Raw genomic sequence first — 121896 nt, 5'->3', positions numbered from 1 at the left:
AAAAACCTAACAATAGATCAGCGCGGTCGAGTCACACCGGCAACAAAGGGAAGCGATAGCACACCAGGCACCTTAGCAACAGAGAGGAAACATCAGCACAAACCATTTCAAATCAAATTATCGTGCCCGGGACACAAAACTATTCAAATGCGAGCACCAAAAAACTACACGCCAGCACAAAGACATCCCGAACTAAAAAATGAGTTTTGCCCACAGCGGAGCAAAAACACACAACCGTTCTCGAACAATTCTCAAAGCGAACTCATGCAAATCATTATGTAGATGCATCACAATTTGAAATTTTGTTGAGGAATAATATGGTTAAAACCAAATACTTTGGAGAAAATGTTGAAAAACTTTAAGATATTGTTTAAATTATTCTGCTGCAGATATCTGCAGAAACTTTTGGCACCAATTTGAAGGTGAAGTTCAGATTACCAGCATAATAAATTGGTTTCAAGTCATATACTAGGGAATACCGTTACTTTTAAAAAGAACGTGTAAAATAATAGAATTTGACTGGTTAGAAAAGTTTGTTTTTTCGCTAAATGTTAATTTCATAAATATTTTCTCGACTTTAACTCAGGAGACCACAAGAAAGTCAAATATGATCAAAATAGATTTTTCTGTCCTAGATACTCGTGATATTGTCATAATGATGAAAAACCTGTACCGTTTTTAAATTTAACAAAAGAACATTTAAGCCACAATTTAGAATATAGGATTTTGGGTGTATTAAATCTTCGGACCTCCCTTAGCTCAGTCGGTAAAGGCGCAGCTACAAAGCAAGACCATGCTGGAGGTGGCTGGGTTCAATTCCCGGTCCGGTCTAGGAATTTTTCGGGTTGGAAAATTTCTCGACTTCCCTGGGCATAGAAGTATGATTGGACTTGCCACACAATTATACCAATGCAAAAATGGTAAGGCATCGAAAGCTCTCAATTAATAACTGTGGAAGTGCATCTAGAACGCTAAGTTGAGAGCACGCAATAAGCTAATATGTGATATGCAATAAGCTTGAAATTCGAAGAAGAAGAAGAAGTATGTATTAAATCTTATGAGTTGTTGAAAGCTGAAAAATGATCTTAACGAGGTCAAGATAGCAGCGTTTTCAAATGCTATAGAAACATGATCCTACAGTAATTTACCTACAAAAAATGCCAGATGCTACGGTTTGGCAGTATAGGATCATGATCGTACAAATACAGCAACATTATTAGGGAAGCTGGTACTTAAAAAAACGTGACGTGTTAGGACATTAGTATATTCTACACTAAGTCTAATATTTTAATTTTTTCTGTCCTAGAAAAAAGTTCAAGTTTTTTCATTATATGCTTCGTAAATGCACGAAACCAGGAAATGTAAGATTCTATTGCAGATTTGTATGAAAAGTATGAAGAATGTGCAATGTTTCACGACATGAACAGATTCTGTAATGTAGCCTCCGAAAGGTTTTTAAAATAAATTTGTAATTTTTCGCATATTTTTCAAGCAAAGTTTGTTTCTCCAAATGCATTCCGTCTAGAAAATCATGTCGTGAAGGTAATTTTGTAAAAAAATATGCATTCTGAATCAACATGCTTGTACGCTGCAGTCCATTGCATGAACTGCCATAACAGTTATTGCATGAAACATATGAAGAGGATATAATTAATCCAACCTTACATTGAATGTAAGTGAAATTGGTGTTGCGTGTGGAACCTCCAGGGGGTTTGCTGTTTGAAAAATCCCATACATTTTACTCCATGTTCCCTAGCATAGAATGTCTTAATATCAATTGTTTACTAAATCTCATAATTATAGCTTAACTTTATCGTGTACCGTGAAGGATTGTTATGGTATCACTATGAATCAATAATGAGATCACAAGCATTAAATATAAAAGTAGTTTAAAACAAAAAAATCTGTTTCGTCATTTGTGGCCACCGGGAAAGCACAGATGATGCGCGTTTCTCATGAGCGTGGTTGACCACTCATCGCTCTCGAATGAATCCGTCGTCGTCCAACGACGACGGTAATCGGTTCCGCTCTGCGCCCATCAGTCGTACAGTGTATGTTTGTGGCAGTGGTCTTCTAGGGTGATCTATCCGAACCGGGTTGTTGGGCTCGGTCAGTTCGTCTGTGTCGCTTCTACGAGTAGCATCGAACTTTTCATCTTCAAGTGTGCGGAACGAAGTTTATAGTGTAAGAACTGTAAGAAAAAGTACCATCAAGTTGAATAAATTTAGTGAGTAATAAAAAAGAAGACACGCACGCGGTGTGAGTGTTTAACAGGAAAAGAAGAGGCACATCATTCGAGTGAGTGATAGAGGAGCTTGCTTTGCTTGGTGTGGTAGAGACTGCGACGATTTAGTCCTGAACCGCACCGCATTGTACGTGCGGTGCCTCTGTGTATAAGCAAAGTGTGTACACTTTCCGTGAAAATCTGTGTTGAACTATCACGAAAGCTGCAGAAACTAGGCGTGTAGCTCTCGCGATATGCGGAAAGTGAAGGATTCTATCGCCTAAAGGACTTACTAAAGGTTAAATTTGGATAAAACTTGCCTCGCAAAAGTATATTGTTGTAGGATATAGTATTCAGCATTGTTAAAGTTACTAAAAAAAAGTGAGTTAAGTAATTATATACTAGATTGAATGTCCAGTAATCAATGTGTCAAAGCACGAAGCCAATAATTTTGGTAACTAAGCTCTACTAGATACAAGGACAATCCGGACGAAAGTGGAATTAACCTCAAATGTTCTAGCGAGTGTTTGAATGCCGGTAGGTCTGGTTGATTAAAATTCTGTTCCAGTGGCATATTGCGAATTATACATGTCGAGAGGGAGAGAGATGGAGAGACAGAGACACGGAGATTCCTCGGTGGCGGCGCTCTGGTGATTTTTTTTTTATTATTTTTTTGCAATCGTTTTATCATACCCCAGACTCTCGAGCGATGCTTTCGACTACTGCCTTTACATCCCTTTTCCATGGATTATTAAAGTGCTACTCCGGCCGTCAGCCGATGAGCAAAGGAAAACGAGATCTGAATTTCTTTTTTACCATTACAGCTTGCTTTCGAATGTTCTGTAGGGTGTCCTCCTTACACAATAGGAACCTTGAATTTGGTACAATGGGAGATTGTAAACCTTCTATTGTGCAAATATTCACAGTTATTTTCCAATAATTGAATTGATATAGAGAGGTACAAGACATTGTTGATAGTTGATATGTTAATGCGTTTCACTATAAGAATTGGTGATATCTGATATCGATATCATCTGATTATGATGCGATCACTTAGAAGGGATAAGTTTTGCTCATATTTGTAATGATGCGCGAACTTTAAGCGGTACAAAGTTTAGTGATTTGTTGTTTGGCAGAGATCAAAAAGTTGTTTTATAATTTTAAACATACGTGTAGTATGCTAACAAATGAAAACTCTAGGAATTCAAACAAAATTGTTACAAATTTGTACCCCGAGCGTGTAAGTGTTCAAAGCATGGTTTTTCTTCTTCTTCATCGCATTTCAAACTTTTGCTTATCGTATATTGCATGCTCTCAACTTAGTGTTCTAGATGCACTCCGACAGTTATGAATTGAAAGCTTTTGATGCCTGTACCATTTTTGCATTAGTATAATTGTGTGGTAAGTACTATCATACTCTATGCCCAGGGAAGTCGAGAAATTTTCCAATCGAACCCAGCCACCTCCAGCATGGTCTTGCTTTGTAGTTGTGCCTTTACCGACTGAGCTAAGGGAGTCCCCGTGCATAGCTATGAGCTGCTATTATGCTCTGTATGCCTATTTAGACAACAAACCATTAGGCTAGAGTGATTCCTTTAATTTTTCTCAGTCAGCGCGGGTAATGTGGTCTTCTATTCCAAGAGTTCATATGATAAATCTTAACAATGTAGAATATGGTGTCTGAAGGTCATTAGCCCGAAGGGCATTAGGCTGAATGGTCTATATTCCAAATGTGCATTATGCTGAGTGCTCACCAGGCCGAATGGTTTCCAACTTACGCAGACTCAAATAAATTTGGACAAGCTTCCTTATACAATTATGTTTTTAAGATTTTAAATATTTAGATATTTTGTTCAAACTATTCGGACTTGGAAATTTTATATATCCGCTGAATTTTCGAAGATTATATTTTGGAAATTTCCATCTTTTAAACATGAGTAGTCTTTTCGCGATTGACTATTTTCGTGACTATAGGCACAATGAAGAAAATATGCATTCACAATATGTTTCCATCTTTAAAAATTTAATTATTCATTTCTCACACCTAGCTATTTGTCTGTCTTTTAGTTCACTTTGGCTAAAAGTTTCTACAGTTTTTCTTTTCTTTTTCTGCTTATTCTTTTTCTTCTTTCTGGCATGACACCGCATCATTATTGGCGCTTTCAGTCCAATATGGACTATCCTTATTTATCCTTCTATTATTTGCTGCTTTTTTGAAAGTTTAATGAAATAATATTCTTAAATTCAGCCTAGTGACCATTTGGCCTAATGATCAAACATCGTATTGCTCTAACATGCATGTAAATGTCAATAATAGTAATATAAATAAAACGATAACATAAATTAATTAACTCAAGAGCAGTCAAAGAGTTAAATGGAAATTCTTATTGATTTGGCATTTAATCGTATTTCATGGTCTGCTATTTCTCTCTCTAGTGATGTATAATCACATTAAAAATATTCAAGGAATTTGATGATAAAAATCATATTTCAAGAGTGTGCACTCATTGCACATTGCACATTGCTTCATAATGTTTGAGAACTATTTATTTGAAGCAACTTTACTGAAGAAAGACATTTTCTATCTTTAGCGGTTCACGTTTTATACTGGTTTTTATAAATAACTTAGGGTGTCCCCTGAAAATTCGGATTTTTTCAATTTCATTTTTATACACTGATTTTTCGCAAATGAATTATTATAGACACGTTATAACTTTTGATGGCGCACATTTTTGCTCGAGCAATCAAGTTGCTACCTCTTTTAGTTGAAAAGTCATTACGATTTTCGTGAAGAAATTCGCCTTTTTTTGAAAGATAATTAAATAAGTTAATCAAAAAAGGATCTCGTGGTTAATACACAACAAACAAATAAATCCACGAACTTTCCAATTCAATTTATATCATAAAAAATCTACATACATTTGAGAAATATAAATATATAGCAACTTAGTTACTTCAGTATAAAAATGCGCCATCGAATGTTCTAATAGTGTCTTCAACAAGTAATTTGCAAAAAGTTTATGTAAAAAATCTGAAGAGAAGCATTAGAGATATAAAATTTGTATCTTAAGCAAAGTTGCTTCAAATAAATTGTTCTACAACTTCGTACAACATTACGCTAGTCTATCTCAGATAACTTAAAAGATGATATTTTGAACTCAATAATCATAAGGACCACGCTAATTTCACTTGCGTCAAATTGTGCATTGCATCCGTAGAATTTAATTTAATTAGGGTGAAGTAGTGTCGAATAAGGGCAGGGTTCACATTTGCATTAAATTTGCACTCACTTGATGAAACATGTTTTTTTTTTCTTGAAGCGGTACGAAGGAAGGTACGTAAAACACAGTAGATTTGCATTTAGGTAAAAAGCTGTTCTTATTTTTGCATTACAAAAACGAAAAGGAAAACAATCGACCATGCAAAAAGGTCACCCTAATGATAAAACAAAAAAAAGTACGGGTCTAATATTTTGCAATAAGGAACAAAACTACCAATTTTTACGAAATTCTGAGAGCCATTATATCGTTTTGCTATGGAATGGTTGAATATGTATTTTAATGTATGTTAGTCTAATTTGTCTGGTTTATCTATCGTTTTAGTTAAATAAAGGTGGAAAACCACTGGTTGTTTTCGATTTAAATTTAAGAAAAAGTCACTGTTATGTAGAAAATGACCGCCACACAATACATTCACATTAGGCGTTATTATCCGACGCTACGCAACTGATAGATGCGATAATTAAACAACTTCTTGGGAAGTTTATTTATTTATTTATTTCGTCAACCAACGTAGACTAGTACAACTAATACAGTTTTGTTTTCTTAAATATATATTTATATAAAAAAAGTAGTGTCAGCTTTCTTGTCTTTTCTTTTATGAGTTGTTATTTCTTATGGAATGAAAATATTGCTTTAGTTTATGCCGAGACATTGTAAAGTCAATGGTTTCGCAGTGTTTATTGTAAATTGTTTAATAATGATTAATGTTTTAATTTAAGTAAATATAACAGAATCTGGCACAGAACAACTTATGTTTCCATGCACACGCGAGATGTTTAAGTCAGTGACATCCGTGACATTAGTCCTGCATATAGAGCTGGTGTTCCAGTAAAGGCCCAAACGCAATGTGGGCGGAAGCGGGACGGAAATGGAAAGCTTGACAATTGTCACAAATAACATCAAGATGCCTAACCGAATTCGATTTTATTCTAACTAGTGTTCAATCCGACAAGTACGCTTACTCAGATCGGGCTTTTCCGCCGCCGCTGCCGGTCCGCTTTGGCTGTCATTGCACTTGGGCCCAAGGGGTGGTCACTTTACACACTTATTTTGGGTCAAATTTTTCTCAATGTGCCTCAGTGTGCCGCAGCTGTGCTGGCAGTGCCGAGAAGCCACGAAACTGACTTTTATTTGCTTGTGAATAATGCCTTGTTTGGCATATTAACAGCTTTTTTTTTTGTTTTGTTTTTCGAAACTTGAGAAGACCCGGGAGTAGGAACAACATTTCCGTTCCGAGATATGGACCTTGTGGGTGGATTTTGCCAAGACGGTCCTGCAACATTATATGTTGGACGATGGAATGGTTGATGTAGTAGCAGCCGCCACCATGGATGTCTTCGACAAGCACCGCTTGTCGTGACCGGACCGAGATTTCCAGCCTCGGCCATGGCTACACAAATTAGCGATGCAGCTCCCACGGCTGCGGCTGCTTCCAATACTGCTGCTGCTGTAGTTGCTGCTGCTTTTGTTGCTGCTTGGTCCTTCTGCTGGTCCGTCTCCTATAAAAATCCGTCAAAATAATGTTGTAGGAGACGGATCAGCAGCAACAACATCAGCAGCCGCAAGAACAGCAGTAGTATTGGAAGCAGCCGCAGCCGTGGGAGCTGCATCGCTAATTCGAGTAGCCGTGGCCGGAAACCTCGGTCCGGTCGCGATACCGCTGTCAGCTGTTCTTTGTCTGGGAGGACATGTAGACGCGACTGCCGTGACGGGTGTAACGATTTTGATAACGGAGCTGAGAATATCATGAACCCAGGAGGGATGAGAACTTTGGGTGATAAACTATCTTGGATGAGCATTTTTTCGGGTAATGTTGGGATTGTGGAGTGTTGCTATGCAAGCGATTGCCCTGATTTCTTCATGCTGGGTGATCGGAATGATTGTACGCAGTCCGGCGCGAAATGATGTACCTAGTTCTTTGGACAGGCATCAGGATGTGTGCTGACAATTCGATTTGGGAGAATCCATGGCGGAGATGATTGAATTGATCGAGATTCACAATTGCGTTTTGAAAAAAAAAGATTATATTATGTTGATGTTTAATTTTGACACATGCACACTGCCCAGGTGCAGAAAAAGTTCAGTGTTGCCAGTAACTTTAAAGATTCCCCGTAACGTGGGTAGATCACCTTTTCGTGGTACGTTACGGGATGTAAGATCTACCACCGATTTCTAGTCCTGACTACTTCAAACTAAGGGAACAGGATTTTCCAGTAATCCAAGGAACACATCTTAGTCCTTGTTACTTTTTATGCCTTGTTGATAGTGACAAGACTCGGCTTTGTCTACCGAGGATGCCAGTTTGCCTTGAACTGCTGCTCGCCCTTAGCAGTTTTTTTGGTCTTCTTTAGGTTCCGCTTGACAATAGCCCAGTATTTCTCAATTGGGCGGAGCTCTGGCGTGTTGGGAGGGTTCTTGTCCTTGGGAACCACATGCACGTTGTTGGCGGCGTACCACTCCATGGCCTTTTTACCGTAATGGCAAGATGCCAAATCCGGCCAAAACAGTACGGAACAACCGTGTTTCTTCAGGAAAGGCAGCAGACGTTTATTCAAACACTCTTTCACGTAAATTTCTTGGTTGACAGTCCCGGAAGCTATGAAAATGCTGCTTTTCAAGCCACAGGTACAGATGGCTTGCCAAACCAGATATTTCTTTGCGAACTTTGACAGTTTCATGTGCTTGAAAACATCTGCTACCTTTCCCCTTCCTTTTGCCGTATAAAACTCCTGTCCCGGAAGCTGCTTGTAGTCGGCTTTGACGTAGGTTTCGTCGTCCATTACCACGCAGTCAAACTTCGTCAGCATCGTCGTGTACAGCCTCCGGGATCGCGCTTTGGCCGTCGTATTTTGTTTATCATCGCGATTTGGAGTCACTACCTTCTTGTAAGTCGATAGTCCGGCTCGTTTTTTGGCTCGATGCACGGTTGTAGACGATACACCCAGCTTATTTGCGGCATCTCGGAGAGAGAGGTTAGGGTTTCGCTTGAAACTACCGGCAACTCTCTTTGTCGTCTCAGCGGCTTCCGGTTTTCGATTTCCCCCCGATCCAGACTTCCTGGCTGTCGACAAACGTTCCCCAAACACTTTAATTACATTTGTAACGGTTGATTTGGCAACTTTTAGCGATTTTGCCAACTTTGCGTGCGAGTAGCTCGGATTTTCGCGATGCGCGAGCAAAATTTTGATACGCTGCTCTTCTTGCTTGGACGGCATTTTGACAACTGAAGAGTGAATTCCAAAATCAAAATAGGAGCAACATTCTACACACACACACCTTCAAAATGAGGGATGTTCAGGTTTTTTAAATGCAAAATTGAAAGAAATACGTCAAGCAAATTTTGACCGTATAACCAACAATCAATACAAAACTAACGATTTTAAATTGGCTCACCACTTTAGTAGCCTATTGGTCCCAAGCAAACGATTAACGTACCCTATTCTAGTTGAAATTCTATTACTACACTATGTTTGTTTTGATTCGCTATTAAAGTTTGACAGATAACATCAGGGGTGTGTGGATTCATGCAGAACATGCAGGGGTGAGTGAAATAGCTTGGGACTGCTTGGGACCGTTGTTCTGGTACTGAGTGAGCCAAAAATAATAATGATTTTCTTCGGGACCCAGTGGTCTTAGAGTTACCTCTATGGTATAACCCTTTAGGTCCCGAACAGAGGAAAAAAAAAAAACTTTAAAGATCAGAAAAATTGTAACCATGGGTGCCAAACAGTGCCAATGACTGTGCCCAGGTGTACCCAAGCTTGTTTTTGACACAGTTTGTGGAGTGACCAACCCCTTGGATGTACCTTTAGTTGTGGTATGGGGTTTAGGCCGGAATAATGGTGGAAAACCAGATACATTTTTTTTTTCTGTAATGCTTTGTTCAGACTACAGAGTTATAACATGTTATAGCGCTATCTTGATGGTGGTTTCTGTGTTGCAATTATTTGACAACCGTTATAACATGTTATAATTGCTCAGCCTGGCCAGCGCTTAAGTCTCCTGAAATAAAGTAGATTTGCATACTTAATACTATAAATTTGCCCAAAAATGACGAAAAGCCCACAGTTTTCACTTTTTTGCACCTATAGTTGCGGTAGTGTTCCTATAATAGTGACCAATGTGTTCCACTTTTATATGAACCAAAGTTAGTAACTACCACACTGGAACAGTGGTCCTGACAGTTAATCCAAAGTAGGCTCACCGACCCTAACTTTGAGCTTTCTCGTTCTACCTGCTAACTAACAATCGTGACAAGTTTTTTCTACCTTCTACCTAACAATCATGACAATGTGATTAGTGTCAACCATAAACTAGTTATCTACAGAAAATCAGTGAAATAGCGATAGCTGGACGGTACCACCCACCGCATATATGGAGGGTTTACTGTAGTGAATGGCACATATATAATCTTCAATTGTCCCTATTTACATGATTTAATTTATTTTAATATAAATTTGTTTGCACAGTTACACATTTTTTTTATTATGAATCAAGCTTGAAGGCTACCATGATTGATAAAATAAAGTATCATATTGTGCAAATTGACTGATTCTCATCCATCGCGGAGGAGCAACTAATGCTTTGATAGCACTACGGAGTCATAACATCCTATAATAGGGTGTTTCATTTTGAAAGATGTGTTAGATTTCTTCTAGACCACCGTACAGTATATTTCATAATTCCAAAATATGAGGCTGTGGTAAAAAATGATGAAGGAAGCATTTTAAATTTCCCTTATATCCCTCTAACTTTGGTTTTAGTTGTCCAAATGCTGAAATTGAATATGTAGTTGGCCAACAAGCTTGTTAACAGTCAGTTTTGCAGCAATTCAAGAAAGATAAAGATGTGACAAAATTACAAAATTAACAACACCAATTTCATCACCACAACAATATGCTCATTGGTCATTATCATGGCAACTACAAATGATTTTTTATCGTTTGGACAATTAGAACCAATGGTAGAGCAATGTAAGTGAAATTAAATAATTTCCCAGAGTAATTCGCCAAAATCTCCATACAAACTTCAAACCATTTGCGCGACCTCTAAACCATCATCAATCTTCACCATTTTTTGGACAGACTCATATCTATTTCAATGAATCTACAGGGTGGCCTATACAAAATATACTATAACACTTTTTTTTCAAAATGGAGCACCCTAATGCTACAATGGTGTTATAATAATTATCGACAAAAAAAAATGTCAAGATAGGCTTATAGAATGTTATAACTAAGTAACTCTGTAGTCTGAACATAGCATAATATATAGGATGTACAGATGTTATGTGTTTCAATCATGGTTCAACGGTATATTTTGACCAAATTTAAAAAGGTTGCAGTATAAAAAATACAGGAGTCGGAGTCAGAGTCGGAACCTGATTTAGTCCACGTGCAAATTTTTTATAGCTCCTGATCGATTCTATTGAAATCGAATGGCTAACACGAAAACTATAATGAACCGTCTATGCTATAATGATGATTATGATCTAACCAATCGTTTAACTTTCAACGTTTTTATATATTTTTGTTTTCAAGTTTCACATAGGCATGATTTAAAATATTACCAAAGTATTTGCCAAATGAAACCGGTGTATAAGGAACATAACAATTATACCCCAGTTTTTTTTGGTGCAACAAGCAAGTGAGACGAAAATATTGAATATTAAATAAGTAATTAAAATTATTCAGATTTGTGAACTGATTTCCCCAAAATTTCAAAAACTTTTGATGACTGCATTATTCAATTTGAAAATTGTATATAGATAGTAGAAATCGAGCAAAGTCGAATTTTGAGGAAGGCACGAATCGGGTTGATCATCCCCTTTAGCAAACTCATCCGTTGATGAGGAATAGGCATAAACAATTCTAATCTGTTCTAAACAGCTTAACATTTCTAAGGAATTTCTACAAAAATAAACATCTTTTAACGTTAATTCACAGTATTTAGTGCACAAAATTCATGAGACATTTCGTCACATTTCTCAAATGGTCAATAGTTTCACTGAAAAAACTGATACTCTTCTGGTGTGTGCTAATGCAGATGAAAACGTATTAACTTGAGTGCCGACAACGTGGTTTCACGCCTAGATCGCGAGAAGGAAAATATTCAGACTTCTCTCGAAATCTCAGTGCTTCTCTCTGCCTCTCACTATGATTGCATATACTGGACTGCTATGTTTTTGGTGTTTCATAGGAATCCACTCTGTCAGTTGTAGCAGGATAACTTTACCAATGTACACAGCATCATATTATTGAATAATGCTTCAGCGTGAATAGTGGCTCAACTCCTTGTTTAGTCTAATAATATTATTTATATTCCTTAACACCCCCTGGCCAGAAGGTTTTGGATAAACATACCTTTATGAACTATATTGCCGTATCAGGGGAAATTATTCGACCCAACTGACAGGTACAGCATGCTACTAAAACTGATAATCTGACGCCAATTGCTGAATAGGAAATATCTCCGCAATAATCTCAATCATATTAAAGACATTGAGATGAAAGTTACATGAAAATCGGATGGGATCCCAGAACGCTATTTGGCTACTACATCAAAATTGAAAAATGGTATTATGCAGCAAAGTCACCACAACCAAAGCTCACTGTAGGACAGTGTTGCTTAATTGAACTGATAGTATGCAATAAGTAACATTGCAACATTCGCGGTTTGGATTTTTATTAAAAAGTAATTAAAATTGATTCAAATAAACGACGATTGTACTAATTGCTATGTTACCAATTGTTACGTATTGATACTAATAATTCGCGCTACTAAAGGTAGTTTCATTTTCAAATTTAGTTAGCAAAACATTTTCATAAAAAATCACTATGCATCATTCATGTCTCCAGCGCTCCAACACTATGCCCACCACCAACGCAGCAGGAGACGGAGAGAATCATATGTAAATTATGTTCTGTTTTCTCCCTCTCTACCCATCTCTCGATGTTGTTCTTTTTGTTGCTATCGTCGGATTGTCGTCGTCAAAGCATTTCAGGGCGAGCTTTCGCTATGAGTTAGACTCGAGTTTGCAATGGAAAATACTATGAGTTTTCCATGCTAGGTAAGAGGCGAGAATGAGAAAAATTCTTCGGGAGGAACTTTGCGGGGACGTTGGATGCGTATACTTTGTCATCTTCACGATCTTCTTACCATTCTGTTATTGCATTGCGTATCCTTTCTTTCAACGACGGTTAGCACGCGGGAAGTGTATTCAGAGGCGACAAGAAATTTTTGACTGACTTGAGAGGAGGAACCTACAACAAGAAGAGCAAGTCGAAAGTGAAAAGCTCCTAGAGCAAATTAAAAACATTCTTGAGAGATAGGAGTGAAGCGAAAAGTGTACATAGGAGGCCTTGGGACTAGAGTCTCCACGAATGAAAGGAGTGGAATTTCTGCATCAAACTCAGCTTTAAAAACATTAAAGAGTTGTTGCAGTGCACTCGTATTGTGTAGATCCGAAGAACAGTATTGTACCGCTGTGCTGTGTGAGAACAAGTGTGTAAGTGTGAGTGTATCTGTGAACAGGACGACAGAGGAGATTGGTCTCAGGAAGTGAAAACATACGTAGAAGAGCAAAACTGACGCTGTACCGAAACGGAGAGATGCCTTCGCTGCAACAGGTGAGTTGTCTAATTTTACGACGATGACTGTTTTCGTTTCATTCGAACGAGTTGATTTAGAAAATGGTTGGAGATTTGTAATGAACGTTACCAAATTGATCGATTTATATGTATAAAAGTGTCTCAAATCATAAAATATACCATTTGTAAAAATATCCATGCATTCATAGACTAATAAGCAATAAAAAATTGATAGAAACTTCAAATTGTATCAACTCGTAAAATCACCGATTTTATCACGACTTATTCTAATAGGACCTGATAAAATCGGTTCGCCAAATATCCATTGTACGTGTCCAATCTTGATGGATAATGCGTCTCCATTAGCATAATCAAATTCGAGGGTTGCGCGTGTGCCTGATGTTTATTTCAATGGATTAAAGCATGTATGAGTAAATGGTACAAATAGCCGGCGCCGGTGGTGTAGTGGTAAGCGTGACTGCTTTCTCACCCCAATGGGTCTGGGTTCAATCCCAGCCGAGGTCGGTGGGATTTTTCTGATGCATACATATCTCTGCCGTTGGTTCCAGCCCATGCGTGTTCGATTGGGTGCGATATCTGCTTAGGCAGGTGTGTGGAAAACCTGCCTTCCTGCAATTCGATTGCCGTCAATGGATGGTAATTTGATGTCCGCCCGTCGGTGATTGCCACTAGATTGTGGAACAGAGACCGACGGAATAAAGTAAAAAATCGCCACCTCCTGAAGCTAAAGTCCTTTTCGCGATGTCTTGGAAATCGCAATGGGTGAGATAAAATGTGTATCGATATTCGTTGAAGTGCCACTGTTAAAATGATTGATTTTGCACTACATTGCGCAATCAATTCCAGATCAGGTCCTGATCATTCTCCCCAACATTTGAGCTCATTTGGTAATGTATGGGATTTACCAGTCTCGGTCTAGTCTTTCGCCGTACTGCTTTGCTACCTAATTTGCTATTTATTTACTTTAGAGAGCAATGAAGGTTACAAGGGGAGATGTGCCCCTCCTCCTGTTATCGTTAGTCAAGACACTATCCACTACAAGGTGGACAAGAACCTTTTGTTTACAACATTCAATTGCTTATATAAAACAAACAATGCAATACATTTAAAAATCTTGCTCCATATTGTGCTTATACGGTTTCACATCAGGTTTCGATCATACTCCCAAAATTTGAAATCGTATGGTTGAGTACTGATTTTGCACAAACTATTTATATAGAAATTGCCAAGGAAAAACCAAAATGCCCATTGTTTTCTAACAATTTTCCATATTGCTTGAGCTTGAGCTTGAGCTTGCTTGAGCTTGATTGACCGCCCACGGTTGCTACTCTGTTATTGCCAGATCAGCTGTAATTACACAGAGAACCAATAGACGATGCTTGGGACTAGCAATCATCCTCAATGTGTAAAAACTGGTGATCTTAAATTAGGCAATACCAGCGCCGGCCGCACCCGAACACAGGTCAAGAAAGGAATGGGAAGGATTGTGTTGACATGACACTCGTTTTGATGGAAGCCGAGAACACCTCTGCACTTCCACGAGGAATCACTGGGATGTTGGATAAGAGCGTTGAGTTTGCAGCAGGGTTCGTTTTGGTAAACGATAAGCTGAATTGATGTCCTAACGATCATATAACGCGAAGGAGCTTGGGACTAAACCCACGGTCTTCTGCTCAGTAAGCAAAAACGTTTGCCACTAGGCAGACGAGCACCTTTTTAATCACCGAGTTGCTGTTATTACCATGTAGTCATATTAACAAATAAAACGATTGACGAATCTTGAATGTGGATGGGCCTGAGATTAGACTCATGATGTTCTGCTCAGTAAGCAAAAACGGTTGCTCTAAGGCCACCGAGCCCCTCATATCACATAATACCGTTGCTCAAATTTTTGTATCCATTCAAACCCGGAACCAACGACAACAACGAGTTTCGCAAAATACACGATACACAAGCGATTTTACCATAAATCTCTTTGATATGTAAGGACCTGGGACCGCGTTTTTCTGCTCAGTAAGCAGGACACTGTAACCGACGATCTTTCAAATCCGAAAACTAAAAACTACGAAAAAGTACTTAGGCCTTCATTAAGTTCCACTTTCACGCGACGTTCAATGTTTCAATTTGCTCTTTACGTATTGTTCAGGCTATAAATAGGCTCTTTTCAAAAGTTACGCGAGAAATACGCACAATCGTCGCCTACCTCGCAAAACTGGTTCTAAACGACAACAAAGGCATAAGCAACGATGGATTGTTGAACTTTGCTGGCTGGTGTAGTGCTGCTGAAAAAAGATAAGTCTATTATTTTGGTTAGTGATCGTTTGGATTTGGGTCACCCCACGTTGTGCTTAGGTTAGTATAAATAAATAATACTATTTAGTCATATAAATCACCACAGCTCATTATCTTCAGCGTTATCGGTTTTCGTTTCTGGATCTTTAGTTGCCTCTGTGATATACTTACTTGCGGCATACTATTTTGGGAGTGTATATGAGCGTGTACCATGTACGGTAGCTCATCTCTCATCGTGATGGTGGGACATAGTAGACAAATTAGAGAGAAAACAAGGAGGTATTAGTATTAGTTATATGTAAACAAACAAAACAAAAGAAGAGAAGAGGAAAGAAGAGCAGACAAATAAAAAAGGGATGAAGTAGATAACAAATAAAAGAAACGTAGGCAGATTATTAGAAAAGGCATTATCCGAGACTCGGCAATCAAATGTCACTCCCGCCGAGATCTCAGCGAAACCCCCTCCCCGCCGAGACCCACACAGCCGAGCTCGGTAGAAAAAACTAAGTGTGTAGATAGATTAGTAGGAAAATAAATAAAACTACTTTATGACTCAAAGTGCAATGAATGAGCGTTAGTTTCGGGATCATTTCAGTGTTAGAGTTATGTTAGTTTTGATCCGTAATCAGCCCTGCTGACCCCTCCAACATTAGTTGCAGGCAGTGGTAGTTAGATAATGCGGCACTGTAACTACTACTATTTTAGAAGTTGAGGTTACTAGTGTATTAAATAATCTAGGTCCTATTTAGGATTATATCTGAAAAATCCAAATCTGGCCAACGCCCACCCTAAACCAAAACCTGTTCTAATCCACCTGAAATGACTAACGTATGTAAGACTTTGACTACCCAGCCATGCAATAGTCTCATTCCGTGCCTTATGGCAACTTGATGATTCTATTGCGCTCATCTTCTTGCACCACCCAGGGGAGACTTGGTCCTGTACCCAATGCTTAACTTATCTCCATTCCACTCAGCTACTCGCAATTTCTTGTGATATAATGGGCGGAATATTATTATATGAGACAATTCAATGCAGACGTCTTTCCAAATTTGGCAGATCGACAGGTAATCGGTGAGTTACCACGATAGTTGCTATTCAACAACTCGACAACGTCCCATCGTCAACGCCTGCTATGAGAATTTCCCATTGCAGACGCCAACGAAATGACGTCATCGAGCTATCGATCAACTACCCTGGTTATCGCCTGGTACCTTATAGTACGATGCTAGGAGGCGAACCGGAAGAATCGATGAGCTACCTCCCCCTTTCTAACAATTTTCCATATTGCTCTGATTAAAAAATATATTTGTATCCAGGGATTGCATCGCTCTTTGGAGCATCGCTCTTTGGAGCATCGCTCATTATTTTTAATACAGAAAACCTAAGATCAGAAAACTAACGTTAAGTTAAACTGACTTTTTTTTCAATCTATTTAAAAATATGTAGATTTAAGCTATCCACGTAGCATTGCAAGTTTTATCGAGGTATTAAAACATTATATAAGTCTAAATCATGGTTAACAGTTCCCTCATGATACCAACATTGTTACTTGGATAGTATTTTCCCAATCAAACTTCATAATTGTCGCCTCGTATCTGATGATACACCATGGTGTGCTCACCTTCCGTAAAAAATACGGAGTGAGGCTCTCCGGTGCAAAAATTGTATGATCAGAAGAATACTAGCTTTAATCCATCTATTTTAAGATGGATTAACTGAAAAGTCAATTGGGCCTCAACCTCATAATCGAACCATTTTCGACCTGTCAAATCAAGCCATTGTTGTACTCTCCCAGTATGAAGAAATCAATTCAGCTCGAATCATTATATTTATAAAGGGATATAGTGACAATACATGCCACTTTTTTCCCAAAGCATCACAATCATTTCTCCAAACTTTTTCATCAAAAAATAGTTCATTATGCTTCTCTCTTCTCTTTCTTGAATTTACTGTTCAACAGGCAACATTGCACAGTGGGCCAGATATGCAATCTAGCTGGACCCAATTAATAACTCTTCGGGGTAACATTGTAGCAAATTGATGTCTTTGAAACAATGTTGCTCAGTTATACAAGACGTACTTTGTGAATGAAATTTTTATTTTAGTGGATTCATGTTTAAGCAGTTCTGTATTGTATCTTTTAAATAATGCTTTGAAATCAGTTGATGCTTTTTTGATTGTAAAGCCAATGAATCAGTACCTAAATCGGTTACGGGTTGTGAATTGGGCCTAGAGGCTTTTCAATAACTACGTAAGCACTTAGGGGGGAAGAGGTGTTTGGGAATTTTCGTTTATTTTCTTATATTTATTTATTTATTTATTTATTTATTTAACCACCATATTTGACATTTTAGCCATACAGACTGTTTAAAGTGACTTAATCCTATTCTTAAAAAATGGTCTACTTATATTAAAATCAAAAACATCACACACATCATTAAACAGTCTGCAACATATATCGAGAGGATTGTTATAACCGTAAGCAGTACGATGTCCGGGAGTCCACAGAAAGTAATAGTTGCGGAGACGGCGAGCTGGAGTGTGGAAATTGATGTTCCCGAGCAAACAACTGCAGTCAATATGATTACTAATCATGTCAAATATGAACATCCTTTGGAGAAAGACTCGGCGATTTGTTAGTGTTTGCAGTCCAATAATCGCACATCTATGCTCGTACGGAGGTAAGCTATCTGGATTTGTCCATGACAGACGTCGTAATGCAAACTTTATAAACTGTTTCTGGATTCTCTCGATGCGCAGTACATGAACAGCATGTTATGGAGCCCAAATTTGTACTCCATATTCAAGAACACTGCGGACCATAGAGCAGTACAGCGCTTTCAGGGCGTACACGTCGTCGAATTGTGCAGTATTGCGGTGCAAAAATCCTAGCATGGAGTTGGCCTTTGCAATTGTCATGGATATGTGATCGTTAAATTGTAGTTTGCTGTCCAAGATCCTTAATGGCATTAACCCTTTCCAGCGGCGATTGATTCATAGAGTAATCAAAAATGATCGGAGAGTGAGAGCAGGTAAGGATAGTCACTTTGCATTTGGCAGCATTGGCTTGCATTCCATTCATCTGACACCAGGATGACAATCGCTTTATATCAGCTTGTAGTGCGCAACAATCCACGATCGATTTGATCACACGGTACAGCTTAAGATCATCCGCATATAGCAACTTACAGGAACTTAGAATATCACACACGTCGTTAATAAACAGAACGAAAATGAGAGGTCCTAGGTGACTCCCTTGTGGAATCACGTACCTTAACGAAAGCCTTCCTGGATGATAAGTACGATTTCAACCAACAAACGATCCACGGTGGAAGACCAAGGCGGTTTAGCTTGCTAGGTCGTGAGGGAGTTTGTAAAAAGCCTTAGAGAAGTCGATGTAAACGGAGTCCACTTGCTAACTCTTCTCGATGCTACCTATAAGAGTGTTCGTGTAAGTCATCAAGTTAGAGACTGTCGAGCGCTTTTTCATGAATCCATGCTGAAACTCTGAGATTATGGGTTGAACAGCTGGATACAACTTTTCATGCAGAAGACTTTCGAGAACTTTGGCCAAGCAGTTCAGGATCGAGATTGGTCGGTAATTTTCCACTTTGTGCATGTTACCGGACTTGAAGATTGGTGTAATTCAGGCGAGCTTCCAGGCATCCGGAAAACGCCACCCTTAAGCGATCGATTGAAAATAGACATAACGGGAGTGGCCAACGATGATGCACAGTTATTGACGAAAGACGGTGGAATACGGTCAGGGCCTGGACCTTTCAATGGATCGACTGAGCAAAGGGCTTTGAGAATAGCGTCTTGACTGAAGATGAGCTGCTGCAGGTGAATGTCGTATCTTGGTAGCTGATCAATGTATTGCTGCGGTGGAGGAGTTTGATCGGGTTCGAAAACACTTCGGAAAAAGTCAGCAAAAAGGTCAGCAGAAGCGGTGTCGGTGGTGGAGCTTCTACTACCGTAGGTGACGTCCACGGGAATACCAGCTGATCTTTTCCGAGAGTTGGTAAAAGACCAGAATGACGATGGATTTTCCTTGAAACCCCTCTGGAGGTTGTCGACGTACTCACGAAAGCGAGTTTCCTGCAAACTATTATACTTTGCTTCTACTAGCTGCACCGTATACTTGTTTGCTGCGGTCCGGGAACGAAAGTAACATTTTCGAGCTTTACGCAGACGGTTACGCAGATTACGCAATTGCGGATACCACCAAGGTTGTTGGAATTGCAAACAAGATTTTCGTGTCTTCACCGGAACAGTATCTTGGATTACTTTATAGATGTTGTCGTAGAATACGGAGACGGTGGCATCAATGATGGGTTGGTCAAGTATTTGTACCCAATCCAAGGCGGCAATCCTCGTGTTAACAACATCGAAATCACATTGTGCAAAATTATACTCACTGCGGGCTGCTGGGTACGGGAGCGGATGATCTCTCGAACGGGAGTCAACTTTTAGAGCCAACGGCTTGTGGTGACAATCAACTTTCATAATTTCAGAGGGTGGTTCAAACAGCTCGATGCAATCGGAGTCACTGACGAGAACCAGGTCATTCGTGTTCACCAGATCGTTGATTTGATTCAATCCAGCAGACAGTATGGACTCCACTACAGCGAGTTCCTGTTCTGATGAAGTATTGAGAAGCAGAAATCCTCTGACGTCCTCATCGAAGTCCCAAGCTAGATTTGGCAGATTGTAATCGCCCACAGCTATGGTTGTATCGTGAGGGTTCGCCATAACAAGGAGGTGTTGTACGGACTTATCGTGTTTGGTGTAAATGTCGGGCTGACTGTTTGGTCGAATATAGATACAGCACAGGAAAATCGATTGATGTTGTAAATCGACTTGAACAGCAATTTGTTCGAGGCTCTCAACGCCCACAAGATCCACAGCCTTACACGTCAGGGCGGATTTCACGGCAATTAAGACGCCACCGCCACGTCGCAGTGCGCTGGTGCGAGAATTCCGGTCACAGCGGTAGATTGTGTAGTTGCTTGCGAGTTCAGCATTCGTAATGTCGGTATGAAGCCAGGTTTCAGTGGATACCACCATGTCGAAATCACAAGAAAGCAGCAAATGGAGTAGAGCGTTAGTTTTTGTCCTCAAGCCTCGGACGTTTTGATAATATACGGTCCAATCTGTGCGAATGTTGGCAGGGTCACAAGACGCTAGGCTAGGCGAGGTGCTTGGTTCAGCTGACTCTAGACGTTGCTCATTGGACCAGAATCTATGTGCACTACCGGTTTCCAAAAATTCTGCGTTCTCCTTTCATCTTCAACGAACTCCCGAAATTCGATACCTTGTGGCCAAGACCGTGGCGTTTGTCTTCATTTCTTACATATACGCAAAATTCAGCATATTTGTAGTTGTGCAATTGATCATAAAAAAAAACATAGTTGCAACATGCCAAAGTTGGCTAGTTTGTATGAAAATCGGCCTATTATGCTAATTTAAAGGCCAAGAACTCTATATCTCTTCTACACCCTTTGTTTTCAATAAAAAAAAACAAATAGGGGAAATGTTGGCTTCGGCAATACCTTAACCTATTATCGTCGTGGGACCGAAGAGCTGAGCCAAAAAATTGAGCACGTTTCTTCGGGACCTTCTGGTCTTAGAGTTACCTCTATGATATAATCGAATACAAATAATTGATTCTTCGGTTCGTTAATCGATTAATCGGTTGTTAGAATAAAATTCAGACACCACTAGATTAATGTGTGTTAGCGTCGTCAGTGGTGTAGTGCTAAGCGTGATTGCCTCTCACCCCAGCAGGCCTGGGTTCAATCATAGTCGGCGCCGCCGGGTCGATAGGTAGGGTCCAGGTGTGGGAGCTGCCTCCCTGGCGTCTGTAGCATTGGTGCTCAGCACGGAAAACAAGATCGACGGAAAACAAATCAAAGTAAACAATATGAATGTGAAACGTCATTTTGATATCCAGCGTCAAACAAGTTTGAAAGGGACCGGGTTAATCATAAATGATGATCCCAAGGCAACTGAAAAAAAAACACGAGTGCTGACCGGTTGAATTTATCGCTTGAAACCGAAATTCTTTCAAAGAAAATGTGTTCACTGTAACGGATCGCAGTATGCTTTGGCCGCGAGTGGAAGCGTTTGTTTTTCAACAAATTAACCCGAACAATGTGAAATTCCGTTCGCATGCAAATTATAGGAGTCGGAAAGATTCTTCTGAAGTTTTTTTTTATTCACGTAGTGATAAGGAAGCATAGGTTTTTGAATTCAATTCAACTGAAATAGCGTTGTGTTTCAAATAGCATAACTCTGTATTTTGTGTGTGGGTGTGTTTTTTATGTTTGTTTTGTAATAATTGTATAATTACACTATATCAGCATTGAATAGGAATAAGTGTATGTTTTAGGAATAATGAAATATTTGTATAGTAAATCATATTTCAAACCTCCTTCACCCTCACCCTATCCATAAAACTTAAAATCTCCACTAACCTCGAGACGATAAAGAGTATTCGGTTTAATTATTTTAACTCTAGATTTAGGACTTTAAATATGTATAACGCAAATGATAACTTGACTCTGTAAAGTTTATTCGATTGAGCCTGTACAAATAAATTTATTAACAAAAAAAAAGAGAGCACAACTAAGCATATACAGTAAACATATTATGCAGAAGATTATTCTGGTACTACGTATACCAAGTACATATTTGAAGTTTTCGGGAGCCTGGATTGACAGTGATGATTGAAAAAAATATTAAGAGAAGAAGCAGACATATTTTAAATACGACTTGTGCAACAACTTGTTATTCTCTTGAACATCTAACAGCCACTAAAATGTTAAGCTAAAAACGTCACTACCGGTCAAACTGAACGTACTAGGATAACGATGCTTTTCGTTCAATACAACAACAAAAATCAGTTTCTGTACATTTTTAATTTCTGGCAACTTGTCCATACTGAAAACCGGACAATCAAAGTTGCCAAATCGTCATCATTTAAAACAGTTCTAGTTCATTGGCGAATCAAAGCAAAGCCAAAACTGGTCATGCGACACCTAGTTTTCAGGTCCGCAATTACAACAATGATGATGAACTGAAAAAAAAACAGCAATTAGACAGATATCAAAACGTCATTACCATTTTCACCCATTCGCCATCTGGGAGTCAATCGTCACTTTGATTCTTCAATTAACATTTATAAATTTATTGGTTTGGACGCCTACTTCCATGAACATTGTGAAGGAATCATAAGCCGATTCGTATTCAAGTTATCTACTTCATTCTTATTCAATATTTGGCAACGCTGAGATCTGATATACTTTGGATTTTTTTAAAGGTTTTAATGAGTTCACAGATCTTCAGTATAGTGCAAAAGGCTGATATGTAGGATTATGTTATCGATATCGGATATCACACCAATAATTTTGCCCGTTTTTATCGATAACTGCACAGTCCCAAAGAGAGATGGCCATAAACAAAAATAAATACCTTAGAGATTGTTAAAGTGTGATTGTGTCAGTGATTTGATTTCATTAGGAAAATTTTTTGCTTTGAAGTTTTTTTCCCTGATGAAAACATTTTGCGTATAAGTATACGTGCTGAGTGTTCGTACGATAAACTTCAGCAATCTCTATTGCATTACTAACGCGCATACCAACCAACTTCTAACCTTTCTGACACTCGGTTTTGTTTCAATCTCGGTTTCAATTGGCGTCTTGAAGTTAAATTTTTGCGTGCTAACGCCATCTACATTTCGAAGTGAGAACTACTTGAGGGAGAATAGTTGCCAAATTTTCCAAGTAAAATAGGTGATTTTCGGGAAAATCACTCCATAAAGAAAAATTAATGATTTCCCCTGGAAACTTTGATTGAATCGCGTAAGAAAACGTTTTTGCACACTAACACTCTACACTAACTTGCACTCACAGGGAGAGGTTGCTTCCTGCGCAGCTGCATTTTATGGAAAATAGTGAATATGTATCTAGATATACTTTTGTTTACATCATATTTGTGAAGCAGCATTGATGGTGTCGTGAAATGAAAGTTCATCTGGAAAAGTCAAATATGCACATCAGTCTGTCCGGAAAAACGTCTTCCTTTTCAATTCGGAGGTTATATTGGACGCAAGCTTGATGAAAATAAGGATTTTATGCTTACTTTCACGAATTTTATGTGCAGTCTGTCAATATTACCACAGAGAACAGACGTTGAGGCTCGAACAAAATTTCTCTAAAAACTTGTGTAAAGATTCCTATTCGACTTAAGCGCCACTAACGACGACTTCCCCACTTAAAAACCCTTTTTGACAACATGATGGCGCTGGAATTGCAAAACTTACACTAAACACTAAGTGCTGCTAGCGCCAAGTGGCAATTTTCAACAGATAGCGCCAAATTCGTCGAAAGTGATAAATTTATAGAGGAAATCAGGAGATGCTAGCGCTACGTAACGGCGACGTTTCCACATAACTTTACACAAGTTTCTGACCGAACTTGGACGTCTGTTCTCTGTGATATTGCCATCATCATGCAGTGGTGACATCTGCGTTGATCTTTTACTGAAATCTCCCAAAAGAAAAATGGGTTTAAGTATTTACCGTATTTACAGTTGTTACTCACCTTTTCACTCATGATCATGAGCCTAGTTAGCACCAACCAGTTTCTTAGGCTATATTTTCAAAATTTGTAGTATTCAGTAACCAGTGCTCGAAAGTGCTTTAAAATGGCTATGATGGTTCTTATACTTACAAATAATTCATGGTGCATGCTTATCCTTACCTTTTCAATTAAGCTCAAAGAATTGCATCCATTCAAGACTTATTCGGTTCAATGAAATTATTCACTTTTCGAATATTAAAGACTGCGCGATATGTGTATTCTAATTATTATTGCTCACTCTAATGTAAAAGCATTTGACACAGAAGCTGACTTGCCTAAGCAAAAGGAGCAACAGGATGTTTGACAGCCGGAAAAGCTTCTCATATCAGCCTACATAGCATATGTATGTCCTCCAGTGAAACAGTAACTAACTTTCAGCTACCATGCCATCTGTGTGGAAGCTGCTGTGTACATCAGAGTGTAACGGGAGGATACGGAATAGTAAAAGATCTATTCCCAAGCCCGACTGGCACCCATTGTGCAGGGAGTGTCATGTCTAGTTTGCCCACTAAACTATTCAGAGAAGGACTGCAGTCAGTGCATTCAGTAGCTTCGTTCCATTCTTTCCATTCATCATAGGTGGTACAACCAAACTGTCTGTTAACTAAATCAGGTAAAAACGCATAACAAAATGTTTCCCTTCTATTGCATTCCTGGTGATGGTTCTCCGGTGAATAGCTAGCTCATATGGTGGAACTATTTTCCAATATGTACACACATATCATGTGTTAGGCATTTTAACGATAATAACTTTATGCGCTTTTGAGCTCTCGGCTATTGAGTTGCTGTTCAAATGTTCTCATATAGGGAATCAAAACGGAAAGTGTCGGTTCCCATGAAGAGGAACCGATGATTTCTGTCAAACAGGTGCGAGCGTGAAAAAGCTTTCTGACTTGCATTGTCGGGTTTGAATTCCATCCGGCAGGGAATGGGATATGTGCGTCTGTATAGATTTGAATGTCGTTTTCTGTAAATGGCGTTACAATGTAATTTAAGAATGTTTCCGGAATATTGCAAAATCGTTTTACGAATATTCAAGAAAAATGTTAACTCTACTAATAAAATCACTCTCTTAGGGACGGAGTTTACAACATTTGTTTATCCCTTCGTCTGAATTGAAACCAAGATAGGAGCTAAGCATTATTGACGTAGGATAACGTGATAACGTTTGCAGTGCTGAACTGACGCCCCCACTTTCCACCCCGCAACCCTGCTCTTTCATTTGTACGATGCCCTCATTACATTTCATAAGGGTTGCGTAAAAGAGAAAAAGATATCACAAAAAATTCTGACTATCATACCTGTTTTCTATTAAATTTGTTAAATTTTGTTGATTATCTGACGAGACAGATCATATCGTTGAACTTACATGTGTTCGCAGAAGTTCTCTAAAATTTGCATAATTTCCTTAAAGCTCATAAAAATATTCAGGCGCTGGTGCGGTAGGGTAGCGGTAAGCGTGAAGGCCAGGGTTCAATCCAAGTCGGCGCCGCCGGAATTTGCTGAGGCATAAAATTTCTGATCATGCCTACCTTCGGAAGGGAAGTAAAACCATTGGTTCCCAGTCTATGAGTTGATGGGTCGATAGGTAAGGTCCATGTGTGGGAACTGCCGCGCCTGGCGTCGGTAGCATTGGTACGCAGTACGGAAAACAAAATCGACGGAAAAACAAATTAAGGGAAAAAAGTAATAGGTTGTATCTAAGACACGACAGTAGATTTGACGTGGGATTACGAAAGGTAGTTTTGATCTCACAGCAAAAGTTTAGTAAATATTAAATTGATATCAGTGAAAAAGTTCGATATGTTGAAATTCGGAAGCAATTTGAGAGTTCTGTTTTGGAGGTGCTCTGTCGGTGTCGATGTAGTACAGCCAATCGTGGACGATATGTCTTGGATACAAGCTCTTACTTAAGCTCTTCAGTTTGAAAGTAAACATGCAAACGCGATGATCGATTCTCTTCGCCGATTTTCTCTTTTGTCAATAACTCGCTAGAATTAACGTTTCTCGGTGCGTTTGCTGTTGCTTTTGATAGCCAATACAACGTGTTACAACTCTGCATTGAAAAAATTCTAGAAAATTGTTTCGCTTAGCTGTAGCAGGGCAAAGATACAATCGATGAAGAGAATCGATCATCGCGTATACGCCCTTATGTATCCTCACTGTCGAGTTAACTCTTTAACTCTATCAGTAATTTGTGGTCCTGAAAAGGACCGTAGGGCTGGAAGCTTGGAAGCCAGTTTAGAACAATGCTGTGGAATTATTTCCTCGATGTTCTTGGAGATGATAGTGGTGCTCATGCGTTGCACCTAGATCGATTGGTGAACATTTTGGTGAAGGGCGATGGCATAGTAGTCCTCAATTGATGTTCTTGGCGAATTAATATGTTATAAACAATGTAGTTCTTTGTTTCAAAGGGAAAGGGGTAACTACCCCACTTCCGGCCTATTAAGCACAACCCGCACTTAGTCTTTCTTAATCTAGCGCAGTTTAGCACCAAACGGAATGTTATTATTACTGATGCTTCCTAATATATTTACCTTTCCGTATGTACCGTAACATTTGAAAAGAGGAACCAATCGATGAGATGTTGTCAAAAGTCGAACACTGCTTCTTGACGCCAAACTCGGCCTACGGATTCTAAACTCGGTCTAACACATTGAAACGCCAATGAATTCACTTGGCCTATCGGATGAAGATACAAATTGATTAAATCGAAGCGCTTCTTTTGTTTTTGCGAATTATGGGTGTAAACCTTCTTATCACGCGTTCTCATTGACTTCGTTCGGTAGTTTTTGAACTAAAGTATCGCACTAGACGCATAATTGACTTGTTAACTCTGAAATCATTACCGAAAGCACTGCTGCTGCTGCTGATGATGACAACTGGACACCACCACTCACCACACGTGGTGATTGAATAAACACCGTTCGGTGATACCGGATAGAATTCGATTTTTAAATCTGTGTTAGGGATCTGCGATTTTCGCAGTCAATCGATGATAATGTTCATTGTTATAGCAACAGTTGCACATTCGTGCAATTTTCAATAGTGACCTTTTGAAAATTGGTAAAGTGTTCATTTTAGCAGATTCGTAGATGACATTCCAATCGATTGGCTTGTTTAGAATTAAAATCCATCCGCTATTGACAGAGTTATAAGTGGTCAAATCCTGACCATTTTTCGTAACGTGGTCGATTTTACGTAAAAAAAAAACAAAAATATCCTGAAGTTTGCAGAACGCCCCTAAAGCTTGCAGAACTTTACAAAAGTTCAGATTATTGCTTAAGTTCAAAGAGCTTCATAAGAAACCTTTGCATTAGTAATTTAAGCCCGTATCACCGATGAACCGATGTGACAGTTCATAGAAGCTTATTTCAAATTCTTGCCCAAGACTTCAAATATATATTTTTCCTTGATTTGATCCGTTGATCTTGTTTTCCGTGCTGAACACCAATGTTACCGACGCCATGGAGGCAGCTCCCACACCTGGACCCTACATATCGACCCATCAACTCATGATCCGGGGACCAAAGGCTTTATTTCCCTTCCGAAGGAAGGTGTGATCAGAGATGTTATGCCTCAGAGCATCCTGGCGGTGGCGACTGGCATTGAACCCAGGCCTGCTGGGGAGAGAAGCAATCACGCTTACCACTACACCACCGGCGCTGCTAAGACGCCATATTTAAAATACGTTAAATATATCCGATCGCGTCACATTGTGAGCAAGTTTACGAACACACGTAATATTTAGATTGATTTGGTATGCGTCTTACCTTGTTTGACAGATCTGATCACCTGTGTAATAGATCGAATTACTCATTTGAAAAATCTGTCGGTTTGCCGGTGGTATAATTTTAAAATTGTAAAATCTTAATCCTTCAATAATAAATAAAAAGATTTTAAAATCCTTTTCCTTTATGTAAATTATTGTATTAAATTATTCCAAAACGGCGCCGGTGGTGTAGTGGTAAGCGTGATTACCTCTCACTCCTGGGCCTGGGTTCAATCCCAGTCGGCACCGCCGGGATGTTCTGGGCATAACATCTCTGATCACGCCTTCCTTCGGATGGGAAGTAAAGCCGTTGGTCCCCGGTTCATGAGTTGATGGGTCGATAGGTAGGGTCCAGGTGTGGGAGCTGCCTTCCTGGCACGTCGGTAGCATTGGTGCTCAGCACGGAAAACAAGATCGACGGGAAAAACAAACCAAAGGAAAAAAAAATAAATTATTCCAAAACTAATTCACAGTGGGTCAGGAATGTAATCTGGCGAGACATAATTGAACTCCGAAACTATTCCGTAACTGGTGGTCTTCAGCAAAGTTACTTATGATAATAATAATCATCTATTAACATATAGTTCGAAACTTATCTGCATAGGTGGCTCAAAAATCTATCTGTTAACTCTGACATTCTGGAGACTTGACGTCTTCATTCACTCATTCACTCACTCATGTATCCTGCGCTTATTAGGTGGTGCGAAGGGCCAACGTGAAAGACTCCCATCCTGGGTGGCTGCTTGCTTTTTCTATAACTTTGGCCCAGATCAAATTCCTGTCGACTTCGTTGATTTTCTTGTTGAGGCTCCACTGAAATGTGTACCTGGGTCTCACCTCTGCTGTGAGCTCCTGCCCAGTTACGATCCAGCGCTTTCTTGCAGATTCAGATCCTGCTCCATCGAATTGTATCGCTGACCCACCTCCACTTTCGTTCTCGAATTGTTGCCTTTGATATTGGCTTTTGATGGCATCGACGATGGAGCTTCTGTGGGAAGTTAAATGAAATAGAGTAGGGAAATTAAAAAACAAACCTCCGGTGTAAATCAGAATATTTTTTCGATAAAAAAAAAAAGAAATAACTTGCTTGGGAAGTTGTCAGAAACTTCTGAGATATGTTGGAAAAAACTTCCACAGGAGAAGCCAGATTTTTTTTTATTAAAAATTTCGGAAGATACGAGCAGTGGAAAAATCTTCCAAGGGAAGTGAAACAAAACTTCTGGGTGAAGTCAGTTTCTGGGACTTTCTGGGAAATCAGAAGTCAGAAGAAACTGGTCGAATAATCTTGGAGAACTCGAACGAAACTTGCTGTGAAAATTGAAAAACTTCCTGAACAGAGGCTGGAAGAAACCAGGAGAATGTTGGAAGAATCTTTTAGCGTAAACCAGAAGGGTTTTTGTGGTAGTCAGAACTTATAGGAGAAGCTGGAAGAATCTCCTGACAGAATTTCAATAAATAAGAACTCCTGAGCAATGCCAGAAAGAATTCTGGTGAGGAGCTAGGAAAAACCTCGGGGGAAATCTGGATAATCTTCCAGGGGAAGTTGGCCGATAATGCAGGTGGAAATTAAATGAAACTATTAAGAGAGCACGGAAGAATCTTTCGGGTAAAGTCAGGGGCAACCAGAAGAAAAATAAATCAGAAAGAAATTGGAAGGATTAATAGGAAAAACTTCTGGGAGACGTAGCAAAAAACTTCATGGAAAGTCGGAAGTCAATTCCAGAAGAAGCCATAATTATTCATGTATCGTTCAATAGAAATTAAAAAAATTAACATTCACCTTATCTGATGACTGGATAAAAGTGCTTCGCGATTTCCGGGTTTTCCCGGATAAGGTCGTAAAAAAACCGAGAAATGGAAACACTATACTCGAGATACAGGATGATGACCGGGTTTCAGATGGTGTGTTTTGGTACAAGTTAGGTTTTGTTCCCTTCACAGGAGGTACAATGTGTATGTGCATGTAAATAGTTTTAAATAAATGGTTCTCCCAGTTATCGTTACTCGCGGAAATATTATTTTAGTTTGGTTTTGGACATTGTAAAGTCAATGGTGTTGCAATGTTTATCCTACAAAGTCATCATTTTGGCTATTAGGCACAAATTTGGCATAGTTCGTACGATGATAATTTGTAGAAAATAAATGTCTATATCCCAAATGCCGTGATGGTATGTAAAAGCTTAATTTTGATAAAAGTTCAATTGATTGTATTCTCTGCGAGACGATGTTGTTTATGAATGAAACCATTGTACATTCAGTAAGCTCTTTTAATGTTTGGATGTTGAAAAGCATACATCGAGCTTTATAAGATTAAAAGAAGTGCAGTCTAACATAACTTGCTGAGTGCATATAATGAAAATTGCTGTTGTACTAAATCTATTCTTTCTTCGTGTATTATTATTTTTTTTTTATATCTTTATTAAGGAGACTTTCAGCCGTTGGCTGGCTCGTCTCCGAATTCGTGTATTATTGAAAAGGAAGACCAAACATGTGATTTTATGTGTCGCACGGTAGATTGTTGTTTTTTTAGTATTCTAGCTCTGGTAGAATAATTTTGAGTTTTGGCTCTCAAAATGACCTTCAATGAACTAGTTATTGGATTCTCATGTGAATTGAATCTCCAATATAGTCCAGGGCACTTAATATGGCTGCCGGTTTGAGTTCTTATGTGATTTAATGCATCGAAAGAAGAGTTTTGGCTCAAGTAAGAATCTAGCCACTTCATTAGGGAACGGAACATGTCCAAATGTGACCAATGAGATGCTGGCTACCAGGTATGACTACCACTAGACTTGTTTTCGAATTCTCATGTTTCGCATGATGACTTTTGGTCCAAGGCTGAAACTGGTCACTGGGTATCTGGGACATGTCTCGATGTGGCCAATGTGGTCCTGGGTATTCAATGTGGCTGCAAATTTCCATCTAATTTGGATCATTGCATGATGGTTTTTGACAAAGACAGGATTTGGCCACTTCCCTGAAGGCATCCGGAATATGTCCGCATGCGTTCAATATGGTCAAAGACACTCAACATGACCAACAATGATATTAGTTATGAATTCTAATGTGATTTGATGAGTCGCATGATAGATTTTGCGTCAAGTAAGGTTATGACCACTTCTGCATGGGTACACTGAACATGTCTGGGTGTAGCCAATATGTTCCTAGTCATTTAGTATGATTGTTTTACAAGTTTGAGATTAAATGCGATCTGAGGTTTCACTCTCCGAAACCAGTTGATCGATTCCAAAAATATTCAATAGCATTATATGGGACCATATCACCTTTCATATGCCGCTTGTTGTGTTCAGATTGATCCATTGGTTGCCAAGAAACAGATCTGAGTCGAATGATGTATGACACTCGGTCCTCCGGGCGTCAGAGCTAAAGTAAGTATTTCAAGTGGTAGTGTAGATGTGATAAAACGGAAAACTCCTTAGAGCCAATGATGTCAAACTGCTAATGACGTCATTGCCTAACTAATATTTTCAGCTGTATAAGCCACGTTTCCAGCATTGTGCTGTAAAGTAGTTGAAAAAAAGCTGCAAATACAGCTACAAGCAGAAGGTAGCAAAATAGTTTGGAGAGCGTTTTCTCCCTTTTTCACAACCAAAATTCAATTTGTCAGTCGTACTGAATAACAGCAGTCAATAAACGCTAATGTCACTTTACGCAAATATAAATCAACTTCCAACTTGTAGCTGCAAAAAAAAAGCTAATAGAGAAAAAAAAAGAGAATAGGGGAAAAGTTGGCTTCGGCAATACCTTTACCTATTATCGTCAGGGGGGTAAACAAAATCCTAGAACACTCTAATTTGGCCAAAAGTTGCACTGAACCACAATGTATCCACATGCCAAAATTGAACTCTCAAGGACGTTATTTACTCCCCTGACGATAATAGGTTAAGGTATTGCCGAAGCCAACTTTTCCCCTTATAACTTATGTGATGGCTTCTACACAACTTCGAGTAATTTGATTCGCAGCAAAATAAATTCAATAAATCCCCCATCAAAAAAAGTAAACAATATTTAACCCGGTTTCAATATCAAGCAACGGCGCCGGTGGTGTATTGGTAAGCGTGATTACCTCTCACCCCAGCAGGTCTGGGTTCAATACCAGTCGGCGCCGCCGGGATGTTCTGAGGCATAACATCTCTGATCACGCCTTCCTTCGGATGGGAAGTAAAGCCGTTGGTCCCCGGTTCATGAGTTGATGGGTCGATAGGTAGGGTCCAGGTGTGGGAGCTGCCTTCCTGGCACGTCGGTAGCATTGGTGCTCAGCACGGAAAACAAGATCGACGGAAAAAACAAACCAAAGGAAAAAAAAATAAAAAATATCAAGCTGTATAGTGATTATTGGATAATCGGGAAAAGGTTGAATAAGCAGCTTTCAAGTTCACACACAACTAAACAGCAGAATAACAGCTGTATAGAAGCGTAAATGGATATGCAATAAGAGCTTGCCACAACCATCCTAAAAGCCATAAGTAGCTGACTAGATTTGCTAGTAAAGAGGTTAAGTAAAAGTTACCTCATATCGTATAGCATTTGAATACAACTTGAGGCTGAATAAATGAAATGAGCAATGCGTTCACATTGTGAAAATTGTTAGTTGGGTTGTACACTGTTATACAGAATTTATTCAATATGTATGCTTATTTGTGACTTTGAATTGTTTGTTGGGATGTCATTGTCATTGGTTAAGCGCGCAGCACTCCAAACATCAAAAGAACGTCGTGAATTTGCAATTCACTAATTTATAAACAAAATATTTGAGGGGGGGAGGGGATAGGATCAGAAGTAGAGTGAGAAATTTCCATTTTGTACCTTAGCGATTCAGTAGAACTCCAAATTCTATTAATACATCAAAATATACAAATCAAAATATATTTACTACAAACTACTTATGGCTAGAATTGTGGAACTGTTAACTTTATAATGGCACATACCAAGCATACACAAATATTCGAATATTTAACACGTAAAGATAATACGTTGTGAAAGAAGATATTGTTTAGTTTATTTTATAAAAAGATAAAAACATTGCAACAAACGATCGGCGATTGACGACAAATAAACACATAAACCTATAAAGCAGATTTTTTTGAATCAGCCTTACATCTCTTAACCACCTTATTTGAATAGCAATTTTGAAAATCCTAACATTTACTTGAGTAAACATAAATTTCCAAAAGGCAAAACAACCTAGGCGTAGGCCTTGTATTCTCTAATTGAGAAATAAGTGTGTCCAAACAGAACGAGCATTCTATCACAACGGTAAAACGGTACACCAAGACCTAGAGCTTGAAAAACAAAAACTTCCCCTCATTCAGCTATCCAGCTGATCCAGATATAGTCATAATCAGTGCCGTACAAAACAAGAGAAAAGTTTATTTCCGGTAAGGTAAGACGCATTTCTCTTCCAAGTCAAAATAAAATGTTTGTGAAAGTCGGCCGCGTGGCAAAATATTTACGACACCACACGGCTCTACGTATTTATTTAATAAGTTCAGTTCGTATGCCATTCCAAGACGAAAAAAAAAACGGTGCCTCCACTCTTGGATGGTGTTTTTGGTGGATTTCGTATTAATTTTCACGCTTCATGATTCGAGAGCAATAACTCCGAGCGGTCGAGCTAATTTGAAATGTTGATGATTTCTGTCTTTATGGTATTGTACGAAAGCCTGCTCTAGTGTCTCGATTATAGTCCATCGCAACTCGTCACTTACGTAAAGAAAACATATTGTCCGTTTGTACGATTTCGAATTGAGTTCATCTGCCACATGATATCGCCATGGGGGTAATTCGGAACGTAGAATGAAATCCGATTGACACAGGTACATACACACTGTTGCTATTTAAAAACTAAAGTTTTAAAATTTGTCTCTCAAGTCTAGAAAAGAACCAAAACTCATTGAATCAGGAGCACTTAAATCATACTTATGTTCATTTCACTTTGCTAAAAGTCCAGTAAGAAGCACTAAATGGAAACTCCCTGCACGTGCATGTTCCTCGTTCATTCAAATAATTCGCCTGCCAAGTACAGCGGAGAATCTTCTTCCTTCCCCGTGCTCCCGGTTTCGGTGATAAACATTCATGGTCAGACTGTGTATCGTAAGAGTGGAAAAGTGGAAATTGCTGTTGTAGAAATCCTGGGAGGACGCAAATGATGAAAGCAGAGCAAAAAGAGCAAATACCACTTTCCTCCCATTTTCCTTCTGCTCTGTCGAGGGCCATATGCGCACATACAAACATATGAACATAACCGTATAGGAAGAAGCTACATACATAACACTGAACTCCCAATCTCCCACTGCACACGAACTTTGCGATTGGAGAAGCGTGAAGAAAAGTGAAATGAGGAAAACAGAACCTATCCTGCTTTTGTTTCGTCCTCTCCACCCATTTGACAGCACCGAAGATACATACCTCAGGGTGCTCTCTCGTCTCGGTTTGTCAGGATTATCCTCTGTTCATGTGTTTGCCAACATAGCGTCGGTCGTATTCAACAGGTTGCATTGACCGGTTCACTAGCTGCAGTTTAAAGAGCTACTCATTTTGGATATCACCTATTTACTAGTATGAATCAGTAATGTTCATGATCAATTAATTGCTTGACTGTGGATTTGAACATAACTCTTTCAACAACTAAGCATGTGGTGAAGTGAAGTATGAACTTACATGTTAATGAAAATACAAATAAAATCAGAAGAGGGCGTTCTGAACATACAAAATAACATTACCATATGAAAAGATTGCAAATTGTAAATCTGAAGAAAGTAGCCACACAGGAAAAAACGCAAATTTCACCGGAAGACCCCTTTTAGCGCTACTTCGACTTGGGCAGTGTGATTCGATTGGATTACCAACATTAAAGGTATTTCTGATACCTGCTATCGAATGGCGAACGTTCACCAAAAAAGCACCGAAAGCATGTCCTGTTTATCATTTTATCGCCGAAAGGAGAAGAAGGATACAACTTCATTATCGGTCGAGGGAAACTTTCCTTTCCGCACATTTAAGTTAATCAATGACTTTGTTTGCAAAACGGAAGCCAGAGACAGTTTGCTAAATTTAGATTGTGTAGCAACACTTAGTGGTCTAAATTTATTTCATTTGAGATGATGAGAGATCGATATTTACTTATAGGCCTTAGGCAATACATATTTTCTGAATCTATTGATCTATTTCACGCAGTAGCTTGGACCAATAAGCAACCCGAAACTAGTCCTAGGTCAAATGCAACCGAAACATGCATTGGACTGCATAAAAGGACTACAAAATCTGCAAAAATAGCGACGTCGATGACGACGTTGATGATGGTGGTGGGTGACGCTTGGATGAATGCTGAATCAAAACGGTTACCCACAGCTCACAATAATGGTACAACAACAGTGAAAACAACGAGCAGGCAATGCAATGTCAGTTGACGTAGAATGTCAAATGAACTTCCTCCTTTTGTCGTTTTCCTCTTGTCCTGACAATTCCTGATGGCAAACTCTATTCTTCTGCTGGTGCACACAGTTCTTGAAAGAAGAAAAAAAAAAGCCATGAAGTCAGGATCCCCTTATTGCTATTGTTTTCAATAAAGACGGTCTTGTATTTTTATGACTTGCTTGTGTGCCATCGTTCAGCGACAGTTACAAAATGCAAAGCGCCCGGTGTTCGTAGAAAACTGAAGAATAACCACTGCATTGTTAACGAATAAAGCAACATTTTAAGCCAGCATCTGTTTAAAATCATAATCGAAGGCTTCGATTGAGTTATTAATCACAAGGTTCAGATAATAGACCATTATAATGAGATAGCATAATGAGACATAATGTTAATGAAAGAATTCATGGAAAAATTAGTGTAGTTTTAAATATGTTCTCAGCTACTCCTACTAGTGAAAGGTGTTTGCAATTTTGCCAATATACAACCGTTTTAAACCAGAGGGATCGTCACTTCTGGGGATGCATTTTATTTCAAATATAGATTTGGCACTGCTGTGATGGAATGCGGGAGGCAAGAATAAACAAGAATAGACAGAAGGATAAGCAGGATTGTTCAGGATATCTTGCGAAAAAAATAGACAGGGATGCATACAAATACAAAGGGGATGTTTGTAATAGAAAATAGATTTTCTGAGATTTTTAATTTTATGTGGATGATGATGTTTCGTTCCCCCTGTTAAAACCCGAAAAGAAGAGTTAAGAATCTCTTACATTTTCTGCCAACGAACACAGCACCAAAACATCATCATGATTATTGCCTCATACATACAATCCCTATTCCTATTATCAGTTGATTTCACGATGATTGTCATTCGATTAATTTGGTCGACCAACAAAATTCAAATGAAAATCATCACAATATTGGATGATTATTGATCGATTTGTGAAACCTTACATACATCACATGATAATTCTTTGGATATTCAGATGCTTCTTATAATTATTTTAACTGGTTAATGTTGAGAAAATATCTGGAGTCGATTCGGATAATAAGTTGCTGTAATGTGAATGTGACTGGAATGAGTTACATACAAGTTACCAGAACTTTTCAGTGACAAGTTGTCCGTTAGGGTATTGATTCGGTTAGTAACTTAATTTTCAATTTATTTTATACATAAATCATAATTTAATAACTTCACCACACTGAACAATGGTCCTAACTCCGTATTTACGAAGACAAAAATGTTTGCGCCTAAACCGTTAGTTTTAGTTCGTGGTGTTTTCGAGTTTTTTTTTATATTTTACTAGCTGAGTGTGCCCGGTCTTGCTAGGGATTCAATATTAGCTTGAGTTTATGCGCCGATTTAAAAAAAAGCATGCTATATTGTACGTAGCCCCCCCCCCTATATTATCTAAGGGGCTAACCCCTATGATTATCTCCTTATACCCCCACACTCGCCCCCACATGCCTAATTTGGTTCCATTTGCTTGATTAGTTCTCGAGTTATGCAGAAATTTCTGTTTCATTTGTATGGGAGCCCCCCTTACAGAAGGGGCAGGGGTCTCGAACCATCATAAGAACCTTCCACGGCCCCAAAAACCCCTGTATACAAATTTTCATGCCAATCGGTTCAGTAGTTTCCGAGTCTATAAGGGTCAGACAGACAGATAGACAGAAATTCATTTTTATATATATAGATGAGCAATTTGCATTTGAAATTAGGATGGTCTCTATGGTTAGGGAGTTCAAAATATCAACTGTTGAGTTATTTGAGATAGACCAGTGCAATGTTTTTTTATCTAGTTTATTTATTTGGAAGGCTCAATTGCGTTAGCTTTACGGAGACGATAATTCATTGTTTTTTGTAGAACAACTTATTTGAAGCAAATTTGCTGCAAACACTTATTTTCTATTCCAAATGGATCTCATTGTCACCCCTATTTTGTATTTCGTTTCGACCGAAATTCTCATACAAAAAAATATTTTTTTGTATGAGAATTTCGATCGAAACGAAATACAGAATAGGGGTGTGTATACTGGTTTTAAAGAGGTAACTTAGAGTAACCTCTAAAAAATAACTTTTTTTCCATTAAGTTTTTAAACATTGATTTCTCGCAAATGATTTGTTCTAGATACTTTTAGAAGTTTTGATGGCGCATTTTTATGCTTGAATATCTCTCTTTCTGTTAGAATGTTATAAAAGATTTTTGTAGAAAAATTTGCTATTTTCAAATGTTGATATCTGAAAATGGAGCAAATGGATTTAAATGCTGTTGGTTGCATTTGAAAGGTCGATGTGTTATTCAGTTTCTGTATCAACAGGCTCATGGCCCAATGATGGTTATTTAACACTACTGACTGTCATACACATAATAAAAAAATAAACTAAAACCTACACAGATAAAAATTCTGAATTTTAATAGTGACCTAAGCATTCATTCACGTAAACTTGTATTTCATTTCACGCATCCGAGCAACTTGTAAACAATGTTTTTTACAACAATGGGCTTTTGTATACAATATTTACTATATTGCATGAAATGTCTCAGAACTATACATGATATATAATGTAAACTTATATGATATGTGACGCTCCATTTATGTGCATCATACTGAACAGAAATTTACACTACTTTTTCGAACTGTGTAATAACTACTCGTTACGATTCGTTCTCCAATAAAATAAAGCAGAAATTTTTCAAGCCAAACACAGATGTAACTCAGTTGAATAATATTTGAAGACCTATGATAGCACTATGCATGCCGTAGTTAGTTCTAATCAGTGGCAAGTGATCTGCTTGTTTTGCAATTACCTAGGCTGCACGAAGTTTTTCATTTGTTCCAATACAGCTGGGTAAACAACTTGACCCCTGAAATCTGATTTGTTTTTCCTATTAAATCTTTTTGCATTGATTTCTGGCAAATGAGTGCCTAGAACGTACAATCTAGCGAGAGATCAATGTATAAAAAGACATAGTGTTGTTTTACGTCATGCTAAGTTGGCTTTTTAAAACCAGTATAAACCGAAAACCATAAGCGATAGAAAATGCGTATCTTGAGCAAAATTGCTTCAAATAAATTGTTCTACAACTTTGCAGAACAGCGACACCTCTCACTCCAAAGGGCCTGAGTTCAATCCCAGTCGGTGCCGTCGGGATTTTCTGAGGCATAAAAGTTCTGATCATGCCTTCTTTCTGAAGGGAAGTAAAGCCGTTGGTCCACCGTCCATGAGTTGATGGGTCGATAGGTAGGATCCAGGTGTGAGAGCTGCCTGCCTGGCGTCGGAAGCATTGGTACTCAGTACGGAAAACAAGATCGACGGAAAACAAATCAAAGAAAAAAACCCTTTGTAGAATATTACACTGGTATATTTCAAATAACTAAAAAGGTGACATTTTTAACTACCTAACCATAAGGACCACCCTAATTTCATAAAAAAATTGATAAAATATAATTAAATGAGAATTTCGATTGAAAATGAACCGAATCGACTTTACACGATGTAATTTTTTTAAATAACAACGGTTGTTTCGAATTAAACTAGCTTAAGAAAATTTCATTTAAATGCTATTGGCGTAGCTAATGAGAGTGCCTATCCGAGCAAAGTTTAAGATGAATTTGAATATAAAATTTGCTGTTGTGATGTTAAAAAATTTTATTACTCATTTTGATCTAATATTGGTTGACTTAACCGTTAACACATAAAAAATGAGAGCATATATGGAAAACTAATCATATATTCATTAAATTCATAATGATTACTGGTTTTGAATTCATTGATTTTAAAATTTGTTTTCAAAAGGAGTTTTTATTTTGGTTACTTCAATAACAACCAATCCAAAACATATTTAGTTTTCAATCTGCTGTAAATGTATATCAAATTGATTACTTATTATGATGTTGGATTTTCGCCATTGCTACACACTAAGATTGTTTTACAGATCTCTGTAAAATTTTACCGAAATCTCAACAGCTGAACGTTCGGTAAACAATTTTACATTTTTTCTGTAATTATTTATAGATATCTGTGAAAAATTCACAGATATTTGTGAAAAATTACAGGAAATCTGCGAAACTGTTTACCGAACGTTCAGCTGTTGAGATTTCGGTAAAATTTTACAGATTTCTGTAAATATTTCTAAGTGTGTATCAAAACTAGCTTTCATTGTTATTATTAGAAATAATAATAAAAAAACTAATTTGAATGATTTTTTTTTGTTTTTATCTAATTAAATCTCTTATAAAGTAATTGAATACAAATTCATGTATGAGGGCTAACTGAAGAAAATTATTATTCTGAATATTGTTAGGTACGGTTTTCTTTATTACAAAGGCTTTCAGTATGATGCTAATTCACCTTCACGTGAACGTTATTTTTAGGCTCAACAAGTTTACACATTCCTGAAATAAAACTCAACTTCCTAGAAGTTTTGAATGAACTAAATGTGCATTTATAATTAAAAGGAAACATATTGAAAAACGCTAAGGAATTGAACAAGAACTAAGAAATTCAACATTCAGTCACTAAAATGTAAAATCGAGTTATGACTAAAAAAAAATGAAAAACAAAACTTATTGGCCTCTCCTAATGATTTTTATGACCATCTGCATGAGTCGGTTGTATCCATCAGCGACTTTGTGTGCAGTTGCGCTTTCATCATGCAAAAAAATGCGTCGATCTAACAATGAGAATTTATACTAAGTAAACATATTTTACCGTTGGATTATTTACCTTTGCCGGCGCCGGGGGTGTAGTGGTAAGCGTGACTGCTTTCTAACACCCCGATGGGTCTGGGTTCAATCCCAGCCGAGGTCGGTGGGATTTTTCTGAGGCATAAAAATCTCTGGTCAAGTCTTCCTTCGGAAGGGAAGTAAAGCCATTGGTCCCGGTCCATGTGTGTTGAATGGGTGCGATATCCTACGCAGGTGTGGAAGCTGCCTTCCTGCACATTCGATTACCGTCAATGGATGGCAATCGATGTCCGTCGGTGATTGGCACTAGATTGCGGAACAGAGACCGACGTTAAATAAAAAAAAAAAAAAAAAAAAAATATTTACCTTTAACAAATGTAACCTTTTCCTCTTGCAACGCTATACGAACTATAGCTGGAACTGGTGCGAACAACAGATTGAACTGCTACTGATGTACTTGGTCCGGCGACTTGATCTTCGTCTTCGTTGGAGCTGTCATGTTGCTTTCGATTTGCTTTTCGGGCGCCCTGTAGGATTGTTGGATGTTCTCCTGCCTTTAAATCCCACCGGCCAGATAGGAGTCATTAAAAACTTGACGAACAAGTAGTCGCTGTTCTCTTCCTCCATAGACATTCTAAGTATGATTTCGCTGGATGGGAATCCTTCATCTCTAAATGGTTTTACCGAGGTAGGAAGAACTTTTGAAACCAGGGCCTGCTGAAGTTTTGCGTGAGAAATTTTAAGGCTGTGTTTCTTCTTCTTGAGTTTTGACATCTTTTCTTTTGCTTGCTCTAATTCTGCTTGCATGTCAATCACCTGTGCCTCCAGTTGATCTACTTTATCGAGGCTTGTCACCTTTTCTCTGGCTTGCAGCTCAATCACCTGGGCCTCCAGTTCATACACTTTCGCTTGTAGTTCACAGGCACATACTGATTTGATTATAAATAATATAAGTCAAGGAAGATCTTTCAGAATGACGAATCTGCTTTTGGACACGTCAATTTGGTGAACCTTTTAGCTCGCCCACACAAACTAACATCACTATCCTGAGGAAACCTGATGGTGGTGTTGATTATAGTGAGCGAGCTAGGAGTTTTGTCAAATTGACGTTTTAATCATTGTTTACAATAGCAGCTTAACTATTTTGAACAATCAACGCTGATTTATAGTTTTAATAGGAATAAAAATAAAAAATACCTTGCTTATCGGTCAGCCCAATAGCTTCTGTTGCGTCCTCTGAAATTCCCTGGTTCTCACGGCCACCACAAAACGCAACGGCCAAGGCCATCTGTGGCCTCCGAGCATGAATCGATTTCGACACCTTCGTGGGGGAGAAGTGTCTCATCAAAGAGCTCTGTTGCAGCGCTGAATGGCAAAGTTTTGAGGGTTTTCGGATGCTTTTTTGTGGAGCGCTATAATAAAAAGCTGAAGTGGGGTTATAGAAAAATTGTATTTGTTTACAAGTACTTACACTTGGTTCGCCTAATTCCTCCTGTAAGACTTCTTCGTTTCGTGCTTTAGCCATCTCCAGAACCCGTTTTTGAGCAGTTGTTTGCCGTTTTCTGGCCATTTTTAGATTAATTTTAAAGGTTCCAGAAAGAGCGACCATGAAGCTCGTTTTAACGTGAAAACCAAAAAATACTATAGTTCTTCTTATGCAGAGTAGGTTGTCTAGACCTATTTTACAGGAAACCCTTGTTGTTGTTTTATAAATACTTTTGAAGTAAGTGAAAATGTCAATGAGCCCAAAATTAAAATACGGACTGATTGTATCCTGTTATTCTGTTTATTTCAGATAAGATATTAACAGCAAAACTTGAAATCAAGCTGCATTCATTTTTGAACCCCGTCATATCATAGTGAAAACTTAATATGATATCAGACTTGTTCAGTCGACTGTTGAAATCAAATTAAGTTTTCTTTTTGATATCAATAGCAAGATTTGATATTCATTTGCTCCCATTTTGTTAACCGACTTTGCTTGGGTTGGGTGCCTGGCTGCCTCCAGACTGTTTTGGTGATTCTAATACCAAAAATTTAAATTATATTAATTTTCAATTTTTTTTAAAGTGACCTATATAATTCTAGAGGGGGTCCGGCCCCTTATGATCTCCCATTAGTTATGCCAATGCAATCTGGCTGCAGTGTTTGCGGCAATTCGTTAATACCATACCAGAAAAGATGTTGCCGTGAAATTCATCGTGGACATGTATCCTTCACATTCTGGAGAATGCTAGTTTCACAGCAGAAAATCATCTGGATGAAATTGTCATATTGGATTTGAAACACTGAACTTGAATTCAATCTAGTATTCATTTTTTGTGCAACAGGCGGATGATTTGAAGCAATGTAAGCATGTGGCATTTTTAAAGTCTGACAAAAATAAAATTTGCAGTATTATAATCATATCGGGTCTGAAAAGCCATTTCAGTGCATATTAATTCCTTCTCCATCTTCAGCGCCTTCAGGGTTTCCAGTATCTTCTTCATCATCTTCTCCGTAAACTCCAACAATAGTCCATTTTATGACATGACAGGAGCTAATTTGACGGCCAACATAATTTTTGTAGTACCATAAATGATTTACCAGATAGAAATTAATTAAAATATATATTTATGATATTCAGTTGTTGTAGAAGAATTTGAGTAAACGCTGCTATCATTTTTCGTTTACACTGAAAAAAGTTCGCAACTGATTGTTGTTGAAATGATTTAATAAAAAAACTGACTAAAACTTCGCAATGAGTAATTGCATGGATTGCATTATTGATGGTTTCCTCATGTGTATCAAGGGAAAAGAATTGCACCATAGAGGTAACTCTAAGACCGGAAGGTCCTGAAGAAACGTGCTTAACTTTTTGGCTCAGCTCTGGTACTCTCTCCGGTCCCATCCGGTCCGATCCTCGAAACATAGGAAAATCCGCGAACCCCTCATTTTATCTGTCAAACTTTCATAGCGAATCAAAACAAACATTGTGTAGTACTAGAATTTCGACTGGAATAGGGTATGTTAATCGATTTACTTGGGACCAATAGGCTAGTCAAGTATTGAGCCAATTTAAAATCGTTAGTTTCTAACCGGTGATTGCAATCTGTTTGAATAAACGCTAGGCATATAATTTTTCTATAAAATTAGCATTTTTGTTGTGTGGCTGTTCAATGGATCATGAACCTTTAGCTTATGAACATCAAAAGCGCAATCATAAACATATTAAAATTGAATATTGTATTTTTGCAATTTTGGCCACGTTGATTACTACTACTATGGAACCTTTCTTATGTGCAATGGACGGTACTTGGTGCCTTTGTGACCATTTTTGTGTTCCAGATTACTGTTTAGTGGAACGGCATTGTCAAAGGACAAAAGGTTGAAAGGACAAAAGCTCGAAGTGACAAAATATCGAATTTAAAAAATATAAAGATATAAACGGTTTCGACTGTTGTTGATTATTTAGAGTTCGGCTTTCAGTCTAAATGAATAGTGTTGATTACTTTTATTTCATCGCCTACGTTTCGGTTCTGGTGGGACCTTCTTCAGGTTGCGATACTAAAATCAAAAAGTCAGATGATCTTTTTTTAGGTAAGATTACGTCTTTTGGCAACATATTGGCGATGCAATTTCAAAAAAACCAAAATTGATTGCGTTACGAAAAGTGGTCAGGATTTGACCACTTATAACTCTGTCAATAGCGGATGGATTTTAATTATAAACAATCCAATCGATTTCTACAAATCTGCTAAAATGAACAGATTATTCATTTTCAATAGGTCACTATTGAAAATTACACAAATGTTCAACTGTTAGAATGGTGAATAAAATTATCACCGATTGCCTGCAAAAAGCGCCTTCCCTAACACAGATTTAAACATCGAATTCCATCCGGACTTGCCGAACGGTGCCTATGCAATCACCGTGTGTGGTGGTGTCCGGTCAGTCGTCATCAGCAGTAGCAGTGCTTTCGGCGTGTTCTCCAGTACACAACAAAAGGCGGCCCACAAGCAGCGAGCTACAGCTCACAAGACCGTCCATTCACCGAAGAAGGAGGAAGAAGCCACACCGCTACTGATTGGATTTAGTAGCCCTTCGTGAGTCGTTATGAGCCATCTATGCCAAGTGCGCCACTCTCGTTCCAAACAACATACAGCTCGCCAGCCTCATCTGTTTTGAACACCCTTATAGCTCAGCATTACGCAACCATCACGACAAAATGGTCCTTTTCAAGACCACCATACATTTGTTAAGGAGTATTTTCTGGACATTTGTCAAGGTCATCAATCGGATGTCAGTTCCCATAAGTTTAAATTTAACATACCATGTATTTTTAAAGCAATTTCAAAAACCAAAGTCGATTTATGATTTTGATCCAGAGATGATGGATTTTAATTCTTAATACGCTATAATTGTTCTACGAATCTGTTAAAACTAAGACTATAAATTTTCAAAAGGTCACTATTGAAAATTACACGAATGTGCAACTGTTACTTTTTTATTATAGTCACTTTAACATTCTTGGGTCATTCTTGACTTGGCCGGGGGTGAGATTTGAACTCGTGACTTTGGCGTGAGAGGTATGGATGTTAACCACTACGCCGGGGTCGCCTCCGCAACTGTTGGTATGATAATTATAATTATCACCGTTTGCCTGCGAAAAGCGCTTTTCCTAACACAGATTTCAAAAACAAATTTCATCCGGTCTCGTCGAACGGTGTTTATTCAATCAGCACGTGGTGTGAGTGGTGGTGTCCGGTCGTCATCAGCAGTAGTGCTTTTGGCTTGTGGCGTTGTAAATTTATTTCCAGCACACAACGAAAGGCTCCCCGCAAGCAGCTAGCTATCAAGGCTACCCTCAAGAGTCCTCGATTCACCGAAGAAGGAAGCTCTTCGTGAGTCGCTGTGGGTCATCTATGTCAAGTGCGTCTCCCTCGTTCCAAACAACATACAGCTCGCCAGCCTATTCAAGCTCTTTGATAATGTACCCAGCAACCAAACGTTTGTGGTCAAATGCGTCAGTATTGAAGTGGTATGACCTAAAGACGCACGGCTTCCATAATTCAACCCTGATGAGCTATGCCACCATTTGATAATAAATACGATGTTGAGCAATCATTTGGCAGATCTTCCAATAAGGGCCAGTATTAAAAGTGAATCCGAGTGGGAGCTTACTACTATTAGAGCGATAGAATAAATCTTTTGAGGAAAACAACTTAATGAAATACTAAAATAGTTCTATCTTAACAATTTCATCGCAACATTTTATCGAGAAAGAAAAATTAAACGGTGTCATGATGATACACCTTCACCCCGTATTATGGTACCTTCCCATTTTTGACATTTGTTTGTCTTATTCTTTGCTTTCTATAAAACCCTTCGAACGCTAAAGTAAATTGATTTCATTGATTTTTCTTGGACAAGGGATTTTTTTACACATCATCAGCTCTCTATTGATCTGAAAAAATATACATATAATTAATACGAAATTGGTATTTCAAAACTGAGAAAAACGAATAATAAAAATAATAAATAAATAATAATTGAGGCGAGCTGAAAAAAAAATGTGTTGGAACTGTGTTCTGTTTCGATGTTCTTCATTAAGAAACTTAGACATGAAGTATCTCTGTACTGGCGTGAAGCATCGACATGATTTTATGACATTCCAATGAACGCTACACCAGTGGAACTTTGCCTGAAACTTGATTGCTTTTGTAATAATATTCTTCGATCAAAATATGATAGGTGGTTGATTAACATACCACTTAACGTATAACAACAACGATTAATTGCATTGTTTGGCTAATTAAGCTTAATGATAACGAGTGGTATATCTTGTGAATGGAGTTTTATCACTCTAATACAATTGAAAACCGCGCAGAAAGCACCTCGACTTTATCCCGGTATATCTCTCCCGGTGATTCTACGTCCCGGCACGGAGGAAGTATAAAATTTAATGAACTGCAAAAAATCATAATGCTACTGTAGGCCGGAGGCTAACTGAGAGAAGACTGTGGCTTTTCGCTCGTGCTTAAGCGTTTCAATTTCAATTGTTTTATGGGTTTAATAAAGTTTCCACCTAGTGATGGTAAAAGCTGCGATGGTTTTGCACGCTTGCGGCAACAAAACAGTGAATGCCGAGAAAAGGCTCCACTTAGCGTTTTACCTACGCTTGGGAGATAATTTCCCCCGGAGCCGGTAGTATTGTTTTCTGTGGCTTTCAATGTGCCTTCCGTTTTCCTGATTCGTGCGGAATCCATGCGCAGTATCCTTGGCTAACGGGACCTCCTTGTACGACAGTGGCTTTTGTTTTCCAGATTCTGCTGTTCCATTCTTGCGGTTGCTCAAGTTTTTTTTATAATCATAATTATTTATCTATAACTTTGTTTCCATTTTCAGACTAGTTTTAAGGATTGGCCCAGTCCCGATATTGCACGATCGCTCACAGGACCCGATATACTTCAGAAACATTCAATCAACTCGCTACTGTTGGAACACAATGAAATTATAAGCCGAGGAATGCCATCACCGATCGAAGGTGAGTACCGTTGCATGAGTTTGTATATTGTGTGGCAATTCCAATGTATTTATTTTTATATTTATTTATTTACAATGATACAACAAGCCCAGGGGTTTCTTTTTTACGGAATGGAATTTACCACCTACATTATAAATGCTAGACAGCGGAATCCTTTATTTCAATTCGAATATTTTATCCGTCTACTTAAAATAATATCAGAATTACTATTATAAGTATTTAAATTTAACAATATTCATGTATAGCCTACATTACTATCTACACGCAAAACAAATGGCATGATCATCAAATGTAAGTACTGCGTCGTCTGCTTTTGTCTTTCAACAAATGTTAAGGTAGTTCGTTCAATGGACAAGCAGTATTTTTTTTCCAGAATGAATAACTTTCTCCGATTCATGACTTGTGTTCGTCAATCGGTAGTAGACTATTCAACAGAGGGAAGTCCAGAATATCAGTTGTCTTCTAATCCTTGTAGGGGAAAGTGCGTCAGTTTGGCCATCTTAAGAAAATCATCACGAATGATACTATATTCAGTTGAAAGTTGGAATGTTATTAAGCCCTATTTACATCATAAATACAAATTGAATATTAAAAGTAAACTTTTGAATCTAGTGAAAGAAGATTTGTTTTTTTTTGTTTTTTAACCGACGGTTTTATCCGTTGAGGCTAAAACTAATGTTTATTGAAAACTATAAAACACATTGTGCCATATAAGAAGCCAATGGCCATTTATATAGCTCCTGAAGGAATATTACCGATAAGTTAAAGGAAACTACTGATATACCTTATTTGAGTAATTCTCGTTGAAACCAGGCCGCCATTGACACATGGTCTTAAAATATTTAAATACATCCGCTTGATTGGTTGAAACTGATGAAAAAAATGAGATTGCCACTTTCCTTAGCTCAAATTAATGGACCCCTCACTCGCCAAGGGGCCTTACAGTTGTCAAAAAAGTTGAATTTCTAGCAATTCTTGACATACTTATCATGTTAAATCCTTGAAATTTCATATGGAACTGTTGTTGACTCATTGTTCGTGTGTATGAATGCGTTCATCACAATGATTTTGACATTTGGTTATTCTCGCCGGAAGTTTGTTCTGTGTTCCAGATTCACTAAAGATGTTGAAGAATCGCGCCTAATTTTCAAGACATTAATTTGTTTTTACGGATTTTATCAGTTTTATTATGGATCTGATTAATAACACATCATAAAAGTGTCAAGCAATGAAATTGTACTTTAGAAATCTGGTGTTTCTTATTGCACATGCGATTCCTACTGTTTCCCCTACAAAAAATCCAACGTAATATTCTGGACAACTCTTACGATTATCCATGGGATGCCTAGAAAGGGTTGAAATAAAATTTGACGGCAGACCAGTTCCAGGATAAAAAAAATATTAAAATTTTGACTCGACCATCTCCGATTTGCATGAAACTTTGCATAACATATTTGCAAAAAATTGTCCATTTTAGATCATACATTTTGTTTTTTTCAAAATAGCGTCTTTGACATTTTTCAATAAATTGTAGTACGAAAACGTCATTCTGATCAAAATGACGTCTGAGACAAAGTTGTTAAGGGAAGTTTAGTCTTTCTATTTTATACGCTTTAATTTTTGATTAATTTTAAGTAAAAATCCGAAAAAAAGAGTTAATATTGAAATATCTCAAAAGTTTACCTTCAATGTTTATAATAAATAAAGCTCATGAAAAATGAAAACGTTTGGAGTGTTTAAACATATGGACTATGGACCTTGAAAATAGACATAACACGTAGAACATCAACTTACGGTCATATTTTTAAACTTCTTGTTAACAAGCTTTTTCATAAAATTTTTGCACAGATAACAATTTATAATAGTTCAAATATTTTTTCCTGTGCAGAAATAACATAAAACTGCAAACGAGCAAAATCACAAAATTGACCAAAATATTTTTTTTTTCAACATTTTTTGTCAATTTTCAAGTGTTTATGGTTTTAAATATTACAAAAGTGGGATTTTTTTTCCAAAAAATATTAAAATTAAAGATAAACTGTTTAAAAATGTTAGTTTATATCAATTTTCTGGAATTTTAACTCAACATTATTAAGCAAAAATACCATGTAGGGGAAGTGGATGTAATGTCGACCTAAATGCCCCTAATTTGGGCCCCTACATAAATTCAAAAATCGACTAAATTTTCAAAAGCGACCAAAAATATCCATTAGAACCGTCCCAATGACGCGTTCATCTAGATAAAATTGATAAATATCAGATTTTTAGCGATGGGCTCAATCTTAGATCCATAGGCCAACATTAGAGCCATTTTCCCTATATTTTCCTCCGAAAGACTTTACACAGCTGTTTCTTCGACGTCATTTCGATCAGAAGGGACGCTTTCGTGTAAAAATTTATTAAAAAATTAAAAAGACGCTATTAATAAAAATACAACATGCAAAAAGGCCGAGTTTTTGTGAAAATGTGAATTATTGCTCAGTAGTGAGAGAATTCCAAGTTTACCTGTTCACCATTACCATTTAGAAGGCCTTGATCATCTTTCCAACATTACTGGGAACAAATCCAAAACCTAGTTTCTTTAATGAACAACTTTTACGGATATTCCGGATCTTCCGGTGGTCTCCCAGGTCCCTCGTATTCCAAAGTGATTCTGATATCAACAAATGTTTTCGAAAAAGTTCCAACTTTGCGTTTTGTTCCTGAGTGTTTCCATCGAAATTAACCATTTGCAAAGCTGTTAGTTCTAGCTTTTTTCTCACAGATGGCAACCCCCTCCGTGGTAGTCAAACAGTTTTCCAAGTTTGGAAAAAAAGGTTGATTCATGTAATTCTAAGCAACTTCGCTTTTATCTGCAAAACGGGTACTACCAGTGGATGCGCAAAAATTATCCGCGTTTGCTACACTCATAAAATAAATCACGTAACCAGTGGAAAATATTCATGTGAATTTCACATAACATGTGATGCAATAATTGGAAATTGCATCACTAAATCTTATGTGTCCAATGAAATCTATATGATTTCTCATAAAGAACTTCTTACGCTATGTGATATTCAGATAACAATCATTATTTTTGTTATTGGAAAAATATTATGTGCGTTCCTAACTAAGTGAAATCTTTTTTCATTATAGTATATCAATGATAGGGAATGGCCATAGTTTTTATGTAAAGCCTGTTCACGTTAAATTTCGGACTCTAAGATAATGGCGGGAATGCACATAATACAACAAAACCGATTCTTTATTTCAGTAAAGTAGACTTATATCAATAGCAAATCAAAAATCTATTACAATGAATGTTAGTTCCATTTCCTATCATCCTCTGTTCATGAACATCGCAGCGAATGTTAGAAGTTGACCTTGCAGGCGATGTAATGGTTTTTTGTCTTTTTTTTCGTGTTCTGTCTGTGCTTTCACCTACACAAGCAAGCATTTGCCTTGATTTTTATGTATAACATGGTAGAACGACGCACACCCTTGCCTCGAATCTCTCCAGCAGAAAAAGCATACGAAGTCGAGTGTGAGAGGAAATGAGCGCTTCTTGTTTGCTTTTAGGCTTTCCTTATTCAGAAGCATGTAGAGAGCAGTGGAGAAAGCACAGGTCTGATAATCGCAACGTTCGTTATTCGAGTCCAGTCGGCAACCTTTTTGCTATTTTTTTTTCGACATAATTAATTTACCTCACTAATACACTCTACATTTTTCGGTCTTCAATTTTCTTGCATTGGACCGCAGCTAGGTATATCGCATCTTCGGTTCATGCGGTCTCCACTTACATCATCTGATGATGAATCCCACATAATTGTAAGCGAATCTAACATCCACCCGTTGGGTGTAGCTTAATTTAATATTATTTCTTTTGTCTGTAAAATTTTCGAACTTTCTGTGGGATACCCACCATCACCTTCTGGTCCATTTGTCGAGAGCATTATTTAAGATTTGTTCCGCGTCCAACATTCCGATCAGTGTTGGGAAAATATCAAAAAATCAAATCTCATTAATTCCCAAGATCACGCTTGATTTTCTTAGACTAACATCAAAAAGCAAACAACTGTGGTTGATTTTGCAATCTGTGATATTGCATCTCAGAATATCAAGCTTCAAAACTCACCAGCTGCAAATTTCATCAAACTGTGGTAAGATTGAGTTTCATGATTTTTTCTTTACACCCGAACGCAACCGAAACTTTCATAACGGTTGGCAGAAGTCACTTCGTGTCTGCCATCAGTGAAGACTAAAAAGAGATAGCAAGCTATCACAACAAGCTATCATTTTTGTGTCGATTCAACTCTCAACTTGATTTTTACACATTTTGAATAGTCTCGCAATATCAAAGGAGTTTGTAAAATCTATATCAAGCATGATTTTTTTGTGTTTATGCAACGAAATCTACATTTTATTTGAAAACCTAATGACTACATTATTAAAGAATGCCATATCTCAGCAACGGTGCATTTAACTTTGGGTCTATGAGTATTCTAGACGTTTTTTAGTTACTTCAGCAAAAATAACTGAGTTGGCAACACAGATTCCTGGCACAATGTCAAACTGAAAACAGTCGAAACATTTTCCGCAGCTCAATTTGGCACGAAGATATCGACGTGTGTAAATAGCATGTTCTTGAAAATTTTGAAAAAATGGATGGGCGCCTGATCAGAGGGGCGGTTGTAGCACAATCAAATGGATTTCCAATATTTTGACCCGAAATGGGTATATTTCAATAATTGTGGTTAAAATTTGAGAAGGTCGATTACACGTGCTGTATGTCCACGGGAGTTGAACAAATCTCCTACCTGAAATATATATCCGCGACCAGACCGGGAATCATACCCGTTGCCTCTGGGTTGGTAATACCATAGAGGTTACTCTAATACTAGTAGGTCCCGAAATAATGTGCTCAACTTTTTGGCTCAGCTCTGGTATTATCTTCGGTCCCAAGCTAATCGATTCACCCCTCGAAACATAGGAAAATCCACTAACCCCTCATTTTATGTGTCAAACTTTCATAGCGAATCAAAACAAACATTGTGTAGTAGTAGAATTTCGACAAGAATGGGGTACGTTAATCGTTTGCTTGTGACCAATAGGCTAGTCAAGTAGTGAGCCAATTTAAAATCGTTAGTTTCGTATTGATTGTTGGTAATACCGTGCCTTATCTGACTAGGCATAACATGTGTTGTTGCAGTAGCTTAACGCATGGGAAGACATGTTTGTTCATGCAAATGTCAGTCATAATATTGCCCATTATGCACGAAAGTAGACTCTTACGCTGAAAATAATCCATCTGAATTTTGTTTGCTGGAGTTCAAAATACGCAATAGTAAGGTAGAATTTTTCTCAACGGCCATTGTTGGATGCTTCAAGGTATCACCTTAAGGTTCTACAATATGTGACACCAAATAATTATACCTGACATGCAAAACTGTAGAGGATCATTTCTAAACATGACACCAACATAAATCCACCATTCTTACATACCATTCCATGTTGCCAAGGAGCTCTCTTGAGCTTCAAGGGCTCATCATTGAGCCTGCAGAACTTTAAGACTTAGCTCCAGAGCATTAAATATCTGATTGATACCATTAAGAGATGTTCATGTTTTCAAGAGTATCTTTTGAGCTTCACAAACTTATAAACATTTTCGAAAAATATGGAAAACACGAGAAAATCGCGATCGGAAGAACGATTCAAAAAACGCGTGCGAGTTGCTTCACGGATTATTTATTGGATTTATATTCTTCCAATTCAATACTTTTGGAATTGGTTGTAGGAAAAAGACAACAGTATATGTAACGAAAAAAGAGACAACTGATCGATCAATAGCCGTTACAGGGGATGCTGCAGGGGACAACTGTTCACATCTCAGTCGGAAGGGGAACGTCAAAAGATGTCGCTCGAACAACATTGTTGAAGACTTCATTAAGTCTGTAGATTTTCAAGGCTTTAGCTACTGAATAGTTTGTAGAGCATTAACAATATTATTGATATCATTTCATGATATGCATGATGTCCTTCTTGAGCTTCACGTACTCATAAAGATTTTCAAAGACATTTTGGAGAACCTATAAATCTTCTGGGACTCAAAAAAATGTTCAATGATTAATGTAGGCGCATATATAATTTGTCAAACAATGCAGAATGAACAAGGACATATTATTGGCCGCCTCCATGTATGGAGATGTCTTATAGTGCATTGGTAATTGCCAGTCTGATATTCAGCCTAGCAGTTACCTTGGACCCTTTGATTTTCTTACTTTACTGCAATGAAGTGATCATCGATGGCTTACGAATATCGTATGCAGATGATCTTAAAATCTACTTCCGAATCCGTTTAATTGATGACTGTTACTATCTTCTGTTCGAAGCCTTTGCAACTGGTGAAATTTAAACCAAGTGATGGTTAAACAGGCCTACAATTTTCTAAACAAAAAAAATAATCTAATCTAATCTAACACCAACACAGCCAGTTCTTGAAAGCATCTTGGAAAATAATGGATATACCTCCATTCACATCGAAGATGCGTCACATATATCAAAACGGCCAGGCCTACTGTGCAGTATTTAAGGGGCAAGATGAGTCAGAAAACATCGGGCCTGTTTAAATCGAAGATTTAAACACGATGCTTCAGAATCCAATAAATGGATGAAACGTGGACATCTCATACCGTACGTTCCGATTTTGGTAATTATATGATTGGTTGGTTGTTGGAAGCATCAAAGCTAGAAAGGTTAAGTGATGCTCCATTTTCTTCTGACGGTTGGGACATGAGCACTAACTATTGTCCTAGCCTTTTATGGCTTATGGCTATAGCGCCATTACTCGCTTTCTGAAAAGAGAAGAGGGAAAGGAAAAGGAGAAGGACAAAGGGAAAAGGATTATGTAAACTCTATGAACATAATCAATATTTTTGATTTGAAATATACAATATAGAAATGCATAACAGCAGTGATCACTACGCGAGTCTTGTCACTATTAGCAAATCATAAAAAGTAACAAGCACTAAAATGTAATCCTTTCATTACTGGAAAATCCTGATTCCCTAGTTTAAAGTTGTCACGACTAGGGTTCGGTGGTAGATCTTATACAGTACTTGTTCGCTAACTGGCTCCGAATTCCACTCGCTAACTTGGCTGACTTGTCAAACGTCAAAAAACACTGACGGGAACTTCGATGAATTGTTTGATCAACGTTAAAAAATTTAATGTGCATTGAATTGAAGCAGTGTAAAGTTTGTTATTGTTATTTTCACAGCATTCAATTTCGCGAGTTTAGAAACGCATTAAAGTCCTGATTTCAGCGAGAAATGAAAAAAAAAATCAAGTTTATTTATATTAACACTTAATATTCCATTCAAATGCCCCTCACTAATTTTCAAAATGAAATGCCAACCTAAATGTGACGTCTATTTTTGACGTATGACTACTTTTTAACTGGGAATTAACGAACGCCCAGTTAAAAAGCAGCCCAGTTAAAGAACGCCCAGTTAGCGAACAAGTACAGTACCAGTAACGCACCACCAAAAGGTGATCGCCCAACGATACTTGTTTGAAAAGATGAAAATTTACAAAATGGAACGAACTCACCAAGTTTAGCCAATCGAACCTGAAGGCTGCTTGACATGTGTTGATGTATAAGTCCAAATTATAGACGAAGCTTGACGAAGTTCAACATGAACTAGTCCGGTGTTTATGGTAGTTGTGCGGAATGTCTTCCATCGATTCGAGATAAACAAATATTGGGATGTATGTAGTCGATTTTTGATGTGCATTGGCAAGCCTTTTCGTGGCCAATAGTCAGCTTCAAAACGCTGCGACTCAACGAATGATGGAGCTAATGATGGAACGAATGATGGAACGAATGATGGAACGAATGATGGAACGAATGATGGGATGCCTCGTGGAGGTTCTACTTATCTTCGGAACAGCTTCTCAGCGGCAAATAATAGGGACTGAGGAACTAGAAATTGTCACCTGCGCCTGGTTTTGGCCAGATCAACAACCGATTATAGATAAAAAAAAAAAACTCCACGCAAAAAACAAACGCCAGGTTCGATCACACGCACAGCCTCTTCTAAACAAAAAAAAAATCCTTTTAACTGTGGGCTTCTTAGTGCATGTAATAGATCTAGGTGTAATTTAGGATCCTCAATTATGGTATAAGCAGCAGTTATTAAAGTTCATGCTAGTTGATCGATCTAGAACTTCGTTGAATTAGGAGAGCTACTTAAATACAAAGCTCTTTTCATCGCCGACAGCTTACAGATTTTTAAAATTTCGACATTTCTGCGAAAACTAAAAATTACAGTCTGAGCATTCTCAAATACTTTACTAAAGACTTCTGGAGGATCAGAAAAATTCTACGATTCCGATTAGTCTGTACAGTCTGAAAAATTATTCAAACTCTGTGAAATCTCAAAACTTTTTATAACTCCATGAAAGGTGAATTAGCCAGCAATTTACGTACGCATTTCGTATTTCGACTACAATGTACGGTCTTCATCAGTGTCATTCCCACTAATACGTATATCTCATGGATACAAAATGCCAAGGGGAATTAAATGGATATAATAATCTTTTTATTTTATTTTCACCCAAATATCCGACCAGTATTTTTTTCTGATTTTGCATTCATTGAGCTGGAGTAGAAATCGTTCAAAAACAAAGATATTATATCGTAATTTCGTGTTTTACATTATTCTATTTCTTTATAAAATCATTTCGATTTCATGAGTAGAGGCAATTACTGTGACCATGGGATCTCAAATTGTTATAGATATAGATGATATAATTAACTTTGAATCATAAACTTAAATACTTGAAACATTCGAAATAATCGTAATATGCTTGGAAGCCGTCGTGCATGTCGAGTGTTTTTAGTCTGTCGACTCGAGACGCAGTGGCTGGTCGTGGTCAGTACCTTTTCCCCTGTTTGGCTCACTAGGCCAATGCACCAGAGCGCCTACGGTCCAGAGAGGTAATCTGGGTCCGACATGAATGCACCCTATAGCACATGTTCAATACATTGGTCAAACCAAACCCTCTTCCTCTTCATCAAAACGAGCCAGTCAGTGCAGACGCGTTATTAGTCGGAAGACACGATTGCCCAGCCAAGCGTGGGCAAGCAACAATTCTAAATCTGTTGCATGCAAGAAATCTTCTGCACGATGCTGGGCTTTACTGCACTCCGGCTGCATAGTGCATAGCTGTTTGGTCATTTACGGTTAGTTAGGCGCCGATTATGATGGTATTGAACATTTTTCAGTGTTTTATTTTTTGCTATTCGCTTTTCATCAACATTACTGGACAGTCTGAGCCATGTACAGTGGAAGCGGAAAAGTGTTGAGTACAGTTCTCTCTTATCAGAAGAGCGGTGAAAAAAAGTGTACTTCCATATTGCCTACTGTGGAACAACATTTATGGCGTAGTAGCTGCCTTAGTGTGTAATCGTGTATCCATCGTTGAAGTGAGGGACTGTAACAAGCTAGTGAAAATCCTTTTAGCTATGCCGGTTTCACCCATTTTTTCTTCTTATGATTATCTTTTAGGCTGAATACGACCCTAGTGGAAGTTAAACTAGCCTTAATGTTATAAATTAAAAGACTTATGTGTAAACCATATTAATGTAACATACGCAATTGTTTTATAAAGATGATTGATCGGACCTTCCACTGACCCAAAATTTCGTTGGACGCCTCTGTTTGACTCACCCATGAAAGAAGCTATCACAAGTAACTCAAACAGAGAAAGACCAATATCTACACATTATCTATTGCCCATTCAGTTTTAATATGAGCAAAAAAAAAGTGTGTCTATATCAGCGTGAAAAAAATATAAACCTACTTATTGTGAAGCGGAGGTGGGGGATTGATATAAACCAATACAAAATTATGTCATTCGTGTGATATACGCATCGGTGGCGAAGAGCTCACGGATTTTCTCCTGCAATTTGAACTAGTTTCATCATTACCAACAGCGAACAAAAATAGAAAATTCCACTCTTCACGGTGCTTGCGATTCGATATTCAATGTGTCTGAGAAGTTACCTTAAGGAAAAAAAAACATTTCCAGCAATTTTGTAGCAACAGTCAAACTTTGAGTACACAAAATTTTTCTTTTTATTTGTGCTTTCTCAACACAAAACGCATACTTTAACGTCTGGACCAAACAAGTGCTTCGACATGTTCTACATGGACATATTGAAGGAAAAGGGTTTGTTGAAAACAAGTTTTCTATCTATTTTTCAAAATGGAAGAAAAACTTTTCCCATCATTACAATCATACAGAAGCACAATATGGAAAGAGGAAGAATGTGGAAGACTCATATCAGGACTAGTAGCAATTCCACATGTAGGTCAAGATTATCGAACTCGTGAAAGGCATCGAAAGCGATTATTTGGATAGTGCCAACAAGTAATTGTCAGTAAGTCTTCCATTCGATTCAAACCATTCCGATAAATAAAATGAATTGACAAGGAATGGGGCATTAAAAACTAAACATGAGCTTCATCTTTTGGCATTCGCACAAAATTTCAACTGCCATTTTGGTCGAATAAGTACGCTCATTCCGCCAACGATCTAATTGGCCTTCGCAGTGGCAGGAACAATGGTGGTATCCCATTTTTGTTTTGTTTGGGAAGAAGGAGAAAAGAAAAGAGTCCCGAGGCAACAAATCATTTAAATTGAGACAAGAACCATCTTTGCTCTAATTGCAATAAAATTCAAAAGCCAGAATGTGCAAATGGGCTGTTATAGGCAATCATAATTTTCACGATGAGTTGTTGCCTGTTTGCAATGGCATAGCAACTTTTAGCGGTTTGAGGATGCTACATGGCCGAAAAATATGATTTTATTGTGTGTTTTTTGTGTAGTTTTATTTGCATTGGTCTGTTAAGTTTATTTTCATGAATTAATGTTAAGTTTAAAATACACTCGTATTAGTTTGCAGCTATCTCTCAGCCACACTAGAAGTTAAAAGACTCATGCTTTATGCTTGCCAAGTAATCGAAATAGGAGAATACAATTAATTAGAACGTTAACGGCGCCGGTGGTGTAGTGGTAAGCGTGATTACCTCCCACCCTTCTCAGGCCTGGGTTCAATCCCAATCGGCGCCACCGGGATGTTCTGAGGCATAACATCTCTGATCACGCCTTCCTTCGGATGGGAAGTAAAGCCGTTGGTCCCCGGTTCATGAGTTGATGGGTCGATAGGTAGGGTCCAGGTGTGGGAGCTGCCTTCCTGGCACGTCGGTAGCATTGGTGCTCAGCACGGAAAACAAGATCGACGGAAAAAACAAACCAAAGGAAAAAAAAAATTAATTAGAACAAGGACGTAGAAAGAATTCTACTATTTTGTCAGTTCGATTCAATACTAAATGAATGTCTACTAATATATGTATTTTTTTATGTATCAAGAAATTTCCAGAATACTTTCAGCACATCATTGTACTCTGCTTTATAACAACTGGAAGCAACTGCAATTCTAACCAAACAGTGTTGAGTTGGAGTATCATGATTTTTGCTTTACATCCGAACGCGACCCGAAACTACTGTCCATAGTGGCACCAGTAGCTTCGTGTCTGCCATCGGTAAGTAATAAAGAGAGATAGAAAACTATACTTGCTCTTCCTAAAGTGGACCCTACACGATTCCTTTTATTGACAATAATCGTATTGTCAATACATTCAATATTGACGTCAATACATCGGTATTGACAATATTTCTGTATTCACATCATCAATATTATTGTCATTACTTCCCCTTCGCGTCAATATATTGATACGTGTGGGGTTCGCTTAAGAAAACAATGTGCAACGGAATCATTTTTGTGCCTTGTCAACTTTCAGCCTAATTTTTACAAACTGTGAATAGTCTCGCAATATCAAAGGAGCTTGTAAAATCAATATCTAGCATGACTTTTTGTTCCAATATCACGCGTGATATTGAGAGCGTATGAGAGCGGACAAATATAATTTGATTGGTGATTTTGCCAACACTGCTTAGAAATAAAAGGATTGAGATGTGTGAAGATGACACATTTAGCGGCGGTGGTGGTGTAGTGGTAAACGTGATTACCTCTCACCCCAGAGAAGGCCTGGGTTCAATCCCAGTCGGCGCCGCCGGGATGTTCTGAGACGTAACATCTCTGATCACCGTTGGTCCCCGGTTCATAAGTTGATGGGTCGATAGGTAGGGTCCAGGTGTTGGGAGCAGCCTCCCTGGCGTCGGTAGCATTGGTGCTCAGCACGGAAAACAAGATCGACGGAAAACAAATCAAGGAAAAAAAAGATGACACATTGAATTTAAGTTTATTCAAGTTCTTGCAGTGTGATTAATTAAAACTTAAATATCTTTCATATGTTGATACTCATAAGCAGTTCGAGAACTTGGATGGTTAAAAGAAACATGTTCAAGGTCAGTTCAAGAGCCACATGTGAAAGGGGCATACAAGCTATTTGTAAAAAAAAACCTATGTAGGCCCTTTTCTCGTGAACCGAGGGTCGCCTACGCAAACCAACAACATCATCGGGAAGGGGAAAGTTTCCCCTACCCGGTAATGTTGATGGTTTGCGGTGGTGTCATCTGGGTGGTGAGAAAAGGGTATCAGAAGGTTTGTTTACAAAAAGCTTGTATAGCCTTTTGCGTGGGCGTCCTTCTGTTGACGAGAAAAGGGCCTACATAGGTGTGTTTACAAAAAGCTTGTATGCCTCTTTCACATGTGGCTCTTGAAATGATTAATCGTAGGTATGTAAGACGGAAATATGCATTATATACGAGTGAACTTAAGAATAATGCGATTACATTAATTGCACCGTACGACAAAGTGGATTTTGTACATTCTAGTACAGAAAATCTAACCATATATGGCTATATTATGGTCCCTTGAGTTAATCTCTAGAATATACTAAGGTCTTAACACGTCCATTTTTTGGTAATCATATTTCCCTGGGTTTTGGCAAAACCTAGTAGTTTAATTAGGCTACCAGGTCCCAGGGTTAATCTGGATCTTTACCACATTAGAAAGATGCACACTAATGTTGCCAGATCAGTGTTGATGCTTACCAAAAGTGCATATGAACCCGCTTATAAAAGCATATTAACAGATTAATCATCACCGTACATTTTTTTTTTGCTCTAAACTAATAATAAATTATTAAGAACAGCATTTGATTTTTTAGTAGGAATGCTGGATTTTGTGACAGTACAAATCATATGCTTTTTAATCAATCGTTTATTGAATTTGATTTATTTCTATGGGTATGCATGTTCGGAAAGTATCATCACAAATATTCTGCACTCGGTCTAGAGTTTTTGGGCGAGAAGTGTTGTTGGTTTTTTTTATTATTTATAAAGACAATTCGTAGAAATGCGAAGCGAAAGACGAATCAAGCATTAATAACAAGAGCTTCAAGAAAACTAACAACACGGAGTCTGGAAATGGCAATGGTTTATTCAAAACGTCAAGTATTTCAAGAAAATCGTGTGAGACCAATTTATTTTTTAAATCTTTTGTTTGTTGAGTCCAATATTATTTAATTGAACCGCTCCGGGTTATTATAATACTATACAATCTTTCAAGCATTTTTTCTAAACTTTGAGATGCAAGGGTTTATAAATTATGGATTTTTTTTTGTATTCGGTGTTATAGGTGTTCACGCTAAGTGAAGTATCGTCAGTTTTAAGTAGCTTAAATTTGATTCAAAGCAGAGCAGAACTCTCAGTAATGAATTTTAAATAACTCATTCAAATTTAAAATTATTTCCAGCTTACACATTCCATTTGTATCATTTTGTAGCATTGTGGCCAACTCAATCCAAAAAACATCCAACCACCCACCTCAATCTAATCATTATCCTTTCCCATGGCGATCATGTAGCCTGCATGTGGCGAGTCAGCCATTACCTCTCCTTTACTATCTATAGCTTTGGATTGACTTGCGCTCTTATTGCGCTCTCTGCGCTGCAAAATTAAAATGAAAATGATTTTTTTCTAAAGCATATTTTAAGGAAGGACGACTATTTAAGTCCAAATACCTATAAATAATCGGGAATATTTTTTTATGTTCTGGGACGTCCAAATTATTCTAGAGTTCAGATAAAATTATTTACCAGATCAACCGTCTCAAATGACAATTTTGGTTTTATAAGGGTTCTGAAGACCGTGATTTGGACTTGTAGCATGCTTTAAATCCTCGATAAACATTGCAATGTTACTTGGGATGACTTATACAAGGCTCTTACTAACGAAACATCTCTAAACAATTACATCTTGTGCACATAGAATTGAAACGTAAATGATGTGCATAATCTCAATGAACCTGTTTGGAGTTGTTCCGTTACTAAGGGCAACCCGAACTCATAACAATTTTTTTTTATTGTGCTAAATTTTGATATCATAGAATTTGTTGTAGACCTATTGTGGTGACCATTTGATTATTTGACCAATACAATAGAACTACAATAAGATTAACTGTCATTAATATAATCTATTGTATATTATTGATATTTTATCGTAATTTTATAGTTATTTTTATCCGGGAATGTATCAACCACTGTTAATCTGGTAGATCATTTGATCGAAACTCCAGGATAATGTGGGGATCCTTACCTTAAATACCTCAAAATGGATTATAAATTATGCACAAAACTCTATGAACATGTTTGGATAGTTGAGGACATCGCACAGGTCTTGGTTGATTCAATAGATCTAATGGCCTGCGCTCATGGACAATGTAGAGAACATAGAACATCGTATACACATGGAATTGAAACATAAATGATGAACCTGTTTGAAGTTGTTTCGTAACTAAAGGGTATTGTATCAGTCATTGTTGATCTGGGAGAACCTTGAGCATCTTATATACATCAAACTGTATTATAAGTGATGTTCAGAAACTCAATAAACAAGTTTAGGTAAGTATCGTCACTGAGAATATCGCGCAGGCCTATTTGGTAGATCAAATTGTCAGCACTCCTCAACAATTTGGAGAACTTAGAACATGTTGCAACCAAGAAAATTCATCTAGAATTGTCAATTTGGGTAGGATTATCATGATAAAGAAATCGTCGCTGTCCAGATTTTGTTTTTAATAATTACTTTATTTGTACAGGCTCAATCGAATAAACTTTACAGAGCCGAGTTATCCTTTTCGTTATACATTATTACTGTCTTATATTTAAAGTTAAAGGAACTGGACCGAGTACTCGCGTTTGTCTCGACTGTCCAGATTAAAGTCTATGTTTGTTAACATATAACTTCATAGGGTCTTTGAGCTTGGTTATAAACTGGTGCATTCATATTTTTCCTTCATAGTTCATACCGACAGCTACAACTTTTCGTAAGGAAGTATGTAGCTATATATTAATTTTGATGCAACCAATCATATATGACCAGGTGGGCTCGAAAAAGTTTAAAGAACGGTCAATTGATACATTGGGATATTTTTCACAACATTGCTCACATACTGCCAACCTTAGCGTGTTTCATCAAATATTTGTCTAGAACATTTGAATCGCGCTCTCAAACATATAATTTCATTTTGATTTTTCTAAACATATTGGAAAAAGATATTAAAATTCTAATAAATTCTTCTAATTTTAGAAAGAAAATTCACGTGTAGATAGACTCAAAAAACCGCAAAACTTTAACCTATCGATTTTACTAAAGGTCCAATTTGTTTTTCATGATGAGATAGAAAAAATATATTTTCACTGGTTTTCTTGGATTTTTGACATTTTACCCAATATTTATAGAAAAATAAAAACGTGGTGAAATCAAAACAATATTTTCGGGGCGGTAATCTTCCTCTACCGGTGATATTTCTAATAATTGCGGGGCGTCTTCAGTACGCGGAGAACCTCCGTGCTGCAAGCTCGCTTTACTCATGCACATCTCATAAAGAGAGCGGTACCTAGCAATGCTTTTAGGAATAGTTAGTGTGATCAAAATGACTGATAAATAAGCAGTGTTTGAGCTTATTACCCAGATTAAATGTTCAAGAAGAACCTTTTAGTGCATAATAGCGTCAATGGGCAGGCGATATAGTGTTTGCATTAATTGCTTCCAATGACAGGTAATGGGTCCCGTTTAATCGAATCTGGATTAACGAAAGGCTCTGAAGTCTATCTGATGTTTAGAATGCAACATGTTTTGTATTCATTAACTGCCATCTACTCTGATGCAATACATATCGTATTTCAATCAGATGAATACTGGCAGTAAGCCCCAGGAATGACTTGTACAATTTTTATCCATATTGTATGGCCCAAGGAAATATGCTCCCTTGCTCCTCAGATATAAGCCCCCATCGATTTCAATATTTGGGTAAATGCTTTAAAACTTCCATCAAGAAAGTAGGAAAGAATATTTCAGAATATTACATTCGAAAAGTTTGCCACGTTTCGACACTGTCGTAGTATCTAAAGGTGGTAATATCGAATATATAAGCAGTGAATTAACAAATTAAGATCAAGTAAGTGGAAATACTTACATTCCTTAACTATTTTTTTCATAATTTGTATTTGATCGCATCGTGTACTTAAAGTGTGGAACGAGCAAAAAGTAGTCAACTAAAATTTAGTGGAAATCTGATTAGCGTGGAATAAAAAAAAATACGTTGATTTGTGTGTGTCCATGGAATATTTTTTTTAATTTGGCATTTCAGGGGCCACCTTTATCTCAGTCGGTAAAGTTGCAGGCTACAAAGCAAGATCATACTTTAGGTGATTCCCTGTCTGGTATAGGATTTTTTTCACGACTTCCCTGGGCATATAGTATGATTGTTATTACCACACAATTATTCAGGCATCGAAGCTCTCAATTGGTAACTGTGGAAGTACTGCATCTAGAACACTAAGTTGAGAGCACGCAATAAGTTTATATGCAATAAGCAATAAGAAAAGAGGGACGTGAAATAAACACTAAAGCGGCCAGGCCTACTGTGTAGCGTTTATTAAATTTAGTAGATGTCAATGTATTACATGTCTTGTTTTATTAAATATGGAAAGTAGTATACATTTTATCCACTGGAAACCAAAGAGCGGAGACATACCGCTTCTAAAAGTATATAAGATAAGTAGTTGAGAATGACAAAGCTAAGAGTATTAATGTACACTCCATTGTTAATTGACCTCCTGGGATGAAACACAGGTATTTCCCCCTTGTGCTTCTAAACCTAAGATATTGCGCCTTTATTCGTTTGTTTTCCTTTGACGGTCGGTACTAACTCTTGTCCTAGCCCTATATGGCTTATGGTTAAAGCGCCATTATCCGTTTTCTGAAAAGAAAAGAAGAAAAATAAAGGGAAAAAGGAAATGGAAAAGGAACAAGAAAAAATGGAAAAGAGGAAAGGAAACATATAATCCTAACCACCCTTTGTATCTTATACGACTCCATGAAAATTGGGAAAGATGGATTTTAACATAACTGTCAACAACTAGAATCCGCAAAATTCATTTTGAAACTATTGAACAATCGTCAAGAAAAAAGAAGAATCCACAATAAGTTAATAATATGAAAAAAAAATCGAAGCAAAATGGCGTGCATTGTCAACTGACTTAATTTAACAATACCATAAGGTTGTGCCAAGCTTATTTGGTATAGAGTGAACTCAATAATATCAGGGCTTAATATTAGAGCAAGCTACCAGAATAAAATAAAAAAGGATTAATTATTGAATACCATTATTTTTCTACACTTAATTTTGGGTGACTACTTTTTGCTCGTTTCACCCTTTAGTGTAAATGTGTCAGTCATGGCTATGCTATACGCTTCTTTTATCTTCTTCCTGACTTTGACGCTCTTATACGAGCTTGTGCCTGCTCTCATCTATCATACAATCTCCCGGCAATCATTATTTTTATGAATAAAAGATGGTTACATCCAGGAGTTGCAGTTACATCTACCAGTGGCGTATTTTAACCTCACTTTTTACCTGTTCAACAACTTTGAAATCGTAATTTAGAGTCATAACTATATTCAAATCGGTCTCGAAATGCATAGGGTCTTCTAGAATCGATTATTTGTATCGATTTAAATAACTTTTTATTTGATTACGTTTTAAAAGTGGTTGAACAGGTAGATTGAGGTTATGGCAACGCCACTGGTTTATACACTGGCCATCCTATATTATGTAAGCGTACTTTTTAATTCAACTACATCAGATTATCGCGAGTAGGATTAAAGAGTACCAGTTTAACGAGGGTCTACTGTATTGAGTTATTGATTTCCACTGGGCTACTCTGACCTGATACTAATGAATAGCTGATGCCAGTTGCAACTACCGTGACTGCAACTCATGGTATAACGAGCAGCTAGGCATACTCGTCTAAATCCATCTTAAAACACGACGGACGTACGGGAAGTGAAGTTAATAAGGCGCTGTATAAACAAACGGGGAAATATTTAAAGAAATTCAAAAACTAGTGTTGATATGGGTAATCGCTGAGCGTGACGACACGTCCATTCCGAAGGTGTATATGAGCGATGATGTTCAGTTCTCCCCCTTTTCGAGACGTATGATGCTCCTTGGTTGATGTGAGCTGATCTCGACACTCTGTTTTTCGTTCAGCAAGTTAACCAACCATTTTAGCGCACTTGTACAGGGGAGCAAATCATAAGTGCCATGGCAGGCGTCTTTCGCGTGTGCCGTGCACACCTGGGTGCGCGATGGTCAGGGGGAATCCATAAAAACCAGGTGCTCAACTAAGGCCTCGAGGTGCGAGTGGTCGAGTAAAGACAATAAAAAATCATATATTGTACTGATTAATTAATTAATTACACGGTCAATAGTAAGGCACCAAGCGTGAGTGTGTGGCAATTAAATGATGAAAACGTAGAAGGATGGAAGAAAACTAAACGCAGTCAATCCAAGAAGATGCGTAAAACAGGTGTATAATATTTTGGAGAAACTCTATGAAAAGTTGAATTAATTAAGTAAAAGAAGGGACAATATAGTACGATTACAATTAGTAATGCAAATCAGAACCAGTGAAATTGACTTGATGGAAACACCATCAACAGTCTTCGTATATATCTTACAAAACATGAAATGTTTTTTAAGATCTTAGCTATCTTTTACTATATCTTATATATGACAAACTAACAATCGAGTCAGACTTGACAGAAAATTAATTTAAAACATTATCACTTAAATTACCTGTTTGTGGCAGACACCGATCAATTTTCCGTTATCATTGGACTACGTTCTATTCTTTAACTTATAAACACCCTTTGCCAATAAGTCGTGTATATCTCCCGAGCGGACATCAAGTTATTGATACATCGCACAAACATACGTATATGTACTGATTCTTTTCTTCTTCCAATTGTCTCGTTCCAGCAGAAAATGTGTCATTTTCGGATATTTTGGGCTCATCACAATCATCGCAATCTACCTCCAACTCGTCATCACACGGTGCCAGCAGTAGTAACAGCAATAGCTGCAATATTTCATCGGGCACGAGCAGTGGTTCCCATCAGCAGCCATCGCTGGCGTCCTTTTCGTCTCTTGGATGTCCTGACAGTGCCAGCATACTGAGCCTGAGTGGGTCCAACACGGCCTCGTCGCCAGTTATCAGCACCAGCAATCCCTTCCATTTCTCCGGATTGTCAATGTCCAGCTCCAGTCTGAGCTCACCGGAGATTGGCAGCAACGGTGGCAATGGAGGAGGAGGTGGAGGTGGCGGCGGCAGTGGCAGCGGTGGTCAATCGCCAACCTACTACGGTAGCAGTGTGCACTCGTCGAAGAACTATGACGATTTTCGAGTAAGTGGAATGAAGTATTTCTTTCTGCCGTTTTTCTTCTATTCGTACAAGTCAATTAGAGAAAGAGTCAATTGAAAAAGAAAGGTGATTAAAAGTGCAAAACTATTTTTTTGGCAAGTGATTTGGGAAACTTCTTTGTTGACTGATGTCGTCGGGGGCTTTCTTGGTTTCTTACTTTGGCAAAACGCCAGCGGTAGGAAAACCGCTAATAGTTTCTAGCTTACATTTCGGCAGCTGTTGCGCCTTGGGTTTATTTATAGTTCGTAGGTAAGCTGTTAGGATACACAAGAAAGCACTTTGACTTAGAAATCGGATATACATAGAATAAAATGTTCACTAGATTCAAGCTGTTCTTCAATAATTGATTAATTTAATTAAGTTAATCATTTCATTCTGTAATAGTAAGCTGCTAGAATACGAAAGGGGCCATTCAATAATTACGTTAGTAATTAGAGAGGGGCAGGAGGTGTTAGAAATTTCCTTGCGTTTTTCTAAATTAGAGAGAGCGGGTCTGAGAAATATCTTTCGTTAGCACGAAGAAGTCATATACAGCACATTCAAATATTCGATGTATGATCTTACAATGAGAGGGGGGTTGCTAAATATTAATACGTCTTATATTGGGGGAAGGGGGGCTCTAATAGCTCAGTTGGTGCAGCTATAAGACCATGCTGGAGGGGGCTGGGTTCAATATCCGGTCCAAACTAGAAATTTTTCGGTTGATAATTTCCCGATTTCCCGATAGAATGTGATTGTACCTGCCACACAATTATTCTAATGCAAAAATGGTACTGGCTTGAAAAGCTCTATATTAATAATTGTGGAAGTGCTCAAAGAACACTAAGTGGAGGGCCGACGCAAAGTCTCAGTAGGAACGAATTGAATAAAGCCAAGAAGAAAATTGGGTTTGAACCTCCCTTAAAAGTGCTTACGTAACAGAAGTTTACAGCATATTTGAAGTTTGTACGCTGATTGTCATTTCCCATGTAAAATCGTGCGTTGAATACAAAAATGAAGTTAGAAATAATCCAAGAAGGATAAACAAAAAACTTCATTTAAAAATTCACAAAGACTTAGCTATAATTTTTGCATTTTTACTAAAATCGATCAACGAACTTCCACAATTTACTACCGATTTTCCCCATTCATATCTCATTTTAATTGGCTTCAAGACCCAGCCACTAAAACATATTTTAGCTTAAAAACTTAACGTAAATAAATTCTTTCTTGGAAATATGCAGAAAATTATAAAAAATCAACAAACTATTAATTTACAACAATACCACACACTGACATATATTGTTTAACTGATCAAAATCAGTGAAATTTTATATCCTACTGAGATTTTTGTAAACATTTTTATCGCATGATTATATAAATGATGTTATAAATTACATTACGCAAGATTCCAATAAAATCTTGTGTATTCTTAACTGTAAGAAAAGCATAATCAAACTGCTTGGCTCCCAATGACAGTTCGTGACAGCTTGATTCTGGTTCCCTTTGACGTTTATATATTTTCAAGTCTGCTTCTCCCTCCCAGATCCTAACCTAGACCAAAGTAAAAGGATGTTGAAATGAGTGATAATTGGGTTCTTGAAAGGTATTGAGGTAAATGCATATTCGTAATTTGCATTAAAAATGGAACCCAAACCCAACACTGGTACACTGGAACCATTTATAAATAAGTACGATAACATTTGCAAAAATCACCTTATTAGCGCCCCTCGGTGTAATTTTGTATAGAGTTCTCTATCACCGTTAGTATTAGTGAGAAGTTTCACTAATACACGCATTTTACTGGTTGAAAATAAAAAAAAAACAATCCGCTGTCAAGTCGAACACTTTGACAGCTGATTTCGTGGTTGAAAATAATAAACAAACCGATTTACAGGGCTGCGCTAGCTAGGTTGTATAAGTGAGATGTTGCGTCAAGAAGTCAATGGGAGCGAGCTGTCATTTTGTCAGTTCAGTGTCAAACAGTGAAGTTATTATTTTGCTTTAAATCTTGATTTAAAAATCGAGATGAATGTGTGTGGGTTCGAAAAAAATATCGCTCTGCTCAGAAAACGAAGCTTTTTCAGATGATACATAAAAACCGATATATTTTTCAAAATTAAAGAACCCAATTCTTCAAACTTGCAGTGTACCACAAACTGAAAAAAAGCACTGTGATTCTCAATAAAGTATGTCTTATACTGTCCATAATCGCATATCAGTCCCATATGGATAGGAAATCAAGCAAAGATGGGACTGATATGCGATTATGGGTAGTATAGTACGTTCAGACTACAGAGTTATAACATGTTGAAACTGCTCAGTCCGGCCAGCGTTTAAGACATATTTCAGGAATAGTAATAATAACCAATGAAAGTTAATGGTTTTTAAATGGCAGTAGGTATGTGTGCAAATGTGTATACCTATTGCAATTGATCTGAAAAATAGCATTTTTTTTTACAAAGGTGAGCAGTATATGGGGCTTGATGGTATTTTCTATCTAACAGCAAATATATTATATTAACACTATGATCCACTCTTTCGCTTAGCTAGCGAACCAAATTTTTAGCGATGAAAGCACCTCTGTGGCCAAAAAGGCTACCAATGTATTTGTTTATCGTCATGAAGGGGAGTCCAAATGAAAATTTGTTTAATAAAATTAATGTATTGCAGCATTTTATTTTATTTGATGACAACAGTGATATGTCAGACAAATTTTAAAGTAATATACACATTGTAATTAATGAAAATAATGTGACTCTTACTTTTGTAATAAGTGTTATATTCGCACCCCTCGATTGTAATTGAATGATTGTTGCTGACCTTTTCAACGCTAGATGGTGCGTGAAGCAATATTTTGCGGGTCGCCATTGCAACATTTGGAAAAGGCATGAATGGATCATATTGTTAATATGAAATATTTGGTGAGACCCTTACTTTTTGTTTGCTTACATTTTATTTTAAACTAGACTGGAATTAAAATTGAGGAGCTCGGCTAGCTTCACGGCTACTGCTTTACTTACTGAGTAGAAGATCGTGGGTTTATTCCCAAGCTCCTCCAAAACAACACAATTACAAAGGTCACATGGACTGCTTAAGCCAATCCTGACCCATCTCCTACTCAACTGTCCAACTCCGTAGCATCTATGGGGGCGTCGGTGAGTCGCTGGCCTCCCGTTTAGTAGATGTTACATCAACAATATACTTCCTTTCCCCGTACGGAGAAGATGGGCGTGGCCGGCAATGGTAATTGCCATGCTTTTCCTGTTCTGAACTTTGACTGGAGAGCTATTCACTCCCAAATAGTTTTTCTTTAGCAATCAGAATAAGAACGTTAAAGTAGGTACATAAAGTTGCCAGTATGCAATCTACGAATTACTCCGTTACAAACGCAACGCAACGTCAGATGAATATCATTGCAAGATAAACTACGATGTCTACAGTTTTAGCAATTGGATTTTTTAAATGTAAATCAGAGGACGATGTTCGCCAAACTTATTTTCTAAATTAGTGATTGATGCAGTACACCGTTTTTGAAAAAAAAAGTACTCAATATAACGATCCTTAATCAATTCATTAACAGTTTTCATATTTAAAAGAAACTTTAATTCGTTAATGTAAAATTTACGTCGTTGATTAACGGTTAAGGATTTAACAAAAATGTGCAAACCACTGCTATTTGTGGCATTTTTTCAAGTCATTTGGCGGCTTCCCTTAGCTCAGTTGGTAAAGGCACAACTATAAAGGCAAGACCATGCTGGAGGTGGCTGGGTTCGATTCCCGGTCCGGTCTAGGAGTTTTCCGGGTAATTGTGGGTGGATAATTTATCGACTTCCCTGGGCATAGAGTATTATTGTACTTACCACACAATTATACTAATGTAAAAATGGTACAGCTATCAATTAATAACTGCGGATGTGTCTGAACCTCCAGATATTGTCAAAAAGCACAGTGAAGGATATATTTATTTATACAAACAGGCCGCCATTACCGAGCATGGAAAGCTGGATAAGCTAATATGCGATAAGCAGTAAGCTTGAAATAAGAAGAAAAAGAAGAAGTCATGTCATTTGGAAGTTTTAAAACGACTATATACAGTATTCAATTGTTTTCACAAACAAGAACAGCACATTACGGAACAGCAAAGGACTAGAAATTGGTGGCAGATCTTACATCCCATAATGTACAATGCTACGGAGCTGATGCATGGTTACTAACGGGCGCATCGCAACACCGTGTAAAGTTGTTTATTATTTTTCTCGAGATTTAACCTCAAAATTTATGGAATTTGAACAAAATGAGTTTGACAGCAAGAATTATGCTCAGATTTCCACTATCAAACTCTCACACAGCACACCAATCCAACCAATACATTAGAACGTGATAACTTTTATTGCCATGCATAACGATAGTATTTGAATCTCTTCGTAGATGACTGCTTACAGTTTAAAAATATCAACTATTACAGCAGGTAAGCGTTGTTTTTGCTCATCATTTATTTCAGGAGTGGTATCAACTTTCCATTCTTCGATATGTGTCTTACCGACGACCAAGAAGTTTTGTTTCAAAAATTGAACTCAATTTGTACATCGAACTTAAGTCTTAGAACCAGGTTATCGTTGCATAACTCTGCTTCATAATTATTTCTTATCTCATGAATGAATAATATTAAATATTTTGAAAAGAAGTAGTTTTTCTCCTCAAAGATACCTCTTCGAACTATACCCTTATAGTGATTATGCTTATAACCAATTGGCTTCCATATCTACACTGAAACAAGGACCATAGTTATGAATACTATTTTGTAGAAAACACTTATTTTCAATATAACGACGCTTATTACCGTTAAATCTACTAGGAATTAATATGAATTAGAATGTTAACAAAATTACTATAATTCTGAAAAAAAAACTACTATGCTTGCTCAAAATGCATAGTAATTTTTATGGAATGAATAGTAAAATTAAATGAATTTGTTTTCTGCAAAAATCTATTGGTGAAGGTATTCAATTTAAACCAGCAATAAAGTATTTTTTCCAATGGATTTTGTTTCAGTGTAGTAACTACCAAGCCTCTTTTTGATAGATGGCTTATATAAGGCTTCCGAATTTAATGTTATTCATAAATCGACCTTTTTATTGAAATAGTTTATTTGTTAAGGCTCAAATGTCCAAAAGGACTACATTCAGTCATTCCATAGTAAAACGATATAGTGGTTCTCAGAATTTCGTAAAAATTGTAGTTTTGTTCCTTATCGCAAAATATTACAGCCGTATTTTTTATTTTTTCATTAGGGTGACCATTTCCATGGTAAAAAAACGTTTTTTTAATTGATTTTTTTTTTTTCAAAAATTCCTATCTTTTGAACCACTTGGCCAACTTCGAAGATCAAAAGGTAATTTAAAATACTTAAAAAAATAATGATATTAATTAATTGAGACTTTGTGACCATGTGACCCTGTTGCAGTTGCTATAAATTGATGGAGATGCATGGTAGTCTAGTCGCATTGGAGTATTGAGCACAAACCCATAACGTTTTTAAAAAAATGACACAAAAACGAAAAAAAAAACACATCGCTGATTTTGTTATGTAATGTGTAAAAAAGCCTAAACTTTCAAAGATAAGTATAAAATCATATTGCGGCATCTATCTACAAACAATGAAAATCATAAAAAAAAACAAATACAATCAATGTTTTTCAACGCTCAATCTCATTTTTTTAATATAATTATATTCTTCCTAAAAAGTATTTAGAGCTGCCATTCATTTGGTATTTTGAAAAGATATTTTTGAAGAAAAAAAAAGATTTTTGGACCATACTTACATGGAAATGGTCACCCTTATGATAAAATAAAAAAAATACGGGTCTAATATTTTGCGATAAGGAAAAAACTACAATTTTTACGAAATTCTGAGAATTACTGTATCGTTTTGCTATAGAATGGCTGTATACCCGAGCAAAGTCCAGCATCAAAATGACTGCAAATTGAAATCAAGTTCTTATATCAACATCAAACTGAAATCATAAATTGATTTCAGTTAATGCAATTGACAAATTTGATACCAAATTTTGTTTTCATTTTGCTGTACATTTGCTCTTCAAAAATATGTTGTATTGAGTTTGTTTTCATTGCCTTAGCATAGCATTAAATTGAATACTTTTTTTGTTATCAAAAGGTAAAATTGATAGTAAATTAAGTTTTCAGGTTGCTCTCAGTGATAGCAGAAATAGTTTTCAACGTGATGTCACAGGAAGATTTTTTTGCAACCTGTGTAATCATTATCAACGAAATTACAACATCAAATTTAGATTTCAATTTGATATCAGACTTTGCTCGGGTATATACAAGGGTCTGAAACGCCGCCTTCTTTTCGTAGCCAGCATAAAAACGTGATCACATATCAATCCAAGCGGGCCCAGAGCGTGGGCCCGCATCTATGCTCGCTACGACTACATGTTATTAGTAGAGATAGGGGTGCCACCTCCTTGGGTTTATACCTCAAACACCTGTATGCATATCGAGGCTCAAAGCGGCAGGAAATTTCTCCAAAACTACACGCTTTACATCGCCATATTTTCCTAGCACCAATGCTAGATCGCTATCCGGGACTTCTTATGGGAGGTTGTACACTGTACACTTGTATTGATTGAGGCAAAATTTGAAATTTTCGCCCCAAAGTACTCAAATCGTATCCTGATTAACCTATTTTGGTAAGAAAGTGACGACAAATTAAATAGTTATTAATTGTTTAAGAGATTGCGAATCTTTTGGCCTTATCAAGCAGCTGTTTTGTAGGACATACCGTATTGTGCAGTGTGACATAGTAGCCATGGTTTGTGCGCTCTATTCTACGCGCTAGAAACACCTGCTTAACAGTTTATTGAGCATAATCATAAGGCATCAGTGACTTGAATCATTAATATTTTTTTTCTTAAGATTAGAAGTGGTCTTTAGCAAGGTTGTAGCTGAGAAAATTTACTTCATGCCCAGCTTTCACTTTTAAAAGCAAAGTGATATGGTGAATTGATAGGGAGATATGAACAAAAATATTGGTTTTCCCATAGTAACTTCCATATAAATTTCAAATGGTTTTTGCCAAGTCCGTTTCTTACTAAATGAGTTCAAATATTGGGAGGCTAATCAGGACCTTATTAGGAACCGTTTGAGTACTGTGGAGGGAAAATGTAAAACCAGCAATAGTGTCAGATATCTGCAAAAATGCAGGCGACATGTAGAGGATGACTTGACCTAACTTGACTTTAGTATCAGATGCTCAACAATATAGATATTTTTGAAACGGGAATGACATGTAGAGAATTAATCGATGTACGATTCTAGGCTTAAAAATACTTACCGTAATGCTCTGAATACCAGGACCGTCTGGCATCCAGACATTTCATTTTTAATTAATTATGTCTACTTTGCAATATAATAAACACGTGTGATGATTCTGAATGATGACGTTCAAATTTACTTTTTTGCTATTTTGAGCATGGTATAGGCATTGATAATCTGCTTTAAAAAGTGTTCGGATTTATGAACTAAGTTTCAGTTTACAAACTCTATGCTATGCAACACTTTTTCGCAACTTCTCGAAGACTAGAATTGAAAACTAAGATCTTGCGATAAAGTATATAATGTATATGTACCCTAGTGGTGCCATGTTGTATAAATCTGAATTGCTTTAGGCAGTTTTTAAAAGATGTTAGACTCTTGTTAGATCAGGCGAAAAAAATTATAAACTATCACTCAGGGCAATTTACCAATTGTTGCACACCACCCAATTGTGACACACTTCACATTGTTTACAGTGCAGCATTTATCCACGACCATAACTTTTACAGATCATGGTGACATGATAATCAGTAATTAATTTTAAATGATGATTTAAAACGCTATATCTTAGGAAAAACGCATTTTTTTCGTTAAGTGTTTCTTAAGTAATAAAGGATGCTGCCATCAAATTGGAAATTAAAATATACTCATTCAGAGAAAATTGTGTTTAAAGTTTTCAAACGATAGGGGAAATGTAGGTAATGTCGGCCTACATGTCCCTAATTTGAGCCCATCGCTAAAAGTCTGCTATTTATCAATTTTATCTAGATGAACGCGTTATTGGGACGTTACTAATGGATATTTTTGGTTGCTATTGAAAATTTAGTTGATTGCTGAATTTATATATGGGCCCAAATTAGGGACACTTAGGCCGACATTACCTGCATTTCCCCTATTTAAAAATATTTGGCAACACTGCATAGAAATAATAGTAGCATACTTAGATTTCTTTACTCATTCTCTTTTAAAAACAGTACCCAACGTTGCTTCATTCGTTCCGGAAAAATTAACAAAATAATGTGTTGCTTTTTTGAATTTCAAGAAAAATAAAAATTGCTCCCCTTGATCGAAACTTGCTAATTAACATCCGTCCTATCTCTTTTCTTCTAGTTCGACAGCGACATCAGTTTATCCGGATCAAACGGCGCAAACAGTTTAACCTCAGAGACGTTAAAGCTGCTGCAGCGTAATATGGGCACTTATGACTGCTCCCTGCCGACATCCCCCAACACATCCTCCACGGAGCTATGCACACGATATTTTCGCGGATCGCAACAACTCGGCGACCTGAATCAGAGCTTCGAGGCAAACAGCACATCCTCCCTCTTTGGTGGTAATCAGTCTCTGTCACGTTCCAATTCCCCGCCCGACAACGACTCCAGTTTGCTGTCCAATTTCGATAGCACCAACATTTTGGACATGATCAATTATCTCACCATCAGCCAACAGCAGCAGAATGGGCATAACCAGCAGCATTATACCAACGGTAGCAGCATTGGTAGCAGTAGTAACAATAACAACAACAGCAGCTCCCAGTATAGTCAGATACCGAATATGAGTCAGTTCTATCCGCATCAATCACAGGGAGGATCTTCATTCGGAAATGGAAATTGCAACAGTCAACCTAGTAGTAACAACGGTGGCAATAGTTTCGCTACTGACTATGAACGGCTGCAAAATTTGCAGGCACTGAACACATTGCGTCTGTTGCAACAGTCGCAACAACTGTCACAATTGCAGCTGCAGCAATATCATTTCAATAAACTGCTTCCGAGCTACAACAGTACTCAGGTGAGTTAGAAAAAGGTTTTAAGGGGCACATACATAGATTATTAGGATCTCATATCTTTCAATTTAAAATCAATAATTTTCAAATTGGATAAACCGTTATGAAAAATTAGAAAGCAAATTGATGTGAATGATTAATAAAGTTTTGTTTTAATACAGTTACAATTTCCCAATTTCTACGAAGAAGATTTTAATTAAATAAGAAGTTGTAACAATTAATACATTTGGTAACTGTTTTCATGAATGTTACTTTTTTAATCGCTGGAAGAGAATAATATGACAGTTATTGTATCATTCAATATAACACCGTTTTTATTCTCCACAGCTCAAGAACTGGTCTTTGCAGAATTCCCCTCCCTCGTCATCAAGCAACGGTGCCAATGATATCAATCTGGACCGGATTGCACGATTTCACCGTTCATCAGCTGGTAATTCATTTCCGCCACCCATTTACCCTTCAGCACTATATCGGTTGAGCTTTGTAATACGAACACTGACTGTGTATCTCCCGCCAAAGCTTGATTTAATTTCCGCGTTCATCCTGCTAACGGTGTTTTACTTCTCTCGTCTACCATATTACAGCACATTACGATGCGACTTGCACGTGGAGTGGTGTACTTCCCCCACGTTCCCATCGATTGGTGACATACTCGTCGAAAATTTTCCTCGGCGGGATGCCTTGGGATATCAGTGAACAATCACTAGTTCAGATCTTCAAGCCATTCGGCTCCATAAAGTATGTATTTTAGAGTAAAAAATGCTTTTTATCATAGTATCTAACGTTTCTCTTTTCCGTGCTAGGGTTGAATGGCCTGGCAAGGAACAACAGGCGACACAGCCCAAAGGTTACGTCTACATTATCTTCGAATCGGACAAACAGGTCAAAGCTTTATTGCAGACTTGTACCTATACAGACGCGAAAAGTTACAATGGTTCAAGCCGTGGTACCAGCTCATCATCGTCGGGTATTCTAACGTATTCATCCGGTGGGGAAGAACAGCAACAACAACTATCAGGACAACAACAACAGCTTGTGCATCAGAATAAACCCCTTCCGCCACCGGGAGCTCGAATCAACTTCAAAATATCCTCCAAACGCATCAAATCGAAAGACGTTGAGGTTATTCCATGGAATATTGCCGATTCCAACTTTGTCAAGTCCACTTCGCAAAAACTTGATCCGACAAAGACCGTATTCGTTGGTGCGCTACATGGACAACTGACGGCGGAGGGTTTGGCTAAGATTATGAATGACTTGTTCGATGGAGTAGTGTATGTCGGCATCGATACAGACAAATACAAGTACCCGCTCGGTTCGGCACGAGTAACTTTCAACAATTCGCGCTCGTACATGAAGGCTGTGGTATCAGCGTTTATCGAGATAAAAACGGCCAAATTCACAAAGAAGCTGCAGGTCGACCCGTATCTAGAGGACTCACTCTGTTCGATGTGCGGAGTACAACACGGACCATACTTTTGCCGGGAGATCGTCTGCTTCAGGTGAGTGCTTTGTGTCATTATTTTATTCCAATCATTTCGCGCAATCTCAGAATATCTCAACCCGAAGAAGTTATTGATTGAACCGATTGGCACCACTTGATCTTTATGACATGGTTATTCTGAAGGTTTTATCTGCATTTATCAGCAGAAACGGCTAGGAAGTCTTTTTTCACATAAGTTTCATCATTCATCACGCAGCAGCCACATGATATGGTGGAAAAGATTCGGATTTCCTTTGTAAATGCCCTATTACCCTAAAAAGTTTAACCCATTAGTGCTCAGTATTTTTTTTCTTTTATCATGTCTTAACAGAAATTGGGAACGTAAATTATACCTTCAATATCATTTGAACCCGCCATAGGTTTGGCTTCAATCCCAGCCGAGGTCGGTGGGAGGCATAAAATCTCTGGTCACGTCTTCATTCGGAAGGGAAGTAAAGCCATTGGTCTCGGCCCATTTGTGTTGAATTGGTGCGATATCCTACGCAGGTGTGGAAGCTACCTTCCTGCACATTCGATTGCCGTCAATGGGAGTTTCAATTTTGAAATATGTTAAAATGTAGTGGAGTAAGTACCAATTTTTGACAGTTACTCACTACAGTTTTAGATAATTTCATCATGATCCTCAAATGATACTAAATCTTAACACATCTAAAAACTAGAATCAATTGGGTTCTTTAATTTTGAAAAATATGTCGGTTTTCATACATCATCTTTAAGGGCGTCGTTTTCTGAGCACAACGATATTTTTTTCGATCCCATTTACTTCCATCTCAATTTTTAAATCAAGATTAAAAGCAAAATACTTTACTGTTTGACACTAAAGTAACAAACTGACAGCTCGTTCCCATACGAAGTACCATGGAGGGGCGCTAAGATGTCGATTTTTGCTTATGTAATCACACTTATTTAAAATAGTTCCGGTGCTCCAAAATTGATGAAATTTTGGATTTCGTTTCCATTTGTAATGTCAGTCAAAATTCATATCAGAAAAATCTTCTTATTTTTCTTTTGATAGTTCAATTCATATATTTAAAGGAACAAAAAAATCGTTTCTTCTTTTGGTTTGCCAAATCCGAACTGCCGTGCCTTCCGATTAACCCCTTCCATTAAATTTTGCACAGTGGTCTCATCGACCTTATTCGCCGCCGAACGCCAGTTAGATTTAAACTACTGCTCGTTGTCCATGGATTTATTAGTTTTTTTTTAGATTTCGTTTGACCAAGGCCCAATACCGTTCGATAGGGCGGAGCTCTGGGCTGTTGGGAGGGTTGTGGCCTTTGGATACCACAACCACGTTGTTCGCATCGTACCACTCGATTACCTTTTTCCCATAGTGGCAGCTCGCCAAGTTCGGCTATAACAGGACAGGTCTATTATGTTGCTTTAGGAATGGTAGCAGCCGCTTTCCCAGGCACTCCTGGACGTAAATCTCTTGATTGATGGTTTCCGTAGTAATGAAAATGCCGCTTTTTAGACCAGACGTCCATATGGTCTGCCAGACGAGATACTTTTTCGGGAACTTCGATAGCTTGATGGTTTTGAAAGTTTCAGCCACCTTCCCTTTCCCTGATGCGATATAAAACTCATGTCCCGGAAGCTGCTTGAAATCCGCCTTCACATAAGTTTCGTCGTCCACGACGACACAGTCGAACTTTGTGAGGAGATTCGTATACAGCTTTCGGGACCGCTGCTTTACCGTGTTTTGTTTGTAATCTCGGTTCGCCTCCTTCACCTTCTTAATCGTCGACAACTCGGCTTGTTTTTTGGCCCGCTGCACAGTTGTATAGGAGACATTAAGCTTGCCAGCGACGTCCCGGATGGAGAGGTTAGGATTCCGCTTTTATTTCACCGCCATCTTCTTCGTCGTCGCTGCCACGTCCGGATTACGATTGCCGCCGCTTCCAGGCTTCCTGGCGGTCGACAGACGCTCCCCGAACACTTTTAAAACGGCCAATTTGTCCACATCCACCAATTTTGCGAACTTGGCGTGTGAGAACGTAGGATTCTCTTGCTGCGCGAGCAAAATTTTGATACGCTGCTCCTCTTGCTTGGACGTCAAACGGTGAAAACTCATCATAGCAACCATTGTACATTGTACACTCAACTTCCAAATGCAGAATTTCAGGTTTTTTTTATGCATTTTTAACAGAAATACACCAATTTGACGTTGGCCAATTTTTGCGCGTTCCAGACTTTAGTCTTGTTTGTCACGAAAACCTGAGTTTTTTTGTCCGTAGCTGCAAATACCTTGCCAGAAGATAAGCTTTCTTGCAATTTTTTCGGCAAAAACGAACTTGAACTTGCTAGGGACATCACCTCGAACAGTGGCTTTTTAGAACTTTTGTCCGGGAGCTGCCCATAATCCATCTTCACATACGTTTTGTCGTTCATGAGGATGAATTCTTCGTAGTTTGTAAGAACATCATTGTACAACTTCCGGGCACGTCTTTTGGCCACTAGATTCTGCTTCAGTGTCCTGTTTGGTTGCTTACTGGCCCAAAAAGATCGAAATCCTTCTCGCTGCGAATCTTCCTGACGGTGCATTGGCTGGCATTAAATTTCTTTGCGATATCATAATCCGACAGCCCTAGGTTTGCCCTAACCGTTCTCAACATCTTCTCAACACATACAAACGCTTGCTATGATCCTGCCGATCGATAGTATGCCGCTCACGGAAACGTTTGAGAGCACTGCAAACAATCGATTTAGCCAATTTCAATGACGTCAAATTTTCCAAGAGGGTGTCCAAAATTAATTTTCGGTTCGCGGTTTCCATCAAATATAACTTATTTTGAACAAAACGAATCGTGACGCACTTTTCAGCACTGAAAGAGAAAACATTTGAAAACAAACTGCTGGCAGATATTAAATGACTCAAGCTTTAATATGATGCTGTATGTATATATATATATATGATTCACTTGAAACTTAAAAACAGATTGACATTGAATTGGCTTGAAAAACATAAAAAATTTCCAAGTTGGGTCACGACCCATAGATCGAGATACCCGTAAAAAAAAGAACGATATAGATACAATGAAATTTATTGTAACCATACAACAGAATTTATTGTACTTAAAATAAATTGTATTGTCAGCAACGATAAAATAACCATGGAATTTATAGTTTCCACAATAGAATCTATGGTAAATGTAGCAATCTACAATAGAACAAGGGGGTTGTTATGTATCTTAACCGTACAGAATTTCACTTTTTCCCGAATAAACTTGAGTCATTTACCATTTATTTTATTGTTTTTCTATTGCTGAAAATTCATGCTCTATGGAACATATTGTAGATTTATTGTAATAACAATATTTTCAATTTACTTGTATGATATACATACAATAGGATCGAGTGTTGGCAATAGATTGTGTTGTGATTTTATATTATTTTATGGTTATTGTATGGTTATTTTTTTTTCCGGGTAAGCTGCTTTGAGCAGTTCCACGCGAAATCTTCCTCAAAAAGCGGAAAACTCAAGCGAACCTTGTAGTAAAAAATCGTTTTGATTTGATTGCTGGTAAAAAATAACGCTGAACCTTCTTGCAACGGGGTGGGGCTATCGGAATTACCGGTGTAATGTTGCGAAGAATTCTATGGTCATTCTGAGGAGAATTCAATGGTACCGTAAAACGGGGTAACTTTGATAGGTTCCACATTGTAGCTTAGGGGGGTTCCATTGATATCGTATATGTACAGAGTGAAAGGTAATTCCTGTCAGTAAAGTGGTGATGTGAAATTTAATTTTCATTGTATTTCCTGTTTCGTGTATCAATAACATTTGTCTTAACTTACTCCAATTCAAATCTTTCTCCCTTTACTTTAATTACGAGCCGCATCCGTTTTTGAAAATCGTTACAGCTTGAGGCATTTCGTCCTTGAGGCATTTCAATATCTTGAGGCATTTCGTCCCATATTTTCACCAAAGGTTGCTTAAAAGTTTCCACGATTAGTCTCTTGGTATTCCCTAGTTCGCCTAATATGTAGCCCCATGCAAAGAAGTCGAGAGGATTCAGATCGGGTGAGGAGGCAGGCCACTCTTTCGACGAAATGAAATCCGGGAAATTGGCCTCACACAGGGCCTGTGTAACTTTTTCCTGATGGGACGGTGCAGAGTCTTGTTGGAAGCAGTATGGTGCATTCTTATAATGTTTTTGGAAAAAGGGAAGCAAGTGGTTCTTCAAAACATTATCGAATGTAATATTTACTGTTGATTTTAACACCAGGTTCAATGAACAGCAATGGAACATTCAATGTTTTGGAGAAACATCCCCAAACCATCACCCTGGAAATATTCTGGAACCTTTGAACAGCCAGTTTGTCACGAGGAATATCAGCAAGATATGCAGCATTCCTATAGCAGGAACATTTTCTCATCCGAAAACAGAATTTCGCAATCACCGTGCCGTTTTGAGCAGCTTCCGACATCTTTCGACTCTAGCTATCTTTTGCTTTCCGGTGAAACCATGCACCCGTTGTTTTTTGTAAGCATTCAATCCGAGATCATCTTTCAAAATACTCCTGATCGTTGGCTGCTACATTTTGAGTTCTTTGGCCACCTTACGCCCAGACTTACAAGGATTCCGCCGAATTCGCTCTCTCACTCGTTTGATAACTTCCGGAGTCTTGACACTGCGTTTTCGGCCTGGTCTGGGAGGGATTTTCCATGAACCGGTTTCCTGGTACCGTTTAATAGTGCGAAAGATGAATGTTTCGTTTATTCCGAGTGGTTTCAGCGTCTTCAAAATAGAACACGGTATATGATGCTTCAAAAACAGGCTTATCACGAGTTCCCTTTTCGCGTCCATGTATCACGAGTATCAAACGAATGAAAATTCAAAACAAACTTGCATGCCGTGTTGACATTTGAACACACTCTTAAATAAATATATGTAGACATTTATGTGATTAACCCATTTGGTACTACAATTGCTTAAAAAACACTGACAGGAATTACCTTTCACCCTGTATAGTTTTTCATATTTTTGCAATCATATTAAAAAACATTTTTTTTCTTTTTCGTCTGTTTGAAAAAGCACTCAAACCATCACTTATGAAACGTATTTACAATATAGCCATCACAAATTTAAGGTTGTTTGCTTGTTGCTTATAATGTTTTCTGATTTTATACTCCTTCAAAGTTTCATATTTCTTGAACTAAATAGTTTAAGTTTCACGCATTTTTTCTACATTCACCGAGCATAGTAGAAGTAACCCCAAATCAAAATACGGATGTTCGGCCACAAAACTAAAAAAAAAATGCTGTAATCTGGAATCTGGAATCTGATTCTGAGGATAGATCTAACAAAATTCTATGGTGAACTTGAATTCTGAAAATTGTTCCATGAAAATTATGAGGAACATTCCAACGAATTCTGAAGAGAATATCAAAGAACTTCTGGGAGCATTCTAAGATAATTACGAGGAATGCTGGGAAGAGTTATTTCAATTCATAATAATGCATGCAAGAGCTTGCTTATGGTTTGTTTCATCATTTTTTGAAAGATTCTCTTGGGATATTCCTCAGGGAATTCCCTTCATAAAAACCATGAAATTCTTCACAGAACTACTTCGGAGATGTTAAAAATTATGTTGAAATTCTAGAATATATCATCGAATAGACGAAAGTGATTTACAACAATTTGACAATTGAAATAACTCTTCCCAGCATTCTTTCAGTATTCTTCTCATAATTCTCTTAGAATGCTCCCAGAGGTTCTTTGATATTATCCTAAGAATTCGTTGGAATGTTCCTCATAATTCCCATGAAACATTTTTCAGAATTCGAGTTCGCCCTAGAATTTTGTTGGTTCTATCCTCAGAATAGATTCCCTTTGAACTGTTTTAAAAATTAACTTGGAATTATTGTCAATTTTAAGGGAGTACCAGAGAGAATCCCAAGATCATTCTTGAGAAATTTTTAAAAGAGTTATGATAAAACAGTGACATGAATTCTTAAAAAAAAAACTGTTGAGACTTGACTTTGTTGTGCCTTTCTTGGACTAAGACTTGTGAGATCTTACAATGGACATGAAAAATAGATCAACACGTAGCAATGAAGAGGAGATATTTTGCATGACACTGACACACAAAAAGCTTTCAAGATTCTGAGTAAAACAAATACATTCGCAAGCTCCATCATTCTCCAGCATCTATGGTCAATGACACCTATCTATTTAACATCAAGTAGAATAAATAAAGCACATGATAAATCATTATTTGATTACATACAATGTATACACCCGAAATTATTACTGACCACTTGCAATTTTCTCACTTTAGATACTTCTGTCGATCATGCTGGCAGTTCCAGCACAACCGGGACAGTTCACTACAGAACCACAAGCCTTTGACCCGCAATTCAAAGTCAACTACTATTGTCGGGGTGGGTCCTCAACAGACACCCGGATCACAACATCAGCATCAACACCAACACCAACAGCAACAGCAACAGCATCATTCACAGTCACAGTTCAATTACCAGCATCAACAGCAGCAGCAACATCACAGCCATTCGCAGCATCACCATCACTACAATTCGCTGCATGTCTCGCCCAAGTCGCCTTCGCCACCGTGCAATAACAGCAGCAGCAGTTCAGCAGACTCATCGCCAATCTCCTGTCACGGACCGGCCAATTTACACCAACAGCTGCAGCAACAGTTTGGCGGCCTCTAAACAGTGAGTGACAATCAACCTCTTCTCATTTCCTTTCCGGCTGCATATGACTGCAGCACGTGTGGCCAAAGTCACATCATTCTGGTGTGAAGATTTGCACCAGCCGTTGTTATCTAGGTGTTATTGTTGATCATAAATGTTGCAACATTTTGTTTGTTACCCTCCTACCGTCGTAATCCTATGCGTTTTACGTATTTATCAATGCTCTACCTATGCATCAATCGGCCAATAATCATTCGTGAGATGTGAAACTAGTCGCGGATAGCGAAGTGTGGCACTGAAATACACCCGTCGAGGAATTTCTTTGGGAAATTTCTAGGCATGAAATATCCTCCATGCAAAGGAATTCCACCGGGAGGAAATCACTATTTCGCCTGCATCGATTCGTAATATCTCCAGCACGTTTGGCTGAACATTGTTGTATTTAGTAATAATAGTCTGAAATTATTATTTAAATTGCAACAATTTGCAAAAACAAATGGCATACCATACACCAGTAACATGACGTCAAGAGATCGTACGGATTGATAGCGATGCCAAATACGAACGATGTATAACTTTCGACTATCCAAAGCGTGAAACAAGCTCCAATACTTAAGAAGGCAGTTGTTAGGGAAGAGTAATAGGCTTAGACTTGTAAATCCTAATCTGTGTTTGATTACTTTTAAGCGGAATGCAATTTTTAGGAGAAATCGTTTAAATCAAAAACAGAAAAAAAAACAGAAATGAGAATGAAACAAACCAACAAGGAACCGAGGTTAAGTAAACTGTGAGGAAAAGCTCTTTTATATACAATTTTAAACGTTAAATGCCAGTCTGATAAACGGAGGATAGAGGATGCATAAGGTTTGACGTTTTAGTTAGGATGAAGCAAATATCGTTCCATACTGCCACTAATTAAGGCAGTGCGAACGGGAGAGTGATGCTCTCAGTGAATTTTTAAATGCATATTCTGAGAGAAGTAATTTCCATCGCAAGTATTGTTAAGGTTTTTTTTTTCTTGTATCTATCTTTGTTATTTATTTACATTATTTATTTATTGCTCTCTATCGGGGAAAAGATAGGTTCGATTTAACGATAGGGAACTAGGTAATCTCTAGATGAGTTTTCCATTAATTTGTAGAAGATCAATTACCTGGTCGAAGGTAATCATAGATTTTGAGTTTTGTTTGGTTGCATTTAGGCGCTCTACGATGCATTTATATCTATCAGAATGATGAGATATTCGAATCATTGTGAAATCAGAAATTGTTTGGTATGTGTAACGTTCTAATTTATTATTTTTTCACTTTATTTGTAAACCATATACTCCAGAATAAAAGTTCTGGCGCTATTTATTTATTATATAAACTATGTTTATCAGCACGTAAGGTTTGTTTTACTGTTTTATCTGGGCACCAATCACTATCTAGTGGGAATTTTAATTATAACGGTGGATGTTTGATCTTTTTAACGGGTACTTTTGTTGTTTTGACTTATTTTATCTCCATTTTATCGTATATTTTAACTAGAACAATTTTAGTAGGTATAATGTTTTGAGTGGTTTTAATATTGTAACGTGAAGACGTAAATTTTACTGGTTATTTATTTTCGGAAATTTGACAAAGGGAAATTTTAAATTTTGTTCTAACGAATTACGATGAGCACAACTTCGTTACACGACAAACGGAACGCCTTTTCGAACGCAGCTCATGATAAACGCATGCTACATGGAGCAAAATTAGCAACTGCGGTTCTCATATCTTCATATAATTTCGATTTGCTACTTTTAAATTGTTATCGATCATATTTTTTCATTTACTATTTATCCAAATGCAACTTTGCTGAAATCCTTAAAGTCCACTTTGTTTTAGGCGCTTATTCAGACGTGATGAACGTTATCAATAATATGTAGTGATAATGTTTTTTTTTTAACTTCCACACAAGTATTCAACAATCAATCCTAATCCTGCAAAGGCTCGTATGCTAAGAGTTACCCAAATCGGCTGTTGGAGCATCACAGCAGGATAATTCCAAGATATTTCCGAGGAATGCTCCAAGGAAATTCAAAGGGTTATTTCCAGAGAATGCAAATGAGAATTTTAAGAAGTTTCTAGAAGTCTTCCAAGAAATTGCCATGGAAAATTGGATGTGAATTTTCATGAAAATTCTAAGGAGCCATTTGTGAGGTGCATTTTAAGGCAATTCTGAGTTGAATTCTAAGGACACATTATACCAGGATGTATTTACGTATTTGCCAGATTTTTGACAGTTTTTGAACTGCAACCGAGAATAATTAAAGTCGCCCACATATATTATTGCAGATTTGGAAAGTGTGATAAGTTTCCTATAAAAGTTTATGATTTGAGTAGCTCTAAATAGTTTGAGCTTGATTACTGACGATGATAGTTTGAACAATAAATATTCAAAGAGTTACTTATGTTTGTTAACTAGATGTATGATAATTGGATTATTCACGAAATTGATAATCATCCAAATATAAAAGCAAGTACCAATCAAAAAATATGTTTTATTTTGCGTATTATTATGAGCTGTGTATAATTTGAATGTCCATTCAACTGTAGTATCTTCACTGGATGCTCAGCTTAACATCGTTTACCACATCCCTCTTCACGCAACTATTGAATCCAATCGATACGATTGATTCAAGCAATTTAAAGCTTTCTTCACTAAGTTTAAGCTAGAAAAACTTTTTATAGGACACCGTTCAGTAGAGCTTCGGCAGGACCTAGAATGTTTTCCAGTAATACTCGAATAAATTGATCCATCGATGCAATCAACGATGATAGTTTTCAGAGCGTTTACAGAAATGATAATCATTGCATGCCAGTGTTTGTAATGGAAAGCAGGGGATGGTCAAAATACTTCATTCTAAAATTATTGTTATAATTTCATTTCCTGCTCAAAACCACCAAGATTTTTTAGTTTTTTAATAACGTTTTGTAGTTCGTAATGAGATTTTTTTTAAGAACAATATTAAGAACTGTCTATATTTTTATAGTGTGTAATCAAGCAATCCTGTACAGAAGTCAAAATGTACATTTGTTATATACTAAATAGACGATAAGAATTACATAAAAAGCTGGGTAAATAAACTGAAACAAAAATAAGATTTTCATGGCCAAAAATATACATTGAAGTGAAGAAAGTCTCAAAAATGCATGACAATAAAACTTACTATTCAAATCAGATACCTAAACGAATAAAAAAAATAACTTTTTAACCCAAACAAATGGAAACATTTGATTCAAATCTTTTGCTTAAAATGACACTATTTGCCATTGAAAATGAAAAACGCCATATTTTTTGAATGGCTCCCAAGACTTTTACATTCCTTCGAAAAGTTTCAAGAAAAACCGCCTGTGCATTTTATAAATTTTTACTGACAAAAAAAAATCTACAAATCCTCTCAATTAAGTTCAACATTCCACATTTGCTCGCTCCTCGACCAAGTTTAGAAGGTATAAACAGAACAGATAAACGCGCAAACAATATAATCATGAAAAAACAAGAATTCAACGCTTTTATCGCCTCCGACTTTACGGAAGCCAATAATGTGTGCAGTGAAAATTATCGAGCTTGATTTACTGACAAGAATCACAAAATGTAAAAAAAAAAACGATTGCGAAATGCAAACGTAGAAGAGAAGTCAGCACAATGCTTACATTTATCATAAAATAAAACTGTATGTTATTGAAATGAGGAAAACGTGCCTAGCCTGTTTAAATTGGAAATGGAAAAGATAATACCTATTTATTATATCATATACCAATTAAGCAATCCAGCAAACAAGGATACTAAAAGTTAATAACAAATTGGAAAGCGGAGTGATGAAAAAAGAGCCCTGTTGCTAATGTTTGCACATTAACCAAGTCACAGGCATACTAAATGAAAGAGAAAGACATATTCACCTCCAAATTAAGAATAATACTTTTACTTGAATTCGAAGACCATTCAGTCCACAAATTCATTTTAATTGCATGTTTCCAACAGTGACGAAAGTTTTATTGCAAACGTATCAATTTTTATCGCGAAAATACTCATAAATCCTGTCAGCAATATAAGCGGCGATGTTGTTTTGTTTTCAGTTTTACCTTTTAAAAATAACCGATTCAAGGAAAAATTACACCCAAATAGTGAGTAACGGTTTTAGGGGTAGCTATTTTATTTTAATTGAGAATTCAAAAACATTTTTATTTGGGACAGTGTTGAGATACATCATTTCCATTAAGTTAAGTAAAACGCGTTTGATTTGGTAGCGAGTAAGTAATAATGTTCCCATTTCCCAGAGTTCTGTTAATATCATAGAACAAAGAAACTGACAATAGCAACTATCAATATTCACTCACATACATACATACACACATAGCATCGAGGTACAATCAATCAATTGATTGTAAATTGGGATTAATGATTGACGAAATTTTCAAATAAAAAAGCGCATAGATCAAACCTAACCTAATCATTTCCTCGATATCTTCGCTTAAAATTTGGAATGATGAGATGAAATGCGATGCTTTCATAAAATCATGGATTAGGTGAAGAAAATGACATGCTAAACATGCCTGTAGGTGTCAAAATTTTAAAACGGCACGACAACATCAAAATCCTGTTATTTTATTTTTGTGTGACGTTTCGTTCTATTTGGATTCTCTTCAGGAACTTTGGAAGATTTTATTTATAATTATAGTTATTTGGATCATTGATAAAAAAAATTCTTCATTTTACCAATATTTTTAGTTTTGTCGTCCAGTGTAGTTCTGTAGAACGTGTAACTGTCGTGAGGTCAGAGTTTCTGTATTAGGGATTTTTCGGATTAATAAATCCACCCACACTGCATTTTATCGTGGACTTATTCCCGCATAAAAGCTAACGGTTCGGATAGTTTTATCCGTCGAAAATCCTTTAGGAGATTCACAATCTGGCAGTGTGTACCACAACATTGATTTTCTCCCTCGTTTGTGGTGTGGTGGGCTGATTACGAAGGACTGGCTATCCGCAATATGGCGGCGATGGAAGACCGTCTAGTGATCCCCTTGCAAGCTGGCAGACAGCCCGGGCATGTCCGTGGATAACCTGGTAACTTTGCAGGTGCCAGGTTGATTCAGCTGTATAATCGTCCAGCGATAGTAGATGCCAGCGGCGACTAATGCACAGTGGGGAATCTCCATACAAGAAGGTGGCCAAAAATATTTTCGTGCTTTTTATGCATTTTTGTCTTGATTTATGATAGTATGGGTATGAATTGTTAACTTCAAGATGTTTTTGAAGTCATGTTATATTTTAAGGTCTACAAAATGTCCTGAAGTTGAGATCTATCTCTTTAATCAATGTGGTTTGACTCGTAATTTTTCGACGTATTTGACATGCCATCAGGTTTCTACTAATGATGTTTAACGCAATATGCATCTTAGAGGCCATGCAGAAACCACGTAGTCAATTTAGGGGTTAACCTTTAGAGTTCAAGAAGTTCTGGTTATATGTAAATCACAGAATGGTATTCGGTGCCCTCCTCACTATTCTGGAGCAAAAAGATGATGGAACTTTACAAGTCAAGATCAAGGCCTTAAACAATCACCCCTATTCTGTACATCGAGTCAACCCGATTCTGTAAGAAGACTCTACATTTCATTTGCAAAGTGACTTTTATTGTCTCGTAAGTGAATTGGGGTAAATATCTTGACTATCTTTGAAAAAGATCCCCAATATTTTTTAATTGATTAAAGTCATTGTTTTAATGTGAATCAATCACAATCGAATCTTTGATTGTGTTCTGAAATTTTACGGAAGCATTCATCTCTTTTGCAAAGCTTTTCTTAGTAAGGTGTTTGGGTAACTGTGAGAAAAAATAAATACCAATTCTGTTTTTTTAACTTAATAATACAGATTCTACCTATCTCGATATCGACGGCAGAACCGAGTTGAAAGAATAATGTTGTTTTTGGTACAGGAAGCTAGATTACTAACATGCGCTGGGAAAGCGCTCTATTATATCTGATCTTTTCAACTGTGGTACAACATCATTGTTTATCAACTTGGACGTAAATTTCCCATAATTGTTCCCGCACATGCTTTAACGCTTCCGCTGTATGTTGCAGTAAAATAAGAATCTGGTAAAACCTAATAAATTAAGTTAAAAAAATGCATTTTGCACATTTTGGACTTACTAATCTTGGTTTTCCCCAGGCTATTTTACAGTATCTAACAGACCTTATGTTTGCCCGAGTTCAAGCTGCCGAATATTTGATTTATCACTAATTGTAATTGTTAAGTCAAATATATTCAATCCAGTCATTTGCGCAGCTATGTGCAGCTAATTTTTTTTTTTTGCAAGTCATTCTAGGTACTCTAAAGATAATCGTGGATGTTGTCCCGACTGTAAACAATTACAAACTTTTTTTTTTGTATTGCACATTGGTCTATATTGCATGCTTTTTCTAATTGTTTATAAAAATAATATATACCATTTGAAAGCTTAAGATTTAACCTTTGAGCTACATCTTATTCCTAAGCACTAGGTTGTTTCAGTTTAGAGAAATTAAGTTTCAAATATATGACTGCTTTTCACAAAAAATGGCGGTTACCTGTATTGCAGAAATGAATTCTTTTTGTGGGGTTTTATGCATCAAATAGTCTTCTTTCGATAGCAGATTACAGAATCCGAATCGAGAGAAGTCGGTCTTCTTCTTATTGACCACCTGAATCCCCATAGTGTAATGGCGGGCTAACTGTGAAGCGGGGTATCGCTCAAACCTGGTGCGACAGTACAGCGTGGATGGCCGCCAGACTGGAGAACTGACGGTCCAATACTCAGGACCCGGGGATAACCGGAGGACTTGGCCGGTGACCGGGTGATTTTCAGGTGTTCTAGCTATTCGGAAAACAGAGCGTTCTCACACGGCGTGGTTCGGACCGGTAATCTGTCACCATGAAAAGCTTTTAGTCACACCATAAACAACAAACTTTAATTGTCGCTTCTTCGAGAGCTCACCACTTACTTATCACATCATCCGACCTTCGAGATCTCTCTTACCTCTTTTGCTGACAAATATATCTGCAAAATATCTGTTTGTTAGCTGATATCTCAGCAAAATGATATTGGTTAGCTGAGTCTCGGCAATTGTTTTACTGAATCTCAGCAAAATAAATTGCCGAACTACTCGACTGTTAGAATCTCGGTGAAAATATTTAAGCGTGTACAGCCCTCGGCTGTTATCTATCTACAATTTGTTGGCCCTACTCTCCACATCATTAGTTTGAAAATAACAAATGTAACCCGCTGGTAACAGTTCTTTGACCTTTTGCCTTTCGACCATTTGTCATAGATTCTTTAAAACAACAGACCATCACCGAAAAGTAGTTCAAGGATGAATTTTCAAATAGACGTATCTGTAAACCTGAATGTAAACGTCAATGTGTCTAAACTAGCTTGTCCACGCAAACAAACACCTTTAGGTAGGGTGAAATTTCCCCAAAATTATAATAGTTTTATGGGTTTGTGTGGGCCAACTAAACATTTCAACAAATTGATGCTTTGATTACAAAAGCAGAAACGGAATCCCGCTGTCCACAGTTTCTTTGCCTTAATGTATGCAAACATCAATCCTTACCTTAAGGTAAAACGGAATCGTACATCAGACTGAAGGCTGAGGCTAGGCGGATTGGACTTGCTATCAGCGCATCGAAGACGAAATACATGAGAGGAAGTGGTTCTAGGGAAGACAATGTTAGCCTCCCACCCCGAGTTCATATTGACGGTGACGAAATCGAGGTGGTTGACAAGTTCGTGTATTTGCGCTCACTGGTGACCGCCGAAAATGATACCAGCGGAGAAATTCAAAGACGTATTATGGCAAGGAATCGTGCCTACTTTGGACTCCGGAGGACGCTTAGGTCGAATAAAATTTGCCGCCGCACGAAGTTGACTATCTACAAGATGCTGATTAGACCGGTCGTCCTCTACGGTCACGAGACCTGTACTATGCTCGTGAAGGACCAACGGAAGGTGTTGCGTACCATCTACGGTGGAGTGCAGATGGATGACGGAACGTGGAGGAGGCGAATGAACAACGAACTGCACCAGCTGCTGGGAGAACCATTCATTGTGCACATTGCAAAAATTGGGCGACTTCGGTGGGTTGGGCAGATCTCTAACGAAGCAGAAGCAGAGTGAGCAGATGGCAAATCCGGCCAAAACAATGGAGGATCCGTATGCTTTCGGTAGATGGGTAGAAGCCATTTTTTATGCACACTTTTCTGTAATTTTTACCATTGATTGTGCTCGTTGTGACATACGAAGATCTCTTCAAGCCACAGGAGCAAATGACTTGCCACACCAAAACCTTTTTTTTTCCAAATTTTTCGGTTCGGATGTATCGCACATCATCAGGCACATCTGTTCTCTGCTCAGCGTTGAAAAATTGCGGCCCAGGAAGTGTACTGGTATCCAATTTGACGTACTTCTCGTCGTCCATCAAAATGCACCGGTTCGGCTTTTGAAGAAGAACGTCATACAAGCTCCGTGACCGTATTTTCGAAGAAGCTTTCTATGAATCCGTCCTTTTGGGTGCTTTTTGCTTCTTGTAGGTTCTGATATTGTTACGTTTTTTGATATTATGCACTGTTCCGACGCTAATGTCTAATTTTTTGGCAACTTCACGAACGGAACACGGTTTTTGCGATTTCAAGAGGCGTACTGCTGAGCTGGTTTTCTGGTCCGATGCCCCCTTTCTGCGAACATATTTCGGTAAATCTTCAAGAGAACACGTTTCTCCAAACTTCTTAACAATCTTGAACACTGTAGATTTACTGCACCTCACGCTTTTTGCCAATTCTTGAAACGACAACTTTTCGGAAAACCATTTGTGCAGAAATAATCTGCGAGTTGATAAGCTGATCGGACCCATCGTTCGAAATTTCTCACTTTATTTATTATTTATTTTTCAGGTGTGTTGCCAAAATAAACAATGTTTTTACACACTGAGCGAAAATTTACAATTTTTCGTTACGTTTTAACCCTAAACCATTGATAAACAGGTGTCCACGATCTCGTATATGAGGCTGGTTAATAAGGATTAAGTCACAACTTATGTTTTCGATATTAAACTTGCAGAACATGCAATTTACTGAGCATTGATATGCAAAATACTTCCATCCATCTTTTTAGAGCGAGTTCTAGACCAACAATTGAAATAGGCGGAACAATCAAACGTAAACAATGGCTTTAAACGCTAATTCCTCGAGAATCAAAGCACATCCAAGCAATTTAACACCATCATCTGATAGAGCAAACTTCTTTTATCGAATGGCATTGTTAGTTTGTGTGAGAGTGTTTTGATTCTTGAGAATTTTGTGTTTAAAGCCATTGTTTACGTTTGGTTGTTCCACCTATTTCAATCGATGGTCTAGAGTTAATGTTTACCTTTATTTCGCTCTCTCGTTTTCTCCTCTCTCTCTTTCTCTCTCATTCTCTCTTATTATCTCTCATTCTTTCTTATTCCCTCTCATTTCATATTTAGTCACGCTGCATCTATCACACCGCAAGGATGCTTTTTGCGATATATCAGCTGATTTTTTCATATGTTACTCAATTAGTCCCAATGATCATTTTCCACATGGGAAAAAATGTCCCCGAACGATTTTTAACGATATGCCCCACCCAACCAGACTGTTTTCATTCATCCCCACCCGAAGCGACTATTTTAATTCAAGCGTTCATACGAAAAACGCTTATTTTTGACTTCCCCAAGGAGGCCCCTGATCACCATGTTTTAAAGGAGGTGACTTTGTCGTTCCAAATCGTGATGGTTTTCATTGATAATGGCTAGACTAATTAGTTCTGAATGTAGATACCACGTGTGTGACGTATGCTTCTATCTAAAACCTTTGATTACAATGGTAACATAAGTTTAAACAATAATAATTAGCAATGCAATGTGGCAAATATATGTATTCGTAAACAAAAAATTAATAACTTGCTGAAAAGAACAATTGTTGACAAGTATTCATGAGTAGGGTTGTTAATCGATACCCGTCGATAATGGCTGTGTTAACGTATGAAATGCATATTCACCATTGACCATTCACCGCGAGCAGCTAATTTTATGGATCAATATCTTAACGTTGAAATCCGATCACATTTCAAATACAGTCAAGTCTCATTCTCTTTAACACGTTATTCTCCCTTACTCGGTGGAAATACACGTCAAAATTCAGAAAATTACCACCATGGCTCAAAATTCTTTCCTAACTCGTCGATCGCAAAATCTGTTTAGAACGAGGGGACGACTCTATCTATGCAGAAAAGATTGTGTTTTGCTGTGGCTAGCTGCGAGCACGCTGAGTAGATAGAAAGAAGATTGATGACGATTCTGAAGATTTCCTGCAAAAATATGATGCGCGATGCAAGTAGATGCGACAAATGAAAGAAGATTTTTCGAAGATTGATTCGCTAGTGTGAGATTTGTTGAGCATCTTAACTTGAGATTTAGATGTGTCGCCCCCCTTGGTTTAGAACGGGTGTTTTACCTTTATTTCGCTCTCTCGTTTTCTCCCTCCCTCTCTTTCTCTCTCATTATCTCTTATTCTCTCTCATTCTCATATCAACTCACGCTGCATCTAGGATTCTGATTGCGATATATCAATATCCGGGAACATCGCTATATCGTAAAATGGATAAAAATTGTCACAAAATCATGTGTTTATTTATAGAAGAATACGCTTTATTTGACATTTTGGACTTAGACTCCGTTGCTTCACCTCTAAATGTCAACTAAAAAAGCTCAATTTTTCATATGATACTTAATTAGTCCCAATAATCAGTAATTAGTCCCAATAATAAACATGTCCCCGATTTTTTTTTTAAATAAGCCCCACCCTAACCCAGCAGTCACACAAACGGAAAACTCGCTACAGGTCGAACTGAACGAACTTTGGAGACAGTCATTTTCATTTCATTTGAAAAAAATCATTATTCGTTTGACTTGAGTGAACTTAATAAATTATTGACGCCAAATTGAAGATTGTTTTGCAATTAAGGTAATCAGCTGTCCACAAGCTATGGTTTGACGAGTGTTAACAAAACCCAGAAAGTTTCGGAGGATGGTGTAGGTGTTGAGTTTTTTTTTCTCTTCTTCTTCTTTATTAGAGAGATTTTTAGCCATAGGCTAGTTCATCTCTTATAGGTGTTGACTCACACTGTTGAGTATTACCGACTTTGTTTTTATTATTATAGCCACTTTAACACATTTTAGGTCATTCGTGACTTGTGTACGGGTATGAGATATGAACTCGTGGCATTCAGCGTAAGAGGCATGAAAGCTTACCCCTACGCTGGGCCCGTCCTTATGAAGTTGATTAGTTCCCCTGTGGCAAATAGATGCTATGCTATATCGCTGAGAAGTCCAAGCTGAAAATAATGCGGTTTATGTTTATTTTTCAAAGGATATAAGTGAATTATTCATCAAATCAGTACATTCCTCTGGAAGCATCTAATAACTGAAGATATTCACAAAAGTAACAATTTATATTTAACTTTTTGAAGTTACAAAATGAGTTCCGAAAGTTGATTATCCCATGTACCAATAAATTATTTCCTATGTTATTATCTCAAACTGAACCTGACTGTTACAGTTAGATGTTATTTTTAGCGGCAATCATAACAGCGCACATTTTGGTTGTTGTTGTCCCTAAGTTTCCTTTAAAACTCAGCGCTGTCTAAAACAAAAAAATGAATCGGAATAATGGAAAAAGAACATAACCTTATTGAGTATCAATTTTATCATAAAATAGCTGCTTTACTTTAACAACATCGCACTTTTTTTTCCTAACCATAAACACGTATAGTATATCATCATGTATAATTTACAATGGAACTGAAGTTACAGACCAGAGATTTCAAAGCAAATCTATTTTTGTAAGCTTAGTTTTAATCTTCGATTTACATAACGAAAACATTGAATATCACGCGTTATGCTGCGGAGCAATGGTGTTTGAACATTACTGTGCAATAATTTATTTATTTTTTACTCAGTACATACGGTTGTAAGAATATAAAATAAAAAAAATGTTTTACAAAGATTTCCAGTTTTTTTTTTCTTTGTTTGTGGTGCTAATATTAATTAACGAGATTGTTTTAAAAAGGAAAATTTTATAATGTTTAAACTCATTTTAATTAGGTAATTTACGCTACAGTGGGATAGTAATCGGGGCAAACGTATAGTGCTGGAGTTATGCTAGGCTCCAACACTGGACTGCTCAATCATATTACTTAATAACACAGTTAAGATAGAACAGATTATATTTTATACTTGAAAGCAATATAACCCGTTTGATGCTAAACTTTGCCGCTAATACAGTGGCCATCATACACTGATAGGTAACGGATGAACGTTACAGCTGAGAAAAAGTACGATATAGTCACGTTCCATTATTTTACTGTATATTTCAATCTGCTTATTGCTGAACTAAAAGGGGAATGAATGCACAGGGTGCGACAAATCTTCGTAGGACCAATAGACATGAATGAAATAGCAACCAATACACAACGTAATGTTATTTAAAAAGTGTATATCACTGGTGAAAGCGAGAGAGAGAGACAGAGAAGTGAAGAAAAAACAGACGTGTTTCAGCTTCGATAATCAAATGCAAAAGCATATACAAGAAACTATTTATATTCATTCATATATAGCCGAACAAGTTATAATCACAGAACAAGAGTACTCAACAGCTAGACGTAATAAACCGGAAATACGTAAACGAATTGACACAGTAAAAACTTGAACTATCAAACCTCGTTGAATGAGAAGCCAAACCCAGTACCACTATCAAACTATCATTAAAACTCAATCTAACCGAAACACAAACATAAACAATAGCTAGAGGAAGAACGGTGTATGACAATAATATTTTGCAGCAGAATATAGAAAAAAACTACAGCAACAAGACATAATATCTTTTACCTGTATACACATATGAAGAGTGAAACTTCAAGTTTGTTTTAATTCAATACTTCAGCGCAAACAGGAATAAATTATTCATACAATCATACACAGGTCAGCTCGTTGCAGAATGCATGTCTTCTGCATGATGGAAATAGAACGTGGAAATACGAACCAAACATGACTGGCATTGAGAGGGTTTTGATGCCAAAAATAAATCACAAAAACAAAAATAGCAGACAATTACAATAATGAAAAACTTTTGTCATACCTGAAAAAAAAAACTGAATAAAACGATTGAATCGAACATCAAAGCAGCTCCATCAGCTACACTCTCTCATATGAGAAGTTTTATTAAAATGATCGAAATATCACATTCCATATTACGCAGACTTGTATCCGTACATTGTGTTTTGCATATTATTAGAACCTAGGTCTGGCGAAGACACATCGTAGTCACCCCTCGGTTGCCACCCCTCTGTATCAAGTTGGTAAACAATTCAAATCAGTGCATGAGCTGTGCATGACTCTCTTGTAACGGCAGTACCTAGAGGAAATGTTGGCTTCGGCAATACCTTAACCTATTATCGTTAGGGGGTAAACAAAGTCCTAGAGCAGTCAAATTTGACCAATAGATGCTCTGAAACAAAAGTATCGCGTGAGCTAAAACAATGAATTTCTGAATGAAATGCATAGACATTTGTAAATTGTGATGAAAATTATACGAAAAAAAAATCTAAATTTCAATTGTGATGTAAAGGGTGTTACGATCAAAATTTGGTCAAACAAGAAAGCCTGTACACGGATTAAATGTTTTACTAAAAAAACCAAATTATGTTTCTTTTTACTATAAGCTGAACTAGTATAAAATACTGAAAACATATTCAGATAAGCTTCCGGCTGACCGAACCCGAATTGCCAGGCCTTTCGTTTAACTTCTGCCATCAGATTCTGTACAACCGCCTCGTCCACTTTGTTCGCTGCAGAACGCCTTAAATTGCTTGCTGAATTGTTTCGATTGGGTGGAGCTCTGGCGTGTTAGGAAGATTCTTGTTCTTGGGCATCACCTGGACGTTGTTAGCGGCATACCACTCCATTGCATTTTTTTTTTTCGTAATGGCAAGATGCCAAATCCAGCCAAAACAGCAGGGAACAATCGTGTTGCTTCAGAAAAGGCAGCAGTCGTTTTGGCAAACACTCGTTCCCGTAAATTTCCTGGTTGACGGTCCCAGTTGCAATGAAATTGTCGCTTTTCAAGCCACAGGTACAGATAGCCTGCCAAACCAGATATTTCTTAGCGAACTTTGACCGTTTCAAATGCTTGAAAATGTCTGCCACCTTTCCTCTTCTGGTTGCCGTATAAAACTCCTGTCCAGTAATCTGTTTGAAGTTATCCATTACCACGCAATCGAACTTCCCCAAGTAACTAAAAGTTCCGCATTCAACGATAAAACTCACTTCCAAGTTCCAAAAAGTTCAAATAAAGTTCCGACAGAGCCTTTAGAAATAACTTTCATAAAGACCTGACTTTAGAATTAATTATCATAAAAGTGCGAACTAAATATTAAAATTGGTGTAGAGGACAAAAACCTTTTTACAATTTATTTTCTAAAAGTTCCGTTCAAGTTCCGCCAGAAGCTGCTAAAAATGCTTTTCAATTATAGTACCGGAACTTTCAAGTTCTTATATCGACTTAAAAATGAGGTTGCTTAGAATTCTACACTCATAAAATTCGACACATTTTTATAAGCGAATTTCCATGTCAAATTCCACATGATTTTCATGTGTTCACACATAAACAGAATCCAGTCAGAAGTACACATGCAATTTATGACGCAAATGAATAGTATGTGTGGTTAGTAATTATGTTAATTACTAATTAATTCTAATTCCTTACCCATTCCACCTCTCAGAGTCGAAAATGATGACGAGCGACTGTTAATCACTCCACAGGAGTATGTCGCTATATCGCATTTACTTGGCACGACTATCCCATTACATCTGGTTAAAATCACCCGTAACTACCTTCAGCAAAATTCGTTCAAGGTATCATTGAATAGTTGTCTTTCAGACACGTTTTCCATCCCAGCAGGTGTTCCGCAAGGAAGTCTGTTGGGCCCTTTGGTTTACAGCATCTACACTTCCAACATTCCACCCCTCGGAGACGGTGGAAAAAATAATCTCAAGAATCACAACACGCCCAGGCAAACTAACTATACTTTTATCAGAACTTTTGGTTAGGCTTGAGTCGTCAGCATCGTCGTGTACAGCTTCCGGGTCGTGTTTTGGCCGTCTTGTTTTGGCTATCGTCGCGATTTAGATTGACTACCTTCTTATAAGTCGAAAATCCAGCTCGTTTTGTAGCTCGATGCACGGTTAAAGACGACACTCCCAGCTTGTTAGCGAAATCTCGGACGGATAGGTTGGGAATCCGCTTGAAACTGCTGGCCACTCTTTTTTTTTTGTCGATGTGGCTTTCGGCTTTCGATTTCCCCCCGATCCAGGCTTCCTGGCTGTCGCTAAACGTTCCCCAAACACTTTTATTACGTTAGTGACAGTTGATTTGGCCACTTTTAACTATTACGCTAACTTGGTGTGCGAGTGGTTCAGATTTTCACGATGCGCGTACAAAATTTTGATGTGTTGCTCTTCTTGCTTGGGCGCCATTTTAATAACTGAAGAGCAAATCAAGCTGAACATTGCATTAGATCCTAAGTAACATTGACAGATTCTCTTCGTTGATTTTTTCTTTGTTTCCCCACGGCCATGTAAATACATTTCCAGGTATTTTCAGCACACAGATCGGTATAAAAACTTTTTATCTAGCATCTAATATGACATACACAACAAAAAGTAGAAGGGTCTGTGCCTAGGGGCACGAACGGAAGCTTGACGTAGGACCGTTAGTGGACGGAATAAATGTGAAGAGCATTTAGTTCTTTTAATTGATCAATTATCTATTATCTCAACTCTTTCCGTTTTTGAATTGTGGGCGTACCAAATTTGTAGTAATCTTTTTCAAAGAGAAAGTTGATTAAGAGAATCAATCAAAATCACTTGCACCCCTGCTTCCAAGTTTGGTTACAAGATTACAACTCTGGAGAGTATTTTGTGTGGACGTTGGCGGCTTGTTTTTCTGAATATGGACAAACAAGCACAGATAAATTCTATTCCAACTCTTTACTGATGTAAGCTTGATGGCCCTGAAAAGGGCCGTTTTTATTAAAGAAGACATCCATGGCCACTTACGCTTGGCATGTTTAGTGTAGGTGACAGCATCACGGACCTCATTTTCCAGGAACACCTTCAGCACACTTCTTAGATCAGACCGGAGATACGTTTGACACCACCACGGCGAGCCAGACGACCGATGGCGGTTATCTCGAAGAACTTTGCGATGACGCTTGGCGCCTCCTTTACCAGACCTTTTCCTCATTTGCCACGACCAGTCAATTGTTGCTTGTTAGGTGTGTGGACTAGCCACCACCTTCATACTGCTGCTATTGCTGTTCACCACGCCGTCCGATGCGAAAATGTGCTAATGCCATACAGCAGCGCTCTTTTATATCTTTTCAGGTTAAAGCAGAATGATGTGCAACCAAGTGGTATAAAAGCTACAAAGACTCCTCCCATTATGAGTAGTTTGCTATCAAGTAGCGACACTGGCTCTTTTCCTTTTGCGTACACGGCGAACGAGAACGACCCAAATTTGAGTTTAGTTCACTCATAATCGCCAAAAGTGCAGGAACTCAGCGATGAGTAAATTTGTCTCATGGTTTCCTGTCGAAAACCTAAAAAATCTGCCAGAAAATTAGGAAATTGACGAAATTTTTATTCAGTCTCGAAGTAGTACCAATAGACTGAGTGAATCCAATCTTTTTTTTTCTCAAATTCGGGAAATATGGACAAACAGTCAGATAAATTCTATTCCCACTCTTTACTGTAATAAGCTTGGTGGCCCTGAAAAGAGCCGTTTTGTTGCCAAAGGTGGTGATGATTTAACTTAACTAAACTTGAATTATGCAAGTATTTCCTGATTCTAGATCTTGATTTTGTTCAAATGCATTATCGTGAAACTTTTTTGATACAAGATCATGAGGATTACTTCAATCTCTATATGTTGTCATTGTTCTATGATATTTTTTTTTAAATTCGTTTGAATTTAAATTTGTAAGTGTTAACTTTCTTCTGAGATCTAAAATCTTGCTATTTTTTAGGTCATAAATAATGGAAATAGATAATGATAGAGAAATTGATTCATGATTATGTAGTCAAAATACTTAGATTCGATCCCATTAAACAAACACCAATCTGCATACTAACATGGAAAATCAACAATAACAGCACTTGATACACTTGTGATAAAAATTGAATAAACGTTTGAAGCCAAAGAAATTATGTTAGCTGCGTTTCTAGATACTGAAGGAGCATTTGAAAATGCATCTCATTATTCAATGAGAAAAGTAATGAAAAAACGTAATTTTCATAAAACTATTATAGATTGATTGATTGATTTATATTTCCCTCCCCTTGGCTAGTTTTTGCACCTTGCTGTTGGTGGGCGGGCTTAATTTCATGCTTTATAGTGGAGTGTTGGAGACGGTAGGTTTATGGTCGGTGTTGCTGGCTCATGCCGCGATAGAATGGCGACATGGGCAGGCGATGGGGATTACTAAGCTTCCCCTCTCTGATAAACCGCTGCATGAGAGAACCAAAGATCTAGTCTAGCAGTGATAGTATCACACTTGTTACTCCTTTTATTGAGAGCCGCGTCGTAGTACGCTTACGTATAGGCACTGACGTTGGGTGTGATACTGGCGGGTTTTGCCGCAAATCACTCTTATTTTATTTATTTTTTACGCAGATAGATTTATTTGGGTTTGCAAGGGAATTATACTATTGAAATATTTCAGAAAGTGCCCAACAGTGCTCCTTCTATTTGCGTGACAAGCTTTCATTGTTGTTTTCATTGAGGTATTACTCAGAAAACAATGTTAAACATCATTTTTGTACATGGTATTGTAACTAATCTTATATGTGCTTCATTTTGATTTGGGATAAGTGTTTGAACTATGGCTCGGGATTTCCACTGTGGTGTGCTTCTATTGTGACATGCCCATATGTATTTTTGTGGTGCCACATAGTGGAAATGTGAGAGCGTAGTTGGAACATTTACCCTATACAATATACAATTTAAAATTAGCTTGGAAACTAACTTCAAAGTGAAGCATTTTAGTCACTTGAAGGTGTCATCTGGGACGAACAAAGATATAAGATAAGATATGTAAAAGCCAGAAGTACTTGAAACACGTTAAATTGTAGTTTAAAAGCATGGATTATGTAGGTAGATTAGAGATTTCAGTTATTTATTAAATAAACTTCAATTATAGAATTCAGAAAGATAATTAACATAAGAGATAGGACGCGGGGGGTCCGCTTAGGGAGGCGACTAGCCTATGAAGTTGTTTAATAAATCTTCCTATTTAGTGTATTTGTTAATTACAGACAATGTCAATAGCGAAAGTCATATCTTCAACCAGGCGCTTACGAACAAGTGAAATTTTAGGAAAGATGTGTTAAATATGTTGATAGGTTTGAAATAAGAATTAGGATTATTGTACTTTAGTTTTCGGTAAGGTATGATGTGTCAACAAAGCCCTTTTGAGCAAATTTTCAAACATCAAATTGATTGAGTGATTTATTGAAAGACATTGCGTTGCGAAAATTGACAAGTCATACATCTAACATAGTAGGAGTAGCAGTGTCGCATAATCTTATCACAATTACTGCAAATAGTGCTTGAGGGGCCAGCAGGGCTGAATACGGATCAAAACTAACATAACTACTAACACTAAAATGATCCCGGAACTAACACTTATCCATTGCACTTTTAGTTATTTATTAGTTTTATTTTTCTACTAAGTCATCTATGCTTCTTTCTATTGTTTGGATCAAGTGCAACTAATACTAATCTACCTTTATGTATGTTTTACTCCCTTTTAACCCATTATCTTTGTGAATGGCGAATCATATGACGTGAGACACGTACAAGCTGGAACTCAAAGAATTACTTCGAACAGGATGTCAAACAAATTCAGGACCAATCCAAATGAGACCAGAAACCAACAAAGCATCGAGGAGTTATATATTCTGGGAGAGTTATTTGATAAATAATCAAAAAGTGGTAAGTTAAAATCAGAGCCAAGGATCATGAGAGGTAATTGCCAATAATTCATTAATTAGTAGAAATCTCGATAACTTTTTCAAGGGAGCGTATCGGCTTTTGTAGGCGGTGCGTTTGGTCGTCGATTTGGCTTAACTGGTGGCTCACCCACGCGGGCTGGCACTATCATCAGATAGGGGAAATTTTCCTCTACCTGCTGGTGGTGTTGATAAGCGTGTGCGAGCTGCCGGTTGCGCCGGATCGACGATCGGATGCATTGTTTGCAGGAGCTGGTGCTTCCCTTTGAAAAAGTAATCGAGAAATAACCATATTATCCCGTAATTGATATTACTATTTTTATATATCAATGAAATTAGTCATGACAGAGTAACAGATGGGGAAGGACAATAGACACAAGTTGACACAATAAACAAGACAAGTGGGGGTTAATACACAAGACAAAATTACAAAATAAGTGACGACAGAAGACAAGACTGGGACGAAAATCAACCTTTTAAAAAAACAAGAATGCGCAATTATATTATCAAAACTATTTGGATCAGCACAAAAACAACAGTGACCAAACGGGCACCATAGCCTAGGAACGTCTGTGTGTTGATTTAAAATAGAGGCTCATAGAAGCAAAATTTACCAATAAAAGGGGTCCAGTGTAGAGTTTTAGCAAGTTGCTGCCACTGGATCACAAAAAAAAAAAAAAAAAAAAAAAGATTGATTGATTGATTTATATTTATTAAGGAGGCTTTCAGCCTGAGGCTGGTTCGCCTCCAACGAAACTATTATAGATTGGATTTTGGAAATGTTGCAAAAACGACAAATAAAATGCAGTCATGGTAGATAAACGGTCACGGTGAGGACTGTTAAGGGCTGCCCACAAGGAGGGGTTCTTTCACCTTTGTTGAGGTCACTCGTAGTCGACGAACTGCTATTAGATCTTGAATCGCAAGGATTTGAAATAATTGTTTTTTTTTTCCATGACATAGTAGTCATAATACGTGAAAATATGAACACTTAATCAGAGATAGGTTACAATATGCTCTTAATTTAACGATGGCGTGGTGTAAAGCTGAGGGGTTGTGCATAAACCCTCATAAGACTACTGTTATACCATTTACACATAAAAGGAAAATAAAAATACTTGGAGGAACCTAAATTAGTCCTTTCTCCAAAGATTAAGTATCTGGGAGTAATTGTTGATCGCAAACTCAATTGGAACTTGCATTTGGATCAAATAATGAGTAAGGCTACAAATGCCCTATGGATACGCAAAAAAATGTTTGGTAATAAATGAAGACTGAAAACAAAAATGATCTATTGGATCTATACGGCTATAGTAAGACCCAGAATAACATATGTATCACTAATTTGGCGTGGCTTAAAATAAAAGTTAAACATGCTCAAAAAAAAACTCGAAAACTTGCAAAGACTTGCTACAATTTCCATCCCAGGAGAAATTCGTAGCAAACCCTCTAAAGCGCTAGATACAATGTTAAATCTTCTTCCCCTACATTTATTTGTGCAGTAAGAAGCCGAGAAAATCTCACTAAGGTTAAAAGAACAAAACAGTTTTTTGATGGGACCTTGTTTGTAACATCTTAAGCTAGCATTTGGACGGTGCGCCCCCAGATTTCACGACAAAAATGCTATTTTGAGGATTTTGGGACACCCTACCGAAGAGGTTCGATCGGGTGATCGGTTACAGTGTGAGGGTTCCGAGATTTTTTGATTTTTGACTGTGATACAAAATAACTGGTCGACATATGGTATTGACTAGAATTTCAGTTGCTTTATTTACAAAAATTGTCAAAAAGTAGTAAAATATTCCCGCAGCCTTATGCAATGATTAAATTTTGACCCGTGATAAAAAAAAAACAAAAAGTTCTCAACATAACATCTAGCACTTTAAAAGCTGTACACAAGAATCTGATTCTTATGCATTTTCAAGGATACAGCATCTTTCATCCCTAATTTGACAAACACTAATAATACATTCTATCAATCATGAACTTTTACTATTGATTCGCTTCTTTGCAAAGTATTGATATAGTCCAATGAAAGAGGAAATCGTTCCAATGAGACCTACTTGCCAGGATTCAAACTTCCCTCCCCAGAGCATACCTTTCGGCAGTGTACTTCCAGCGTGAACCAAATCCAGCGAAAGCCTCATGATGGAGATCAGTTCCATGCGTTGCTTTATCAGAAGCATCTTCACGGCTTGGCTGTAAAGATAAATTTAACAGTATGAGATAATGTAGAGAAGGACTGCAAGCATTCAAGGGCGTACCTGGACTCATTTTCCGGTTTGTTAATGTGCGTTTTATGTTGTTCCATAACGGTGTAGCTGCGGATTGTTCTGTTTCAGAAAGATGCATTATTAGTAAGGGGCAAGGTTAATACGAATCTACATTACATTATATATTTGACTACACAGCAAAAAAAAAATTGTTGAATATTACGTCGAATCTGCTGCACCCAGGTAATTCCATAAGTTGTGTAATATTATGTTGTACGATGTACACAATTTTACATCCACCGATGTAATATTGCTTTACTTTTTTTTTTTTCAATTACATAAATACTTGATACATCAGCATGAATTACGTCCGATCAAAGCATACTTGTTTTGCGGTTTAGATCAAAATCCAATAACTTCAAATAACAGAACTAGCAAAAGTTCTATTCAACAATGGGGTACAAGTTCACAGGCAATTATTGAAAAGTTTTTTCCACTGGAAATCTTTAATAATGGTGAGAAACACATAAATAAACCGTCCAGATATTGTCAAAACTTGCTGTACAACGAAATCCTCTAAAAAATAGTGGTTTTCCACAAAAAATGCAAAAGGGTCGCAATTTTTACGAAGCTTTTGGCTCATTCTGTTCTATTTTTTTTTATTGTTTAGTGTATGTAAATGCATTATAGACATTTATGAATGATTACATGGGTTTGGGACACGACTCGAACTTTTGCCCCTCCATAGACAATTCCAGCTTATTGATGACATATCAAAAATTTGATACTCATTATAACATCTTCAAATAAAATGCAATCAGGCCCTGATCAATTATCCTTTTACTATTGAGAATTTCATCTTCTACGCCCTCAAAGTTGGTATAAATTTTATAAATTATCATCTCTAAACAGCCTTTTTCCTGTAACTCATCAAAAACATTACCAGTTTTTGCTTTTTTTAATTTGAGCTCTAAAAGACCTTCCAACTACTCTAAAAGAACTAAAAGTGTCAAAATAATGAATTTTATTTTGCACGGGATTCGAAAACTCTAAACGAACTTTTGTCCACTCGAACTTTTCTTCATTCCTTTATTTAACTAGTGCCAATAACCGACAGACATCGATTGCCATCCATTGACGGCAATCGAATGTGCACACCACACCTGCGAAGGATATCGCACCTATTCAACACACATGGGCCGGGACCAACGGCTGTACTTCCCTGCGTGACCAGAGATTTTTATGCCTCAGAGAAATCCCACTCCCAGAACCCAGACCCATTGGGGTGAGAAAGCAGTCACGCTCAGGGCGTCACAATATCAGCTTCAATCGACCAAATCGATGCGACGAAGAGACTGCTGGCTTTCTTTTTCTGTTAAAGTCGAACAGCTTCGCAGCATTCTAGAACCTCAGTCGGCGTGCACAAACAAATGTTCAATCGCTTGTCTCTCTTTCTCCCGTCGCTCCATTGGTCTTCCTTTCAAGCTTCGTCGAAATGGATGAGCGAAAGAGCGCTCGACTTTGATAGTTTTCTCTTTCATGAAACACATCAACAGAGGTTTCATGACGTATATGACGGAAAATGAAATAACACATTTAAAGCATTTCTCACGTCAAAACACTTGAAGATTACACGTCATATTTATAATTTATCTTCCATCCATATATTTATCTAAAAAAAATGATCGAAAACGGGACATAACGCATTTTAAACAAATTGAAAGAGCGGCGATAGAGTGTTCGTGAAAGGGGATTGAAAGCCATAATGAAGTTCGTTTAACTAGAAAATCGACGTTATTTACATTGAAAGCGATGAGCAAAGCAACGACGAGAAGTTCCACAGCCAGCCTTTCCTTCCAAGCGTCCTTCTTTTTTATTTTCGTTTCTTGCTGATAGTCTAGCTAGGCGTTATAGAAATGAAGCGTCGAACACGTATGTATGAGAGAAACAAAACACGAGTTCATTTTAGAGCTTCGAAATTGTAGAGCCCTGGTCACGCTTACCACTACACCGCCGGCGCCGGCCACTCGAACTTTTGTAACTCTAATTAAAAAATAAATCAAAATTTCATACATTTTTTTTTTAAACTGAATTTAAATCTTAGAGTTCTTTTAGCGGCGCCGGTGGTGTAGTCGTAAGCGTGATAACCTCTCACACCATCAGGCCTGGGTTCAATCCAAATCGGCGCCGCCGGGATGCGCTGAGGCACACATCTCTGATCACGCCTTCCCTTCGGAAGGGAAGTAAAGCCGTTGGTCCCCGGTTCATGAGCTGGTGGTTCGATAGGCAGGTGTGGAGCTGTCTCCCTGGCATCGGTAGCATTGGTGCTCAGCACGGCATACAAGATCGACGGAAAACAAATAAAGGGAAAAAAAGCTTGGACTTTTTTAAGATACCAAGACTCCGAAGAAATCCTAATATCCAAAAATAAGTGGGATAAACAAACAAATCGAAGTTAACAAAAGTTTGAAAACCCAGGAAATTCGGTACAAGGACTATGGGTTAATGCCTATTCATCCGAATTCTACTCGATCAGTAATTCCCTTTTTACATAGTGTTCGAATCCGATCTGAAAAAAAAAATAAATTTTTGCTCGACAGGGCTCAAACTCAAACTCATTTGGATGTAAACCAAATCAAATGGTTTATAAGTTATAAGAAGTTTATAAAAAAATCACTATGGGAAAAAAAAATTTCTAGCCTTTTTCAAAATTACTTCGATAAAATTTTCTATAGCTATTCTTATAGTAAATATTCTCAGCTACAACTTTGTTGAACATCGTTTTTCAGCCAAACTGCTCATGTTAAATAGTTATTAAATATTGTGGGCAACACTGTACATGTAAGCAGGGCTGTGGAGTCGGGTTGGAGTTGGAGTAGGACGCATTTTTAAGCATAAGGAGTCAGAGTCGGAGTAATATAAAAAGTACTGCGACTCTGACTCCGACTTCAAGTTTCACGTTGGCGTGTTGTAAAATTATTACTCTTTTCCAAATGAAAATGGTTTAAAAGGCATATAACAATTATATCCTAGCTATTTTTGTGAAAACAAGCAAATGAATCAAATATATAAAATCTTAAACAAAGGAATTTCCCTAAAATTAAACAAAAAATTGCTGCATTATTTAAAGCGGATTTTACAATCAATTGACGGTTTGAAATTTTAAACTTTAGTACATAGCAATTTAAAATTTAATACAGTCAACTCTCCCTTACTCGATATTTAAGGGACCATAGAGGACCATAAGGAAAAAAAGTGGAAATTTTCTTGGCAAACCCAGTAAATTTAGCGCAAACGAACTCAGGTAAGTTTAAATAGATTTTATATATAGAAGAAAATAAAATAAAAAAAGAATCTCATGTGTTGAAAAATTACCGATAATAGTAGTTACTCCTATTTGTTTCAATTACATAATTCATCAGATAAAAAATGGGGACAATGAGGTTAGCTTCAGTTAGCCCAAAAACCTCGAGTTCAGTTAACTAACCAAATTCGGTTAACCTCCAGGGGCAAATCATGAGCATCCCGACAGCAAATCCAAAGGTTAGTTTTAGTTAGACACTTCATAAGAAAAAAATGATGAAGAGAATAACACAACGAAGATATTCCGGTCAGATTTCCGGATCCGGTAGACTGACAAGAAAAATCGATTCTTCAGTGCACGGGACAAATGCCAGGTTTACATAACTCGGTAATCATGACAGTAGTAAGTCTCCTTTCTTCTTTAATTTCGTTTTCAATAATTAAATGTCATGGTTACCTGTGATTTATCAAAAAACGTTAATATTTCTAGATAGAGCTGGAATAAGGGCCTAGCAGCTTTTGTAAGCAATGGCTTCTCTCGATGATTTCTAGGTATTCAAGGCACGTCCACGCAAACCAACATAACCTTCAGGTAGTCTTCTCCTACCGGATGGTGATGTAGATTTACGTTGGCGAGCCTTGATTGTCTAGAAATCATCGAGAGAAGTCATTGTTTACAAAAGCTATTACGCCCTAATTTCAGTTCTATCTAGATTAACACTGCTTGCATCGAAGAATTTCGTTTTATGGGATATAGTCCCTTTCATTTGACATCGAGTTTGTTAAATGTGTTGCCATAATAGTAAATGTCCTTGGAAAGAATAGATAAAAGATTATTTCGACACAGTGCTATATTTACTTCCGCTCTACGCTCTTCGTTTTTGTCAGAACTGAGTTTTTTAATGGAAATAGTAGCCAATCACCCATATTTTCATAATACTGGATGACCTCAAAACCTTTGTGCTGAAAAAGTTTGGTAAAGAGCCAAATGGGGTGTCCCATCACATAACAGCCAATCATACACGCAATTTTATCGGCTTGCTTATTTGTGTGATTCTATAACATTCCCCAGAAGTACCATTCCCCAGAAAAAATGATGATATTATATATTATTGATATATTGTATATTATATATTATTTGATTATATTATATTATATATTATATAACATAGTATATTATATATTATCTATTTTCTTTATATATTAAAAGAAGGGAATGTTCCCTTCTTTATGATTTACCCAAAGAATTTATTAATTCCTTTTGTTATATTTTCAAAGGAGGGAATATTCCCTTCCTTACCATATATTTAACAAATTAACGATGTTCTCTTTTATATATTCAAAGAAGGGAGTATTCCCTTCTTTATCGTATATAAAAAAATAGTTATTCCCTTTTGTTATATTTTCAAAGAAAGGAATATTCCCTTCTTTATCACATATTTAACGAATTAATTATGTTCTCTTTTATATATTAAATAAGGAAATATTTCCTTCTTTATCGTATATCCAAAGAATTAATTATTTCCTTTTCTTATATTTTCAAAGAAGGGAAAACCCCTAGATGCATTAAGGCCTCTCAAAACCCCTTGACCCATTAAGAAGCTTTTTTTTCTTATTTTTATATACGCCAAAGAAGATTCCAGGAGTGACTATAATAAACAAAAGCAGTCAATCTAACACACGGCATACTTTTCTGGGGAATGGTTCATTCTGGGGAATGGTTCATTCTGGGGAATTGTTTTCTGGGGAATGTTATAGAATCATTTGTGTTAAAGGATGTACATGCGACGAGCGTCAGTATAGTAATTATATCAGAAATAACATTTGCTTTGAAAAGTTTCTGTATTGTAGAACATGCTCTTACAAAAGTAGGAAGGTTCGAAAGGTTTAAACCCAATTTTCAAAGCAAATGTATTAACCATTATCATTTGAATTTTTATGTTTAGCAACAACATTCGCCTATTTTTTAAAGCTCAAATGAAATTCAAAATCAGCTAGCTGTTATCCTTTCATGTGTCGATAACAGTTGGTCACGTGTATGAACCGAAAATATAAAACCGAACGCCGCCATCCACATATGATAAAATATATATCTTCCACCCACATAGTAACGGATTCCAAAGGTAGGGGATTACCGATAAAAAAAATTCACAAATACCAATGTAAACATTGACCGTCGGTCAAAGTTTCCACATGCTATTCTATAATTTTCAATACCGCGAACAGTTTATTCAACACACCATATTTGTTTAGCACCTGTAAGTAGTAACTGGTGAGCAAATAACGCACCCTAACCAGGCGCCAATTATTGAATTCACAGGTTCGTTTGAGTGACGGCAATCGTGCCGCTTTTTTCATGAGATAAGAATAAATCTATCTGATTCAGCAAATTTTATCAGATGGATTAAAGCAAACACCTCGCGTAAATTAAGTTGACTTCGCTAAATACGTACAATGATAAAAAAAAATGTCAAAAAGTTTGTGACTTACTTCATAAGGTTTAGATAGATGGATGCCACCCAAAAGATGGAGTTTGCTGTGTCCCATTTGGAAGGGTTTTCTACATTGAGCAGTTTGTATTCAATCATCCAGCAGATTTTGTCCACTGGATAGTACACGTGGTCAATGATATTGGTGATGAAGCCAATTAGGCCCATAATCCTGTCCGGTTCCTATAGAAAGCATTCTGTTGTGAAAAGAGATCATCGAATAATCAAATACATTTATCATAATACCTTGTTGCCAATTCCGTAGCTGAGTGAATAGCTTAGCATGGGCAAATCGTCCAAAAGCCGTAGCGTGGCTCTTGTTTGGGACATTTTGGAGCTGAAGATGGCCAATTTCTTTGCGAAATCTGGATCTTTGCTCGCATACATCCCAGATGCTAGCTTTGTGGTATAACATAGCGTTCTTACAATCTGAAAGAGCAAGACCAATGATGAGACATCAGAAACAGTGTTAGAGGTTGAGCTTCTTTTTTTTTTTGGCGAACGCGGAAATAAGAAACCGGTCTTCTCATGAGCACTCAACATACGCAAGCATTTGAACTTGATCTCTTTGAATTGTTTTGGCTGGCTGGCGAAATATAACAACACAAAAAGTGAAAGTAGTTCTCTGCTACGTGGAACTCCTGTACGTACCTTGTCCCGCCCTGTGTAGGTATCCAGCATATCACAAACCTCGTTTAATACTTTGCTCATTTTGATTGATTAGCTCTATAATTGCACTTTTAAATAACGTTGTTTATCCTCTGCAAAATACAAAATGCAACCCAAAAAGCACGTAAGCGTAGCGATGCGTTGCTTTTAATGTATTTACTCACTACAACGATATAATTAACGATAGAACACGAAATTCGTTTTAAACTCTGAAACAATGATATCTTCCCGAGATACCCCCACGCGACGGATTCAAAACGATAACCACCACAGCCTATCGACAAAAATCGACTGACACTGATTGCAGTAAAGGATCACAGTCAAAGGTTTGTTTACCACCCCATCCACCTCGACACCCTGGTCGACGATATCAAATGATACGGTATTATCTTCCGCTTTGAGCTAGGGTAAATGATGATGTTGCTTATCATTGGTTGTTATTCAGAGAGGTAATAATCTTTTAGTGAGATATTTATATACTTATGCTCGAGCTAAAAAGCTTGTATAAATTACGATCCATTATAAAAAAAATGTTTGGACTAACCTCTTAAATAAAATGCCAACCAAAACAGCATAGTTTGTCAGTCCACTGTTCACAAATGTTTCGCTTCAAAAAGCGACTTATTAAAAATTTAAACTTTGGCCGTACTTTGCGTACTGCTAAAAATTGGTTGAACGCCAATCCTTTTTTAACAGTGGACAAAACTTATGTACTTGTCAATCGGTGATCAAGCGATCACTGAGCGCACACAGTGTGACCTTTGTGCCAAGTGTAAATTCACTTAATTTCTTCAGAAGTGTAAAAAAATTTTTGAAGAAATACATTGCATCCTAGTTTTACACATCCAGTGCCTGTTGAAATCGTGAACTACTAGTGTGTTCGCTCATTCAAGCCATGAGCAAGACACACAAATCTTGAATGAATTATGTTTACATTATTAGATAAAGGTGATGTAGGTTTTGCACATGATTTTTTTTTTATGCGATCTCTATCAACATACTCTGTTCGATTCAGGATCTGCTACCTTAAAGTTCCGCTAACACAATGCTGGTTGTATTGGTCACCACATAATTCATTCATCCGTCGCTCGCTTGGTCACACTACAAGTGCCGTAAACGCATACCTGCGTATACCATTCGTTGTATGCGTACAATGTACACGTGATTTTGACACAAGAATGAAAACTCAGTGTGCCTTATCGGCCAAAATGAAAGATTATTACAAAGTGACATCTACATGTGGGTGGTTCGATAAAAAAAACATCCACCTCTAATGAGGTCTAGTCAACATCGAGATATTGAGAAGCGAATGTGCCATTAAGGTGCTTTATTTTGAAAAAAAAAGAGTTTGCAATCATTGCATCAAATCCAGTTTGATGAATAACCACATAATATGAACCTGTATGATTATAATTGCAATGGCTATATTGTTTATTGCTTACTAGGTGAGTGTGTCCAGCCTTGCTCGGGATTCAATATTAGCTTGGGTTTATGCGCCGATTCGAAAAAGCATACTATAGTTTTCTGTTTCATTTGTATGGGAGCCCCCTCCCCCCCCCCCTCCTACAAGGGGGGAAGGGGTTTGAACCATCATAAGAACCTTTCCTGGCCCCAAAATCTGGATACAAATTTTCACGCCGATCGGTTCAGTAGTTTCCGATTCTATAAGGGTCAGACAGACATACTGAAATTCATTTTTATATTATATAGATTAGTCAATAGGTAAAATGTTCGCCCCAATGCTACAACTAAATACTAAACATACAAATTAACGGTAGGGCAATGGTGAGCCAACTAGGAAGGGGACCCCGGTTCATATACTGCGATCTCATGAATTGACCACTTTGTCAAGCAGTTTTGGCGTGCTACAATGTTCTACAATGTGCGTCGTTCTACAAGCTTACTGGTATAGTCGAAAGCGTAGATAGAACACGAAATAAAAAAAAAGACAAAAAACCATTACATCGCCTGCATGGTCAATTTCTAACATTCGTTGCGGTGTTCATGAACAGAGGATGATAGGAAACGGAACTAACATTCATTGTAATAGATTTTTGATTTGCGTGTATACTGCGATCTCATGAATTGACCACTTTGTCAAGCAGTTTTGGCGTGACAGCGATTGCACAAAACTAGACCAACTAATTTCTAGTTTTTTATGAAACGCACAAATTTTGGCTACTTTTTTAGAGGTTCTAGAAGAATAAAATTCAAAATAATGTTTTATTTCAAAGTTCGAGGGGTACATCATTTAAACTGCTCGAAAAAGTGGTTAATTTCAATAAGTATACACACGAAATTATGATGTGGTTTGTTTTGATTTCACCGGCAGTTGAGACATGTGATTTTTGAACATTGATCCCATGAAATGCGAATGAAATTCACAGGATATCATGGTGAATGGCAATTGGCAAAGTTCATATTTGAAAACACATGTATGGATTTTTTTTGAGTGTATGAGGAGTGATAAACATACACGGAAAAAGTTTTCATGTAGTTTCTATTGGGAATGCACATAATATTTTTCCATTAACAAAACCAATGATATCTATCTGAATTTCACATAACATTCATGTGATCACATGAGTTCTATATGATAAATCACTTAAATTTCATTTGACTCATAAGGTTCATGTGATTTTGTGATGCAATTCCCAATTATGTTATAACATGAAAGTTATGTGAAATTCTAATGAATATTTTCCATTGGATATGTGATTTGATTTGATCATTGGGTGCTACACACTTCGAAAAAAAAACATGTAAATTTAGGTGCTCTGAGAGTGACATATACGAGCGTCAATTTTGACATAAATTTGAGTCATAACAGACGTGAAATATAGCTCAATCAAACGCACTTTTCGTCGAGCAACGAATTTTTCAGTCTTGGAGCACTTATTATTACATGACATGTTTGTTTACGTCTCATCTTTTGTGACAAAAATGGATTCCGTTACGTGTAAAATTAGTTATTTCTAAAGGGCCACCCACATTAGATCCGTTTGCGTTGCGTTGACGTAAATTTGACAGTTAGACAATAGATTTAGCTGTCACTTTGCCGCATCGCGTCCGATCCGGATCTAATGTGCGTGGACCTTAAGTGTGTAACTGATACGAGAAATATTCCTCTGCGTGCTGGTGTCGTTCATTTTCATAAGTGAGCATTCATTCGCGAGAAATCGACGACTAAAGCCATTATTTACAAATGCAATTACGCCCCTTTGAAATGCTGGCACTGATATTTTTTATTCAGTATAAATGTGTTTTAGGGAAGGTTCATTAATTATGTCACGCAAATTTGGCCCATTTTCAACCCCCATCCCCCTCCCTTTTTCACATTTCCAGAACAACATGTGAAAAGGGCATACAAGCTTTTTGTAAACAAACCTTTGTAGGCCCTTTTCTCACCAACCGAGGGTCGCCCACGCAAACCAGCAATATCATCGGGAAGGGGAAAGTGTCCCCTACCCGGTGATGTTAAAGGTTTGCGTTGGTGTCATATGGGTGGCGAGAAAAGGGCATAAGAAGGTTTGTTTACAAAAAGCTTGTATGCCCTTTTCACATGTTGTTCTGGATTTTTTGTATGGACCTTTTTTGTATGGCTCGACACAGTTTCCAAAACACCCCTCCCTCCTAAAAGTGTGTCATAATTAATGGAGCAGGTTGGAAAATGAAAATTAAACGAAAAATTTGTTGATTGTTACAAGTACCGTAAAAAAGCGGCGCCGGAGGTGTAGTGGTAAGCGTGATTACCTCTCACCCCAGCAGGCCTGGGTTCAATCCCAGTCGGCGCCGCCGGGATGTTCTGAGGCATAACATCTCTAATCACGCCTTCCTTCGGAAGGGAAGTAAAGCCGTTGGTCCCCGGTTCATGAGTTGATGGGTCGATAGGTAGGGTCCAGGTGTGGGAGCTGCCTTCCTGGCGTCGGTAGCGTTGGTGCTCAGCACGGAAAACAAGATCGACGGAAAACAAATCAAGGAAAAAAAAGTACCGTAAAACGGGGGGAAGTTGATATATGTTCACGGATAACCCTCTATATTTGTCCAACCATATGTTTGGTACACAAACAAATACCACTGAAACCTGTACTAGGAAATATTTGTCTGATGTACGAAATTAGTTTTGAAATTGCATGTTTGGTTTATTTTTCATAATCAAAATTAGAATACCAATGCAAAATAACAATTCTAGGGTGAAGTTGATAATGAAGATTTTTATGCAATGCAATATTTAGAAGTTTGCAGTTCATTTTAACAAAATCTGATTTCAGATTGGGATTCAGCGGCCCAAAATTAACTAAAATAAGTAATTTTACCGAACATAGCACCAGAATAAATGCTGATTCAGATAGGATATTTAGGAACAATTAAAAGTTGCGTATTCTGTAACATCCACAAAATTGTACATTAAGAGTGGTAGAACGCACTGTTTGGTAGGGGAAACGTTATAAAGTATTATTTTAAACTACTTAATGAAATACTAAACAAATTACCTTATGACAATAATTGAATTAATTAAATTGAAAATTGAGATTTGTTGTAGTGATCAACTTCACCTAAATGACCAATTTCACCTAAATAATCAACTTTACCCCGTTTTAAGGTAGGTACCTATTTTTATTTCATGTGGGCTAGAATTTTAAAATCGATATCACATCATAGGGGGTCCCTCAATAAAAAAAAAGCAGACCGGGGCCCCAAAGGTGGTTAAGACGGCACTGGCCTTTCTTCTAGTAATTCCAAGTGTTCAAGTGTATTTACAAGTATATAAGCAAACGACTTTCATAACTGGTTTGAATTATAGATACTATAGATTCCATAGATAAGCGGAGGAAAAGTATAATGTAGCCAAACGAACTGTCAGTTAGTGTAGCCAAACGAACATGACGTCATCATGGTGTTGTTTGAGGGAGAAGTATTGTAATAGTACGTTTAGACTACAGAGTTATAACATGTTATAGCGTTATCTTGATGGTGATTTCCGTGTTGCAATTATTTGACTACCGTTATAACAACAATCAATACGAAACTAACGATTTTAAATTGGCTCACCACTTTAGTAGCGTATTGGTCCCAAGCAAACGATTAACGCACCCTATTCTAGTCGAAATTCTAGTACTACGCAATGTTTGTTTTGATTCGCTATGAAAGTTTGACAGATAAAATGAGGGGTTATTGGTTGTTCCTATGTTTCGAGGGGTGAATCGATTAGCTTGGGACCGAAGAGAGTACCAGAGCTGAGCCAAAAAGTTGAGCTCGTTTCTTCGGGACCTTCTGGTCTTAGAGTTACCTCTATGGTTATAACATGTTATAACTCTCCCGTCTGTACAGCGTTGAATATTATGAGCACAAAACGCTTTCCACACTCCACATTCCGATTTATTTCGCAGACAACGGAAGAAGGAAAGATAAAGCAAACCATTCCTCGAAACATTGTTGCAAAGATTTGCTTTGCACTTCATTTTGAACTTTTACGCACGAAACAAAACAAAACTGTACAACGAAGAGCTGTATGATGGCATGAACTTTTTTGACGGATGCCAGTAAGATCATTTATTTTTCATGGTGGCCAAAACAACTTTTTGTGCCTCCGCTTATCTATGAAATCTATAGTATCTATAGTTTGAATGGGTCTCTCTACCTAGGATGACGTAGACCGAACCGGATGATTTTTTGCTTAATAGCAAAATGCGTTGAATTTTATTGTGTTTATAAGGAAACCAGACACGGGGCGCATAATTGAGCAGTATAAAGCTTTTAAGCAGTAGACGTCCTTGAACTTTTTAGCAAAGCGAAATAAGAATCCCAGTTGCGATGAGGCTTTATATACAACGTACGCGACGTGATCCTTGAAGGTCAATTTTGTATCAACCAGAATCTCCAAGTCCTTGACTGTCAGTGAAATTCGATTGATATGACAACATTCAGCGAAGGCTTCCAGTTTTTGTTGCAGAAAAAGTGTGTCTTGTGGTTGTTGAACCGTATAGTAAAGTTTCAGATTATCGGCATACGAGAGTTTTAGACACTTCAAGGTGAGATTGACATCGTTCATGTACAGCAAGAATAGTAACGGTCCCAAGTGACCGGACCAAACCGATGAAATATTGATAAAGGGGTTAGGGGCCGCCCAAAAGTTTGAAGTTTGTATAGAAATTTTCATGAATAACTTATAGAATAGGAGATTATTGTACCTCGTTCACACCAAATCTATTATTGATTTGTGCACGGTGAAATAATTTATATTATTGATCTTTTCCAATAGATAGAACGGAAATGGGCGATTACGACGAAGTAGCGATCTACCCAATACCTTATTTAGTTTCCAAGGAGATGCGCGTATCCGGTCAGCCTTATGGCAGTCATTATAGCGTAGACAACATGTCATACGTGACAGCAGGCCCAGCACAGCACAATGAAGGACTGGGCCCGGTACATGCTGCCTACTGTCAAACTCTGGTTTTGGTATGGGGCTGATTCGGCTAGAGGTGGCTATGATCAAATAAATTTGCGATATTCGGATTTCATATAAACTAGTGCATTTTTAGTCCAGCTCTTACAGTTTATAATAAATAATTTTATTTGTTTTTATAATGAGACTTTAAATAATAAAATAATTATTAAAATAATAAAGTTCATGAAAGATGTTAATTGAGATGATTCCAATCATAGTTGTAGATGCTGTTGCTGTTGCTGCTGGTACTGCTTCTTCCTGTTGCTTTCGCTCATTGGTATCGTCATCATCATCATCATGATTCTTGCTTTGTTCGCTGCTGATTGGAGGAATAGTATGGAAATGGTAGTAGAAAAATAATGCTTCCGACTTAATCAATAGCTCTAAAAGGAAACCGTTGACGATCGAACATTTATTCTTCCTCCTCCTCTTCTTCCTCTTCCTCTTCTTCCTCCTCTTCCTCCTCCTCTTCCTCTTCCTCCTCTTCCTCCTCTTCCTCCTCCTCCTCTTCCTCAACCTAGACAATGGAAAGTAAATTTTAGATGCGCTTCACCTCGAAACCAAAAAATAGCAATTCTTACAACTTCCTCGACGACCTCGATTTCCTCGATTTCTTCGTCATCAGGCTTGACCTCGTCCTCGCCTTCTGGGGTCTCGGGGTCTCCTGGCTTCTTGCCTGGTCGCTCTCCGAACCATTTTGGAAGTTTGGCTGTTAGGAATAGAATTTTGTTCATGTATTACCTTATATGACGGACCATTTAGAGCACAAAGGACATAGATAGACGACGTTCAACAGACACGGAGTGTGTAATACGATACGAATATGTCTTTTAGTGCGTGTTCGATTGATGCAGCCCCTGAGGTATGTGCTTGGTTATGTGGGTTATGGTGAATACTTACATTTCTGGCGACCAACGTACTGTTCCTTCCTCTCGGACCACATCTTTTCGAGACTTTCTTTGTTTAGATTGTCAAATCCCTGTACAGATACGGTGTGTTAGGAAAAACAGAAAATATAACAGAGAGTCACAAGTGAGTTTTGTATATGCAGTGCACGAGTTTCTAGTGGCGAGTTTGAGTTTGATGTATACAATAGACAATGAAAGTTGATTATTTATGCTCGAACAAGGAAGACGCACAAGACACTATGCATTAGATACAGTTTGATAAATTCAGTTTAACGACGGCACAATTTGTGCTACAATTCCCGCTGGATTAACAATATCGACAAAACTTTGCTGTGAGCACGTGTTCACTTCAAACATTTAACGGAGATTTCTTACACTTGGTTCGTGTCGTCCACAGCTCTTGGCGTTGCGACCATTTTTTGTTCATTTTTTCTAGATAATATGCGCTGTAGCCCTTTTGAATTTACGAGAAGGATAATTGAACTCTGATTAGAAATCTAGTATCGTTTGAATCGGGCTATTTTTTCATTCGTAATCTTGACGTGATGATGCATGGGAGACGGTGATACTAAAATACGTGTCTCAGCAGGCATTCGTGTAAGTTCGCTTGCTGCGTTTGGAGCAAGCGAGCATGCACTTCCGCTTGAGAAACGAATAGCTTTAGATACTTACACCCTCGAAAAGTTTCTTCTTATCATCGTAGGAGCGGGTATCGACACGACGTTCGTATTTGGAGGCGACTTGGATCTTTGGCTATAGTGAGAAATAAATGAGAGATATTAGACGTTGTGATTGGACGGGGCCAAAGAGAAGAAACTTACTGGGTATTTGCCGGTGAGGGCTTCGGGGTCCAGACCCTTCTTCAAGGCTTTGTGTCTCAGCTGCTGCTTTTGTCTTTCCTTCAACTCTTTCAACTATTAGGAATGCAGAGATAAGGCACATAAGTAAAAAAGAATAATATAACTTGCGTGGGCAGAGAATCAACATTTTGCCTATGCATTAGTGCAACTCAATCAAATTTGCAAGAAATGAGCTTACATCGTAGTCCTGACGCTTTTGCCTTTCCTCCAAATCGTACTTCTCGGTCTCCAGCTTGACGATGCTCTCCCACAGCTCGGTGGCCTTGGTACGCAGAGCAGCTGCGCTCATGCCGTCCATTTCCAGAGGCTTGATACGGAAGGACAGGGAGATTTTCTTCTCCTCCTCCAGTTGTTCCTTAGTCTTGTTACGCTCCATCTGAGCATTGGACATACCGAACTGTTGATAGAAAGGAATACATTAGCCAATTTACTCATTAACAAACAGCTGCCAGGACTTACGGAACTGTCCTTCTTGGTAATGGTGAAGTTCGGTCCCTTCTTGTCCTTGTCCTTCATGGCCTGCAGCATCGCCTGGCGCTTCTTCTCGGCCTCTTCGAGACGACGTCTCTTCTCATCGATTTCACGCTGTTTCTTTTCTTCAACCTCGCGCACACGACGTTCCTCCTCTTCCTTCTTGCGCTGAGCCATACGCTGCTCCTCTTCGGCCCGGGAAACCTTGCGCTTGGCTTGTTTCTCCTTGAGTCTCTTGAGTTCATCTTCTTCCTTGGACCGCTGTTTACGCCATTCGTTGATGTACTCCTTCAGCTGTTCATCCAAGTCTGAGCGCTTCTGATCCTGGCGCTTGATGAATTCGGGATCATCTCCCCTACAAATTACGCAACATTTGGGAAAAGCAAATAAAGGTAACGGGAAAACCGAGGGAGAGAAGATAGCGATTAGCAAACCTTGCCAATGTAACTTAAAATGTAATATTGTGTATAAGAAAAGCGTTTAATTGTGTGTACAGAAATTTCATTTATGGTTACAGAGATTATCTTATACTCTTGGTACAAATCCCTCCGTTGTTGATTCGCACACATTCGCAGACACAAAAACACAGCTCCATTTGCTGGACATGCTTATTGTACATAATACAAAAATCAAAAAAAAATGTACGTATACGCTGTAAAAAAAGATATTACTTTAGAAACACACAACCATGAGAATTGTGTTCGACGAACAAAAATAGGCAGATGCTTTCGCTGATTTGGTATTTTTTAATGACAGGGGAAATGATGATGATGATGAAAAGGGAAGGGCTCTCAGGACAAAATGGATTGGAAGATTTCCAGTATTACACACCGAGTCACAGTTACGGGTTGGATAGAATTCAAAAGTCTGGAGAAGAGGTTTCTATTAAATTTCAAGGCAGCAGTTAATGATCGTTTCAAAACTCTTGATGTTGTTTTATTATTCAAAGACTGAAAGTTTTAGCAAAACAAAAAAAAAACTTCCCTCCCCGGGCTGTAAGGTCGTTATTGATGAAAAATTACTACTGCAGTCCATAGTACAGAAATATCTTTATCTAGAAAACTATTCTACTGAGATTTTTTCTGAGTAAATTTTTACTCAATTTTACATGGGAAATGACCAAGAGCGTACCAAGTTCAAATATGCTGTACATTAGTGGTTATTTACGGTGTCTACAGGTTGATTTTAATGAAAAACGATTAGAGTTTTATTTCTATGGTGAAGAAAATTTAATACAATCGTTGAAGCTGCAACATCACAGAATTTTGAAACTTTGTTAAAATTAATTCCATGCTCTACGTCACAACAGTGAAAGCAAGGATGCACATTCCGACATTCTGGGAAATATTCGTTTTTGTGTTTAGGTATTTGTTGAAAGGATTGCATATTACATTGATGAAATTGTTGTATATAGATGTATATACTCCAAGAATTTGATCTAATTTCATATCTTGTCTGATTTAGTTTCTTATTTCACACACAAAAAATTCCTGATTTTTTAAATCAAAGAAAACATCAATTATTTCAAGATTTAAGCACTCAATTTCAAGCTATCTATAAGGTGCGAGATTATTTGTATTATTACTGAGAAGCTGCTCAATTGCTTGCTTATTTATTTTTTTTAGGTGAGCCTCTTGTGGATCAAGGCATAATCAGTCATTTTTTTTCACATTACAGATAGATTATTAAAATAGTGTTTCGTACTCGGGAAACTCAATATTAATTTTTACCAAAAGAAAATACCACACAGAAAATTTGCTGTATGTTTTCCGAGGGAAGTGGGCTGCAATAAACTATCTGTGATAAGTCGATAAAATGTCCACGGAAGTCGGAAGATATCTTT

The 121896-nt window shown here is 37.5% G+C and overlaps 4 protein-coding genes across 18 annotated transcripts in view; 1 reads left to right on the top strand and 3 right to left on the bottom strand.

The window, feature by feature from the left end:
* The first annotated feature begins 2064 nt into the window (after positions 1–2064).
* On the top strand, positions 2065–83550 carry LOC135700426 (putative uncharacterized protein DDB_G0288537). 8 transcript variants are annotated; one of them, XM_065220934.1, is made up of 9 exons: positions 2065–2184; positions 12709–13133; positions 46344–46482; positions 65825–66246; positions 74692–75372; positions 75695–75797; positions 75952–76105; positions 76171–76869; positions 83157–83550. In XM_065220934.1, exons 2-9 carry the CDS (start codon positions 13116–13118, stop codon positions 83548–83550), a joined length of 2610 nt encoding a protein of 869 aa, XP_065077006.1. In that variant the 5' UTR covers positions 2065–2184; positions 12709–13115. The 8 variants fall into 8 exon arrangements, with proteins under 8 accessions (XP_065077006.1, XP_065077005.1, XP_065077001.1 ...); XM_065220933.1 differs by having other exon boundaries at positions 2065–2193; XM_065220929.1 differs by having other exon boundaries at positions 2065–2227.
* On the bottom strand, positions 40452–41546 carry LOC135700437 (uncharacterized). The gene is made up of 3 exons (XM_065220960.1): positions 41154–41546; positions 40839–40885; positions 40452–40772 (listed from the first exon to the last, which is right to left on the bottom strand). Exons 1-3 carry the CDS (start codon positions 41524–41526, stop codon positions 40452–40454), a joined length of 741 nt encoding a protein of 246 aa, XP_065077032.1. The 5' UTR covers positions 41527–41546.
* A 21082-nt stretch (positions 83551–104632) lies between the features above and the next one.
* On the bottom strand, positions 104633–111665 carry Pex11c (Peroxin 11c). Its single transcript, XM_065220891.1, has 5 exons — positions 111346–111665; positions 110941–111123; positions 110696–110877; positions 104954–105022; positions 104633–104888 (listed from the first exon to the last, which is right to left on the bottom strand). The coding sequence occupies exons 1-5, from the start codon at positions 111403–111405 to the stop codon at positions 104669–104671; spliced, it is 714 nt and encodes a 237-aa protein (XP_065076963.1). The 5' UTR covers positions 111406–111665; the 3' UTR covers positions 104633–104668.
* A 6251-nt stretch (positions 111666–117916) lies between these two features.
* The window catches only part of TpnT (Troponin T, skeletal muscle), a 16452-nt gene continuing 12472 nt past the window's right edge, over positions 117917–121896 (bottom strand). For 6 of the 8 annotated variants that reach the window (XM_065220958.1, XM_065220950.1, XM_065220953.1 and 3 more), the window contains 7 exons: positions 120042–120408; positions 119761–119979; positions 119544–119636; positions 119395–119475; positions 118715–118793; positions 118396–118523; positions 117917–118331 (listed from right to left, as the gene is read on the bottom strand). In XM_065220958.1, coding sequence (XP_065077030.1) covers positions 118227–118331; positions 118396–118523; positions 118715–118793; positions 119395–119475; positions 119544–119636; positions 119761–119979; positions 120042–120408 — 1072 coding nt within the window. In that variant the 3' untranslated portion in view covers positions 117917–118226. Of the gene's footprint in view, positions 118332–118395; positions 118524–118714; positions 118794–119097; positions 119177–119394; positions 119476–119543; positions 119637–119760; positions 119980–120041; positions 120409–121896 lie in introns of all 8 variants that reach the window. The other 2 variants (XM_065220952.1, XM_065220957.1) reach the window with 1 other exon arrangement.

Source organism: Ochlerotatus camptorhynchus, unplaced genomic scaffold (genome assembly GCF_037179485.1).
Source record: "Ochlerotatus camptorhynchus isolate MF236.1 unplaced genomic scaffold, CSIRO-AGI_Acam_v1.1 ptg000136l, whole genome shotgun sequence".
Lineage (NCBI taxonomy): Eukaryota > Metazoa > Arthropoda > Insecta > Diptera > Culicidae > Ochlerotatus > Ochlerotatus camptorhynchus.
The sequence above is the reverse complement of the archived record's forward strand: the minus strand, read 5'-3'. Positions and strand labels throughout refer to the sequence as shown.

What these genes read in the sequence shown, in the direction of transcription:
- LOC135700426 (XM_065220934.1), top strand. An exon ending in AGAACTATGACGATTTTCGA is followed by an intron (nt 66,247 to 74,691) that starts GTAAGTGGAATG and finishes CTTTTCTTCTAG; the next exon opens with TTCGACAGCGACATCAGTTT. An exon ending in CGGGAGATCGTCTGCTTCAG is followed by an intron (nt 76,870 to 83,156) that starts GTGAGTGCTTTG and finishes TTCTCACTTTAG; the next exon opens with ATACTTCTGTCGATCATGCT.
- LOC135700437 (XM_065220960.1), bottom strand. Translation starts at nt 41,526, where the DNA reads ATGGCCAGAAAACGGCAAACAACTGCTCAAAAACGGGTTCTGGAGATG. An exon ending in TGGGCTGACCGATAAGCAAG is followed by an intron (nt 40,886 to 41,153) that starts GTATTTTTTATT and finishes TAATCAAATCAG; the next exon opens with TATGTGCCTGTGAACTACAA. An exon ending in TGTATGAACTGGAGGCCCAG is followed by an intron (nt 40,773 to 40,838) that starts GTGATTGAGCTG and finishes CTGGAGGCACAG; the next exon opens with GTGATTGACATGCAAGCAGA.
- Pex11c (XM_065220891.1), bottom strand. Translation starts at nt 111,405, where the DNA reads ATGAGCAAAGTATTAAACGAGGTTTGTGATATGCTGGATACCTACACA. An exon ending in ATCTATCTAAACCTTATGAA is followed by an intron (nt 105,023 to 110,695) that starts GTAAGTCACAAA and finishes TTTCTGAAACAG; the next exon opens with AACAATCCGCAGCTACACCG. An exon ending in AAACCGGAAAATGAGTCCAG is followed by an intron (nt 104,889 to 104,953) that starts GTACGCCCTTGA and finishes TTATCTTTACAG; the next exon opens with CCAAGCCGTGAAGATGCTTC.